A 120,821-nucleotide genomic window follows, 5' to 3' on the forward strand; every position below is an offset into this window, starting at 1 on the left:
CCACAGGTATTAGCAAAGCCACGAATTGAGCCACAGGTTCAATTGTGGAGCTCTGGGCTTCAGGGATGAGCCCTGAGATTAGCCGCCATCCCGGATAGCCTTTCAAAGAGAACACTGGCGGCTGTGAGGATCAGGCCCCTAGACCTACCCTCAGAATCACGACTCGGCTCCACACCGAGCCAGGGATCGGACAAGGATCCACTACCTCCGGATTTAAGCGCGTCTCTTGAGCGCGTCGTCGATTGTAATTTCTCTCTTCTCTTCAGTTTAGAATTTTCGTCGATAGCGCCTAATACACTGAGGTTCTCCAATTAGTAGTAGTAGTAGTATTAGTTAACGCCGGGCTCGGCCCGGCTTGTTAGCCGGCCGTTAGCAACCTCCCGAGGGGTATCTCGGCGCGCGTTCTATCTTCTTTATTTACACAGGGGGAAAACAAGGAGGGCAGAAGCGGATCGTGCCTGACCGGGTTCGGGCCCGGTCCTGCTTAGGGGGTTAGTTCACTGACGCGACCCCGTGCCTAAGGTGCACGGAGGGTTCGTCTGACGGCTTGTGCCGTGAAGTGTGGGTGAAAAGGCAGTAAGTCTATTCCTCGTCAGAGTTCGAGTCGTTTACGATCGGTGTCCCTAGGCGTAAAGTGCGTTCGTGGCGCGCGGGGCGCTGGCGGGCCGCTCTGGGGCGGGCGCTGAAGTAGTTGGTGGCTATCGAAAACGCCTCAAAGCTTTTCGGTTGCCCGAAGCTTGTCTGGAAGAATTTGCGGCGTTGGGCGCGGTCTGGCGGCCCGACCGGCCGGTCGTTGTCAGGCCACGGCCAGTTTCTCCACACCGCCCGCGAAAAGCGGCAGTGCACCGGGTGTTCAGGGGAGGTCCGCTTCCAGCACCAGGCACACGAGGTGTTTGCATCCTGGTGGTTGAAACGGTCATGGTAGGCTTTGAAATCGCCGTGGCCGGTCCTCATGGCCAAATAATGGCCCAGTAGGGGTCTTGGCAAACGCAGTTCCTCGGGCTCCTTTCTCGGTGTGTATTGGAATTTCCATTCCCTATATGCGGGGGACCGTTCACAGAGTTCTTTACGCCACCAGTCCTTCTCTATATTCGAAAGAATGGCTCTGAGGACCGTGCCGGCACCGCTATACGTGGTTTGCTGAGCCCTCGGGTCTGGGTCCGGCGGTCCGGCGGAGCCGGCCTTGGCCAGCTCGTCAGCCCGGTCGTTTCCCGGGATTCCCTGGTGCCCAGGGCACCAACGGACCCGAACCTCGGTACCTTGTTTTCGGAGTAGATCGACAAGGTCATGGAACTCCAGAAAGGCCCATTGGGACGAACGCGGCGCGTCGCCTCTAAGACCCCAAATAACCGAGGTGCTGTCCACACAAATCCAGATCCGGGCGCCTGGCTGGGCCTTGGCTGCCGCCTGTAGCCCTTTTAGGGCGCCAATCGCCTCGGCGTCGAAAACGTGGCTTTCCGGCGTAATAGATGCGGAGCCTGCGGCAAATTCCAGGCCCGCCCTAAAAGCGGCCCATCCGTACCCTATTTGGACGCAGTTGTTTTCGTGTTTTTCCGAACCATCCGTATATACCACGATATCGTCAGGTGATACCATGTCCAGCCATTTGATAAAGCGGCGGGCCGCTTCCTCTTTCGGGACTCCTCCGGTGGGGTCAGTGCGAGAATCCGGGGCATTGCGAGGTGCGCGCAACTCTAGTCTCCGGATCCGCGGGAGAAGTTGTGCAGCCGTTTGCAGGGTCGTGGCCGAATGGCCCGAGTTGCGGGCACGAGGTGTTTCACGCAGGCGGCTGACAAGGGGGTGCCCCTTGTCCGCGAGCCTTAGTCGGGCGCCGTATTTCAGGCGGGTGTAGGCCAGCGCGACGCGGGCCGAGGGTAGTCCTGCGTCCCTGAGAACAGTGGACGAGGGGGTGGTTTTATACGCCGGGAGGATTGCCCGTGCCGCTAAAACCAGCGGTTTGTTCAATGCTTTGAGGAGTCCTCTTTGCTTGTGCGCTGGGTTGTACCATGCCTCGGCTGCGTAGGTGGCCGAGGAACCCACGCATGCCACCGCTGCCTTGCGAAGTGCAGCCGCAGGCGGTCCGTATCTTACTGCCCCAAAGCTCTTGAGGTGGGCAGCGACCGCCATTGTTTTGGCAGCCCTTTCGGCCACGTGGCGGCGCCCGTCTAGCCGTCGGCTGAACCAAAAACCAAGCCAACGCATGCCCGGGTAGCGCTCGGCCCCGGAGGCGCTTTGTCCGCGTCGACCGCCCGGTAGTTGGACCGGGGTAACCGTTCTACCATTAATCCGGATTTCCGGGTTGCGACCGTGCCTTTTCTTAGTGATATGGATCACCTCTGTCTTTTCCGCTGCAAAATGAATCTTCTCTTCCGCCGCAATTTCGTGCATATCCCGGAGTTTATCTTCCAGCCAACGTACGTTTTCCTCCAACGAGGGTGACGATTTCCATGTAAGCACGTCGTCTGCGTATGCCAACCGCCACTTCGTACCGTTTTTGACGAGATACGCCAAATATAGCATATATAGGATCGGGGAAAGGGGAGACCCTTGCGGGGTGCCGCACCCAAGCCGCCTAAAGCCCGTGGTCGTACCCTCCAGCCGGACTCGGGCCTGGCGGCCGCTTAAAAAGTTAATCACGAACCTGAGGAGCATTTTACTAAACCCGAGGCTCCGCATTTTCCGTATTAATCGCCTATGGAGGAGGGCGTCGAAGGCGCCTTGGACGTCGCATGCGACAAGGGTGACTTCCTCCCCGCGAGCTAGAGCCTGCTCGATATCGTGGGCGAGGGCACAAACCAGATCCGTCGCCGATCGTTTGGGTAGGGCACCGCCGTGGGTGCAGCTAAGGAGCCCGTTGTCGTGTATGGCCCAAGCTATCCGGCGTGCAACGAGCCTCTCGAGGCCTTTTCCGATGCAGGAGAGGAGGGCTATAGGCCGCCAGGATCGAACGCTGCTCCGGTCTTTCTTCCCCGTTTTCGGTAGCATCGCGACTTCGGCCTTCTTCCAAGGCGCTGGGAAATGTCCGAGTTCCAGGCAACGTTGGTAGAGCCTGCGCACCGGCTCGGCCAACGAAGCCCATCCGGCTTTTAGTAGCCGGACGGTTATTCCGTCGATGCCCGGGGACGTGCTCGTAACCCCAATGCAGGAGCGCTCCGCCTCTTCCGCACTAACCTGGGTGTCCCAAGGGATTTTAGCCTCGTCCGGCGACCAGGCCTCCAAGGGGTCTCCCTGCAGGTCATCCTCCGCCGAAAATCGGCCAAGCACCTCCCGTTGCAGTGCTTCCGCTTTTGCTAAAGGCTCGCTCACTTGCTCGCCGTTAATAACCAGCGGCGGGGACCGGAGGCGTGGTCCGGCTCCCAGCCAGCCCACCATGTTCCACAAATCCTTATCGTCGCGCAGTTGGTCGATCCGGTGCCTCCAGTACTCCCGCTTCGCGGCCCGCACCCCTTTCGTATAGGCTTTTTCCTCGGCAAAGGCGTCTGCCCTATTTACAGCGCTCCGTTTAACCCGCTGGAATTCGGACCAGAGCCGCTGGCAGTTTTCGGTCCACCAGGGAGCCGAGCTGTCCCTTTTTCCCGCCGGCGTACCCACGACCCACGTCACTTGCTCCCATAAAGTTGTAAATTCAGCTACCCACGCGTCCAATGCGTAGCCATCGGCCGCGGATCCCGGGTCCGGCATGTTTTGCATGCCAAAAGCAAGTAGCTCCGCGAACTTTGGTAACCGGTCGTCCCTAACCGAAACGTTAATCGCCTCCGGGCGGGGGGCGCCGCGCGTCCGCAGCGTGGTATAAAGGGATTCGTGGTCGGAGCCTGTGTAAAGACTGCTGTCAACCACAGTTATTGTGCTGGGGAGGTTGGAAAAGACCATATCCAGTAAACCCCCGTCGCGGTGGGTGGGCACGCCGATATTTCCTGTAAAACTCATCCCCTGGGCTTGCGCCCATGCCGTCAGTTGGTCCCCTCCGCGTGCGTTTGCGCGGCCCGGCTGGTATGCAGCAGCCGCTACGTTAAAATCGCCGCCTAGCACCGTGGGTCCATTTGGCACGGTATTGCATACCATTTCCAGCGCGGTTTCAGTGCCCGGAGCCCTATATACGTTAACAAACAATATTCCGTTAATTTCGAGCCAGAGTATGTCCCGCGTATTTTGGCCCTGCGGTAGCCGTCGTTGTGCGGCCCTTAGGGCTGCCCCCTTCTTGACGTAGGTGAGCACCCGGGGCCGGAGCCCAGTTATGGCTTCGTAAGTGTTGGCGTGCCATTCGTCCACTGGCGCAAAAACATTATAGCCCGGGTGCGTTTGTGTAGTCGTATTTAGCCCGCACCATGGCTCTTGAACGTTAACCAGGTCCACCTTTCTCTGGTGGCACAACTCCAATAGGCTCAGATGCACACCCATTCTTTTACCTACGTTGGCCCAAACTACGTCGAGGCATTCCCGCTGCATATTGCCGAGCGAGTATTTCGTCATATTAATCGACGGGTTGTTTCCAAGTCTATCCCATCAGCGGGGCAAGGTTCGGCAGCCGCTGCGTCCTCCTCCATTTCGGCTGCCCAAACGATTTCGTCGTGCACGCGTTCCTGTTCAACCTGCAGGAAGTTACGGATGTCCGCCCCTGCCGCCTCGCATGGCCGCGCTCTTTTGTTTGAAATGCTCGATCGGGAGCTCGAGGTTTGCGAATGCTGCGATGAGGTGCTTAGGACCGGGATTGCAGGTGCTGGCTCTCGGCGGGCCGTTTCGGCCCGGTCGTTGATAATCGCGGCACGGTTGGCACGTCCGATTCTGCGAATCCCCTTAAGTTTACGCTGTGAAGGTCGTTCAAGCTTCCCATTTACCACCAAAGGTCGGGCAGGGCAATTCTCATGTCCGGATGGGAAATGGCCGTGGCAATTAACGCATTTGGGGGCTGCCTTGCACGGCTCTTCCTCTGTCGCATGTTTTGCTTCACCACATATGCCGCAACGCGCTTGCCGTACGCAGCGACGTATTTCGCAATATCCCTGGCAACCGTCGTGGTGGTGTGTAATTTTGCGTGATTTTTCAACCTTCCGCGCACGTTTCGACACTCCAAAAAGCTGAAAGGGTTTTACGGGTTGAAGGAAGGACACTATCCACGTGCCCTCAGCCGTATGTGGGTCGTAACCATGTTTGGAAATATGCCAGTTGACTGGCTGCTGGCCTGCTGCCACGGTAATCTCCTCCTGGATTACCTTATGTACGTCCTTTCTTCCGTCCAGGCAATTGAGCGTTCGGGGCACTCCAGAAACGGCGTATGTGTGCCAGGTTGTCGGGACAGTGACTTCCCGCGCGTCCAATGCGTCCATAATGGCCTTGACCGCGCTGGGGTTGAGGAGTTTTTGCCGTGTTTCCTCAGAGGCCACCGTAACACCCCAGCCCGTGGGGGTACGCTTGGCGTTTGGGATTTCACTGTGTGGTACCGAGACCAATTCGGCCAGTTTGGTCGTTACCGCGTATGGCTCCCTCGTCACCATCCGCAATTTGTTATTTACGCGGATCAGGATGCGGTTGGACGGCTGTTCTGTCAAACGTTTCGGGGCTTGGGAGCGGTCCCGGCCCGATTGGGAGGGAGTTGCGGAGCTGTCAGGTGCATTGCCGGGCGTCGTACGTATCGGGTACGAGCGCGTGGCCGGGGTTAAAATTTGCGTTGGGGCCGCCGCTGGTGGCGTGGCGGCTCGCTCGGCCCATGTGACCGATTTGTTAGTGGGCGTGCCTCTGCCTTTAGAGGCCGACGACGCCGTGCCCGTCCTCGTAATTAAAATGCTGCGCCTTTCGCTGGAACTGGTCGGCGAACGCGACGGGGAGCGTGAACGCTCTTTTTCAGGGAGGGTGCGACTGAGGAACCAGCCGCTGATCACGTCGTCAAGTTCAAGAACAATTCTCCTAAGCGCGGCGTCCTCCGGGGCCTGTAAACTTTCGAGCTTGGCTGCAAAGACCTCTTCGAGCCAGCTGCCGATTGTTTCCACGTTTTCCAACTCCTGCTGCAGTGTTTTGATGGCCAGGGCCGGGAGGCTGGAGTACCTTCCGCGGCCAGCCGGCTCAGGCGCGTTAGCGGTGCGCGTGTCGAGAGATACGTGTCCCGACTCGGCCTGGCCCTGCGGCAAAGCCTGCGGCGTGCTCTGCGGGCGCGCGCGGCGGTTTGAGACCTCTGGTGAGGCCATGACGACCGGCGCCCGGAGGGCGAAAATTCTTCAGCTGTTAAGCTTATTGGTGTGTTTGGGTGTGAATCGCTAACAAAGGTGGGTCTGACCCATGAATGGTGGAGGATGCTTGCTGAGGTTCTCCAATGTATGCCTGGCCGTGACAGCGGCTGCGTTTACTACAGTGAACCATGACTCCATCAATGCATTGAATTCAAACATTATATTCAGATAGTTCCCCTGTACATCAGCCACGTTTCCGTGATTTCAATCTCGTCATCAGTTGTTGTCGAGAGTAAGATAGACTTTGCAGATAGCCTTTAACCTAGAGGTCGAAAAAGAGACAAAAAAAAAGGGCTGAAGGTATCGGCACATGTACGACGTACTTCGTACCTTGGTCTGAAGCATGAAGCATGCCATGAGGCAACAACGCCACAACACACATCTTGAGCATAAGCACTCAAGGGCGCCCCCTTTCTCGACACGTTTGCTTGCCTTTTTAATCACAGGCTTATCTCCAAGCATGTATCTTGGTCTGCTTCTGGAGGTACGTTGGTTGGAAAGTATCATTAAATGGATACCGGACGTTTCACGGCCCACCACAACCACTTTTCAAGTTTGATATCCTAGCAACATAGTGGAGAGCAAGAGATGTGTTTTTTGTGCTTTATGTTGAATAGTCAGTGGTCTGTGTCTTTTGGGTGGAAATTACTACGTACTCCGCTGCGGCAGCTCAATGGCGCGAGGGAACGGACCGGAGCAATTGCCGTATCACATCCTTGCTCTCAAGAACCTTATTATATATTAGATGGCTTGCATGGTTTTAAACCAACCCAATGGGGCCATTTTTAAGGGGGTTTCTCGCTATCACATTACAGTGGTACTGTGGCGCGGTCAGTTGTGCTCATGTCCGATTGAAGTTGCTGTCAAAGTGGGTGGGTGCAGACGCAGGTGGCGGGGAAAGCCCGCTTGCCGGGATTTGGAAAGCAGCCAGCCCTGTTGGATAAGGTGGCCAAGGCAGCCTACCAAGCCAACCTGCACTACTCAACAACCTACATTACTATGTACTAGAACTACGAAGTATAACTATAACTATAACTACCCAGAACCACATACACACATCATATGTCAGCCAAGCCTGGGTAGCGTATATATAACCTTTAGCTTCTGTTTCCTTCCAGAACACCGAGGTTACTGATCGCCTGAAAATTCGGACGACAAAGTCATCTTGTCTCCTCCCCTGGCCCCCCATGTTGCATGAATCGCTCCCTCGCTGCCCACCCCGGCAACACGGCGTTTGTTCCCCTGGAGCAAAAATCATTTTGGTCTCCACGATCCCCTATTCCTCGGCCCCAGCGTACATAGTAAATAGGCAGCGCCACAGGCCCCATCCCTGCCAATGGGATGGCGAGTTTTTGATGCCATTGCCAAATCGCGGCAGTAACGCTGTACCATAGTAACGTTGTCGGTCTTGTGGAGTTGCTCCATCGTATGCAACCACTCTCTTTTCTTCCTTGATCCTTCAACTTTCAATTTTTGTGCCGCAATACCACGCAGTTTTGCTACCTAGCCCTGTAAATGTTCCAGGCCGACGGGTAATAGAGGCAACACTTGGATGTCTATTTCCCGTCGGTTATGCGCGGCCTGCCATCACCAATACCTCTATTGCACCCCAGAACGGGGAGTAAGCGTTTTATGTGCCTTGTTTGGGGCGACCATTTGATAGCTCGTGAAGCAGGGCACATCCGAAATGAGACAGCAGGCATGCAAAACTCGCAGCCGAGGTCCCAAGAGTTTGGTAGATGACCAAAATCCATACTGGAATTAGAATTAGAACTATAACTAGTTCTAGAGAGATTCGGTCCGATACCCTCAAGGGTCGTTCAGTACAAGGCGATGTGCATATGTGCGCCTGCATGTGTGTGTACGTGGTACTATAGATACGTATATGCACCCGTACTTGGTAGCAGAGTCCCTGGCCTCGGTAGAGAATGCTGGCGAAACACCACCCGTACCAACGTTCTGGCTTTGTGGGAGAAAACTAGGGGGATTTCGGGTGGACCTCCAGGTGCGTGAGGGCCCGATAAGGATTTCTTGGCTTTTTGATCCACCACAATTTTATTGTTGGCGTGATTCTTCAGTGGCGTGACAATAGCACGGATCCCATGATCGGCACGTCCGTGGGCAAACTTTACGGAGCCAAGTTGCCAAATTGTGGTTCCGCTGCATCTTGATCTTTCAGCCCGAATTGACCCTGCTGTCAATCTTTTCTATTTTTCTATTTGAAACTTTTCATTCGTACCTAGACCTTCCTATCGATACACAACTTCTTATCATACAACCCGAGTCGCATCAAATGGCAGCGGGCTGCACCACCATGTTCCCGCCATCGGGGTGCAGTATCTGGTTGTTGTAAAACACGCCTCCCTTGCCGGCAAGGAACAAGATGGTCGCGGCCATGTCTTGATCGTTGCCCGGTCGGCCTGCCGGGTTCGAGCTCGACTCCAGCCGGTTCTTGTTCTTCTCGTCCGACTTGCCCGCCGTCATCTCGCTCGGGAAGATGCCCGGGGCGACCTGGTTGACCCTGATCTTGGTCTTGATCAGCAGCGTCGACAGCACGCGCGTCAGGTGCACGGCGGCGGCCTTGGACGTCGCGTACGCCGGCTGGCCCATCGAGCTGCCCTTCATCAGCCCGCTGATGGAGGATACGTTGACGATCTGCGACGAGTAGCCCGGCGTCTCGGCGCGCGCCTTGCCCAGCAGAGGGATGAAGGCGGCAGACATAAAGTAGTGCGCCGTAACGTTGGTCTTGAACGTCTCGTCCCACGCCGCCGGGTCCGACTTGAGCAGGTGCTCCGAGACGGCGTCGGCAGAGGTGAAGTCGGGCTCGCCGGCGCTGCTGAACTTGGTCTTGTCGTCGCGCGCGACGCCGGCGTTGTTGACCAGCAGGTGGATGCCCTTGGGCTCCTTTTCGCCGACCTCGCGGGCCAGGCGGACGCACTCGTCCTTGGAGGTGATGTCGCCCGGCAGGGCAATGATCTGGCCCGGGCCCGTGGAGTATTCCTTGACCACGTTATCCAGGGCCTCCTTGCGCCGGCCGGTGATGTACACCTTGGCGCCGTTGGACTGCAGGGCTTGTGCGATCATCAAGCCGATGCCGGTGCCGCCTCCCGTCACGACGGCGGTGACGTGGGACACGTCAAAGAGGACATTGCTCTTCAGCTCATCGTTGCTGTGGAATGAGGTCATTTTGCGGGTTTGCGATGGGAATACTTTCGGGGTGTAGTTGGTAACGGCGCGGCGGATGGGAGTAGTTGATGAAGATGAGTGAATTATCCTTCTAGCAATTGACCCCAGCTGGTATGTTGTGGCTCGGCGGCAGAGCATGTTTAAATAAGCTCAGGAAAACAAGACCTTTTACGTGGTCTCCAGAGATCTGATATCAGTTTTATGCGACATCAAGCCATTATTGTATGTATGCATGATGGAAAGAATAGCTGGGGAAATCCAGTGTAGCTGTCATTATGACGTCGTTTTACTGGGCTGTATGTTTCCCTGCTGCTAGCGAGTGTGGGGCTGGAGGCTTCTATGATCATTATATGAGTTGTTGGCCCAAGAAGCAACGATGGTAGCAACGATTTTCATCAGAATGAGCGATGTTTTTGTGGGATGGAAAACGAAAAGGGGTACCACCAAGCTTCAGTAAAGCAATCCTGTCACGATTCGATGCCCTTGCACCCGAGATTTAAATGAGTGAGAGGCAGCTTATGTAGGTATAGGTAGGCACTTGCGAACAACCATGCCTCACGCTTAGCTTACGTAGTAAAGCGTGGCATCCAGGTTTGCAGATGCCCCACCAGAGCGGAATAAGAGCTTTGTTTCAACTTAAAAAGATTTATTTCCCAAATAGTGTGGGAGCAGGGGGTTGGATGATCGTTTATCAAGGTGCACATTCCAGACTACCTTACTCAAGTTAGGTACGTGGGAAGTTCAGACAAAGTTTGTTGCTCAAGACCATCATAATCTTGGTCGGGGGATATTGTGATCGATCTTGATTCTCCGCAAATTCCCCTCCTGTTGGTACCCATTCCAGGCTATGCACTACATTGTACTCAAGGGTTCTCTGATTTTCGAGGAGGGCTGTTGCCTTCTCCCCACTTCCGCCATATTGCGACAGAGCTTCATGGTACAACAAGGCAAAGCCAGGCTCAAAACCCGAGTCAAGATGGCATCTCAGAGCATAGTAGGGGCAAATGATTGCGGGATATCTTTGTGGAATTAGCGAATATAAAAGAGGTTGATGTCTTTTATTCGTGGTAAATATAGGTAGTTAGTGGTTGCAACAAGCCCTGCTGGGTTTTGGATATCGCTCAAAGCGACGTCTCAGATAGCATCACGAAAAAAAATGAGGTTTGCAGTTCTTACTAGCCTACTGGCCACGGCAATTACCGCCTTGCCTCTCGAACCACGTCAAAACGTCTCGACGGGTACGGGTAGCGGAATATACCCGGCGGTAGGTTTCCCCTGCTGAACTATGCGCATGTTCGAACACCAAAGTAAACTTTTTTGGTGGTAGCGCAACCCAGACAATCGGCAAAATCGGAACTTTATTCTTACCTACATCCCACTTGTGGCTAACTCACGTGGTCACTCCAAGCACTACACGACCGACCACACTCTTGCAAAACACACAATTTACATGCCCGTGAACCCACCCCCTGACGTCAAGCTTCCCGTGGTCGTCTGGGGGAACGGCGCCTGTTTAGCAAACGGACTCCGGTTCCAGGACTTCCTGACCGAGATCGCGTCCCACGGCTATATAGCCATCGCGTCGGGCGCGCCCAACGGCACCGGAAACACCACTTCCCGATGGATGACCGACAGTATCGACTGGGTCGGCAAACATGCCGGCAAGGGCAGGTACGCCACAGTCGATGCGAAAAGGATCGTCGCGGCCGGTCAGAGCTGCGGCGGTCTCGAGACCTACGATCAGAAGAACGACCCGCGCATCAGGGGGCTGGGCATCTTCAACTCTGGCCTGCGGAATAACACGATGGCGTGGCAAACGTCACAAAGCCCGTGTTTTACTTTTTGGGCGGTCCGACCGATATGGCATATGTAAATGTAAGCTTTGCTGGCTGCGGTTGCTGCGGGCTACCGAGCTCTAAATCGTGCCCTAACCACTTCTGCCCCCTTTCTCGCCACCTCACTGCATCATGCACACATAAAAGAGGCGGAAATCAGAGCAGTCACAGCACACAGTCTGCAAACTCTGCAAACCAAAAGGCAACAAGCTAACTTTTCCACAAACAGGGCGAGCGCGACTACAAAAACTTACCGGCGGGCACCCCCAGCTGGAAGGGAAACCAGCCTGTGGGGCATGCTGGTACCTACCGTCAGCTTTACGGGGGAACATTTGGTGTCGCGGCCGTCAAGTGGCTGGATTGGTTGCTGAAGGGTGATGCGACCGCGGCCGACTTCTTCAAGGGGGATGGAGCAGTGGCTGCCGGGTGGGTTGTCGAGTCCAAGAACCTGGATAAGGTTCCTGTTGCTGCAGCTCCATAAGGTGTATGCGCGTGCTAGACTGCAGCCATCAACATACCCAAATATCAAAGGGGTTGGGAATGAGGAGGGCTAATTAACACGGGGATCGAATAAAAGGAAACACATAAAAATAAAAATAAAAATAAATAAATTGCCACTTGGTGCCCTTGGTCAAACCTACACAACTTGGGCACTACTTCACTCCCATTGTCGACACATTCCCAGTCCCTGACTTTCTTTTACATCGCCAACATTTTGCAGCACATATTGGACTTCACAAATATGCACTCTTTGATCAAATTTTCCATATTGATGGTCGGTGCCTGGCTGGCAACCGCCGAGACAATCGACAAAACCTGTGGCCGGAGCGAAGGCATTATTCACTATGCCCACGAACGGCACATGGCCGGCTTCGGCGCCCTGCCGGCTGACTTTCGCGACAAGTACCACGACACCGTGAGCATAGGCTCGGCCATCCAAATCACCAACTGGGCGATGCCGCCTTGGAACGACACCGACAACACCCCCTACACCGGCATACTTTGGGGTCTGGGCGACCGCGGCTGGAACAACGAGGGCACCGTCAACCACCAGCCGCGCGTGCACCGCTTCGCCCTGACCCTGGCGCCCGATTACCCAACCCCGCGGGAAAGGATCAGGCTCGAGTACCTCGACACCATCCTCCTCCGCGACCCCCAGGGCAACCCGACCACGGGGTTGGACCCGGACGACTGGGGCGGCGTCGAGTTCCCTTACTTCCCGCTCCTGCCCTCGGCCACCTACCTCGGCGACGGCTGGGGCGGCGGCGACCAGAACGAAATCACGACGCGCGTCGCCATCGACCCGGAGTCTCTGCACGTGGACGAGGCCGCGGGGATCCTGACCATCGGAGACGAGTACGGGCCCATGATCTACACCTTCTCCATGTCGGGGCGCATGATATCCGCGACGGCGCCGCCGGGGGCGTTCCTGCCGTACCGCGGGTCCAACGCGACGCACATGGAGCCCAGCTTCTCGTCCGACGACCCGCGCATCGGCGACCCGGGCCGGTGGCCCATCACGGCGGAGCCGGCGTCGGGCCGGCCCAACAACCGCGGCTTCGAGGCGCTGGCCGTCAGCCCCGCGGGAGACGGCATGTTTGCGCTGATGCAGGCGCCGCTGATGCAGGAGGGCATGTACCAGCCGGACGAGCACCGGGTGGCGCGGCTGCTGTACTACAGGCGCGAGGCGCGGGCCGGCGGCGAGCTCAGCCACACGCTCGAGGCCGAGTACCTGGTGCCGATGCCGCGGTGGAGCAAGACGGGCGAGGCGGAGACGCTGCCGACGTACACGGACATGGTCTGGCTGTCGAGGTGGCAGGTGCTGGTGCTGGCGCGGTCCATGGGCCAGGGCCGCGGGGGCGCGGCGGGCGCGCACAGCTCGTACCGCCAGGTGGACGTGGTGGACCTGCGCACGGCGGAGAACGTGCTGGGCGCCAAGGACGCGCGGTACGAGCAGACGCTGGACCCCGAGGACGGCGCGCCCAACGCCTGGGCGCGCATCAAGCCGGCGCTGCACTGCGGCTTCCTCGACATCAACGACGGCATCGACCTGTACGAGTACGGCCTGCACAGCTCCGGCGAGGACGACGTCGACCTGATGAGCGAGAAGTGGGAGGGCATCACCCTCGCCAACACGGGCACCCCGAGGGAGTGGTTCCTGTTTGCCGCCTCCGACAACGACTATGCGACCCAGAACGGTGAGTCTCGCCGTCGTCGATCCCTGTTCGCGCTTGTTGTGTCTATCGCTGCGCTTCTCGTTTGTTCTCCCCGCTGACCCGTAGTGCAATGATGCCGAGGGTGATTCCTCGGTGTCTGTTGTCCGAAAACAAAAATCATAGGCTTTGTCAAAGGTGGCCTCGTCACATATAAAGATCCGAGGAAGATTTCGATCGACACCCATATTCTGGCCTTTAGGATGCGTCTGCCGTTGGGGATGCCCTATTGAGGAACTCCGGAAAGTGGCTGGTCAAATGCTGCTCCGTGGGCGCAGGAAGCAAACATTGGGCCACCGGCAGAGAAAGAGCTCTTACACCTCTCTAGGACTTGGTAGCGGTCCGACTGCGCACAAGACGGAGAGGAAGATCAGAGCCAATGTATGCATTTTTATCGTTTGCCCGAGGACAACTTGATAATTATTTTTTTTCGAAACGATTCCCAGTAAAAACTCCAGTCCTATGCCGAAAAAGAAAACACAATGCCATCAAACCCAAACCTCGTCCAACGCCCGGTTCGTCTCTAGATATGTGTAAATCTGATCATAATTCTTGCAGACGTGCGTGGCGTCCCAGCCATCGCTGCCCGTCTGGTTGTCCGGGAACGTGGTCGCCTCCCCCTCGAGTGCCGTGTCGCCGCAGCACATGATGGTTTGGCGGAGGTATTCGAAGCAGTGGTTGACGTGCCAGGGCGCCATATCGTCCATGTTGGAGCCCGACGCCGTGGTGTTGGTACGCATGTTTGCGTATGTTGATGCGATGGCGTGCTATTTGTTTTTTCGAGTCAGTTCTGGCCAAACTCTCGGTGCTTTTATCCTAGCCCGAACCTTGATCTTGGATCCCAATTATTCGGGCAGGCAGACAATGGTAGACCGAGAAGAAGAAGAAAACTCACCAGGCAATGCAGCTGATGCGTCACAGACGTCGTGTACGCCGTCGCGTTTGGAAACCCAACCAGCTTGTGGGGAAGGTTGTTATGCCTCTCCGGGTGGTCAATCTTGACGTAGCCCAATCCTTTCGGTACCAAGTCCAGCCACTTCTTCTTCGTGGCAGGCGAGGAGAACTCGGTTGCGTTGTCGGGGAAGAAGCCAAAGTCGGGCACGAATTTCTTGATCTGTTGCGAGACCTTGGGTGCGAACCCTGTGATGTCTCCCGTGCTCTCAAACTCGCAGTACCCGCCACGTGCAGTGCTTGACCTCCTCTCGAGCAGCAGGCCGATTATCGCAAAGAACAAAATGCCGTCGATAAGCCAGCGCCAGGGGCCGACGGCATCCGAGATGCGTTGCACGCGCGAGCGGCGTCGACTTTGGTTGTTCTGCCATTGTTGTTCCTCCTCCTCCTGGTGGCCCATCAGAGACTCGCTGGAGTCCTTGGGGGTGCGCCCTGCGCTTTCGTCTCTGAATTTTGGAATTGGTGCCATTTTTTTGTCTTGTTTGCTTCGTGACCCCCCTTTGCGTGCGATATTCTGGTGTCTCAAGTCGTATTCGGTTGAGTTGAAGCTGTCGTGGTTGTGGTTCCTGTTGTTGTTGGCCCAAGGTTCGTCCCTTTCAGATCACAGGAAGAGACCATGAATGAACGGATGATGGTGGTTCCCCAAAATTATCCACGAGAGGGCTGCCATGACTTTTTAAGCAATTCTGGTACGTTGCTTGTCATTGACTTGTTTCTTCGCTGGAACTGTGGATGATGAAACGTAGATCGGCGTCATATTGTATCAGGCTCAAGCTAAAAATGAACCCAATTAATTCCCACCCCAGATTCCATGGTCGGATTTTAAGTTGTTGCCCCAAATACCAACGTGCCACTGAACCCACTGCGGCGTCAGGGTCACGTCTCATGCTATTACGAGGAACAGACCGGTCAATCAATCCATTTTGCCTACGCGAGGCGGCAGATTGACGGCCGATTAAATGCTATCGGGAAAATCCCGAGTCGGAAGGCATCCGGCAAAAAACCTTGATTGCAAAGGTTCCGCCCAAGAGCGATTAATGAATGTAGGAAGCTCTCAAGTATCGTCACGAGAGAAATGAGAAGCGAGTCAACATAATCTTTCAATTGACCAAGGAAGGGTATCTATATCATTCAAACTTTTATAAAACTTTCGATTAGGCTATTAATATAAACCATGCTCTCTGGGGTACGTACGGCCGCATGAGGACAAGCCTCACGCGAACGACAACCTAGATTGGCATAGTCATGTTCATGAATCGCATCCCACCCATAACGCGACATGGCAACAAACTTTTTCTCCACATACATCCTTCTCTCTAGAACACGTTGCCCACACGGCCCCTCTCCTCATCAACCTTCCTGACGTCAAGGTCATCCCAGAACCAGACGGCGACAATGACAAATGGCGCGAAGCAACAACCGGCAATGACCATCATGTGCTGCATGTCGCCGTACGCGGCGTCGATGGCGTCCCTGACGGCCCCCGTGGCGGCCTGCTGAACTGTAATGTCGCCAAAGATGGTCCAGGCGTCAGCCTTGGCCTCGTCGGGCAGATACTGCATCAGCTTGAAGGGCAGCAGGTTGTTCCAGATTCCACCGGCGATGGCCTGGCCGATGGCGGCGCCGACGGCGCCAAACAGCCCGTGGAGTGCCAATCCAGGCGCCACCTCGTTGTGCTTGACGGTGGCCATGACCGCCATCTGACTGCAGAGCGCAAACACGCACGAGGCCAGACCCACGAGCACCTGCAGCACCACCAGGACGGCGATGGAGGTCTCGGGCGTCCGGAAGCGGACCAGGAGCGCGGTTCCCAGGATCATAAAGGGCACGCCGGCCATGGCGACCCACTTGACCTTGCCGGTGTAGCGGATGAGAATGCCGATAAAGACTCCCAGGATGGCCGACGACAGCGACAGCGAGTTGATGGTGTAGCTGGCGTCGACGACGGACAGCGAGTGGGCGACCTGCAGGTACGAGTAGTAGTAGGTGTCCCAGCAGAAGATGCTGGCAAACATCAGACCGTAGCAGGAGCAGGCTCCCAGGATGGTCTTGTTGGTCAGGTACACCCAGGGGAAGAACTGGACGGGGGCGTACTTCTTCTCCCAGATGTAAAAGACGGCCAAAAGAGCAGGTCCCAGCACGAACATGGAGATGAGTCCGCCGTTGGCCCAGCCGCCCGGAACATAGTTTACGAGCGAGAAGGGAAGCAGGAGCAAAGATGCACCGACGGTGATGAGGAACAGACCGACCACGTCCAGCTCGACGACGTAGTACTTGACCGACTCGAAAAAGGTGCGGCCCGGCTTTTCACGCACCAGCCCGACCGACTTTGCCTTGCGCTCGTTGTAGATGAAGACGCCAATGATGGGAGTCGTGGTGGCGATCATGATGATGGCAAAGGCTCCAAAGGCCCAGCGGAAGTTGACCTCCTTGAGGAAGCGGTCGGCGATCAGGGGGCCGGTGAAGAAGCTGATGATGAGGGGCGACGTGTTGAAGCCAAAGATGATCATCCTGTTCCTGAGCGTCGTCATGTCGGCCACCGTCACGTTGATGATGAGCAGCAGCCCGATGTGGCCAACCCAGTACATGACCTGTGCGGCGGCATATGTCTCGACGTTTTGGCACAGGGCCTTCATGATCATGCCGATGGTGATGAGGAAGACCATGCCCGCCAGGCCCTCCATGCGACCCCAGATGTTGATCATCTTGGCGATTGTGAGGGTGATGACGCCGCCGAGGATGGTGGAGACGATGGATGTTGTAGAAATGAGTCCGTGTCGACCGAATGCTGACGTGACGTATGGCGACAGCGCACCCTCGACATTTCCTAGCATCGAGTCCACTGTCGACACGAGGTAAAGACTGTTTGGGGGTGCAAAAAGTTGGTCTGTCAGCGTGAACTATACTCTACGTGTACAAGACGTTTGGTTGACTGATCTAGGTATGGGCTGATCTAGGTATGTATGTATAAAATTTTATGACTTACAGCCCAAAGGTTGCCCAGAGTGTCTTGGTGGTCCAGACCTTGGTGATGGCCTCGGCCCTTGCGACACCATCTTGCTTGAACTCGGAGCTGGCATCCGACTCGTTCTTTTCCTCGGCATTGAGGCTGCCGGCGTTTCTCTCAATGTCGTCGGCGTTGACGGTCTCCTTGCCGATGCTGTGGACGGCTTCATTTTGAGCCGCGGTGGTGTCGGCGATTGGCATGCCCGATGGCGGTGCCGCGGGGGGCACCGTCATGGGAGCTGCGTTGGAGGTCATGGCAGCAATTGTCGATCCGATTGTACTCGAATCGAATCCGTCTTTCGTCGTGGTTGGACAGGGGGAGGGACAAAGGAGTATTACATACAATGTCCTGCACACACGGACGAATCACCGACTACTTGGGAGACGATGGGGGAAAAAGAAAGAAGCGAAGCAGTGAGACCTGAGCGGAACAGATCGACAGGACCACGGCATACATATATATACAGCTACATAGCTAACCCGGTTATGCACAGTAATGTATGACCACCACAAATGAAGAGGGCGGGGACAATGAGGAACCACATGCAAAAATGTAACGGAAAATTCCCCAATCCAGTGGGTAGGTATGCAGGCGAGACAAATCAGCCAAGCAAAGCAAGAAAAAAAAAACCACCCAAAAAAACCCAGAAGCTATTCATTTTTTCTGGCAATGTTCCCGGGCATTAACGGAACCGCGACCCCATCAAACTCGCTGTATCCTCTCAGCTTCTGCTCCTGTGCAACCGAGCTCCGCTCCGAACCAGTTTTCCCACCATCTCCACGGTCCGAATGCAGCCATGGCCCCGTTATAAATCCACCGTGAGGGCCCATCATCTGCTGTCATTGGCCCGAGATGTTGTCAGATCCCCCACCTCGTCGAGCCGGTGTCGCCTCCTGAATCAAATCAGATGATCTGATAACGATTGATAAATCCTCAACCAGCAGGGATCGCCGACAGGGGTCCTTTTCGGATGCCCACACCTTCCTGCCCTGTCAAGCTTTTTTTTTGGTTCTTGTGTTATTTCCTTCTCGGTGAAAAAAATTTGCGCTCTCGTATCCTCTATGCCTTCTTTCCTCTCTTTGGCAGTATAGCCGAGGCAACCCGCTACTCATCTCTCCCTCCTCAGCCTGTGTATTGACCTACGGTAAGATCCGTAGCTTTCCGACCTGTTACCCAGACCCCTTGCTGGATCAGTCCATTTTATCACCTCCCAACGACGAGACCTACATGGACCAGTCCAGCCCTGCCCTGCCAAGCCGTCATCCCAACACAGAGAAGAAGAAAAAAAACAACGCATACTACTATTCCAGCAGCGACCGTTAGATGCTACCTACCCACTTCACCCACTTCCCGTTCTTGATGAAATATCAACCCACCCACCCACTTGGGGAGCTGCGATCTGCAAACTTTTCCGGTACGCCATTTGTACCGGTCCAGGTCTTGCGAGAAAGTCATGGTCGCGTCACTTTCGGCGGAACCCTATGGAATACACTATTCATGCTCACTCTCTGACCCAGAGTTATTCAGAGACCCGGTGCTGATCGGAAAGTTAGAGGGAAATGTTGCAGTCTCGGTTCCGTCAACGGCGAAATAACTCACCGGTTGTCTCGCCGAAGTCGGGACTGCGGCTTGGTTGTCATTTCGGCGGCTCCTTGGACTTTAATGCTGCTGGGATATTCTCCAGTTTGCATGGCGGACCCCCTTTTGTTGGTCACATCACGTTCTATCTTGGGAAAGTGGCATTTCCCAAGACGTCGAAAAAGTATTGTAGGAAGGATCTATTCTTCACAAGGTACTGACTTGGTCAACGCTTGCTGGTGCTGTGGGCCACCATGATCTTGAGGCGCTCTGTCGCACTCAGTGGTGAGAGCAAACCATGATGCGCATTTCTTGCTGCATCGAGCCCTTGGCAAGTTCAGTTGACATTTGTTTCCTTCGAGCTTGGCAGCATCCAGCTCTTCCATGCGTGGCCAAAGTGCATCGAGGAGGCCAGACTGCCACGAGGGAAATGGGACTGCGCATTACCATCCATCCGGGAATCCCGCCGAGATGACTCCCCATAACTCATATCCACTCCTGTCCCTGCCAAGCCATTTCCATCTGCAACCACTCCAGCTACAGTACCTTATATGCCTAGGGCATTATTGCCACCCTAAGTACAGGAAGACCCTGCGGCGGAGTCTGCTGGGTCAAATTTTCGCCGCATCCAGCGGCAGGGTTTTCAGCGCAACTGCCCCCTTCTTTCCGGGCGATACGATCCCACGTATAATCGTATGCACCCGCAGGCGGCCAAGATCTTTGGGTTCATTGACTGAAATGCGATCGTGAAGCCGCTGGCAAGGCATTATAGCGGTAAAAGTGTCATTGGCAACGCACATTTCTGAAGCCCCCCTTTTTCGGAATCCCTTCCAAATATTCACGGCCTGATATCGAATCTGGTGGGGTTTCGTTGCATGACGGCCATTATTATTCATATTTTCTTGTAAACCGAGGGGTAAACTTCTTTTGTCAGGAGCCGCTATGAAAAGTGCTATGAAAAGTGTGCAGCTTGCAGCCCCCTCGGAAGATGCGTCCCATCAAGCCCATATGTCACCGTGAAGACAACGCCTTGCCACTGCCATATTCGCTCAGACATTTATTGCACTTTATAACAAGCATTGGCTCAAAAAACAGCGCTCGGCTATGTTGGCGTTGACGCCCAATTTAACCCATTTTCAGGCTCACCGTCCGAACTCTCTGGAGAGGGTTGTTTGTCTGTCTGTCTAAACGTCCTAGAGACACGATGGACTCGCCTAGCCAAAATACAATGAGCCAAGGCATCCTGGAAGCCTGCTCTACCGTCTGCTTTCTAGTTGACGGGGTCACTATCAAATATTCGCATCCAGATACGCGCCATTGGCCATTGGCCGCGTCACCTAGCTCCCGGCTCAGCACGAAACATTCCTCCGGAGTGTCTAGTTCGCATCTCCCCAGCGCGATACGGGAGCTATGGACCACCCGCCCCCTTTGCACCACCGTCCCCCCATGTCTGGTCTAGGCCCCTGGAGATGGCCGGTTGCCGCTAAAATTGTTGCAAAGATCCGATGGGATGGTACACGTTTTTTTTTACGTTTGGCACACCCGCAATCGCCGACGACCCGTTGCTCGCGCTCCAGTGAAAAAAAAAAAAAAAAAAAAAAAAAAAAAAAAAAAAGTGTGGTTAAGCGAACTGCGGTGGCGCGCAATGGGCTGCTCACGGCTGCGACCGGATTGGCCGACGGTGCTTGATCGGGAGACGATGTGCAGCTTTTAGCGCCATCGGACCTTGATGGAGTGCACCGAACGGAGATATTACGCAAAAAAAAGAAGGGAAAAGTAAAAGAAACTGAACAGACATTGGTTCAAATGCAGCCACAAGCCCCCGCCATTATCAGCGATTTCATGATCAATCTTTTTCCGGTTCAGCGATACCTACCAAAGTCCCTTCCTCCATACCTACTGCGTACACTTGTATATTGCGTTGGCGTCGTTTTCTGAGTCGGTTCCAAAACCACCATCAAAGACCATGTGCTATTATGTAATATGCATGCTGACCGCGCAACTTGACTTTGTCCAACTGCTAGCCGCGGAATGCATGTCTTTGGCCCTTTCATCTTGATCTTGCTTCCAGTTTGATTCAAGTTGGTTAAGATGCACTGTCGTACATTTGGTGGGGGGATAGTGATGACCCCCAAAAAAAATAGTTACCATCTATCTGTTGGATGACATCAACGGCCTAGGCAGAGATGAGAGGCGTCTGCTCGTCCAAAGTTTTTCTTGTTGTTTGTTTTTTTGTTTTTTTCACAACAGAGGCAAACATTTCTTTTTGGTTTAGACGTTACGCCAAGCCCGGCACTCCCGTAAGCATTTTGTCGCTCGTGCGCCATCTATTGTGGCTACGAAAAAAGGGCTGTGTCGTACATCCCGATTTGGGATGATGTCACGGGCCTTTGAGGCTTGGCACAGCCTTTTTTTGTAGAATAGGGAATGGGGTCGAGATATATATCGCCGACCTGACAAAGAAGTCCTGTTTTGAAATTTTTGCACAGACGCGTGACTGATTTCGTCGTGGGTGAGGTGTTTTTTTGTTTCTTGTGCATCCAACAAAGGGAAGGGGATCCTCGAAAAGTCTAGAACGCATCAGTCAAAACGATGAAAGGAGCGCATACTCCAGCTGGCTGTCAGGTTGATGCGGGGTTGGGGGGATGACCAACAAAGAGACGAAAAGGAGCCCCTGAACTCGATCCCCGTCACCATTGGGGGAGACATGTTGGGACGAAGGCCGAACAGATTGCGGGAAAGAACAACAAGATAAACAGGCAAACTGCAGCAAACTGCAGCAAACCGTCAACTTTGCGTCTCTTCCTAGTCAGAAGAACCCGAGAGACCCTGCTTGTTCGTGGCACGTGCAATGGAAAGCGGTTTTGTAGTCATTGAAGCATCTCATATTCGAGACTAAAATCTAGTCATGTTCGGGAAATAGGCGCGCGCCCACAGTCTCGTGTGTGGCGGCTGAAACCTTCCCGACAGGCAAACAGTGCAGACTGCCTTCCTGTGCCAAGAGAAATAAATTGTAAGAGTGTAAAAAACAAGTATGCTCATGAACAAAAACAGTGCGTCCAACCGCCCCATTATCACGCCGTCCCAAAAATCCAAAAGAGGAAAGAAATAAGAGCAACTCAAAACCCCCCATCCGATCGCCGGTTCGCCAAGCCAAGGTTTTGCAGTATCAGGTGGTAACCTATGCCTCGCCGAAGCAGGTCTCCATGATGATACCAGTGATCTGGTACGGGTCGGCGTTGGATGCCGGGCGACGGTCCTCGAAGTAGCCGTAGCCCTTGGCGGCGCATTCCCTGGGAATACGGATCGACGCACCACGGTTGGCGACACCGTAGCTGAAGGTGTCGATGGCGCCGGTCTCGTGCCTGCCGGTCAACCTCTTCTCGTTACCCTCACCGTAGACGGCAATGTGCTCCTGGTGGCGGCCCTCAAGCTTCTTGATGGCGGCCTCAATGTGCTTCATGCCACCCTCAACACGCATCTCCTTGGTGCTGAAGTTGGAGTGCAGACCGGCACCGTTCCAGTCGCCGGGGATGGGCTTGGGGTCGAACGAGACCTTGGCGCCAAACTCCTCAGCAACGCGGTGCAGGAGGAAGCGGGCGATCCAGAGGTGGTCACCCATCTCGATGCCGGTGCAGGGGCCGACCTGGAACTCCCACTGGGCGGGCATGACCTCGGCGTTGGTGCCAGAGATCTTGACGCCGGCGTACAGACAGCTCTTGTAGTGGGCCTCGACGATGTCGCGCTGGACGACCTTGCCGGCACCGACACCACAGTAGTATGGGCCTTGCGGGGCGGGGAAACCGTTCTGGGGCCAGCCGAAGGGACGGTCGTTAAGGTCGAGAAGGGTGTACTCCTGCTCCAGACCGAACCAGGGCTGGTGCTCGGCGTGGGTCTCCATCAACTTTGCGCACTCGTGGCGGTGGTTGAACTTGTTGGGGGTGCCATCGGCGTTGATGCATTCCGAGAGAACGAGGATGTTCTCGCCTCCGCGGAAGGGGTCGGGGAAAACGGCAACGGGCTAGATGGGTTCGACGTACGTTAGGCTAGATTCTTGGGTCTTTGCTCGAATACTTTGGTGAACAAAACATACCTTCAGGTAGACATCTGAGTTGTCGCCAGGAGCCTGGCCAGTCGATGAACCGTCAAAGTTCCATGTGGGGAGGTCGTCGGGCTTGAAACCGTCCTTCTTTGATTCTAATGTCTGCGGTGGGGGGATGCAACGTCAGCGAACTTGCTCGGCTTGACTCAATGGAAAATTGGCTCCAATTGTGGCTATGGCTTACCCTCGACTTTGACCTGACACCGCCCTCGCTGTCGATCCAGACGTACTCTGCGATGACTGCTCCCCTCTGGTCGAGCTTCAGGTACTTCTGAAGGTTCTCGACGTATGTGACATTTGCTGTCGCCTGTTGGGAGAGATGAGTCTGTCAGCTTTGTGTTCTGTTGTTGGTGGGGTCGCGATTTGACTGGCGGCATTTCTGCTTGGGAGAGGTTGCGCCCCGCCAAATCCAATGGGCAAATCTTTGCGGGGCCAAACGATGACTTGCTGCATGTGACAGCAAGACAAGAGGTCTGTCTGCAGAGGGTTGGGGTAGCTGTAACTGACCATCTTGGATTGTGTGTGTGGGTTTGTGTGTGGTTGTGTGGTATGAATGCAAGAGAGCAGATCTTGGATGGATTCGGTTCTGGCCGAGTGAACGAAGAAGTTTGGTATGCAGATATGAGAGGATGGACTCTGAAGATATGCAAAAGAGAGGACTGGAACAAAGGAATCAACAATGAGCAAGAGTCAGAGATAAGGGACGACCATGACGCTTTTATCTGCGGCTGCGTTGGGTGAAGGACGAGTCCTTTGTGTGGGGTGGTCGAAGCCCAATTGGAGGGATCAGGCGGTGGTGGGTGGGGGTGGCCCCAACACTCCCCAGGTCCCAGTCCCAGGCGCGCGCGCTCTGCGATCCCGTATCTAAAGTGGGCTTTGGGGGCGCGGCTGCAGGTGTCGCAAAGTACGAAAGAGAGAAAAAAAGCACAACCCCTCCCGTGCGCTGGATCCCTCGAAAAGTTAGCAGTTAGCACCAGCGGAGGCATCCTTGGACACGGCTGATTAGGACGGACTGGTTGCCGTGGAGGGCCCAACACAGCCCGGCGAAGATCGGACCGGGGCAAGACCAAGGCCAAGGCTTTGGGGTATCGTGAATGATTGAATTCGTATGAACCAAATCGATTTGTCGTGTTTCTTTTTCACACACCCCCGCGGGGACTGACGAATGTGACTATATTTTTCTGTACACAAACTATCAATTGCTTCAGCCCCGTCGAGACTGTTCGTACTGGTTGGTTCTAATTTAGGCTATCCAAAAAAGACGGCTGTCTTTTTTTTTTTTTCTTTTTTTCCCTCGCACTTTTTTTTTACGTTTTTGCGCTGTTTTGCCCTCACCGCTCGACCCTGAATTGTCGGGATGCCCGCAAACTTAGTTGTCCTACTTTTGATGAATGTGGCAGGCTGCACCTGTCAAGGTACCTCAACTAACTTGGCCATTGCGTAGTACGGAGTATCTATTCCTGGCACCTCATTTGACCACCTCAGACATTTTCAGTTACTATTACGAAATCCGTGAATCTTTGAACTTGCTACTTGCTTTACCTGGCCCTGTTAGCGGCTCAATTGAGACCACAACAAAGCCAATTCTGATGGTGCATATGCTGTTGACCAATTCTCTGCATCAAGGCGGCCCCCCATCCGATCCATCCCCCCCTTTTTCTTCCCGCGTGGCTCAAGTGGAAGCTTGCTGATGAAGTGCACAAAAAAAAAGAATGAGCGTGAGAACTGACTGCCTTGGCAAGCCGTCAATTGCTTTCCTCCCCAAACTCCACGCGCATGTCTTGGCCGATCAAAGGCAGAATAATCCCCAATCAAGCCAGTGACGGCTGAGGCATTTTCAAGCAAAGATAGTAATCTGGTTGCCAGTACTACAATGGCATCAATTACGTTTCCCAAAACTGGGTTGGAGCGACTGCCAGGGGTGGCAGCGGCATATGTCGAAACACAAAAGCGATATTTTCCAAACCACGGTGTGGGGGAACGCGCAAATCGGTACTCTCCGGGATTTTTGGTCAGCCATTCACAGGACAAACGACATGTCAATAGAATCACTAAAAACCCCGCGGCTACGAATGGCTGCCGGGTTTCGGCGCATATCATTATGCTGATAGAGAGCGGGATGCCTCCGGTGCGCTCTTCCATGTCCCTGTCACATCTACAACCTCCGATTTTCGCCGACGGGGTCGATTTTTATCACAAGCCATGCATCAGGAATTGACCACTTGTCGTGTCGCGTGCCCGAATCGGGGGGGACCCAGGGGACCTTGACGACGCCAAAAGGAACGCAGACCCCCTTTTTTTTTTTAATAGAGTGGATGCCGAGACTTTGGTAGTCCAAGTCCTTATCATCCTCTGCTGATTGGATACCTGCGTTTCTGTTATGCATTCGGTTGACTGACCACTGCCCTGGTTTTCCCTTTTGACCAAGGTTTCCATTTCCCCGGCTTTTTGCTCGGGATTATGTAAGTCATGCAATCCCTACGGGGAAAAGTGATGCCCAGCCGGCCAGGGGTCTTGGCAGCTGACAAGGGGTGCCGCCAGTCACGTGCCTGAGTACGCTGGGAGTAAGCTTTCAGTGCACCGCCCCAACTCTGTACCAGCCCCATCAACCAGCCACGAAGCTTTGTCTTTGGGATCCACTCCAACAGACAAGCTCCAACAGACACCTGGTTGCGGTCGTTGCGCTTTGCTCTAGCATGCCGGAGCTGAAATCCGCTGGCTGGACAAGTCCATCTCAATTGAAACCATCGAGCCAACGATGGTCACCGCTGTATGCCCCTCGACAGCTCTAGCCCAGCAAACTTTGGCGACACCAAAGGGATACCTGATCAAACTCTCGAAACCAAGTCGATCGGTGTGCAGGCAGTGTGAGCTCCGTACATCAACATCAACAACCGGCAGTCATTCGCTTCTGGCCTTGTGTCAATCCCACGAGACCTGGACAGCATGTCTGCTAGGACTAGAAACAGAGCCAGAACTCACCGACAGGAGGCGAGGCCTGAGGCCTTTATTCATTTTCCTCTCGTGTTCAATGTGGAGTACGTAATGAGTTTTTTTTCCCCTTCAGGGTACAGTCTTTTTCTATGCGCCCCGCTGCCCACCGCCTTTTCGTCACCAAACCGGGAGGCCAAGAACCACAAGTGTCGTACGTTTGCTACATGTACCAATGAACCATCAGCCCTATTCTCTCTGGCGGGAGTTCCGCCGCGTGTCACTAATAATCCCCGGAGAGTCTGTGTCTCCCGTTGGAGTCGGAAATTCCACCTTCTTTCCGTGGCCCGGAATCGTGTTTGTTACGAAGACTGCAAAGCCGCATCTGGTGTTAAAATCGGGCGGGCCACTGAACGCTTAGTAACTCTCCCAAGCTGTTCATGTCTTGGAACCTTCAGCTCTAGATTTGGCATACTAGCAATATGTTCCATTGGCTTGACCGGTTTGGCCTTTTTGTTCCTCAACCATCATCCTTCTGGTATTTCCCCAATCACGTTTCCTTCCGGCATCTGTTGGTTGGTTGCCTCAAGGGGTTACACGGGCATGGTCAGGTTTACTTCGGCACTATTAATCAGCGCCCCTAGCCCAGCCCATGGCCGGTCAGCTTGCGATGACTAGGCGAACCAGGCAAGTCGCAGGTTCAGGGATGGCTTTTGGGATGTCAATATGTTTGTATGGCCTTGACAGGCAATGCTAGATATGGCATTATGGATGCTCGATGACGTGTTTGTGTTTGGTGGCAAGATGAGAACAATGCACGTCAAGACTGAAATATCACTTCCCTATTTGCCCTATGCTATATTGTTTGTACGTTTCTTGATTGTGCAAACAGTCGATATATTTAGCTCACATATCGATTCGATCATGTGCTTGTGTCTCAACGGTTTCAGCTGCACCGAGTGCCGTTCACGATCTGCAAGTGCGGCAGAAGGGTAGACCTAGAATTTCGGAGCCACTCTTCTTGGGAAGCCGGGTTGTGGGTCTGGAAATTTTCTCGAATCCTTCTCAATGGCAGACCCTAGGTACATGTTTGCAACCACTGCTATCCCGGTTGTTGTTAACTGTTACCCATTTTGGCTGCTACGATTGATTTCTGGAGAAAAAAGCCTTGGACAGTCAGAATGGTGGTTTCCGTGCTGCAAAATAGATAAATGCAAAACCTTTGGTAAGACCAAAGAAGTCTGACATTGAGATATCATCCATATGGTTTCGAGGTTGACATGGATCATCATCCCTGCTGTCATCAACGGTAGACAGCTCTAGCTTCCGCGAGCTGATTTGGTGGGTCAAGTCATGTCCGACGTAGCGAAGCTCGCGGCCCGCGGCCCGCGGGTTTTCTTGTACGCGCTCTGGTAGGCGGGTTTACGCATGCACTCTACCTGGTATTAGGTACTTACTAAATTCGGCAACCAGCCGTTCGCCCAGATTTGTATAGACTCCACTGCTAATCTTTTACAATATTCCCTACAATAGAGCACCTGGCAACATGTTTTTTTTATCTTCTAGCCTTGCCTGTATTTGGACTTTTGGAGTTTTGATCCTAACGGTTTTTGATCATTCCGATCTTACGCATTCAAACTTTAATGCTAATCAGCCCATTGCCTTTGGCTAAATCCTCGAGTGCTTTCCATTTTCCTTTTCTTTGCAAAAACACTTTAAATCCTTTGAAGTGGGGCTCCATCGCTCCAGTCGTCTGTAAGACGGACTAATTCTTATTTCTATAGATATGGCGGCAACTCAGTCTCGAGATTGGGCGTCTTTTGGGGTTTCTCTACCATCTACAGCTTTGGGAAGACACTTGCAGGCGGCCATGCCTTTCCTGTCCGAAGAAAACCACAAGTCCCAGGGCACAGTGCTCATCCCTGATGCCCAGGGCCCGATTCCGTTTCTTGGGTCAGTCCCCCTCGTGGACCCGGAGCTGCCGTCGCAGTCACTGCAGCGTCTTGCCCGGCAATATGGCGAAATCTACCGGTTTGTAATTCCGGGCAGGCAATCCCCTATACTTGTTTCAACCCACGCGCTCGTCAACGAGCTCTGCGACGAAAAGCGGTTCAAGAAGAAGGTTGCAGCGGCCCTTTTGGGTCTTCGGGAGGCTATTCATGACGGTCTATTTACGGTGAGTGCCTGGCTTCCCCGGCAAGCAGACTGCCAGTGTGATTTTCTTTTTCGAATTACTAACCATCGTCTCACTGCTCGACTGCAGGCTCATAACGATGAGCCAAACTGGGGTATCGCACATCGCATCCTTATGCCAGCCTTTGGGCCAATGGCAATCAAGGGGATGTTTGACGAGATGCACGACGTAGCTTCCCAGATGATCCTCAAGTGGGCGAGGCATGGGTCTACAACACCCATTATGGTATCTGACGACTTTACACGTCTGACGCTGGACACTATCGCTCTCTGCTCAATGGGTTACCGCTTCAACTCTTTCTACCACGATAGTATGCATGAGTTCATCGAGGCCATGACTTGCTGGATGAAGGAATCGGGCAACAAAACTCGGCGGCTGCTTCCGGATGTTTTCTACCGGACGACCGACAAGAAGTGGCACGACGACGCCGAAATCTTGAGGAGGACCGCCGATGAGGTGCTGAAAGCACGCAAGGAGAATCCTTCGGGACGCAAGGACCTTTTAACTGCCATGATTGAGGGGGTCGACCCCAAAACGGGCGGGAAACTAAGTGACAGCAGCATTATCGACAACCTTATCACATTCTTAATCGCTGGCCACGAAACTACATCCGGCATGCTCTCGTTTGCATTTTATCTCCTGCTGAAAAACCCGACTGCATATCGCAAGGCTCAGCAAGAAATAGACGACCTATGTGGTAGGGAACCGATTACAGTAGAGCATCTGTCCAAGATGCCCTATATCACGGCTGTTGGTCACCTTTTCTGCTTGCCTGACTCTTGCCTGGCTTTTGCCATGGCACCGCATTGTTACCTGCGGCGACTAACATGACTCTGTGCAGGTTCTCCGCGAGACTCTCCGACTGTATTCAACCATTCCCGCATTCGTTGTGGAGGCAATAGAAGATACTGTGGTAGGGGGTAAATACGCCATCCCCAAAAACCATCCTATTTTTCTCATGATAGCGGAGTCACATCGCGACCCCAAGGTATACGGCGACGATGCCCAAGAGTTCGAGCCCGAGCGAATGCTCGATGGACAATTTGAACGTCGAAACCGCGAGTTCCCCAACAGTTGGAAGCCCTTTGGTAATGGCATGAGGGGGTGCATCGGTCGCGCCTTTGCCTGGCAAGAGGCTCTTCTCATCACCGCGATGCTGCTGCAGAACTTTAATTTTGTTATGCACGACCCCGCATACCAGCTGAGCATCAAGGAGAACCTGACCCTGAAGCCTGACAATTTTTACATGCGCGCCATTCTCCGACACGGCATGTCACCAACGGAACTTGAGCGCTCCATCTCGGGCGTTGCACCTACCGGCAACAAAACGCCCCCGCGGAACGCGACAAGAACATCCAGCCCGGACCCAGAAGATGGCGGTATTCCCATGAGCATCTATTACGGCTCCAACAGCGGCACTTGCGAGTCTCTCGCCCACAAGCTCGCCGTGGATGCCTCGGCCCAGGGCTTCAAGGCCGAGACGGTCGATGTGCTCGACGCCGCCAACCAGAAGCTGCCCGCCGGCAACAGGGGCCCGGTGGTACTCATCACGGCGTCCTACGAGGGCCTCCCGCCCGACAACGCCAAGCATTTTGTCGAGTGGCTCGAGAACCTCAAGGGAGGTGACGAGCTCGTCGACACAAGCTACGCCGTGTTTGGCTGCGGCCACCAAGACTGGACAAAGACCTTTCACCGCATACCGAAGCTCGTCGACGAAAAGCTGGCCGAGCACGGCGCGGTGCGGCTGGCGCCTCTGGGACTGTCAAACGCCGCGCACGGCGACATGTTTGTCGACTTTGAGACGTGGGAGTTTGAGACCCTGTGGCCTGCGCTGGCCGACAGGTACAAGACCGGGGCGGGGAGGCAGGATGCTGCCGCGACGGACCTCACGGCGGCACTGTCGCAGCTCAGCGTCGAGGTCTCACACCCGCGCGCCGCGGACCTCCGCCAGGACGTCGGCGAGGCCGTCGTCGTCGCCGCGCGCGACCTGACGGCCCCCGGAGCCCCGCCGAAACGCCACATGGAGATCCGCCTGCCCAAGACGGGCGGGCGCGTCCACTATTCGGCCGGCGACTACCTCGCCGTCCTGCCCGTGAACCCCAAGTCGACGGTCGAGCGGGCGATGCGCCGGTTCGGCCTGGCCTGGGACGCGCACGTCACCATCCGATCGGGCGGGCGCACGACGCTCCCGACGGGGGCGCCCGTGTCGGCGCGCGAGGTGCTCAGCTCGTACGTGGAGCTGACGCAACCGGCTACCAAGCGCGGCATCGCCGTGCTGGCCGGAGCCGTGACCGGCGGCCCCGCCGCGGAGCAGGAGCAGGCCAAGGCGGCGCTGCTGGACCTGGCTGGCGACTCGTACGCGCTCGAGGTCAGCGCCAAGCGCGTCGGGGTGCTGGACCTGCTGGAGAGGTTCCCGGCGTGCGCGGTGCCGTTCGGGACGTTCCTGGCGCTGCTGCCGCCCATGCGCGTGCGGCAGTACTCCATCTCGTCGTCGCCGCTGTGGAACGACGAGCACGCGACGCTGACGTACTCTGTCCTCTCGGCGCCGTCGCTCGCCGACCCGGCCAGGACGCACGTCGGCGTCGCCAGCAGCTACCTCGCCGGCCTGGGCGAGGGCGACCACCTGCACGTGGCGCTGCGGCCGTCGCACGTCGCGTTTCGGCTGCCGTCGCCCGAGACGCCCGTGGTCTGCGTATGCGCCGGGTCTGGCATGGCGCCCTTTCGTGCGTTTGCGCAGGAGCGCGCCGCGCTGGTCGGGGCGGGCCGCAAGGTCGCGCCGCTGCTGTTGTTCTTTGGCTGTCGCGAGCCGGGGGTTGACGATCTCTACCGCGAGGAGCTGGAGGGCTGGGAGGCCAAGGGGGTGCTGTCCGTACGGCGGGCGTATAGCCGCAGGACGGAGCAGAGCGAGGGGTGCAGATATGTCCAGGACAGGCTGCTGAAGAATCGGGCAGAAGTCAAGAGTCTCTGGAGCCAGGACGCCAAGGTGTTTGTCTGCGGCAGCCGTGAGGTAGCTGAAGGCGTCAAGGAGGCCATGTTCAAGGTCGTGGCTGGCAAGGAGGGCAGCAGCGAGGAGGTGCAGGCTTGGTATGAAGAGGTGAGGAATGTGCGTTATGCTTCGGATATCTTTGACTGAAGTTGCAAAAGATTGTTTCGTCCTTTTTGTTTGGGAGTGAGCGAAAGGATTTGCTCAGTATTGGCGCTTGGAGTTTTTGGGTAGAGCTTCTTGATGCGATAATTACTGCTCATCTGTTGAATGTACAAAAATAAATGACAGAATTGAATTGTTATGGCCAGCTTTTTCACATGTCTTTCTTTGCAAATGTAACATGCTTTGCATTGTAGGACAGACCCAATTCCTACATGATGCATTTTATTCTGAGTGATGACCCATACGACTTGTCTCTGGTGCAGACTCGCCAATTCGCAAACAAACTTCCTTACAATTTCATAGCTTGATGAGACCAAAGTTCATGAGACAACCATGTGCGTAGCCACATTGCCATATATAGTCTGCAGCGTGAGCTTTTCGTGATCATATGTCACGTAATCGGCAGTCATCCTGTCGTCCAAGCGAGCTCGGGGAATAACGCAAAGAGCCATCATGGCAGTCATGATAAAGAGCTCACACATGGCGAGGCTGGTTGCAAATTGTGAAGCAATATAGTTAGCAGGACATACTGACAAAGGTGGAAAAAGACGGGCTGAGAACAGTCGCAAGCAAACCAGGGATTCAAAAACTCACTTCTCTCCAATGCAAGCCCTGCTCCCTCGTCCAAATGTCAGCAGAGACTTTTTCAGCTCCTCGTTGTTCCCAATCACGTTCCCGTCGCCATCTTTCACCAGCCAACGTTCGGGGCGGAATTCTGCAGGGTCTTGGAAGATGGTCGGGTCGTAATGGCTGGTTATAGTCGACATGGCAACGGTAAAGCCGCGGGGAATGGTGACGGGCGGTGCTGGGTCTGCCGACTTGTCGCGGGCCCGGGGAATGTACACCATGTCTTCAAGGGGCGCGATGCGGCTGGACCGGGCGACGATGGGAGGGCTGTGGCGGAGCGACTCGTGGATGAGGGCCCAGAGGTAGGGGCGTCGTTCGAGTTCGGTCCATTTGAGCGCGGTGGGGTCCAACCCGGCGAGGTCTGCTGCTAGGGCGGCCTTGACTTCGGGTCGCGCCAGGATATGGTATGTGATGATGGCGAGAGCTGCCTATATATGGTGACATTTGATGGTTTTGTTTAGCCAAGCCGTGAATTCATGTGTGCTTTGAGGATATGCATTTCTGCATGTTGGCCATACGTACAGATGTTGTCTCAGTCCCCGCTGTCAAGAGGACGGTAGCTTCACCCCCAAGGCGAAACATGTCCATCTCGGCGCCTGGTGCAACCTGTGACTTGCCGTCCATCCCTCCCCTCAGGAGAATCGGAAACATGCGGTCGTTCTCCACATCATCGGTAGCAGACTTGAGCAGTCCAGGGATGGTAACATTCATGAGCTCATTCAGCGCCTTGACGCTGGTGCTGAACATGCCAGCCAACTTGGGCGTGACGATGGCCGCCCACCTGGCCCACGCGTTGTGCTTGATCAGGTAGACCATATCGGTCATCATCTCGGTCCAGGTGGCCAGGTTCGGCGTCCAGGCCTCCTGCATCTCGACGAACCCGAGGGGCTTGCCCAGCGCGTGCAGAAAGACAACGTCGGCCGTGAAGCAGTTGAAGGCGTCCCTGACGTCGAACGACTTGCCGCGACGCTCGGGGAGGAGCATCTTGTCTGCGACCACCGAGGCCAAGCGGAGCACTTCGTCCTCGAATCGAAAGACGTGCGCGCGGCTGAAGAAACGGCTCATTGGAGCCCGGCGGGCACGGTGCAGCGCTTGGCTTGTCGTGACGATGGTCGAGTGCGGCAGCGCCCCCGAGACCAGTATGTTGCACATGTGTTGAGGTTTGTCACGAACCTGGTTCGGGCTGCCGAAGAGGGTGCTGGAAAAGTTTGGATCGCTGCAGTGCACCTCATCGTGGCCTATACGGACGATGGGACCTATGGTTGGGTTGTCAGTGAGACTTGGTGTTAGTTGGTCCGACCTCCTGAAGACAGCCCGGGAAGACGACATGTGGGATCCAATGCAACTGAGGACCTGCGCGTAAGGGGATTTTTGAGGCGAATAATAAAATTATTGTCGTTTACCATATTGAGCGTGCATCTCGGCAATTTTATTCATGTACCGCCCACCGCGCCACCAGTCCCAGTACGCTTCATAGAGGCGCCCTACCCTGGCGATTTTGGGACCGGGAATGTGAGCCAGAGGATGAAAGGGAGATATCTGGTACGCCCAGACAGCTGACTGATAGAGTATCAGAGCACCAGCGATATAGGCTGCAGCCATTGTTGCTGTCGGGACCGCTTGGCCGACATGGACCAAGATGCCGCCCATTGTTGAGCTGTGCAGTCGAGCTGTACGTATAACGAGCAAAGTAAAAGCGAATAACCTTGATTCCCACGTAGGGACAATTGGACCTCAGACAAGACGTGGAGTGAAAATGAGGGTACAGAAACCTCCACGACTTATACCCATCCTTTGCCCAGAGTCAAAGACTAGGACGATACATCGCCGAGGATGAAAGTGAGGAGAAAGTAGCATTGATACCTGCAGGCTTGTCTTACCTGCTTACTTAGGGCCATGCGAGTATATCGTCATGTTTGCCATAAAAAGCAAAGATAGACTCGCCGTCGAGAAAACACGGCATGCACCACCAACGCTATAATTCAGCCTATGACGGTCATTTGCCATTTTCAGCAGGTGGGGGTCAATCGTGCAGTCTTGTCTGTAAGCATGCGGCACACTCTGTGATTTATTGTTTAGAACTAGAACTAGAACTAGGAGCGGAATCAATGTCATACCTACATCTCGGCAATGCAGAGCATATCAGATAAGAATATGTCGGTGCGGCAGTGCACCTTAAGCATACCTACCTTAGGTAGATACATAGGTACGTAGGTACGTTGCCCTACCCTGCATAGCACCATCGTACGGACTTGCTCTGGAGGAGGGTTAGGGTGAGCTTGACAGAGAAACGAAAAATCCCGCCTGGAGTCCATCATCCTTCCACCACCTTCACCACCAATCTCCCCTTCATCGACGTCGTCTGGTACATGTCCACAATGTCGGGAATCTTGTCAAATGATACCGTGGTCACATGAGAACGCACTCCCGTACTCTCTGCGAGATCAATCATCCTTTGTGTCGATGCCTTGCTCGCGACATAGCTGCCCCGAACCGTCAGCTCCCGAAAGACCAATGCGCTCGAGTCGAACCTCCAATCTTGTGGCGGCAGGCCCAGTACGCCCAGGAAGCCCCCGATCCTCAACATCTTGAGCGCCCACGCGTTTGCAGGCAACGAGTCGGTGCACACGATCGCCGCAGCCAATCCCTCGCCGTCGGTCAATTGCATGATCTGCGCCTCGGCCTCTTGAGGCAGCGACGAATCCACCACGAGAGACGGCTGCAACGCATCCCGGACCTCCATTGCAAGCTGCCGTCCCGCAGCCCGGCTGTCGGCAGCGACGACGCGAAACCCCCTGGCGGCGGCGAACTGCACGCCCAGGTGCCCGCGCACATCAGCGGCGCCGCCTGCTCGAGCAACAGTGCGTCGGGCAGCTTGACCGTGGTGGCCGGGTCGGCGACCATGTATTCCGCAAAGGCGCCGTCGTGCTGGAAGCCTGCCGTCTCGCGCCTGTCGCAAAACCTAGGGTCCAGTCCCTCCCGGCCCGGTTCCTGCAGTGTGCGCTTCGACAGGCCACAGCCGCTGCAACTGCCGCAGGCGTTCTTGAAGTTGAGAACGCCCACCCTGTCCCCGACCTGCCAGCTCCCCAAAGCTTGCGCGCCTACTTGCACAATCACCCCGGCTGGCTCGTGCGAGGGTATCATGCCCAGCGGGGATTTGAATTGGCCCTGCAGCGTCTGCAGGTCTGAGTGGCAGAAGCCTGCTGCATGGATGCGGACGAGAAGCTCATGTGGTCTGATGGTTGGGACGGGCTTTGAGGTGATGCAGTATGGTTTCCCGTACTGTTGATGTGCGACGCGAGTGCGTTGAAAATTGTTAGCACCTCGGATGTTTCAGGTTTCATGCAATGGGTTGGTCCACTGTGTGAATTCTCAAGCTCATTACCTCTGAGATTTGTGCTGCCTTCATGTGCTGTGGCACATTTTCCGGGGCCATTATGGTAGGCCAGCTAGGTTGCCACAATTTGCGCCTTTGTAGTAGTGCTACGAGTCACCGGAATCAACTGTCAAATTCTGATAAACAGCTTGACAGCAACATATCTAAGCCGCGGAGGTTGTCTTTATTATTGCTCACGTCAGTTTGACGTACCGTCCCATGAGATTGAATTGGCATTCTTCCAGTTGATAGCCGGGCACCTGGTTATGTCTGGCGCCTCTGCTTCTGAGGCGTGTTCCCCGCTCGCGGAGCCAAGCGTAAACAGTTGTAACTCTGACGACTCCAATTGTTCGGGCAAACACTTGGTCTAATTGGCGCGATCGTACCAGCCAGAACTACCTATGTTGGTGATTACATTTCTGTCATCCGACTCTCCGCTATTGCCATTGCCCCCTTGGCCGAAATATCAAAGCTCGCAGAAGATACGGAGTAGATACCCTTGGGTTTGAGAGTTGTCCGATTGCTCGGCAGAGCTTTCAAGTCAAACAGGAACCCTGATAGAGATGTGATTCGCTCCAGACTGGACCGAACGACTGCAATACTCCTCCTAATCTTGCGGGGTAATTGACATTCCTCTCCAACATCTCAACTCCAAAACAAGATGAAGTATACCTACAGTACTATCTCCCTCTCAACTACGTACTCCGTAATCGCAGCAAACCCCACCTTCAAACGCCGTCAAAGGGTCTTATCTCTTGAACATGTTTCCAGGTAATCAACACGATGCCACCCCACAAATATACGATCGTCGACCCATGCGATCATTCACGTCTCCAGCCAAGTTTGGCCCTACATACCCTGGTTAGAGCATTTGCTTGAATACGCAAATATTCCAAATAGCTACATACGCAAAGCCATCATCAAAGCGTATCATACCGATAGAAATGGGCAAGAAGCGGGTTCTCGTGAGTTATGGCGTCGACGTCGATGCGGTCGCAGGCTGGCTGGGCTCGTACGGCGGGGAGGACTCGTCCAACGACATTAGCAGAGGTATTCACTCCAGCCGGTCCCGAACTCTTTGAATTGAACAGCCACAGCTAACCGGGGGTTGGGTTCAAAAAAGGATACTTTGCTGGCACTATCGGCACACAGCGGGTGCTAAAGTTCCTGGCCAAGTACGACATCAAGGCGACGTGGTTCATCCCCGGCCACAGCCTCGAAACGTTCCCGGAGGACATGGCGGCAGTGCGTGACGCAGGGCACGAGATTGGGCTGCACGGCTACTCGCACGAGAACCCGACCGACATGAGCATGGACCAGCAGCGCGAGGTGCTGGACAGGACGTACCGCATGCTGACCGAGTTCAACAACGGCAAGCCGCCGCGCGGCAGCGTCGCACCGTGGTGGGAGACGAGCAAGGAAGGGGCGCAGCTCCTGCTCGACTACGGAATCGAGTACGACCACAGCATGAGCCACCACGACTGCCAAGCCTACTACCTCCGGACGGGCGACGACTGGACCAAGATCGACTACAAGGCCAGGGCAAAGGACTGGATGAAGCCGCTGGTCAAGGGCCAGGACACGGGCCTGGTCGAGATACCGGCAAACTGGTACCTGGACGACCTGCCTCCCATGATGTTCATCAAGGCGGCGCCCAACAGCCACGGCTTCGTCAACGCGCGCGACGTCGAGGCCATATGGAGGGACCACTTTGACTACTTTTACCGCGAGCACGACGAGTTCATCTTCCCCATCACCATCCACCCGGACGTCTCGGGCCGGCCGCACGCCATCCTGATGCACGAGCGGCTGATTGAGCACATGAAGAGCCACGAGGGCGTCGAGTTTGTCACCATGGAGCAGATTTGCGACGAGTTCAAGAGCAAGAACGCGCCGCCGGCCGGGGCGGTCATGCCGGCGCCCCCGGGCGAGATGTTGAAGAAGCCTCCCGTTTGGCAGTGATTTTTTTTTCTCGAGTGGTCTGAACGTATTGTTGATAGCAGTCAAAATTCCATGTTTTCACGATACTCTGATTTTTCCTGGGTTGGCCGCTTCGTCGAAACTGATAACACACCCTATGCTCGCCATCATCTCCACGCCGATAACTGCCTTGTGAACCATGAAAGACGATTACTTGGTTTGCTTGCGTCATATCGTGGGATTTGGGCAGTTGGGGTACATTAAAGTTGCATTCGTTCATTTGGAGTAAACCACAACTTCCCCCCAACACACTGCCATTCGTCCCTGTAAGAGTGTAGGCACCCGCACAACCTTTAATCCAACATGCAAGCAAGTTGGAGTCCAACCGAGATAAAGGATCCTTGTTTAGCGTATTTCCCCGGCATTGATGATCTTACCCCGGAACTCTGGGGCATAGAGTTAAAGGGTATGTATGGTATCATTCTTATCGAGTGTGGGTTTGTAGGTGCATATGATTGACCAGGCTGAAGATTGGACCTTGTCAATAGGGCCTTGGTTTGGCGGCCCAGATAAGACGGATGCTTGGTGAACGTTTGCAGTATTCTTCCTATACTCTGCACATTGCTACCTACCTTTTTTTTGGGGGGGCAACGGTCAGGGTACATACCTACATATAGAGGTTTTACCATTGGCCCATCCCATGTTCTCGTTTCTTGCATTCGGACGATGTCTCTGAGTATCTGTTGGCCGTGAACACGACGTAAAAAAAAAAAAAAAAAAAAAAAAAAAAAAAAAAAAAAAAACACTGTCCCCTTTTCCCCTCACACTTTCTGCAGATTTATTCCCCAAAACCATGACGGCCGGCAACGAAAAAGACACAGCCGACGCCATCACGCCCGCGGAAGCTCGAAACAACAGCCGCAGCAGCGCCAGCATCGAGGGCGTCAAGACGGGCAGCGTCGAGGATCAGAACGAAGTGTTCAAGCGGGGCGAGGGCCTCACAGACTTTCGCACCGTGGGCTGGGTGCACGCGTCGGTCATCTTCCTCAAGGTCATCTTCGCCACGGGCGTGCTGACCATCCCGTCGGCCATGTTCGTGCTGGGCGCCATCCCCGGGGCCATCAACGTGCTCGGCTGGCAGCTGCTCAACACGCACTGCGCCATCGTCCAGGGCGACTTCCGCAACAACCACGCCGGCTGCCACAGCATCGCCGACATGGCCCACGTCGTCGGCGGGCCCTGGCTGCGCGAGGCCGTCGGCGTCCTGTTCCTGGCCACCTTTGCCATCGTCGGCGCCTCGGGCGTGTTCGGGTCCAGCGTCGCCCTCAACGCCCTCAGCGGCCACGCCGTCTGCACGAATTGGTTCATGGCCGTGGCGACCGTCTCCGTCTTTCTGCTGGCCAGCGTGCGCAAGTTTGAAAAGATCGCCTGGCTGACCTGGGCCGGGTTCCTGTCCGTCTACGTGGCCGTGTTCGTGGTCGTCGTCGGCGTGACGCAGCTCGACCGGCCCGCCGCCGCGCCAAAGACGGGTGATTTCGACCTCGGCTTCCGGCTGGTCGGCGACCCGAGCTTCGTCGCGGGCATAACCTCGGTCGCGACCATCTTCTGCTCCGGCGCGGGGACCTCGGCCTTCCTGCCCGTCATGTCCGAGATGCGGCGGCCTCGCGACTTCAGCAAGGCCGTCTACCTGTGCATGGGCATCGTGACGGCGTCGTACCTGACCTTTTCGCTGGTCGTGTACCGATACTGCGGCAAGTGGGTTGCGTCGCCCAGCCTGGGCAGCGCGGGGGACGTGGTCAAGAAGGTGGCCTACGGCATCGGGCTGACGGGCCTGCTCGTCTCGGCCTGCCTGTACGTCCACGTCGCGGCAAAGTATGTGTTTGTGCGTCTGCTGCGCGACAGCCCCCACCTGCAGCGCGACTCGGTCGTGCACTGGTCCGTCTGGCTCGCCTGCACGGGCGCCATGTCGGTCGTGTCGTTCCTGCTCGCCTCGGGCATCCCCATCTTCAACTACCTGCTCGCTCTGGCGGGCAGTCTGACCTTTGCGCCGCTGGCCCTGGGTCTGCCGGGGTACCTTTGGGTCTATGACCACCAGGCTTACAGGACCGGCAGCTGGTGGCAGCAGGTGGCGTACTGGCTCAACTGGCTCATGATTGGGTTGGCTGTCTTTTTGACCATCGGAGGGACGTATGGAGTTGTGCAGAACATTATTGATGCGTACGCTCAGGGGCTCATCGGAGGGGCGTTTTCGTGCGAGGATAACGATCGCTAAACTAGGTAGGTATACTAGAACTAGACTAGAACTAGGGTGTGAATCCTCCGCAGCTAGCGCAAAGAAGGCGTTTATAGACTGGATAGCTGTTGTATATGTCCTGACAGAATTGATTCTCTGCTTTTGAGGGGTTGCATGCACAAAATGCTATTATACTTATCTATGGTGATAATAGGCTCGTAATACTCTGAACAATTTCAACCGACAGGACCACTACTCCGTACAAGGAGCTCCCTATACTTTTCCAAGCTCAGTCCTATAAAGTTTATAAACTTCCACTGCGCGTTCCTCCTGAAGAAGTGTGCCCATATTCTCAAAACGTCCAGCCCCAGCTGGCCGGGGTCTTTCGGAGCGGGCCCTCCTCTACCGCGGTCGTGGTCTCCTCCACCGTCATCATCAAAATCAACCACGGCATACGCCTCCTCGACAATCGTGCTGACCCAGTGCACGATCCTCTCCTCGCTGTCCGTCAACACAGCTCCGCCGCCGCCGCCCTTGAGATCCTCCCCGACGCTCCTCAGCCACTTGGACAGCAGCACGGCGCACTCGAGCCCGGCCAGGCTGTGCCGCACGCTCCAGAAAAAGGCCTGGCTGCGGGCGACGCGGTCGACGCCCAGCCGCACGGGGATCCCCAGCATGTGCGCCGCGTACAGCAGCGCCGATATGACGCCGCCGTCGCCTCGGCCCACGCGCGGAGAGCGCATCAGGGTCCCCGCCACGACGGCCGGGTCTCGGGTGTCGAGCCGCCTGTGCGGTCCCAGGTGGCAGTGGAGGCGGGCATAGGCCAGCCCCACCAGCGCCGACGACGTGAACGGTATCGGTCCGTTGTCGTTGTTCGGGTCCAGAGACGACTCGGGCGCCTGCTGCCAGCCCCAAGTCCAGGCTCGAAGCGCCCGCTCCAGCTTGTCTACCTCGTCCGACGGGAGGGAGGAAGACGGCGAGGAGGATAGGCCGGGGAGGGAGAGGTCGCGGAGGATGTGGATGCGCTGCAGCAGGCCGTGCAGGAGGAGATAGTTCCCCAGTGGGGTGGGAATCGGGTCCAGTGGCTGCGGCGGCGTGCTCGCCCCCGAGCTGGAGCCCACATTGGTGCTGTTGACATTGGTGTTGTTGACATTTGTGTTGTTGACATTGGCGCCGCTGTGACGGAGGAGCTGGCTGAGCGCTTCTTGGAAAAAGAGCTGCTCCTTGACCACCTCTGCTCGTACTCGGCACCATGCTGCCGCGGTTGGGGCTTTCCACTCGGGCGTGCTACATGGTAGGCGCAGCCCAATCTCGTTGCTGCGAAGGACCGGGTAGACTTCGTAAGCGATGCTGTGGGTGTGCAGGAAAGAAAAGGATATAAGCTTGCTGCGTCGAGTGGACTCTTGCTTTACCCATACCCTCCAGGCTTTGTCTTGGTCCTCGGAATCAATGCCGTCGGGGCTGTCGGTGGCAGGAGTGCTGGACAAATCTTGGACTGGATCGTGGCTGATGCCGCTTTCCCGCAGCAGCTGAGCAAGGACGGTCTGGAGGTTGAACGCCTCACGCAGCAACGACACCTTGGGCTCCCAGGTTGCGAACCCCATGAGCGTGACCAAGGCCCTGATTATCTCAGTCCTGTCATCATCATCGTCACCCTCCCCGCCATCTTTCCCACCACTGGTCCAGTGAGCACCACTCCCCCGCCGCACCTGCAGCCTGTGCAATGCTACCGCCTTGCCGGCAAAGAAGAGACGCTCTGCCACCCGGTGCTCGAAGCAGTACTGAGAACCCACCGCGGTGATGCCGAGTATCAGCTCCAGGGGATGGTCGAGGATGCGCCAGGTAGGCAGGTGGATGAAGGGCATGTGGCTGTGAAACCCCTCAAAGAATGAGGTCACATAGCGTGTCAGCGCATGTCGGGACGGCATGCGGAACGACGGCTCTGGGAGGACGGAGCCAAGATCGTCGAGGCAGGTCGAAAGCTGTGCCCGCTGCTCCTCCGTTACCCGGAGCGGGTGGGCATCGGCGTTGAGGGGACGAGGAGCTGTTGCACATTGGTGGGGAAAAAAAGAGAGAGAGGATTAGTTTGCTACTTCACATCCAAGATATAATTTTTGCTGTTTGCGTGCTAAAAGCTTCTTTTGGAACCTACCAAGCTCCTGCAGTGTTGCAGTCATACGGTTGGCCGCAGATGCGGAAGGTAGCCACGTGGCAAACGGCGTCCTTGCTCCCAACCGAAGATCAGGCCTGACTGGCACCTGGCTGGTCACAACTGTGGCGTTTGCATTATCGGCAGACGGACAGGATTCAGCGTCCACGTCATCATCCACATCCACATCCTCACCCTCTCCGTCCGCTCCAGAACCACCCGTGTGAAAGTAAGGGCTCCATTCTGCAGGCAGCCCCATCCCGTCCAGGAAGTGGGCAAAGTCGCGGAACTGGACATCTACACCAAACCCGTCGCCCTCCGCCGGCATGTAATGAGACGACAAGAATCCATTCTGTACGAATCCGGGGTCCGACGTCACAAACCCACTAGCTTGTGGTGGTGGATGCTGGTCCGGGAGAGGGTATAATGGCGCATGCTGGTGCTGCTGCACCGGGACGGGCATGGGCTGCGGCCAGCCCTCGACGCTCAATCCGGACAGCGATATGGCAGCTGCCAAGTCCGGATGAGCGGGATCCATATCCGTTCCTAGACCGGACACAGGCCCCACCACATCCCTGGATGCCGAGGTGCCGTTCCCGTCCGGAGAACTCGCAGCTTCAGCCTGACCATCGCCATCAGGCCCAGCCTCGCCCTCGTGGAAAGTGATCCGCTGATGGCGGGTCAAGAGGTCGCGGCGGGTAAAGGCCGCGCCGCAGATGCAAATGAAGGGCTTTTCTTTGGTGTCTGATCAAAGACACACCCCCGGTTCAACGCACACCCCATGGGGTTTGACCCCCATGTGCCATACCTATACTTTTAGTCTTCTATATCCAAAAATTTCCATTGACATCTTGGCGGTGTGCAATAAAAGGAACAAGAAAAAAAAAGGAAAAAAAGAAAAAAAAAAGAAAAGACGCAAAATGGGGTAAAGAAACTAACGCGTTCTCACGTGTCGCTCCAAGTGCTCGGTTCGCTTAAAGGTACGTCCGCAGTGTGGGCACGACCGGGAACTGCTGCCGTCCGGGGCACGCCGTCTCTGCCGACGGCGGACTGGTGCGCCTGGCGATGGTGAGCCGGATATTATTGGAGCGATTGTCGAGACTCCTTGGGGCAGCATCTCGGGATGATGCCGCCAATGTCTCGGCTGGTCGTGGCGATGGAGGAACTGGTGGAGGTTGGAGATATTTGGAGCGAAGAGGCGGGAGGGAACAGCGACGGATCTGGGGAGGATATTTGGAGATTAACAAAGTTGACTGACTCCAACCTGAAATGTCTCCAAACCTTATCTGATCAGCGGGGTAGGTAGCTTTTTGGGGTCTTGCAAGTTGGAGTGGTTGAGTCGTGGATCCCTCCATAGTGCCGACAAATCTCCGCTGTCTCCATTGTAATCCGTATCTCTTTGCGTTGGGGTATGCTTTTGTGTATTCACAGATCTAGCAACACAAATCTGGATCTGAAATTGTGCTCAAAACCCAACAGCATGCATTAGTTAGTCGATTTGTTCTGTTATATTGTTTTACCGATCGCAGCGATCACATGATTCCTATCAACACGCACTGTATATAGCGAGAGCGCGTTAAAACAAGGCGCACCCTAGATTGATCATAGTTCTTACCCGCGTGCAACCTCAATGCTATCAATGTTGCACCCAGAGTACGTTACCGGGGCAAGACCCTCACACAGGACAATCGCACCAAAGAGGCCGCAGTACCAGAATTCACTTCCACATATATGCGGACGATTCTGAATGGCATCAGCGTAATAGCCATCCTAATGGACACAGGGTGCGAGTTTACGGAACCATTAATAGGGGATTAGCTTTATGGAAATGGGCGGTAAAACAAAGGATATTATGGTATATGTAATACTAATAGAGAACCTGTCGTCGGGCTCGATGGACGACTTCCTTATTTACACTCAACGATCCCGCAAGGAAACATATGGAACGAGTAAGAAAGGTGCCCCTGCGCTGCCGAAAGGCCAGCCTCCATCTGGACCCGACGAGGTCAGAGTTCTACCAAAAGTCAGTAAAGTACCTGGAATATATCATAGTTGCCGGATAAGAAGCCAAAGCGGACCCCGACAGTCCCTGTCATTATGAACCGGGAACTCCCCTCCCAAGTCACTTAAGGGAACCAAGAGATTCTTAGGATTCGCCAACTAGTGTAAGGATTCTACCGGCATACTCGGATACTCGGAAGAAGTCATTCCCTAACGGAACTTACAGGGAAAGGAGCAACGTTTGAAAGGGGCGAAAAACAAGAGTTAACCGTGGTCCGTCAGCAACCCCAACCCCACAAGAACTAAAAGCATCGACAAAGACACCCAAAGAAAGAGCTTAGCTATTCTTAATAAAAGTGAAGGATATCACGGACCTAGGTCAAGCAGCTATGGCATCGTCACAGCAAAACATGGAAGTACAAGCAAACAAGAAGAGGAACCCGGCCCCCAAGTTTGGAAGTTAGCGACAAGGCGTGGCTGGACCTCAAGAACTGAACGCACTAAGAGAGCAAAAGAAGCTAGATTGGCAAAAAGCAAAGCACGAAATCTCCAACATTATTTCTTCACTGGTAATAGAATTCGAAGGGCTCCCACTAAAGCAAATAACAGATTCCATGTGGACAAGAAGTAGGCAGCATTTTAACTTGTACCCATTAAACTTCTTAGACTTCAAAGTTCAAACTATAGTTCCGGTGCGTTCACGGGTAAATCCTTAACAAACCAGTTCTTACAAAAAGACCTTGACATAAAACCTGGTACCAAAAATAATTCGGTTCGTATTTATTCTTTACTTTAATACAAACTTGGTTTAGGCTTTATTCGCGTTCGTCACGCAGTAACTCCTTCAATATAATGCACATTATAGGTAAATATAAATATTATGCGGCAACTGTGGAGCTATTGCAAAGCTAGAACTTGAGCTACCAAGAGTCCTTATTTCAATTTGAGTAAGCTCAAGTTATTTTAAACAAGTTAATGTAACAGTTGGTTTATAAGTAGTTCGTTGTAATTACTCGGGGACTGTTCGTTGTGGACCCCTTTAAACAATGGGCTATTTTTAAATCCATTAATCACTCTAGTGCTGTGGATAAAAGTACATCCTCCTGTACCATCTCCGCTGGTGTGGGTTTTGCCGGCTCTGCCGACTTGGGCAATAGTTTTAAACAGAAAGATAATTTGGGTATTTGATAATTCCCGCGAATAAGTGAATTTCGTTTAAAGCTGCTTGCGCGGTTGTGGAATCTATTATAATAAAAAAGTAAAATAGGGCGCCAAACCGTTTCCGGCAAGGTGTCGGGACAGAATCGTGTCGGATACCGCTATATTATTTCTTATCTTTTTTTTTCATGCTAAGAAACAATCTCACTCATCCGGATCCGGCGCCTTTGTCCCCCGGTAGAAGCCATTTGTATTAAAAATAATACTTGTCTAAATTGTATAAATTTTATAATAATTAATTAAACTATCAATTAAGCGGATAAAAAATCATCTTTATTAGCGTGGCATTATTTTATCACTCATTACTATTTAAAAATAGAGACTTGTCTTACTTCCTTTTACTTATGTTATTAAAGTCTTCCACTTACCAAACCTATCAATATGTAACACAACTACCTCTACACACTTTTCTACATCCTCTTTGCTACCTCTAGCTACGCTTTTAATATTTGATCGACAAATATCACATATTAAAACTATTTCCATTCTCGAGTCAATAACTACCATGCGTTATTCACTTATTTCTATACTTGTTTATACTGCGCTCGCTGCTCCTAATACCGGTGGTACAAACCAAGAAAGTCAGGCTTTAGCGACCATAAAACACACAGACAGTATTTCTGTAGGTTTACATCATTTGAAACACCTTTTATTATAATTTCAAAATATTAATAATGTTAGGTTGCGGGAAATACAAAAGCTAGCAATGCCAGTTCCAATATTGGCAAACGAGGGTATATTACCGAAACTTGCGATAATGATGAAGAAGAGAAGGCATTAAAAGCTATGGAAAAGTATGTTATATGATATTTCGCGCGTCGAAACCCGTTTTTTTTCTAATTCGTTTTTTCTTTTTACTAATTGGGTCTTTGTAGATGCAAAACCTTTGCCCGTGCAGCCATTGATGCCATTGAAGATAATAGAGAGTTAAGGCGCAAATATTTTAAAACCGACAGCTCCAAACATATTGAATCTATTCAAGAAACTTTCCGGAAAATCGAGCGAGGATGCGACTCATCAATCGATAATATCCCCTTTCGTTGTGAAGCACGCGGTGCCAATTGTAATGGCTGTAATGCTTATACAATACCCAAAGAAAATAGAGTTTATTTGTGCCCTGAATTCTTTCAATATTCTTCAACCGCTGGAGGTCGCTCTATTGTACACGAGCTTTCGCATCTTAACGTTGCGTACCCCCTGTTCGGCACCCCCCCTGTTCGGCACCCAAAAATAACAACACTTTTATTTTTATCCTCCAACTTCTATTATAAATATCTCGATGAATCTGTCACTTTTGGATTTACTTTTTTCTGATTTTAATTCTCCATTTTCCAATGAAGCAATATACTGAAAAACAGCTTATATCTGCAATTAACGACGTCAATAATGGCAATCCAATTGCAAAAACCTCCCGAAAATGGGGAATACCTAGGTCTACACTTCAAAGTCGACTTAAAGGTTCTCAACCTTATAAAAAAGCACAAAGCCCTTTTCAAAGGCTTTCCACGGAACAGGAAAAGCATTTGGCTGATTGGGTACTTACCCAAACAGCTTTAGGGCTTCCGCCAACGCATCAAGAATTACGCTTTTTTGCCGAACGAATTCTTCAAGCCGCCGGAGAGACAAAAGGCCTTGGAAAACGTTGGATAACTCGTTTTTTGGCTCGTTATCCAATCCTTAAAACCCAAAGGCCCCGTCGAATAGATAACGCCCGGGTTAATGGCGCTACTACGGAGGTAATTAAATCTTGGTGGCTTTATATTACGAACCCGGTTATTAACGCTATTAAACCGGAAAACCGTTGGAATATGGACGAAACCGGTATAATGGAAGGCAAAGGATCTAATGGCCTAGTATTAGGGCTTAACGGGATCCGGCCGTTGCAACGAAAAGAGCCCGGAACGCGTGGTTGGACGACTATAATCGAATGTATATCGGCTACGGGCGTTGCCCTCCCTCCCCTCGTTATATTTAAGGGAAAAAACGTACAACAACAATGGTTTCCCACGGATTTAAGCCCTTTCGATAATTGGCAATTTCATGCAACCGAAAACGGGTGGACAAATAACCAAACGGCTATCGAATGGTTAAAAAAGGTGTTTATTCCGTATACCCAACCTTTAACCCCTGAAAAGCGGTTATTAGTTTTGGATGGCCATGGATCACATATAACGGACGAATTTATGCTTCTTTGCTTGCAAAATAATATTCAACTCCTATATTTACCCCCTCATTCGTCACACGTTCTTCAACCATTGGATCTATCGGTTTTTGGGCCGTTAAAAGAAGCTTATCGACGTCAACTTGGATTTGTTAGCCAATTTTGCTGTTCAACAGTTATTGGAAAACGAAATTTCCTACTTTGTTATCGAAAAGCCAGATTAAAAGCATTTATAGCAAAAACCATTCAATCTGGTTGGCGTACAACGGGGTTATGGCCGGTAAACTTGGTTAAACCACTTTTAAGCCCTTTTTTGTTAGAAAATAGCAACGCCAACGTTATAAAAGATAAAAACAACGGTTTGCAAAGGGATAAAACACCGGAAAGCCCAGCCCAAAAAATTAACGACCCGTCTTTACTTATTTGGAAAACCCCTAAAACGACCCGAGATATCCGACTTCAACTGCAAAAACTTTCCCAATCCAACAAAACCAACGCTACTTCACGTCTTTTATTTGCAAAAGTCCAAAAAAGCTTCGAAGCCAAAGATACCCTTTTGGCTAGCGCCCAGCAAAAAATCAGCTTATTGGAAGCACAACTGGAGGCAATACGGCCGGTTAAAAGGAGGAGGGTGGTTCCGGATCCAAACGAGCTTTTGGTTAACAAACAGAACATTATTGGATTGCAGGAAAAGGATATAGAAAATTTGGAACCTTTAGCTGATGAAGAAGAGGTTAATGAACCGGAGAAGCGTGAAAACGATTGTATTTTTGTCCGTTGATAATTTTATATTTAAATCAGTTTATAAAAGTAGGCATTTCGTTGTTAGATTTTCAGGGTGCCGAACAGGGGGGGTGCCGAACAGGGGGTACGCAACGTTAATTCCAGTAAGTGGACCCTACGGACAGTTGGAAATTCAGAAATAAACAAGTCGGCCATATTAATAAGTAAACTAACTTTAAATTGAACTATAATAGTTAGAGGAACCCAGGATCATGATTATGGGGATGCGAGTGCACAGGCGTAAGTGTTGTTGCTTGTTCTGCTTGAATGAAATTCAACGGAAGGTTATCTAACCTTATAAATTACAGGCTTAAGAAGGCAAAGAGCATGATGAATGCCGACAATTTCGCCTGGTTCGCTTATTACGCTGAACATCCTGATGGTGACGGAGGTTATTGGAGCGATTAGTAATATGTACTAATATCATAACCAAGAGTACACTACCCCAATCGCCACCCACAGACTGCATTTATCTCCAGCCTGAACTTGTGGGGAGCCGATGACAGTGGCAGATTCAGAATTATAGAAAAAATAAAATCTTCACTGAACATATGCAGATGAGGACAGTGAGTAAGGCAGGTGTGGTTGCCACTGCGGCGGTCTGGCACTGTCCAAGAAAGTCTTGTTTCTTGCATTGCTGTGTAGTGGTGGTTGATGGGGGTTCTAGTCTAGGGTCATTTGTGCATGCAACTTTTGGTCGCCGGGAGTACGTTGTTCCTATTAAGTCTCATCGTTCACTGTGGCTCGCAATGCGACTGACTACATGGCCCGAGTGACATTATGGAACTATTAGTTACTACCACTTAAATTGAACCTTTTACTTCAGCATGGCTGTCCTGGAGAGTCTCACAAGTCCCTGACTGCGTGCGTTGCTTTGATCACGGAAAGCCCAAAGCCGCCCGTTAGTCCTTTCCGAACGCCTTCTCCCATGATCGCCCCACACGGAGCACTTTGCTCTCTTCCCAAAGCCCAGAAACAATCTGCATGCCGACTGGCAACTCCACAGTGGCGTTATCGGCTGCTGGTAACACTCCAACTGGGATGGTCAAGGCCGGGTGACCAGTAACGTTGAAGACGGCCGTGTTGCTCGTCAGTCCAATCGTGGGCTCGAAAGACTCGAGAACCGAGTCCCTGGTACCATGCCTTGGCGCCACAAAAGGCGTGGTCGGCATCACCAGGACGTCGTACTTGGCCAGCACATCTTGATATGCGTCCCGAATCTGCCGGCCAATGTTGACTACCTTGCCGTACAAGCCGGGGAATTTGTCGGCGAGGTACATGCCATTGATGACGGTGTTTTTGGTTGAGTGAAACATCTTTTGGAAGTTGTCATCTGTCCACGGCAGTCTCGCTTGTTCAAACTCGGTGAGACCCAGGCCTCTGCGGCCGGTTGCTTTTCCCATCACAGCAAGATAGCCTGCTATCCGTTGCTGGATCGTCCAAACTGACGGCCCCTCGAGATGCAGAGGAATGGAAACTTGCTCAAGGCTTGCTCCGAGCTGTTCAAGCTTGTGAGCAGCGGCCAAGACCATTGAAGCGACTTCGGGTCGCATAACACTGCATTCGAAGCCCTCTTTCACAAGACCTACCGTGACGCCGGCAAGGGGTTTATCTGACGACGTTGTACTCCTCAACGTCTCAAGGAAGTTGAACGTCCCAGGGCGCCCAGCACCCAGGGACCGATCGTCAATCTCATCATACCCAGCAATTACGTCCAGACAGGCAGCAACGTCTTCAACAGACCTGGCAATAGGGCCTGCGTGGTCATCGATGGCGTCACCGGTCGAGAAACCCGTGAAGGGAACAAGGCCATGCGTGGGCTTGAGCCCCACGCACCCACACAGCGCTGACGGCACACGGATACTCCCGCCCTGGTCAGTGCCGATGCAAATGTCGACACTGCCACCTGCAACAAGAGCCGTGCCACCAGATGTGCTTCCGCCGGCGGAGTAGCCGACCGCATGGGGGTTGTCAATTGTGCCTTGCGCAGAAGTAAAAGAAGCCGTCGAGTTGCAAAAGTGTTCGCAAGTTGATGTACCAAGAATGTCTGCCCCGGCCTCGAGTAGCCTCGTTACTACTGTCGCATCGGTGCTCGGCGTCCAAGGTGGCAGTGCGTCGGACCCGAAGAACTGTGGAACGCCGGCCACGGCAATGCAGTCTTTCAGACAGACCGTCTTGGCTTTGACGGCGGACTCTGCGGACCGTTCGCCCTGGATCAGGAACCGATGTGCCCATGCGACGCCAAACTCCTGCTCTTTGGCTTTTGGCCGGCGGACATCCTGGCGTGGAAAGCGCTTGGTGTCGGGGACCGGCTGGTAGTCTGGCAGGGCGTAGATGCGCTCCGCAACCTCGTGAACTCCAGCCAGGAGTACAGTGTAGTCTACAGATTCTGAAGACGGGATGGTCAAGCCATGTGGTGCGAGGAGAGCTTCAACATCGCCTGGCTTGACAGGGTTATTCCTGGTTTTGTTCTTTAGTTGACAGATTGTATAGAGGATATTCTCGTTGCTGTTCTTGCCTTGACATACTCTGACACGTCTTTGAAGAAAACCGACATGGTAGTGACTATTCTGGTGTTCACGTGACAGACCAACTGACTTGCAACTGTGACCAAGATGACTGTTTTCTTTTTGCCGACGGCTGGAGATATACTAGATTCAAGGCCATTGTTGTGTCGGGGATCACCTTGGAGCTGCTTACTCTTGAGCTCTCATCATCGGCTGACCGAGACGCGACTTTAGGCATTTTCGGGGTTTCTCCAGCTGTCGTCGTACAGTTTGACCCCAACCAAGCTTGCTGGGGAGGTGGAGGTACTGTAACCCGACCCTAACCCCGTGCCAAACGCCGGTCTCAACCAAGTTCACGTTGCAAGCTTGCCTTTCCTCTCGATATTGGCTGCTCATGTATGTATTTATGTATCATCGTCATATAAGCTGTTGTATGCTGAATTGACTGCTCCTCCACTAAAAATCGCTCAGTGTATGGACGAAGGCATGCCTTGGTCAAGGAAAGGAACCTCAAATGGGCTGACGAGCAAAACCGGAGCCTGCCACCTGGACCGACCCAGGGCACTTTGTAATTGGTACAGGCAAGTAAAATAGAATGATAATGAGCTCTGCATCAGAGGTGAGAATGGAAAGGGTAGCCTTTTACGAGAAATAGGTAGGTAGTGAACCGCGAGGCAAGTGAGGGTGGGTAGCAAGTGGTAGGTACCTTGGGTAGAATGGTAATCGCGGAAGATAGAGCTTAGTGGGGCACCGTGCAGGGGACAAATTGCAGCTCCCCGCAATCGCGTCAACCCAGCTTACCCCGCAGCCGCGTCGATGCAATTATTGAAGGCGCGTCTGATCTTTGTCGAAAAGCTTTCCCACCAGGTCGCAAACCTACACCCAAAGACCCATCGACGACAATCCGCGCCGCCGCCCGCAGAGGGCATTCGTGTGATGCCACCCGACCGCCGCCCATTCTCATACCTAGCATGGCGCTCCCACTGCCGCCCGGGCTGACGCCATCCGAAATCGCTTTCCTGTGCGAAAACGAGCTTGTAACCATCGTGCCCCGCCAACGCCTCGAGTCAATCCCCCTCCTACAAGGCCCTACCCCGACCCTGCGGCCGCCGCACCGCGCGACCCTTCCGTTGTGGCTCGCTCTTTTGCTCAAGAAGCAGCGGCGCGCCAACATCATCGCTCCGCCATGGATGCACCCGGCGTCTTTGCAGCAGATCATCCAGCACGAAACGCACACCGACCCCGTTGCCTTTAGCCCGCCGCCTCCCCCTCCATCGCGCGCCGATGGCAGGGGCGGTGCCAGGAGGGCCAACATTGTCGGCAGTACAATTCTCAGTCCGCCCTTCCTCCCCTCCTGCACCGCAGAGAGTCCGGCCGGCTACCTACCGTACCATTGGCTCGAAATGGCCGAGATCCTGCTGGCCCACGCGCCCGACGACATGCCCGCATCCGCCGGCGAGGTCCGGGGCTTGATCAGAGACCTGGTCGAGGTACGGGCTGCAAAAATGAGAGCCAGTTCGGCCGACGTGGAGGGCTTCGGCGGCGGCGTCATGTCATTGCGGGGTGTGGGAGGAGCAGAACTGGCCGAAAACCGCGGCTTCGTGCTTGGCGTCGTTGACGGCGTGAGGAAGCTTGGTGCCAGTACTGAAGCTACAAGGCGGGAAGAGGAGGAGGCGGGCCGTGAAGACGAGAGCGACGAGGATATGGGCATTTGAGCACTATGGGACTGGCGCGACCCGACATGGCCGTTATCGTGTGAACCATTGAGCGAAACACCAAGCAACTGAAACCGACCGTGCTTGCTTCTGCGTCACTTGTCTGATCTATCCCTTGTCGATCTGTTGCGATTTGATACCCATCGACCTAAATAAATTCACCCCTGCTCATCAATTTAGGGGAAGTAATGTACGAGGACAAAAAAGAAAGACAAAATCGAGCAGTCACGTATCAACATTGCCAAAGATTCGACTTCACAAAGCTATTCTACTCAATGTGCACACGGCCAAGGTTTGCTCAAAGAGTGTCAATCTTATGGGAAGCCAAACGTCAACTGTTAATGTATGCGCTAACTGCAACTCTACGCTGAATGTTTCTCACTCGGACTACAACTAGACTAGTGGGATTTGAAGACAGTCCACCCGTGTTCCACGCATTTATTTCCAACCTAGTAAGACAACTCGTCTCGCTACAATGCCCAAATCACTCTCCTAGACCTTTAAGCAAGGTCAGCAAAGGGTGCGCGGCCGGCACCAGCGTATCCAAGGCTTACATCAGATTGCGCACCTCGCGTGGAAATATTCCTTCTTTCGTCCTCTGTAGGCCTGATATCTCAAAGATTGCCTGTTACTTATCAACTCATCATTTCTACCTTTCAAGTTTCGATCCCTTTCCGCCCTCGATTGCATTGCCTACAGGTATACGGTGCTTGCTCCGGCTCCCTGCTGACGACTCCCAGGCATAGTTGCTCTTGTCCGGATGAATTGAACGGAATGCAGTAGATTCCAGCGCCAGAAAAAAATGTCCAACCGCGCGATGGAGCCTGGAGCTCCAAACGCAATTCCTGTCCTCTCTGTCCCGGCAGAAATATGGATCGATATCGCGGGCCACCTCGGCTGGCATTGCCAATTCGAGCAGAGCTGCGGGTGTAAGAGGCAGCATGTCTACGGTCGTGGCCAGCGAACCGGTCTCAAGAACCTATGCCTGGTGTCGCAAACATTCAGGGCAGTTTTCCAACCTTTCCTTTATCACCAACTCAATGTCAGGTTTGTGGTTTCGCTTGGTAACAGGGAGACATTTCCTGTCGGTGGTCCCAACAGGATCAAGAACCTTGTTTGGACTCTTTCAGAGCGTCCTGATCTTGCAGAGCACGTGAAGAGCTTGACCTTCTGTGTACAGTCGAGTAACATTGTTGCAGCAAGTAAGGTGATGCATTTCGTAGGGCAGTTTCCTCCGCTACCCAACCTTGCCCACCTACGATGGCCTTCCGATCTGGAATTGAACCCTGGCGAGACCTTTGCCAATCAGAAGTGGGAAAAGCTCGAGAGCCTCCATGTAGGCAACACATGCGATCGCGACGGGTGGAATTCGAAACCTCGGTCAGGCGTCTTTGAGGACCTGGGAGAACTGTACGCGAAGAGCTCTACGATCACGGCGCTCACGTTCAGACAAAATTTCGGAGTCAAGCTCGACGATTCCGGAATTTGGCGGCTACGCAACGTCACCAAGGTCCACATGATTGATCCAATGATTAGCAGTGTCGAGTTGACCCACGTTTTGAAGGGGCTCGTCTCCCTTCAGCACTTTCGATGGGCTTGCACGGGAGAAATGATCGAGTGCGATGCTTGGCGTGCCTATCGCGGCCGGGGACAAGCTGTACTCCCGTCTGTACATGATCATCACGGAGTGAATGCAAACCACTACTGGCCTTATGTGAGCGACTTGCTCGAAGCCCTGAGTCCGCACCACGGCAGGCTAGAGACCCTCGATATCAATGCCCCCCAGTTTTACATCTCGCAGCAGCACATCTCCCGCGGCCAGCGCACCTTTTCCAAGTTCGCCCGCAGCTCCCTCAAGCAGTTCGAAAGCCTCCGGAGCCTCAAGATAGGCATCACATCGATCTATCCCTGCGTTCTGCGTCATTTCTCTTCCACGGCGCGCCTGCCAGAGATGTGGCAGCCCTATATGCATCGGGACGGGTTCAGCAGCGGCAAAGACAGCAGCATGTACGCCACCAGCCTGTATGTCGACGGGCTCCCTCCTCTCCTCGAGGAGCTGACCATTTCGGAATACGAGGTGGTCCCAGCCTCCGAGATGATAGGCGAGGACCTGCACGGACTTGCGTCGGCAAAGAAGCAGCACCTGCCGAATCTTCGCAAAGTCACTGTCTCGTTCGTCGACTCGCTGCAAAGCATCCCGGACGACGTCTTTGGAGCCAAGCCGGCATTGGCAGAATTGGGTGTCGAGCTGGTTGCGAACAAGATCAGTCCCACGTTGAGGGAATTTTGGCCAGGAAACGAGGACGTGGAAAGAAGTCCTGACGAGTTCACGTGGGCCGAGTATCAAGCAGCGCATTTAATTCTGAACAACGGCGGAAATGTGAACTCGGTTCGAGACGTGCTTGAGGATATAAGGATCTACGAGCCCGAGGCGGGTCGAGCGGCAGAGGTCTACTTGCAGGCACAAATGGCAACCGACATTGTCTGGGGAGGAAATTAGGGAATTTCACGTGGAGGATGTGGTCCAATTCGGTGAGCAACGGACAAGGCAAGTGCATATTTGGCAAAATCACTTTTTTTGTCCTCTGCAAGCGCTTGCACGGCCAGACAGTGCCTTTGCAACATTACTAATAGGCATCACCACCATAGAGGCCGCGGGGAAAAAGTCGGCAACCATTTGATCAAGAAGAGGAATTAGGCTGGATATAGTGCACCCAGGCTCAGCGCAAGAGCTCCGGTTTTTTTAAAAGGCCATGGTACAATCAGGTTTGGCCACTTTGAGTAGATTGTTTTGTGCTTTTCTCTGTTCTCTCTCCTGTTTTTGCCCCTCCAAGAGTGTCTCGGGCAGCAAAAGTACCAACAAGGTATTCCACGCTTAATATTATAGGCATAATATAATGTCCGCGTTATTCCACATGTACCCTGAGACGCTTTGGGAACTTTCTGCTGGTACATGCATCGCAACAACGCCACTTCAGTACCACCAAGCTGGAATACCCACTCTGAATTGTTCCTCGCTCGCAAACAATCACCCTCAAGCTCTCCAGAGGCGAGACCATGCCCTGGACTCCACTTCAAGCCTTGCCTCCTCTAATGTCCGACTGCGTGGTCTGCTGGAAGCCCCTGGCTCTTGGTACGCCGGCGGAAGCTGCTCCAGGTCCCGGAGCATTTGAGATAGTCGCACGTCCGACTGCGGGTCGTCGTTTGTGACACCATATTCGGCATTCGACACGCTGATCTCCCCGGTCCGAGGCTCCAAAGAGTACGATGGAAGCATTGATTGCCGATGCGCCTGGCGGCTTCTTGCGGTAGTCCGGGTGGCCCCTGTAGCATCCCAGGGGCGGTCGATGGCTCTTGTGCGGGCTGGGCCAGGTTCGTATTTGGCGAATTTGAGGAGGAGGTGGAACCGACATATACCAACTAGGATGAAGATTCCGGCAAAGACGCACAGCATCACAATGATGCCAATGTTGAAGCTTGAGGTCATCATGCGGGATGGGTGTTTCTATAATGCTGTGAAAACCATTGATGTGTCGCAAAGAATATCGGCAAGATGAATGCAAAAAAAAGGGAGTGGAAGCCCTTGCTCTGCCCGCAACCAGGAGAAACTTTGGGATTATATAGCTGGCAAGGTATGATAGATTTAAACAAGCTCACAGTGGCGCGTCAATAACATGCATACACGCAGTCATGCTGCCGTGCACACACCAGGTTTCCAACCCCTTCTATTAATCACAGCTATCTACTCTTTATAGCGCCCCAACTCTCAGTACCAACACAAAAAATATACAAAATTGGTCGTTGCCCGGGCGACTACCCCCGAGCCAAAACGTTACGAAAGGACACACATTTGCCCATTTGCCAAGGACTGACAGTTGCCACTAGGTATCCAGTGATCACTTGCCACCCTGAAGCACTGCCTTAGCTCTCGCTATCAAGAGTAATCAATTGTAAGAATACTTGACAGCGCTCGGCGCCTTGAATACATCCTTGGGGGCTCCTGATAGCTGGGATAAGCTCCCGGGACATCCACAAAGGTCGCTTCGCTGGGAGGGTGGACGCTCGTGGCAACAGTGGTAGGTGCACGAAAGCTCGGGTACGTGCTCGAGGCAGCGGTACCAGGTCGAGAGCTTGAATGGGAGCTTGAGGCGGCGGCGCTCGATTGAGGATTTCGAGACTGGCTTCGTACCTTTGCCAGTTGCTCCTCGAGCCTCTGCTCCTCGAGGCATAGTTTGGCGCGCCTCTGGATGTCCGCGTCGAACTTTTCGTAGAGCTCTTCGTGGTCCCTGGGCGAGAGCGAGTCCCAGAGGTGCATGCGAAGCTGTCGCGAAGCCGGCGCCGGGGTCTTGTCTCGATGTTTCCTGTCGTCAGGCTTCTCGGCGTGCGCCAAAATCTGCTGCTGAACTTCCGGCGGGAGCTGGGAGAATTGCTGCGGGAGCTGTTTCAGCGGCTTGGGGTTGCTCTTGTCCGATCGGGATGAGCCCGAATGCACTGACTGCGGCACGCGAGGATGCCTGGGACCCGGCTGCCTCATGGCTTGGGTTGGTCCATCTCCTTGGCCGGATTCGCTTCCCTCATCTCCATCGCCTCCCTCCTCACCCTTCGGCTGCCGCTGGGGGCCAGCCTCGGGATCAACCTCCGAGGTCTTCTTGGGGCACATGTAAATCCAGACGGTGAACGCGATGGCAAGCACTGCGGCAAGGCACAGGACTCCCATGATGATGCCAAATGTCTTTTGGTCAGTGCCATTGCCCTCGGGATAGGGGTATGGGGACCCGGATTCCGACATGGTAACGATGTCGGTGGCGTGTGATCTGAATGACTGGGTAATGTCTGATATTGTTCAAGAGTCTGAGGTTGCTGGTATTTGGTATGTGTACTGCTCTGATGCTGGAAAGCAGAATGTTTGGCTACAAGATGGAGTGGGTGGATAGGAGGGAGCAAGGGTCAAATATATAGCCATGTTTCTAAAAATCACTGATTAGGTTCAAGAATTCAGATATAGTGCACGATGCTGGTCTGGAGGAGCCAATACACCGGGAATTCTGTCCAAATTACTGATATTAGTGGCAAGTAAATGATGTTTGCTAGCGTGCATCCCTCTTTACAGAATCCACCACACTCATGTGCTCCTGCCTTATATCCCACTTACATACCGATGCAAATTATGTCTAATTCCGTTAGAAGCACATGTCGCCAGGGCTGTCAAATATCAATTGCATGCATGTGACGTGGATTATTGACGCAGTATTTGGGCGCCAAAGTTTGTGGGAGTGGCCAAAAAGGGTTATTCTATTCTTCGGTGTGCAAGGTTTGGAAAAGCTTTTCGCATCTACCATACTAGTCTAGACTAGAAAGTGCTAGATGCTGACTCCAAGAAAAAGAAAATAAAATAAATCCGCAATATCACTCCACACACCCAATGCAGCGGGACTTTTATGATATATAGCTGGATCGCCCGGGTCAACGCACTTTTCCACCAGGGACGAAAAGCTCAGGCATTCATCACATGCAAAAAGAATACAGGGTCCAGATCGCCATCCCTTGAAGCCTAGCCATGGCACCCCTCGGTGGTTTCGTCCCCTGGAACATAGGGACTCGGGACAATGTCTGTCCCCTTTCCATGACGGCGACTTGCCGAATCCTGGCTATACCCAATCTTCTAACAAGATTATCATACAATCCGCAGACTGAACAGCGATACCCCATCAGGGTCCCAAGCTTCGGCGGAGATTACATCTTCCACACCACTAGCCGGCAGGTATTCGAGTTCCTCGAGGCGGGCAACGGATACTGCGAGATCCCCCAAGACTGGCACGCCGCCGCCAACCTCCCGCACGTCCCCTGCATCAGGTCCCTCGGCGTGGCCAATCTGACCTGGTATTCCATCGCCAAGCTGTTCATCGCCTTCGCCATGGTCGTGGCCATCACCTTGCTCATCTGTTGGCTGTGTGCCCGAATGGGATGGTGCTTCCGCCAGCCCCGTGGCACCACCAGGCGCGATCAGGGAGTGGAGCTGAGAGCTCTTGACGCCAACCACTGGCGCCGGCAGCAGAGGGGGAATGTGGCAGCTGGAAATCAGGAAGCCAACGGAGGCATGACTACGTCCAGGCTCAGAGATTGGCGAAACCGTCATTTTCATCGACCCAGGTATGGGCTGCACGACGCCAATAACAACATGCCTCATGCGCCACCCGAGACTCATGCGATTTCGTGGAGGAGGCGAATCCATGTTAGGTTCACCACTTTTCGAAGAGCTCGACGAACTCGATCGGATAGAAGAGCTAGGGACAACATTGACGGAACTTTGTAGTTAATTTGGAGACATTGAAAAAAAGCTACTTGGCTGAATATTTCTGACCGATTCGAAGTCGCGTGGGAACTTGTTGTGGGTTAGGCCATCCCCAGGTAGTTGCTTGTTTTTTTGGAGCTTCCTCGGCATGCATGTTGCGCGTGCTCCGATGCACCTGCTCCCGTGGCATGTTTGATCCGACGATGGCATACACACCGACAGTAGTTTCAAGACTGCAAACCCCTCTCATTCCACGTTGCAATATCTGGTCAACCACGTGGGGAACCCATGCGTGGTTTCTGCAATAAAGTGGATGTGATAGTCCTTGCAAAGACCAAGGAACCAACCGCCGTCGTTGGCCGGGCGGCCGCCCGCTTTGCCAAGAATAGGCGGATGCGGTCGAGACGAAGAAAAGTTTTCTTTTGCTATCTTGTACTGCGAAATTTCTCGCAAACCCAGAAATCCGGAAAGTCTCCGATGATTTTGTCTTTCTCCCGAAGCGAAAGGATCCCAAAGGGCCCAGAATTAACAACCCAGATGGCTGGTTCGGGCGGGGAGAATGTCCCATCGGAGCGGGCTTTCCCCATGTTGGTGATGTCAATGTGGGGAGCCGAAGAAAAGCGACAGGATTCCGGCAGAACGTCGGTCTGGCGCGACACGGGGACTACAGTCATAGCTGGGTAGGCATATAAGAGCAAGTGCTGCATCCGTCCCAGCCTCGTTTTCTCGTAGTGTATGTCGTCTTCTCACGGAGCGGAGGTTTCACTATGCTGTGCGGCAAAGTTTTCCTTGTTGCTCTGGGGCTTGTCCCCCTGTCCCTTTCTCAGGATACACAGAGTAAAGCCTACTTTGAGGAACTGGAGCGCTTCTGGAGCTATGGAAGATCTCCACCAGTTTATCCCTCACGTACGTGTCCACGCATAGTTTAGCTTCTTCCCTCTTGCCCTGACTAACACGCGTCAATGTAGCCGAGAGCTCCGGGTTGGGTGACTGGGATGATGCATACGCCAAGGCCAAAGAGCTGGTGGCCCAGATGACGATGGAGGAGAAGGAAAACGTGACCATCGGATACCAGCACTCCCTCAACGGCTGCGTCGGAAAGGGCGGTAGCGTTCCCAGGCTTGGGTTCCCGGGGTTTTGCATGAGCAATGCAGGCAACGGAGTGGGAAGCACCGAAGGTGCGAATGCGTACCCCGCCGCTCTGCACGTCGGCGCCTCCTGGAACAGACAGCTGGCGTACGACAGGGCCCTGCACATGGGGAGGGAGTTCAAGGCCAAAGGAGCCAACGTGGCGCTTGGTCCTGCCGTTGGACCACTCGGTCGCGTGGCAAAGGGCGGAAGGTGAGACGAAGCCCTTCCTTCCATTACTGGCCTTGTACAGAGCCGACACTGACAAACTCCCAACAATCGTAGAAATTGGGAAGCGACAGGCAACGATCCTTACCTCACAGGCGTGCTGGCCTACGAGACCATCCTTGGTCTGCAAAAGTCCGTCATTGCCTGCCTCAAGCACATAGTCGGCAACGAGCAAGAGACGAGCCGCAAACCCCCACGGTACCTGCCCAACAACCACAACCAGTCCCTGTCATCCAACATCGACGACAAAACCATGCATGAGCTGTACCTCTGGCCATTCCAGGACTCGGTTCGCGCCGGCGTCGGCTCCGTCATGAGCGCGTACCAGCGCACCAACAACAGCGACTCGAGTCAGAACAGCAAAGTCCTGAACGGCCTGCTCAAGACGGAACTCGCCTTCCAGGGTTTCGTCGTCTCGGACTGGTTCGCGCACCAATCGGGCCTCGCCAGTGCTCAGGCCGGTCTCGACGTTGTCATGCCCGTTGCTCCTCTATGGTCCAACGGCAACCTCACGAAAATGGTCAACAACGGGTCCCTGCCCCTGTCCCGCCTCGACGACATGGTCACCCGCTCCCTCGCCGCCTGGTACAAGTACGGCAGCCCGAGCATGACCGACATCGGCCACGGCTTGCCCGTCAGCCTGACCTCGCCGCACCAGTTCGTCGACGCGCGCGATCCAAGCTCCAAAAAGACCATCTTCCAGGGCGCGGTCGAGGGCCACGTGCTGGTCAAGAACGTCAACAAGGCCCTCCCGCTGCGCAAACCCAAGTTTCTCTCCATCTTTGGCTACGATGCCGTCGCTCAAAAGCTCAACACGCGCGAGCGCGCCGGCTTCTCCCTCTGGGGCCGCGGGATGGCGGGCGCGCACCGGTACGCCAACGGCTCGGAGCTGACGATGGACATGTACGACTGGTTCTTCGCCTCGAGCGTGGCGCAACACGAGGCCGGGCCCGAGGTGGCCTTCAACGGCACGCTGATTACCGGCGGAGGGTCAGGCGCGACGGCGGGACCCTACATTGACGCGCCGCTCGATGCATTCCAGCGCCGGGCGTACGACGATGATACGTTTCTGGCATGGGACGTGCAGAACCATGCTCCCGACGTGAACGCTGCTAGCGAAGCTTGCATTGTTTTTATCAATGCGCAAGCGACAGAGGGATGGGATCGCAAAAACTTGACCGATTCGTACTCGGACAACCTCGTAAATGTGGTGGCGGAACAATGCAACAACACGATAGTGGTCGTCCACGCCGCCGGAGTGAGGCTTGTGGATGCGTGGTACGACCACCCTAACATTACAGCCGTGGTCCTCGCTCACCTGCCCGGCCAAGACAGCGGCCGCTCGTTGGTGGAGGTCATGTACGGCAAGCAGTCGTTCTCTGGCCGGCTGCCGTACACCGTAGCAAAACGGGAGGCAGACTACGGCAACTTGCTCGACCCCGTCTTCCCCAGCGATGAGACGCCATACTACCCACAGTCAAACTTCACCGAGGGAGTATACATTGACTATAAGCATTTCCTCAAGCACAACATCACCCCGCGGTTCGAATTTGGGTTTGGTCTGACCTACACCAACTTTGAGTACGCCAATCTGACCATTAGCGTAGACGAGCAGGCCGCGTCGTCGGAGCTGCCACCGCGCGAGTCCGAGATCCTGCCCGGTGGGCTCGCATCGCTGTGGGACGAGGTTGTGCGCGTCAGCTGCACCGTCACCAACGTAGGCGATGTGGCGGCCGCCGAGGTCGCGCAGCTGTACCTGGGAGTGCCAGGCGGGCCGGAGAGGGTGCTGCGCGGGTTCGAAAAGCGAGTTCTTGAGCCTGGGGAGGGTTCCGTGTTCGAGTTTGCACTCACAAGGAGGGACGTCAGCTCCTGGGACGTTGTGAGGCAGGGATGGGTGCTACAGCGGGGCAGCTATGAAGTTTATGTGGGCAAGAGTGTGTTGGATACACCATTGAGGGATAGTTTTGAGATTTTATAACGCGTAGAATCGTGGTTTAGTTCTGGATAGACCTGGGGCAATTAATGAAAAAAGTCACATGTTTGTATGGTCGAACACCGAGATTTACAGCGCAGGCAGACATTTCGAAAGAATTTGTGGAACATGGAGTACCTAAGTAAAGGAGTAAGCAAAAATTGCGTATGTGCTGGGAGATGTGTGAATGTACCAATGTTAAGATGGCCCGTATTTTCAGTTTGGCGTATATAATTCGTACAAAAAGCTCGGTGATACATCGGCAAGATGGCCGAGTTGGTCTAAGGCGCTAGCTTCAGGATTCATCGTTTCAAACGACGAGTTCCGCATGCTAGTCTCGCAAGAGGCGTGGGTTCGAATCCCACTCTTGTCATGTTTTTGCATTTTTGTCATTAATTTCGAATGAGTCAATAACTGTTAAAAATCCAGTACATATTAACGTTGGGCTCCACATCTCCGACCCCCCTAAAGTCCGGCCCCCTTGAAAAATGTAACGACGAAATACCCCTTTTATAAACCGATTTAAATGTAAACCTATCAACGCACAATAATACAATCATTGTCAGGCTCTCCCGGTTCGCTAACCTCTTCTCCATCGTTCAAAGCTTCTAAACAGTCCCTATTATTTTCCTGTGCTTCATAAACGTTTTTTTTGCTGACCAAAAGCTCGTTGGGATCCGGAATCACCCTTTTCCTTTTGACCGGCCGTACCGCCTCCAATTTTGCGTTTAACAAACTGATTTTTTGCTGAGCTTCAGCCAATAAGATATCCTTGGTTTCGAAGCTTTTTTGGACTTTTGCAAACAAAAGCCGTGAAGTGGCGTTACTTTTTTCGGACCGGGAAATTTCCTGTAGTTGAAGTCGAATATCTCGGGTCGTTTTAGGGGTTTTCCAAATAAGTAAAGACTGGTCGTTAATTTTTTGGGTTGGGCTTTCCGGTGTTTTATCCCTTTGGAAGCCGTTATTTTTACCTTTTTCGACGTTGGCGTTGCTATTTTCTAACAAAAAAGGGTTTAAAAGTGGTTTTGCCAAGTTCACCGGCCATAACCCCGTCGTACGCCAACCAGATTGAATGGTTTTTGCTATAAATGCTTTTGATCTGGCTTTTCGATAGCAAAGTAGAAAGTTTCGTTTCCCAACAACCGTTGAACAGCAAAACTGGTTTACAAATCCCAGGTGACGTCGATAAGCTTCCTTTAACGGCCCAAAAACCGATAAATCCAACGGTTGAAGAACGTGTGACGAATGAGGGGGTAAATATAGGAGTTGAATATTGTTTTGCAAGCAAAGAAGCATAAATTCGTCCGTTATATGTGATCCATGGCCATCCAGAACTAATAACCGCTTTTCAGGGGTTAAAGGTTGGGTATACGGAATAAACACCTTTTTTAACCATTCGATACCTGTTTCATTATTTGTCCACCCGTTTTCGGTTGCATGAAATTGCCAGGTATCGAAAGGACTTAAATCAGCTGGAAACCATTGTTGCTGTACGTTTTTCCCCTTAAATATAACGAGGGGAGGTATAACAGCCCCCGTAGCTGATACACATTCGATTATGCTCGTCCAACCCCGCGTTCCAGGCTCTTTTCGCTGTAATGGCCGGATTTTATTACGCCCTAACACCAGGCCATTAGATCCTTTGCCTTCCATTATACCTGTTTCGTCCATATTCCAACGGTTGGCCGGTTTTATAGTATCGACAACGGGATTTTTCAAATAGGACCACCAAGATTTAATTACCTCGGTTGTAGCCCCATTAACCCGGGCATTTTCTATTCGCCGGGGTCTTTGGGTTCTCAAAATTGGATATCGGGCTATAAAACGGCTAACCCAATGTTTCCCAAGGCTTTTTCTTTCTCCGGCGGCCTGAAGAATTCGTTCCGCAAAATAGCGTAGTTCTTGATGCGTTGGCGGAAGGCCTAACGCGGCCTGCGCAAGTACCCAATCTGCCAAATAGGTCTCCTGCTCCTGTGAAAGCCTTTGACAAGATCTTTTCGCTTGTTGAATTGACTGGGCCCCCTTTAAACGATCGTGAAGGGTACTCCGAGGAATACCCCATTTTTGCGAGGTTTTGTGAACTGATTTGCCATTTCTTATGTCAGAAATGGCAGCAAGAAGCTGATTTTCAGTGTACTGTTTCATTGGAAAGTTTGGAGCAAGAATCTTCAAAAATCAAGTTCTAAAGTGAAAAATTCGTCTAGATATTTATAAAATAAAACAAAGGGTTGACGTGGCTGAGTAGATATTTTTAGGGGCCGGACTTTAGGGGGGTCGGAGATGTGGAGCCAAACGTTATATGTATAAATAGTCCTTTTCACTTTTGGAGATATTAAGCCCCGGGAGTCGATCACGTCTGCTTTGCTAACGATTTTGCCCATGGCAGATTCGGGGCAAATTGGTTTATTTTATTTTTGAGTTCTGCACAGCAGGAATAGGTACCAACTTGCCAATTTATTTCACCTTCATTCTCGCTGGCAAAATACTGTTTTCCGAGAGCTTGCACCTTCCCGGACAGGATATTGCCAGTATTTTAGTGACAGGACCTCCTGCCCCGGGCGACATTTAGATGTACAAGCGGCAAGGACAAAACATCAACTTGCGCATAAATCATTGCAAAATACGCATCACCAGAACGCACCGGAAAAGCCATTTGCAGAAATTTGAGGATTGTCGACGGCTTGGTGAACTGAGAGGTTGAGAAAGCAGATGAACAGTGTATATAAAATTTGACGCATGTATTGTAGCTAGCTAGCTGGGTATTGTTAAGGAAAAGCAGTACAAAGAAAGGCCTACTGTGTTACTTCACGCAGTATCAAGCAATATCAGAAAGTATTTGATCTCGTTATTGACCTTTTCTTGTCCACCAGTTCCTCAGCAACCAGCGTTTTGTCATCCCCCAAAACTTCAATAACGATCGTTTTCTCGTCCCCCAGATCCTCAATGCTCATCATCTCGGTGGGCTTGTATGGTTGCATTTCTTTGCCCAAAAATTCTTCTTGCCAAACACTGGGGTCGAACCCCTGCCATCTCTCGTCAAAATCACCGAGACGCTCTCGCCCGCCCATCCGAGCCCTGATTTTGCGCCCAAGCGGCATGAACGGCCTCCAAAAATCAAAAGTGCCCACCCTAAGACCGCAAAACACATGGAAGCCAAAGACGCCCTTGAGAAAGACGGCAATGGTCAACCAAGTGATGGCACCGAGCCACTGCAGCATCCAGGGGATCGACAACAAAGCCGCTGCCAGGCCCATGCCAAAGACCAGCATCGCTCTTTGAAAAACGCCCACCGGATACAGTTTGGTCTGGGCCAAAGTGTCCATCCTCATCTTCCACCCCACGAAGCCGGCGCCGAGTAAGAAGGCCACTCCGGTGACGCACGGCAGCGCAATCCAGGCCATCAGTAACAAGACGGCCTTGCTGAAGATGGCCGCGTCGGGATTCAGGTTGGGGCAGTCGTACCACGCCGGGCTGCTGAAGACGTCGGCGGGGCTGTGGGATGTCATGTTGCAGAAGCCGTTGGCCGCGTAGTCGGCGTAGAGCTCGACGTCGTGGGTACAGTAGATGAAGGTCTTGTTGCCGGAGCGCGGAACGACGATTTGGAAAAACGCTTTCATGTAGTAATGGGTCAGACACGCCTTTGGGTCGACGACGATCGCTGACGACCCGACGGCCGCGAAGCGGTCGTGCATGGTTGGCCCCCCACCCACTCTCTGTGGTTATGAATTTGGAAAGGACGAATCGAGGAATGTTTTGCGGTCGCGGTTAGCGCTGGCCGGCTCCTTTTCTTTGTTGTAAAGCAGTTAATTGTGTGCTATTTTTAAATGATTACCAAGAAATGGCGAGCTCCCAACTTCTTGACAGTGCGCGGGTCACTTGGTGATATATGGGATGCGGAACAATTTCTATAAATGTCGTGCATCGTGAACAGCAAAGCAAATCAGGCTGGAGCCTGAGAGCTGTATCTCCGGTGCCATACCCGACGGGGGCGCGCATCCTGTGTATCAAGCAGTAAAAAATTAAACTTCCAAGGGTCAAGATAACAACGACACAGAAGCAAATCGGCAGACTTTCTCTCCAGACAATTGTTTTGCAGGGCGAATGCATAACGAACGGGTTTTCAATGGCGAAAATCCAAACGCCTTGGCCGCGCGTCCACTGGTCCTTGTCAGCCATCTTGGCCAGACTCCTCTGGCCTTGTGTTCTTGGTGACCATATATTGAGGCTAAGACAAGATATTTTCTTTTTTTCCACACGTGCAGAACCATGAATATTGAGTGGACAGCTCTTTTCCGGGAAGAAGCAACCGGTTGCACCAGATAGCTAGCTCTATGCTAAGGGATTCGTGGAGATTAAACATGGAACCCGGACGGAAAATGCGGGAATGCGGTACACGATGACAATTCCAGATCAGGAGTCCAGGACCAACCACTCCAACTCTTCAACCCACGATGCTGGACGGGCATGTCTTTCTCGACGTACCACTTTCGAAACCACATGAAGCTTTCAATCGCGGGAAAGAACGGTCCGCGCCAGAGTTCCAAACAAGCACGAAGCGAAACAAAACAGCACAAGTTCCCAGTTCTCAACACCAGTAACCGTCCTTCCAGAGCTCTTTCCGATAGCCCTCGGTCAGGTTCTCATCCTCGCCGTAGACCTCCTGCCACCCGACGAATCCCCTGTCGAGGACGTAGACCTTTTGCTCAACCGGCTGTGACGCACCGGGTGCTGACGATGCGGCGGCGTCCTTGTCATTTGCTTTCTTGAGGGCCTCGTCACGCTCCCGAATGTACCGCAGAGCAGCACCGGGTCCTCGCTGCTGCGACAGCGCGCAGTGGAAGATGACCGTGGGCTTGTCCTGCAGCTGGCGGATCAGGGTGGGCATCCTCGCCTCGAGCTGCTGCGAGGGCACGTTGAGGGCGCCCTTGATGTGACCGCCAATGTAGTCTGGTTCATTTGCCATTCGTCGCGATTTGAGTGCCCGGTCAGTTGATGTTTTGATCATGAATGGGGAGCATCAATCAATTTGAGACCAATCTACGTCATGGTTAAAGCGTGAGAAAAAAAAAGATGAATAGACAGACCATCGTCGCGCACGTCGACAACGGCCACTTTTGGGTCGTCGGCCTTCTCCGCCAGCAGCAAATCACGCAGCTTGGCGGCGGGGATCCTCTCAAGCGTGGCAATTGAAGCCATTATCGTGCGATGATTACGGGGGACTGGATTGGAGGCGGGATGCAAAAAAGTGCCGTAGGGACAAGCACTTGCGAATTGATGATTGAGGGCTGGGGTTTGTCTCTGCTTTGTCTTCGGCGATGGCTCCACAATTGCTTCGACGTAGATGTACGCGGGATTTTATTTCTTTCGGAGCATCCCGAAGCAGGCTGGGCAGGCAGTCACCTGAAATTGCACCATATTGTCCAGCAATCACGTGTGACACCCTTCTTTGGGTTGCATTACATAATGCAATCATCGATTGGACACTCGGAACCTTGGAACCGCGCGCGATCAATCACTCTTGAACGAAGATTTCAATTCAAAGAAATCGAATCAACACTGAGTCTCGTCCTTCGATCTTTGATGCGCTTTCCTTCTCATTTTTTTTTCTCCGCCCTCCAGCATGGATGTCATTGCTTCGCAACCTCTTTCTGACGCCACCGATACCCAATGCCAAGCCGGCAGCAGCAAGCAGTTCTTCCCAGTTTCTTATGCTTCGAAAAGGCGTCTTCCGCGCCATCCGCGGCAGTGGTTGCCGTGGGCCGCTTTGTGTCTTTTCTTTCTTTTTCTTTTAGCTAAAGTGCATCTTCGGATGCCGTCTTCTGGGCATGATTCGCATATTGACATGGATGTCGCCGTAATTTCTTTTTCTGTCAACTTCCTGTTCTTCTTTTGCTTGTGTGGCTTCTTCTTTTCCTTCGTCGGGACAGGCCGTGCCCAGCACACACGTCCAAACACACCAAACATTTCGTTAGCTTCAGGTCTAGACTCCCATATTTTGGGCGATGGGACCCCAACCACCTCCGTATTTGTAATTCCATCCTCTGTATCACAGCTGCGGTGGCTTTCTCGTACTACATGCCAGATTTTTTGCATTACGAGCTTGATATCCCCCCGATAGGCTTGATGCAACGTTCCTAGCATGGAAACATCTGGTTCTGGATGCCAAGCCTCAAGACAGACGAGTGACAGCAATGTACCGCAAGGCTTTAACATTTCTAGTAAGTCCTAAATTACAGTGCCCCTACCCTAGTCCCGGGGCCATTTAGGCTCCCATCCAGGCAGCTCCCACGCCCTGCTCGCCCTGAAGGCCTCCTTGGGGAACCAATCGGGCGCCCCATCCTCCCCGACACCACTTTCCATCATCTGCACCAGGGCCTCGGCGCTCCGGTACGCCCACGCCATGCCATGACCGTTCATGCAAACGGAAGCCCAAAGGCCTTCCTCTCCGGGCACTGCTCCGACGAGCGGGAGGTCATCGGGCGTGTCGCATGTGATTCCCGACCAGTCCTTTACCAAGCGCGTCGTCTCGCCCCAGTTCTTGTAGCCGTAGGCGACGCGCCCGACGCGCTGCAGGTTCGACTTGACAAAATCGTGCACGACCGAGTCATCCGTCACGTTGTTCTCCTGGAGCGGGCCCGAAACCTGTCGCGACCCGCCGTAGATGACGTCGCCCTCCCCCGGGTCGCCCGGGGCCCGCACCACGATGTAGTTGTTGCCGCTGTGCAGGTCCGAGTACGTCGCGCTGCGGTGGAAGACGGGGTTCGAGGCGTCCCAAGCCTCCGGGTGCACCGCCGAGACTTGGCTGCGCGTAGGGAGGAGGAAGTTGGTCTTTGCGAACCCAGGGTGCAGGGCGCTGGTATATGCGTTGGTCGCCAGCACAACCTTGGCAGCCTTCACGGTACCCCTGTCTGTTACAACGCGCCACCTCGCGTCGCCGTCCGCACCAGCGGGGATCTGCTCCAGCGACAGCGCCGTGGTGTTGGTCTGCAGGTTCAGACCCTTTTCCAAGGCGACTTCGAGAATATGGCATACAGTGAGGTATGGGTTCTGCGTGGCGGCCTTGAAAGTGATTGCGCCCAGAATCTCCGACCAGCCCCAGTACTTGCGCGCCTCCTCGCCCTTGTAGATTGTACGCTTGTTGTCGGGCACGTCGTTGGGCCTCCTCGCCTCGAGCTGCTGCTGATACTCGACCTGCTTAACAGCTGTGTCAAAGGCTTCCTTGGTCCAGTAGACGGTGCCAGTTTCAACCTCGCGGAAGGTGCTGTTGGCGCCATACTCCTTTACGAACTGCGCGACATCGTTGACGCAGTCCTGCTCCATCTTGGCCATTTTGACGGCCTCGTCCTCGCCGTACTTGTCCACCCAGGCCTGGATGTTGCTGTACGACGAAGGTCGGCAATGGCCGCCGTTCCGACCCGACGCCGCTGACGCCGCCGTCCTTGCCTCGAGCATGAGGATAGAGAGCGAGGGGTCTCGGAGCAGGAGCTTGTGGGCGGTCGCAGCACCCGTTACCCCGGAGCCGATGATGATGTAGTCCAGAGTAGTAGATGCGTCGGGGAGGTCTGGGGTAGTGCGGTGGTTGGCAATGCGGTGAGGGGGTGATTGCCAGTAGGATTCCGTAGGATTAGGGACGGGAAATCCGCGACGGGAGACCGCCTGCTGGGTGTCTTCGTCATTGCGCTTGAGCTGAACCTGGGCCGAGAGGCTGGCAGCAGAGGTAAAATGAACGAGGTTGAGCAGCGTAAGGACGCTGGGAACCAGTGTTGTTTGCCGCATGACAGGCGATTGTTATGTCACCTGATTACCGGTATGTGATTGCAACTGGTTTGGGAGAGAGAACTAGAAGAATGTCCTAACCAAGCGACCCCGGGGCAGACGGCCGTTTTGTAAAAGGCAGTCAGTCTGTGGAGCAGACAAGGAGCCTTTGCTAACTGGTAAGCATAAGATGATGTTCACAGACTGTTTGTGTCGTTATCGGAGAGCGACCGGCCGGAGTCGTCTCCGACTGCGGGGAACCGAATCGATCAAGCTATCCTGTTTAGGAAGGTCGATGTATTGGTGCCTGGATAGCCAGCCCCCGACATAATTTAGCTGCGAAATAAGGACGCCCAAAAAGAAATAGGGTAACATTAAGCCGCCTGTGACGTATCTATGGAGACGTCCGCAAGGAGTATTATCAGTGTGGTGCTAGAGCTAGTCATTCGATTGACTTGGGCAGGTTTTCATGCCACAAAAGGGAGATTGCAATATTCATTGATTGCAACGAGACAGTTAGTATGGATACATATGCCGTTGCCTGCTCCATTTTTCTATGTTTACATTTTTGCTGTTTATCGGACGGTAGCACCCTTGAGCGATTTGACCGTGCAAACCTTTCCATCTTCAGTAACCAGCTTACCCAGACCTTGTTTGCCCAAATCAGCGACCACGCCGGCGTCGAATCCAACTTCCAAATCATCAGTAGTGGTGAATCCGGGCTGGAACATCTCCCAGATCTTCTTCTTGGGGTTGAGCTGCTTCTCGGGCTCAGCCTTCCACCCGTCAAAGAAGACGCGTGCTCCGGCAGGGGCGTCAGCAGGCGGGGCGACCAGCTCAACAGGCCCCTTGTGGTCATCTGCCTCACCCTCCTTCAGTCGCGGCGACGCGGCCAACACCATGGCGCAAGACTTGACACCACGCATCTTGACAGGCTTCAGGTTGCAAACCACAACGACCTTGCGGCCTTGCATCTCCTCGAGCGGGACCAGCCCGTTCAGTCCTGAGCAGACGGTGCGCACCACTTGGCCCTCGTACTCCTCCGTGTCCGGAGTGCCGGCCGGGTCACCCATGGCGATCGTCGACACGTACAGGCTGTCAGCCTCGGGGTGCTTGATGGCCTTGAGAATGTGACCGACACGGAGATCGATCAGGCCAGGGCTCGGCGGGGCGGTAACGGCAGGTGCCTTCTGCTGCTTAGGCGCCTTCTCCTTCTTCTCCTTCTTCTTTTGCTGGGGAGCGTCTCCGGAGACGGCCGCGGCCACCTTGTCCTTGGCCTCGGCGACCTTCTCACCGGCCTTGGCGGCGGCGTCCTTGGTGCGGTCGACGAGGGTCTTTTGGTCTCCGCTACCACCGGCGGCAGCAGCAGCGGCGGCCTTCTCCTTCTTCAACTTCTCCTTCTCGGCCTTGGCGTCGACGGGCGGCTTGACATAGAGCACCTCCTCGGCGTCAACTGCGACCTTCTCGGCGTCGGCCACATCAAGGCCAAAGACTCCGTTGGCGTTCTGCACAAAGTCGAGGTGGCGGACAATGTGCGGCCTGCCTTCCTTGCCGGTACGCTGCTCGGGGGTCCAGGCCTTGACGGCAGGGGCAAGGGCCTTGTACAGCTCGACATCGGCGAAGCTGGGCTTAGCGCCGAGGACGGTGGTGCGGGACGAGAGGTGGGTGTTGAGAGCGTCGAGGATGGATGCGTCGCTAGGGCTCTGAGCCAGGCGCTCTGCCGTGGTCTTCCACTGGGCGATCTCGGCCTCCTCGGCCGGAGTGTAGGTCTGCTTGGTGATGGAGGCCATTGTGGCTAATGTGGCGGTGGGAAAGGGCAAGCGGCGGGATGGGGAGACGGAACGGAGCGAGGATGCGCTACGGATTGCGCGTAGGGAGAACAGTTTGACGGTTGAATGGGCCCCCCGGAATACAGTGGCCTAAACAATTGATCAAGAAGCTTGAAGGGGATCAACTTGCGGTTGTCTACGATTCAAGTCTAATCCGTTGCCATCTTGGCTGCCATTAACTTTTTTCTTGAATGGCGGGGTCGAATTTTCCAAGCTCCAAGGTGGGGGTGGGTCCTTCTCTGTTGGTTGTGGATAGGTAGACAAAACCAATCAAATCATGGCCAAGACTACCTACGGTAAGTGGCTTGGCCGACATGCGTTTGGTTTCCTTTACTCTTCCTCTACCCCTTTGTCACCCAATTAGCACCCATTGTCAGGCTTTGTTCATGGGAATTATTCGAACAAAGGAACATGTCATCTCAAAGAAACAATGCCGCCGTGTTTAAGCCTGCTCATCCGCTAAGCACGTGTGAAATGACACAAAGACGAGTGGTGAACAAAATCAGCTTTAGGGCCAGCCAATCGTGGCAACCAAGTGGTTGTAATTCAAGCATTATCATTTTGATCTACCAGATCTTCATTGTATCACCGAGTCCGACACTATTTTCGCATGGAAGCCTAGACTTGCGGCCAATTTTGCAATCAGCTACACCTTAACTCCCATACCTTGAATCTCGAAGGGTAAAAAGAAAAGGGGAAAAAAAAAGACTTTACAATGCAACCTGACTTCTCGTTCACCGGAGACCCCATGGCGCAATCCTCCATTTGTTCCGAAGCCGGACTTTGCCCACCAACTACCTTTTTCGGGTATACCACAGGTCCATTCGGCCACCCCATTCAAGTTTACACTATTTCATTTGTCGTCCCTTCAGTTCTTCTCCTAACGATTCACCACAGACGGCTTTGGCTTCTTCTTCTGACACTGTCGTTCTGGCACGTGGAACGCTCTTGGAACCGTCAGTCCTCGAGCAACAAAGAACATTTTCTCGATTGTCACCACTCGCAGAGTGACCCCCACAACAAATTTGAAGAGTTGCGAGTGCGATTTTCATCGGCGAAAGGCAACGACTGTCTTTCCTCACGGGCTTACCCTTGCCTTTTTGCCGGGAGCCTGTTTCTCACAATGATATTCTACCCGGTTATGCCATGCTTATTCGGTATCTTTGCAACCACTATTGTCCAAGCATGCGTCGTTATTCTCGCCGTGCTCTCTATCCCAATCATTTTCCCGGCCCTCCAGGTCCCTATATATTTGATCTGGGGACTATCGTGGGTCGCAGCCGAGACTTTTATCCAGATTTCACCTCGCCTACGCGATACTGCTTATGACATCCTATACGCTTGCGCTCCACGCATCATTTCCATGTGGACCATACTTCCGATAGTACTCCTCTACGTCAGCAATCCAAAGGGGATAGTCCTTGTTGACAGGTTGAGCTTGAACACTGTTCGCGAGATTTTAGCTCCCATAATCTCATTGGCTCTGGCCCAGGCCATATCCAGTGAGCTTGCTTTCACGCATTTCGCACTGATCATTGCCACAAGCGTGGCATCGAAAGCTACTCCTCTCCAACACACCGACCTGTCAGACTTAGACATGGTTGGCACACGCGCGTGTCATTTTGCCTGCCCGTTTGGGAGGTCAATCGTCGGCTGCACTGTCGAAAGTGCAGCCACTTACTTTACAGGGTGTGACTGGTTCACCGCAAACTAGTTCTGGTCATTGTTATCTGTAGTTCATGCAAGTTTTTTTTTTTTTTTGTTTTTTTTTTCTGTCTTTTTTTTTCTTGTGCCCCATGACATCCCTACCTCCGTGACTCGGTGACACCTGCAAGTCAGAGCGAAGCGTTCGTCCCACCATGCCACATGAACAACCCGCCAACTGTCCTAGTCTAAAGCAAGACTAGTACTAGCCTGCACCGACTAGCAACCGTTATTTCGTTTTCAGTTTTCGCCTCTGTCTGCTGTTCTCCTTCTGTATTCCTGTTGTTTTCACCGGATGTGGACGTATGCGACACAACCGCGATCCGTGGCCCAATAATGGCGCGTGCCTGTTAATTAGTCCTGTACGAGCCTGCAGGAAGTTAGCCAACAAGGTGCGCATCCCTGGTGATGAGCTGGCTGCAGTTACCCAGGCGTGGGATTGGTAGAAGACCTTTTTTTTTTCTGGATTCACAGATGGGACTTGTACACCCCTGGAATCGGGATAACCCCTCCTGGTGCAATCTTGAAAATAAAACATCCATGCCGGCCCGTTCCGAGACCCCGTGGTATGGAATTCTTTTTTGTTTTTCTTTTGCTCTTTGTCTCTTTTCTTGACGAATGTCGTGACTTGCATTCGTAAGCAATGGCGTTTCTGCGTAACCTAGTTCAGACTTTTCGGGATGAACGTTCCCGTCGAGACAAGGCACGAGCTATCGCAACCGAAATCTTGAACACTTACGATGAGCTCCAAGCTCTGAATTCGTTGGAGCCAGGTCCAAAGGTCAACGAGCTTTTGACAAACCTAGTCGGGCTATGCGCGTCTAGCCAAGATGAGCGTGTCGTGAACATGGTTGGTGGAGCCGGCCCCTCAGTTTAAACCTCTTGATCCAACAGAGACTATTTGTGTTGACGCCTTGACCACTGAAGACCATACAGGTCCTCGGCTCCAAGCCTCTTCGGCGAGTCCTTTTGGAGCTCCGCGACATGTGCTCGACGGCCGAGTTCCACCTCGAGTCCCACTGGTCGAAGCGCATCCACAGTCGCGAGGAGGCATGCGACTCTGGAGTTTGGGAACCTGACGCGTGGGACCGCCTTCGAGCTTTCCCATACTTCGGTAACTACGAAGAGCTGGTGCGAATCGAGCTTGCGGCAATATATACCGTCCTCCACGCACCTCCAGCAAAGATTGCCTATATCGGCTCCGGGCCCTTGCCCCTAACGTCATTCTGCCTGCTCCAAGCACTGACAGAGGGGCCAAATCCTTGGGGGACTAGTAGCCCTACTGAGATCTTGAACATTGATCGGAGCTTAGATGCCGTGGCTACTTCCAAGGCATTGGCGCAAGACCTGGGTCTAGTCGAGAAGGGCATGCAATTCACAGCGTCGGATGCTGACGATGAGGCGTTGGATCTGAGGGGGTTTCCAGTCGTCTGCCTGGCTGCACTGGTCGGATCGACACAGAGTGAAAAGGAAGGGTTACTCTGCAGCATCGCAAGCCGGATGGATGCTGGTGCGATACTGGTGACACGGTCCGCTTGGGGTTTGAGGAAGTGTTTATATCCCGTAAGTGTTCCAGGATCAGACCCTTTGTGATTCTTAAAGCCTTCGCTAACAGATGACTGCAGGAGTTGCACATTACCGACCGGCTACTGGAGCATCTAGAGGTCTGTCTCGTGCTTCACCCACATGGCCATGTTATCAACTCAGTCGTTGTGTTTCGTGTGAAGCCTGGGCCCAAAGCCGGATAAGACTCTAGTAACTCACCACGACAGATTCCTTGGTCCTGAGTATATTCAGAGTACTAGCATTGTTGCGGAGCGGGAGTTTGGGGCAGGATGACACTCACTAATTAGACCTTGTTTTTGGATCTTTGCCATGGTGATCCGCCCTCATCGCGCCGTGATCTAATGTTTGGTTTGCAAGCCTTCGAAGATCTGTGCCAATGATGGCAAAGGCGATCTGATATAAAACAATCACTTTGTTTACGAATCGACAATGACTTACAGGCAAATATGGCCGTAGTCCCTCAACACGTTTCGCAGCTCTTGCTTTCATCAGGACTTGCTTGATTATAAATACATCAAATGTTGAAAATTTCGAATCTTAGACTCGGGGTATTGTCTTTGGCATGTGGAAAGTTCTCTATGCCGCAACCAGTACAACACGCGTCGCGTCAACGAACGAACGAATACCGTTAATGATGCCTATCAACGGGCTTCTCACCTCCCATATAGGGTCTCTGAAAGTCTTCTATATAAAATAACAGCTTATCCAGTCGCTCGGTGATTTTATCTTTCGATCTGTAATTAACGTAGTAAATACCGGCCGACATTTGGAAAAGTTCACATAAAAATAAACATTATACTTTTTGCCCTCAAATCCACCCCTACAAATATTCCACTCCCATTCCAAATCTAGGTTCTTTTCTTTCCTTAAGCTCCCAAGTTCTGCCTTTTTAACCCCTTCGTAGCGGCCGTAATCCCATTTCCCATGAGTTCGATGTCAGTTTCCATAAAATACAAATATATATTTTTAGATATGATTTTATGGTATTTGATAAATATATTAACAAATTTCAGCATGCCGCACAAGAAAAACTCAAGACGTTACTGCGTCCAGGTCGGACATAATGCCAAATAATGATTGTTGATCCTTCCAAAGCTGAAGGCGGCGGTGAAAACTCATTGAATCTTTCCTTGGCTTTCCTACAGATGACATATGGGTAAAGCTTGATGCCTGGCGTATCACGCACCAAATATTACGTAGGGAAAGCCAATTAGAAATTAGAGCTAGACGAATTCAAGTTCTGAAAGTAGTTGTGTATGTAGTATTGGGTGGTTATTATAGTGTGCTTTGACATGTATTATGATTAAATATGCATAATTAATTTGATAATTTGGGATGAAGCTTCGCAATAGTCTTATTCAACAACCTCTGAGTTATTGCCAAGCCTTGCATGCCTTTTCCTGTCTGGTAAAACTTTGTATTTTACGCTGACGACGTGTGGAAGCATAATTTCTCAGATCAGCGCAATTTGAAAGTTTAACCTTCCGGATAGGGATACCGGCTTCTAAAGGATAAGTATAGATAACCGCAATCTTCGGCCCCTGAATAAGTCCGCCTAATGCCAAGTAGGTTCACTCACGGATCCCTCACCTGCGTAACGCACAAGCCTCGGGATCTTACCGTGTAAATAGGCGGACCTGTGATATGCCGTCGTGACAATTCAGATTGATTATCAACCCCGTTTCAGCATCAAATACGACAATACTTGGCTTTTTGTCCCTACAAGACTCACAGGCTGCGGTATCATGTGTGGTTTGATACTATCTCCCTGTCTACGAGTCCATTCATCGATGTGGAATGCTTTTTGATAGTGTACAGAGATATTTCAGTCTGTCATGGGAAAAGGAAACATCTTAAATAGACAGTCAACTCCAATAAGCACGACTCAGGGGCTGTGTGACCTTGGCTTTATGCTCACCATGTCCCTCTTCTACAGAAGGCAGGACAATCGCGGCTGGGACTTTCTAAGCAAGCTTAATGAACCTGGCGTCATATTCGTTTACAAGGCAACTCATGCGAGAGCAATCAATGTCAAGCCAGGACGTATACGACGAGTGAATACACTCTTTTCAACTTTGGCTGATACTGGTATTGTGAAGATAGATTCATCAGACAGGATGGTACGGAGTCTGTGGACAGATGCCGTAATAAAGCATTGCACATTTCTTTGTATGACATAGTTGCTCTGCTGCTTGTCAGTGATCAAATTCAGAGTTGCGTCAAGCAGCGAGGTGGTGTGATTCGGACCGCTTCGGTTTGGCAGTTGCCGTTCTGTTGCCTTCCGTCGAAGCATGAGCGCCAAGTGAACATATTTTCTCGTTGATCTCGTTTTGTTCCCACCCTGTAGCTCCTCGAGCTACTCTCAAGAGAACCAATATAGTTGGAAGGCCAGACGACCCAAGTATTGAACGCTAGTACTGCTCGTAACCTGGAGTCTGGGTCTCCATAAATGCAGAGAAGCTTTAGGATGGCGTTGGAACCTCAGACCTGGAAATCGCAGGCTCAGCTGCAGGGGTCAAAGACGCCCGTCATTTGTTCATCTCCGTAACCGAGCCGACATCCACCGCCCAATCCCGGTGTGTCTCTGCTTCTGAACATCAACCCGCGGCACCGGGGCACCTCCTGTAAATCTGGAAAATCGAACATGCCAAGTCCATGGCTGGTAACGCCGGTCAGACTCGGTACCGGCGACATGCCCTGCGAGACCCCTCTGCTCTAATACTGTGTGCTTTTTTTTTTACCAAGGACGAGGGTGGAGACACGTCGGCGAGGAGGGGCAACGCGAGTCGCGCACGTCGCAGGAGGCAAGAGAGTAAATAAAAGGAGCGTTCTGGCCGGATCGACGAGCAGCGGATGGCACTGCGGAGAAGGTCAAAACATGATGGGATGGACCATGTAGCGCGTCAACAGTCTGGGTTGCAGACATCGTATTTGAGCCTCTAGTGTGCTGTAATTTCGTATTTTGAGCTTTGTCAGTGGACTGACAGCACACTTTTGCAGCAGCTGAAATATGGTGCGAACCTTGTCGGCGCGGAAAAGACAGAAAAAAAATCAATCGTCCAAGGACTAGCGGGTCTGCAGAAGCCAAAGGCATGCATGTCAACTGGGGACTGGCGAATCCCAACGACCCTGTGAAACTTGAGCAGCTGTCTTGTGCTCCGTGCCGGATCCATCCTTTACAGACGAGGTTCAAGCGCACCTCCAGACATCACACCAAAGTGAACGACAGGTGAGCTCGGGGAAGGCGGGTTTTCTGTTTATTGTTCCCACCCGGTGAATTGTTTGCTGATCTACGGAATGGCAGCCAAGCACGAGTATTTGTAAGGGAAGACCTTGTCTCGAATTTAGCTTGCGGGCTGTCTTCCTACTTCGTACCTTGCCCCTCTTCAAGAATTTACCAGGTACCTACCTACAGGATAAATCAAGGGTATGGTATGCGCGAGTCACGAGGGTGGGTTTTGGAGGGAACTTGACCAGTGCAGATTGCATGGCAACTAGTCCTCCAGCCTCCTACATGGAGATTATTCGGGGCGACCATGAAAGCTGCTTTGTACGTACGTACCTACCTACCTACATAGGTAGGTAGTATAGTGTTGAATACGTATCGCAAACACAGGGAAAGCTTTGCTGGTTTACTGTTAAAAATGGTTTGCAGCACAGGGAGAGGGTGCAAATGGGTTGCAAAATAACCGGGACAGCTAAATCTGGAGGACTACACCAAAAAGTGCGAAAACCTGCCATCAATTTTCTATTTTCGGCGTCGAATAGGTAATTTGGTTTTGGTTTTGGAGATATTTGGAAACTTTTAACTTTCGCCTGTTTGGCAAAAGCTTTTCAACCGCCTTACGTGGTACAAATAGCCCCCTCAATGAATGTACCGGCGAGGGTTGGCCTTGTGTGTTTTTCTTTTTTTTTTTTTTTGAAGGAATTGAAACTCCGTCGTCCGGGACAAAAACATGTGAATTACCTGATAAGGCGCTATACCAGGGACAAGGACGAGGTAGGTAGTTGGTGGGGTTTTTGAATTTGCGTGCAGGTGCAGGGTAAATTCGAGTACTTTTCCATTTTAGGCCCACCAATACCTTCATTCAGCGGGCTATGTGTAGTAAATTTCAGTGCATTCCCTTTGTTTGCTGTTGTTTTAGAAGTTGTTATCGTTTGCAGTCCCGGTTGTTTTGCAATCCCCTTTGGTGGTATTCGCCTGTAGAGTTTCGACGGGAGGCTCATTCCTTTGGTTATACTAAATATCTGACTCGAACGGCAACGCGATAGGACACGACCTGCCTGATTCATTCATTTTGCCCCCAAAACTGCTTTTGCTGCGTACAAATTAATGCCCGCGAATCCCACCTGGTCCGATCCATGGTAGCATGGAATCTTACAGTGTCTGCCGTGGGATGAACGCTCCAAATCATTCTGTGCAGGGTTTGAGAGACGATGCGGGGGAGAGCTGGCAAAATTGTATTGTTATAATCTCATATACTCCGTACTGCTGGGAGAAAACAAAACGTGCAAAGGGACCATCCCAAGGTTCGAGTGGTTTGGAGTGGATTCCAGGCTTTACCATCAACTCGTTTCTACCACGTGTGTCCCGCGCCCAGAAATACATGCAGGCACGTTGTTTGCATCTTTGCACTTACTGCATGTCTGACATCAATCTCAAGTGGCATGGGTTATACTGACACCCAGGATCGTAAGAGGCGGTTTGCGCCTCTTGATCTTGCTTGGTCAAACACAGGCGACCAAGTCCACCGGCTTTTCGGCCGTCGGATCAGCCCGGTAGAACAAATGTCAAAATGCTAGTTTTTTTTTGTGGTCGTTGTCTTCTAAAAAAAAAAAAAAAAAAAAAAAAAAAAAAAAAAAAAGTCAGATACAACACAGATAAGGGACCGTCTGAACTGTTGACCAAGTGTCTATTCCGAGCAGATGAGACGACAGCAGTCACGGCGCTCAGACCCCCAGATCACAAATGCAGGTGACGTGGGGGCATGGATGGTCGAAACCCATGAATTCCGCGTGGCGAATCCAAGTTGACAAGGCCTGCTACATTGGATCTCCATGGCGTTCGTCACACTAGCGAAATGGGCTCATGGCAGTTGAAAACCCCGAAAGCCGGTTGATCTACCTCGAAGCGGAAGGCGATGCTACCATGCAGCGGGCGAGGCGAGGACCAAGCGCTCTCGCTTTTAAAGGCTTGAATCATGAACCTGACGGCCAGTACTTGGTACGCTCCCATGCAAAGCCCCGTATCAAGACGAGCCAAGTCGAAAAAAAGCCGGCTGTCGTTGGATTGATTGGCGCACTAGGGCTGACGTTGTGGTGTTTATTTTCCTACACCAAGGCTGTTTGCTGTAGCATTCCCACATGGTCAATACTACTCAAGTCCGCTCCTAATGCTCAATTCCAATATAGTTTCAACTCTAAATCAGCACTAGATTCCAATTTGAGGCATGTTCCGTTTGGGCCGGCAGACAGGTGTGGATTCTCCGCGGAAAGTGGTTCTTTCTGCAAACTCAGGGTTCGCAGTTCCATATGCTTGTTTTGAGCTGGCGGATCTTGTCTAAATTACGGTATAGTGTGTGGGCAGGCACTGAAGATCATATCATGCTGGTCTTTTGCTATTATTACGCTTGATCATCCACCTTGTTTTCTGTCGATGCTCTTTTGGTCTTCAGCCCTTCCGTCACTCAGTCAATGTTCGCGGCGGCCAGACGGCCTCCAACGTATCGACCAAAATGTCCGAAAACAAAGGGCCCATGGCCCTAGCGGCCGTCATCGTCATCTCGGCTGTCAGCACAACCTTCACAGCTGCTAGGCTTTTCACCAGAGGAACGGTCATGGGGAAGCTCATGCTGGACGACTACCTTATCCTCGCCGCAGTGGTGAGTAATCCGTAGCGAATCAGCCCGTGCACCTCGACGATTGTGTATTGGCTTAAGAAATACCCTAAAAGCCATCTTGTTACTCGCTGCTCCGGACAATCGGTTGCCCAAAGACCACTAAGCCATTGTCACCAAAGCACCAAAGCGACCCGCCCACTGACAAGACGATGTGATAGATTCTCGGTTGGATGAATGTGGCGACATTTGGTGTCGCAGTATCCCATGGCTTCGGCCAGCACGTCGACAACCTCACCGTCGAGCAAAGGTCCCAAGCAATGATGTGGAGCATCATCGGCTACACGCCTGGACTGCTCTCACTTAGTCTGCCAAAGCCTGCTGTCGTCGCCCTGCTCACCAAGGCCCTCAACCCCAGCGTATGGCACAAGAGGATTCTCTGGTCCATCGCAATCTTGTGCGTGACCAACTTGGTCCCCTACATCACTCTCTACTACGCCCAATGTCGACCGGTGCAGGCGGTGTGGGATCCCTCGGTCAGCGGCACCTGCTTGAGCAAATCAGTCCTCATAGGCTACGCTACGTATTCTTCAGGTGGGTTTTGCCACGCTCTGTGCTGGGTGGCCCAAGGATTCACTAACTCTTTGCAAATAGCCTTTTGCGCTTTCGCGGATGTTTACCTCTCTGTTTACCCCGCGGTGGTGCTCTCGAAACTGCAGATGAACATTAGGAAGAAGATTGCTTTGGGAATTGCCTTGGGCCTCGGATCATTGTAAGTGACTCCAACAAGTGCACACTCTTATGACAAAGTGCAGCTCACGTACTAACATTCGCGTAGGTCAACTATTGCCGTCATTTACAAGATAACCAAGCTTCCCATGGTCGCCAGCCCCGATCCCACATGTGAGTCTTGTCAAGTGTCACACCCAAGACGGGGTAATGTTGCTAACGTTTCGGCTAGTCGACACCGTTGACATTGTGATCTGGACAATGTAAGACCACACCGCTCGCATACCACTCGCGATTGACGACCCGATCAGTAACTAACAAGCTTTCCCACACAGTCTCGAGGGCAGCATAATCATCATAGCCGCATGCGTCCCCGTCCTTCAACCCCTCGTCGAGTCCGTATTCGGCAAGCGCATATTCTACGGCAGCCGCAGGTACCCATACAGAAGCTCAGAAGACACATCTGACAAGTTGAAGTCGAGCAAGCGAACCTTTGGAAGCTGCTATTCTCGTCAGACCATGGAAAAGAGGCTAGGCCACGGCATGTCCAAGGGCTCCATCAGCCTGACCACAACCGTCGCCGCCAAGGGGAGCCAGGAGAGGATCTGGGAAAAGCAAGAGCCCGAAGGAAAGATTGTGGTGGTTGACACTGTCACTGTCACGGTGGAATCGCCGTCCTCGTCATCCTCCGCAAGCCATAGTTGATGCGTCTGAGACTGAGCGGGGGAGGAATCGAGGTCGTGGGGGTTATGGCACTCAGACGCTGGCATGTCTGTCTGGTGGCCGGTCTTGGAAATTTGGATAATCATAACCTAGCAGCTGCTTTACTCTTTCCCTTCTCAGTAGTTAGATCATTAACGACAGTTTTGGTTGGAACTATCAGACTTGGTTACTTTGATCTCAAACGACGCCCAAACCTTGAAATCACTTCAACATCGCCCCTCCTTGTCGCCGTTGAACAAGTTTGAACAAGCTTTTTGTTGTTTTGGTTCCTTTCTCTATTGCCCTGGCTATAAAGTAACGTTGGGCTCCACATCTCCGACCCCCCTAAAGTCCGGCCCCTAAAAATATCTACTCAGCCACATCAACCCTTTGTTTTATTTTATAAATATCTAGACGAATTTTTCACTTTAGAACTTGATTTTTGAAGATTCTTGCTCCAAACCTTCCAATGAAACAGTACACTGAAAATCAGCTTCTTGCTGCCATTTCTGACATAAGAAATGGCAAATCAGTTCACAAAACCTCGCAAAAATGGGGTATTCCTCGGAGTACCCTTCACGATCGTTTAAAGGGGGCCCAGTCAATTCAACAAGCGAAAAGATTTTGTCAAAGGCTTTCACAGGAGCAGGAAACCTATTTGGCAGATTGGGTACTTGCGCAGGCCGCGTTAGGCCTTCCGCCAACGCATCAAGAACTACGCTATTTTGCGGAACGAATTCTTCAGGCCGCCGGAGAAAGAAAAAGCCTTGGGAAACATTGGGTTAGCCGTTTTATAGCCCGATATCCAATTTTGAAAACCCAAAGACCCCGGCGAATAGAAAATGCCCGGGTTAATGGGGCTACAACCGAGGTAATTAAATCTTGGTGGTCCTATTTGAAAAATCCCGTTGTCGATACTATAAAACCGGCCAACCGTTGGAATATGGACGAAACAGGTATAATGGAAGGCAAAGGATCTAATGGCCTGGTGTTAGGGCGTAATAAAATCCGGCCATTACAGCGAAAAGAGCCTGGAACGCGGGGTTGGACGAGCATAATCGAATGTGTATCAGCTACGGGGGCTGTTATACCTCCCCTCGTTATATTTAAGGGGAAAAACGTACAGCAACAATGGTTTCCAGCTGATTTAAGTCCTTTCGATACCTGGCAATTTCATGCAACCGAAAACGGGTGGACAAATAATGAAACAGGTATCGAATGGTTAAAAAAGGTGTTTATTCCGTATACCCAACCTTTAACCCCTGAAAAGCGGTTATTAGTTCTGGATGGCCATGGATCACATATAACGGACGAATTTATGCTTCTTTGCTTGCAAAACAATATTCAACTCCTATATTTACCCCCTCATTCGTCACACGTTCTTCAACCGTTGGATTTATCGGTTTTTGGGCCGTTAAAGGAAGCTTATCGACGTCACCTGGGATTTGTAAACCAGTTTTGCTGTTCAACGGTTGTTGGGAAACGAAACTTTCTACTTTGCTATCGAAAAGCCAGATCAAAAGCATTTATAGCAAAAACCATTCAATCTGGTTGGCGTACGACGGGGTTATGGCCGGTGAACTTGGCAAAACCACTTTTAAACCCTTTTTTGTTAGAAAATAGCAACGCCAACGTCGAAAAAGGTAAAAATAACGGCTTCCAAAGGGATAAAACACCGGAAAGCCCAACCCAAAAAATTAACGACCAGTCTTTACTTATTTGGAAAACCCCTAAAACGACCCGAGATATTCGACTTCAACTACAGGAAATTTCCCGGTCCGAAAAAAGTAACGCCACTTCACGGCTTTTGTTTGCAAAAGTCCAAAAAAGCTTCGAAACCAAGGATATCTTATTGGCTGAAGCTCAGCAAAAAATCAGTTTGTTAAACGCAAAATTGGAGGCGGTACGGCCGGTCAAAAGGAAAAGGGTAATTCCGGATCCCAACGAGCTTTTGGTCAGCAAAAAAAACGTTTATGAAGCACAGGAAAATAATAGGGACTGTTTAGAAGCTTTGAACGATGGAGAAGAGGTTAGCGAACCGGGAGAGCCTGACAATGATTGTATTATTGTGCGTTGATAGTTTTACATTTAAATCGGTTTATAAAAGGGGTATTTCGTCGTTACATTTTTCAAGGGGGCCGGACTTTAGGGGGGTCGGAGATGTGGAGCCCAACGTTAGCGCATGACCGAGACTACCTAGTTAAACTCAATTTTGGTTGCGACGAATTCCGTCTTGGCCTTTATTCACCCAGTCTTTTACCCCTGCATTCAACTCGGCCATGGAAACTGTCAGCGTCGTAGCCAGATGCGGCGAAAGTCGGTTTCCTAGGTAGTCAGCAATGACTAATTCTTGTTCGTCTTCGTAATTCTCTGTGACAACCTTGATCCCGTCAACTCCCACCAATTGTACCATGTATTGTTTACAAGGAACCCCCGCAAATGTCTTATACGTTATGGCAAAATCAGTGAGATACCGAGTAAAGTACTTTTCAAAAACATAGAAACGCAATATAGCCGTAAGTCATCAAGCTGAGTGAGCGGGACAAGGACAGCCTGTATGATGTCTGAGATGTCACGTGAAAGGTGCTCTGCGGGGAGGCATACAATGACCGTGAGTGCATAACATCTTCTTTGTCTCCCAGGCGAAAACAAGGCTTTTGGTATCTGTACAATTTGATTGTCAAATGAGGACAATCTCATTGTCGAATCAGGAAAATCTCATTGTGACGTTTAGCTCTCCAGTTCACTACCCAGCGTACACCAAAAAGTCACTTCTATAAAATGACCCTTACTTGACCCCATCCCTTGGTTTGGTTCTCGACACCTTTCCACACACACACACACCTTCAACCGTCATCTCAGAACCAAACGCTAACCAAGAACGTCACAGAGCCAGCATCTTCACATTAAACAAGACAGAAGTAACCTCTCGCAACTCGGTAAGCCATTCTCTGAAATCGCCAACCAAAGTCATCCCCTTCACAGTAAACCACCTTTCGCAACCAAACGCTAACCAGCATGAGCTCGCACAGGTCTACCGGCAGCGGCGCTGAGTCAAGCCGCTCCCGCAATGGCCAGCAGAATCTCCAGCAGGTTGCCACGCAGGCCAATGCCCTAGTGGGATCCACTGCTGGCGGTGCAAACCGAGGCGGCAACTCAGAGTCCGTCCCCCTGCGTACAGTGTACGTCACGAACACCGCTAGGGATGCCTTCAACAAGGTGCAGCATAAATATGCTGCCCAGATCCTCGATGGCCCTCAGGGTGAGTCGGCTCGGGTCATGCACCAGCCTCAGGTTGATAGGATTCAGGGCCTGTTTGACAAGGTTAACGCCATGGTAGAGACACCTCTTGGTCAGCTCGCCGAGGCTGGCCCTACGGAGACGATGGAAGAGCGAGGTAAGCTTGTCATGGCCTATGTTCGGCATATAGAGGGGCTGATTCAGGCTCTGTCCCAGGCTCCTCGCCAGAACTAGGTAGTCTCTGCTGCTGCTGGACGTAGGAGAACCTCGTTAGTAGAGGTTTGAGAGACAAGAGAGTATACTGTATATCCGGAGTGACTGTGGCAAAGTTGCCCCAATCACTAGAGTCTCGTCTCTGAAAAGCAAATTGAAAACTCATTCTTAGAGATAAAGTGCCAACTATGAGTGAAACTCTTAAAATTGAAAACTTGTATCGCTTAGTGAACAGTGAATTGAAAACATATTAGCGTATCTGCTGGAAACAAGAGAGCCCCACACAGCCTCAGCAAAGGTAGGTATCCATCTACTCCAGCATCTTGATCGCGGCAACAACTACGTCCTCTGCCTTGCTTACAATAAGGCTCGTATGAGCCAAATCAGGAAACACACGCAGCTCCGAGCCGACCAGAACCGCCGCCGCCTTTTCCGCCATGCCTACCGGCACGTTCCCATCTTCCTTTCCATGCCACATCAACAACCTCCCGTCTCCGACCTCCAGCTCCTCCAACCTGAGCCCCCAGTCCCTCCAGAGCAGCCCCGCCTCGCACGCAGTGCCCGCCCCGCCGCCGACCACAGCGAGCTGCGTGCTCCGGGCCAGGACGCCCCTCGCCTCGGGGTCCTCGACCACCGCAGCCTCGGCGGCGCCCCTGCCTCCAAAGTCGCGGACCATGGCGCGCTCCAGCCTGGGCCCGTCGCGCGCCACGCGGCCCAGCGTCTGCTCGATGCCGACGGCCGCGAGCGACGGCGCGACGCTGCCGAGCGCAAACAGCGCCCGCGTCCCCAGCGGCAGGCCCGCGGTGCCCGGGTACAGGCCCGAGAGGAGGACGGCGCCGGCCAGGCGCGCGCGCGGGATCGAGCGCAGGCAGGCCAGGGCGTAGGGCGCGCCGGCCGAGAAGGAAACGACGGCGAAGCGGCCGTCCGGACTGCTCAGCAGCTCGTCGGCCACTGCGGTGACGTCGGCGGGCCATTCGAGGATCGTGCGCGAGGGGGCAGGAGTCGAGCCGCCGAAGCCGGGGCGGGAGAGGCTGATGATTCGGGCGGTGTGCTTTAGTGCTGCGGAAGCTAGGAGCTCGCCTTCCGGGTGGGAGCCTGGGAAGCCGTGGAAGAAGAATATCGTTGGCGCATCAGGGGCGTTGCGGCCGAATACGGCGTATTTGATAACGCGACCGTCTGCTAATTTTGTGGTTTCGGTATCAGTCTCGTTCATTGTCTCGACCTTTGCGATGGCCTTGGCTCAATTTATGGGCTTTCTGGCGAAACACGCCATGTTCCTAATCAGTAAGCTTTTATGGCGTTGCTGTGCCGCAGGCGCGGGGTCGGCATTGACGGGGTTTTCTGGACGAGCTGTGGATCTCGAAAAGATTCCGAAGGATGACTGCCCTTGTTGCTGACAGCTGGACTGGTCCACGAATCTAGAGTGAGATCCTACCAGAAAAGGAATTTTGCCGACGCCCTATTTTGAGATAATCCCTTGGACTGACATGGAATGTTGCATGATTGCTGGTCATTTCCCCTTGTTTGCACGGAATCCCATTCATCTCAATTTTCACTATGCAGTCGCCAAGGTTAATCAATGTGAGTAAGATACCTTCCAATGTCTCCAACAAAAGCTCTATTCATTCCAAGTTATTGGAATGAAGAACAAAAAAGGGGAGAAAATCAAAGGACTTGCCGAACACCACCTTGATCAAGCACCACAGAGACCATCACCCCTGGATAGTGACTTCACTGACTTGCAAGCCCCTTGCGTTTATAAATACTGATTGCGCCCATTTGATTCTAGGATGGCCATCTTCTCCCACAGACAAAACAAATTTGAACCCCCGTCAGAAGATGCCGATTCCTCCTACACGCGTGAACGTGAACCGCCCTAATGGCAATTCTTCACAGCAAAACTCATCCCCTGGAACAGTCCACGTAGCACGCGTTGCAGAATACCGCCGTGTGTACCAATCCTTCCACATACACAACCGGGTCAGCATGAGCACCGCCTCGTCGTCGGGCCCAGTCTGCTGGCCAGAATCAGAAGGCAGCATGAGCAGCAAGGACCCTGGAATGGTACTTTATGGAAGGATTCGGATGCTGCGAGGTGCCAACCTGCAAGCGACCAAGAACGAGATCGACTGGCTGCGTATAAGGCTTGGGGCTTTGAGTAATGTGGACCATTCTCCCAGCAGGCGTGCAAAAGCGGCCATGATTCAAGTGGGCAACATGTGGAGGAACAAGTGTCGTTATGTGCTCGATGCGAGCCCAGAGTCAATGGAGCCTACCCCTACGGAACTGCAGAAAGACATTAACACGATCTGGGCGGACATGTACACTATAATGGCGGACGTCATGTTGCTAGAGCAGATGTTTAAAAGGCCTTGATTGCCTATGTTTTGCCTCCTTTCTTTGCATGTGATGTCGAAAATTCAAGCCACGCAAAGTTAAAAAGAAGCTTGTCAATGGAGTGTGATCTCAGCTAGTGAGTAAGTATATAACAGATACAGAACCTTGAAAGGGGTCTAAAAGCCAGAGTGCTCCTGGTCTGTTGTATCACTATCCATCACCCGAGACCCTTGTGGAAAGCACCCAGCGATCCTCTTTTCAACGCGTGCTCGGAGGTCACCCAGCCGTACACCAAAGAGAGAATGATAACCAGCTTCATTGGAGAGCGGGCAGTCAAAGCCAACGTCGTTAGCCAAACTAAAACTCCATATATGCTCGGTCCACTGCGCAGCAGGGGTCTAGTCTGACCATTGAGACTAGATTATCGGTACCTTTTTCTGGAATTCAATCACACATAAATGAATGCCCACTACAGACCAATATTTCAAAAGATTATATCCGAGTTTATATATGCCAATACTAATACATAACAAACAGTAAAGCGCAAGGGCAATAGCTCCTGGAAGCATTATCGACGACGGCATGGAAGCAGTGGAGGTGTTCTGTACCAGCCAATAGTCCTTCGAAATGCACTTAATTGTATTTTTAGTCAATACCGACAGGGTTATACTAAGCCGCTTGCAAGACTTGTGGATGCATTTTTAGAACTACCAAATTTTTAATCTTTCGTGAACAAATGGATATAAAACCTCAATCAAAGCAGGATTATAAATACTATTTTTTTTGGTGGAAGTTTACCAGCAACTCCTATATTTACAATCCAATTTTCCAATTCCTTCTCAAATATTTTCATATTTCAACCTAGAACTTTTAGCTTAACAACATGGAGGCTGACCCGCCACCGTGTGGCAGTCACTATTGCACGTCTATAGCCCCGATTAACAATTTGTAATTAGCATCTAACCCAGTTTTGCAAAGTTCCTGCTTCCAACTTGAACAGGGCAGGGTAGGATGGATTGTTTTAACTCACGGTACAGGCATCTCCAGGATGAGTTCCATCGGTACCCTTCTTGATACCGGACACGGCGCAAATAAGATTCCTGGATTCCATTTGAGCATGCTCTAGAGGACCAGCCGCTGCGAGATGCGCCAAGCAAGAGACGGAAAGAAGCAGGAAAGCTTTGAGGGAAAGCATTGTAAGTGGAAGAAGTTTATATGTAAATTTACTGATTGACTTTGGCGTGTGTAAAAATTGGTTTGGTTGATTGAATGATGACGTTCATATAAAGATTGCCTTAATGGAGGCCCAAGATCAATCCTTTTATAGTTTCTTTTCGCCTACACTTTACGTACTGTATATTGTTTAAAACTTTCTTTATTATTTCCACAACTAGCGACTTGTGACATTTGGACCATGAGATCACCAGACCCTAACCCTGACCCCTGACCAACGACCTACCAGGGTAATACCTTTATCTACGTCGCGTCAAGCTCAGAACTTTGTTTGTTTCCTTTCTTCTGCTCAGAGTAGAATCTTCGTCGATAGATGCCAATAGACTAGCTTCCGTGCTATGCTTACCCCGGGCCGTGACACAATTCTACTCTCAAAAGAATCGCTGGCCTAGCGATTAACAAATAAGGCGCAACAAACTATTTTCACGCCGCTGGCGAGCGACGAAAATAAATCCGCACTCGACAGACCAGACCCGACCGGAGACTGACAAAGACGTCAACTTCAAACCCAGACCGACCCCAACCTATGCCCAGGCTGAAGGACCATCCACCTGCGAGCAGGAAATCACAAAGGTTGATTTCAAACAAAACGGAGCAAACAGATCGCTCCACCGACGACCCGACCCGACCAGAGAGTGAAACCGATTTCACGCCAAACACCAATTCCACCCTCGAAGACGAAATCGAAGTTAATTCTCTTTCGAACACCGCGTGGCCTAGTATAGAAACGCCTGAGGAAAATTTAGACGAATTCGAGTTTGCAGAAGCAAGGTATACAACGCCGGAAACAAACCCAAACATGATGGCAGACGGAAATGACCTAGCCAGCGAGATCGCTAGGCTACAGGCAGTTATTACACGCCTGCAAACCGAAAGACAGAACAACCAACCGGAAGCCCGACAAACCACACCCGAAAATAGCGCCTTTGGAGGCACCAGGTTCGAACCGACCGGCCTAGCCAGCAGGAAAGCATTTAAGCCGTACGGCCATAGCCAAGAAGCAGCCAACCCGCACTACAGTGAAAGAGCCAAAAGTAGAGGATCAGATCCAGGTACATTTTCCGGCAGTTCAACCACTTTTGACCGCTGGATTACGAAATTAGCAGATTATTTCGAAGAGGATAACACAACCTTCCGAACTGAACGAAGCCGCATGGCAAAACTGTTCAGCCTGTTGGACGACCGACCAGCAACGATGCTGGAGACCAGATACAATTCAGAGACCCAACCGTATTCATGCGTGGCAGAAATGATCCAGGTTTTGGCCACGGTGTACCATAACAGCAATCAAGCGTCCGAAGCATGGGAAAAACTATCAAAAATGTATTTTGAATGCGGACCAGGTAATGACGTTTACAGTTTCATTGCCGAGGTGAATGCTCTCGCCGATAAAATTGGAGTACCAGCAGGAGAACGCAAAACTACGCTGTGGCAACATATCCCGGCAGACCTCGATCACCGGCTGTTACGAGACAGCAAGGACCCCAGAATATCTTATGAAGAATTCGCAAATTTGGTGGCCGATGCAGCTCACAGCACTCAGCGAGCGTATCGGGAACGAGAAGAGCGAAAACAGAAAAGTCGCGGTAAAGATAGAAAAGAGAAATACCCCTACAGCCCAGACAAAAACAGGAAAAGCAATCGAGGACGCTATTACGAATCCAGCAACCCGAACAAAGGAGAAAGAAGCGACATGGTACCTAAAATAACAGAAGCCACAGGACGTGGTTTGACAGAAACTGAAAAGATGGTTTATTGGGAAGCCAACACTTGCTTCGCGTGCGGGAAAGAAGGACATAAATCATTTAAATGCCCCAATAAAACGAAAGCAGTCAGGGCCTTGGATTTTGAGGACAACCACAGCATTAATAACGAGCAAAAGCGATCGGGAAAAGAGTGAGACCGCCAAAAGCCTCCTCGGTGGTCCAAATGTCTACGATAGCTCAGATTGGTAGTAACCCACGACCTAAATCTTTCATCATTCGAACTCAGATACAGGTTAATGGCGTAGCACTATCAGTTAAAGCTCTTTGTGACACCGGAGCAGATATTTCTCTTTTGATCAGCCCAGCAATCGCTAAACAAGCCGCAGAACGGCTAGGAGCCCGGCTTCAAAGGTTAAAAACCCCGCTACTTTTGTCGGATTACCGCAAACAGGACGCAGGACGCATTACGCACAAACTAAAAGCGACCTTGGAAATCGATGGACGCCGGTTCAGCAACCAAATGTTTTACGTGACGGAAAGTGGACATGATATGTTTATTGGGCAGGATTGGCTAGTTGAACAGGATGTTTGGATCCACCCGAAAACGCAAACGTTCGCATGGCCTGAAAGGACACCGTCGCTGGCAAAATTCTCGCCAGCCATTAGACTTCCGAACATGTTGGACAAGCCCGATCCGGTTGCACAAGCCGATGCAGAGCGGCGCGACCGAGCATTCGAACAGGAAACCAAAAGGGTGCAAATACTTCGACGACCGTGGCGCCAAACAACCTCTTTAGAACCCAGACCAACGACCCCGGTCGTCTTGGGTGAGGACCGAGACGTTGTAAATATAGCCGCCCTTTAACACAAACTGGACACCGACCCCCGACAAAAGCGATGGAAATCGTACCCATTACCCACGCAGCCCATCACGTTAGAAATTGGACCCGAAAAACCCGCCATTAGCCTATCTGCCGTCGGCCGTTCGTACCAATGGAAAACCAACAAGGGAGAACCAATCCCGTTCCCGGAAAATGAAGACCCCGACTATGTCGAACTGGTCCGAAACAAACTACCATCCCGACTCGCTCACCTGGAGGGATTCTTTTCGAAAGCAGCTTCCACCAACCTGCCTCCACATCGCCCAGGGCACGATGTGATTTTGGAGCTAGACAAGCCGAAAACAGGATCGCCTCCGACGTACAGAACACCTGTGGAATTCCTGCCGCTCGAAAAAGAAACAGTCGACAAGCTGCTGCGTATTGGGTTTATCGAACCCTGTATGCAGGCCGACCCAGCGCCTGTCCTGTTTGTACCTAAACCACATTCCAAAGAACGCCGTTTTTGCACCGACTACCGATGGATTAACCAGTTTTTGAAAGATCGATTCGTACCAGCCCCGGATGTCAACGGAACTATTTTTAATTGTCGCAATGCAAAGAGGTTTACAAAAATCGACATTATTCGAGCTTTTAACCGGTTACGTATGGCGGTTGGCTCAGAGTACCTCACTGCTTTTCGCACCCGACAAGGCACCTTTCAATGGAAGGTGCTTCCCTTTGGGCTAAAGGTCGGCCCAGCTTGGTGGCAGTTATTTATCAACGCTCAGCTAAATGAACTTTTGGACTTGTTCGCCAGCGCATACGCCGACGATGTTTTGGTTTATTCCGACGGAAACGAAGAAGAACATTGGGACCAAGTAGAAGAGGTTATTTACCGATTAAGCCGAGTCGACCTCCAGGGAGATATTAAAAAGTCTCGATTTAACGTTACCACGGTCGATTATCTTGGCATCGTTATGGACGCAGGTCTGGGCATCCGTATCGATCCAAACAAACTGCAGGCAATTAGCGATTGGAAGTTCGAAGACCTCACGTCCAAAACAGCCGTGCGTTCCTTTTTGGGATTGTGCAATTACATTCGAATGTTTTGCCACCATGCCAGCAGCGTCGCTGAGCCGTTGAACCGACTGTTGAAAAAAGACGCCAAATTCGCTATAGGCCCCGAACAGAGGCGAGCATTTGAGGAAATGAAACGTTTAGCCTGCGATGCACCGGTTATGGCATTTTTCACCCCAGGCCGACCGACCAAGGTAAAAACCGACGCTTCACGCAACGCGACCGGCGGAGCAATCTGGCAACAGCAACCGGGTGGAGAATGGAAGCCTGTGGGATATTTCTCAAAAACGATGACCCCAGCAGAACGCGCATACCCGATCCAAGACCGAGAGCTGCTGGCAGTGGTTCAAACGCTGAAACATTACGAACCAGAATTGTTGGGGACAAGCTTTTTCGTAATTACAGACCACCAAGCTTTAGTTTACTATTCCACAAAACGACTCCTTTCGACTCGACAGGTGCGTTGGGCAGATTTCCTGGCCAACTTCAACATTACGTTTCAGTACCGCCGCGGCAAAGACAACATAGCCGCCGATGCCCTGTCCCGCAAGACGGCAGACCTTCCAACAGTTAAAGCTCGGGAAAAAGAAGAACGAACAATAACTTTAATCCCACCTAAGAAGATCACACCTACGGTGGCCGCCGTCAGCACTGCCGACCCAAACGCCCACGTGGTGAGCGGCGCAGATTTGGTAGACCTAATACGACAAGAGAACGAAAAGCAAAAGCTAGGCCAACACCAAGGAAAGCTAGTCGTCCCGGAAACGACTTTAGACGGACAGATCTTTTTGAGGACCGCTCTGATCCGTGAAGCTCACGAGCCCAAAATATTCGCCCACGCAGGACAAAACAAGACGATACAATTAATTAAAAGACGGTATTTTTGGGAGGGCATAAGTCAAACCATTCGGAAATACATCAAAAACTGTCACGACTGCGAGCGAAATAAAGGTAGACACGACAAGACCCCGGGCCTATTGCATCCGCTACCGATACCGAATTACGTTTGGGAATATGTAGCAGTTGACGGAAAGGACATGCCCAAAGACAAGTTCGGATACGACTACGTGTGGGTGTTCGTTTGCAAGTTCAGTCGCCTAATAGCCACCATCCCAGGACAAAAGACCGACACAGCAGAAATCCTGGCCTCCCGATATTACCGATACCTATACCGTTTCCTAGGACTACCTTTCGTTTGGATTAGCGACAACGCCGGGCCGTTCATCTCCGAATTCATGGCGACGATAAATGAACTCACGGGTACTAAACACCGACACGGCAGCGCCCTGCACCCTCAAACACAAAGTGCCGTAGAGATAACCAACCAGGAACTGGACCAAAAGCTACGGTTTTATATCGACAAATACCAGACCAGTTGGAGCGTACATTTGCCTGCTTTGGATTTTGCCCACAACGCCGCGTGGCATTCCAGCCTTGGTATGTGCCCGTTAAAGGTAGTGCTCGGGACCGAACCCCGAAACCCGCTGTCCACCGACCTGCCAACCACGACCGTTGATTCAGACCAGAAACGAAAAGCGCTGCAGATCGTCCGCCAGACTAAAGAAGTCCAAGAGTTGGCTCGCCAAAACGCGCTAAAAACGCAGGCGAGGCAGGAAGAACAAGCCAACAAAAAGCGGCGACCAGTAGATTTTGGGGTTAACGACTATGTTTTCGTCAAGAAAAAAGGGTTTCCGACGACCGCACCGACGACCAGACTGGATTCACAGTGGACCGGACCATGGCAGATTCTAGAAGAACGAGGATATAGCTATGTTCTGGACGTACCTGAATCGTTTAAAGGAAAAAACTTGTTCCACGCAGACCGCCTCCGCAAAGCCGCAATGGACCCATTACCACAACAGAAAAGAGAGCCGCCTCCGCCAGAAGAGATCAACGGAGAACCAGAGTTTGTGGTCGATAAAGTTTTAGCGTCCCGATTATTTGGCCGGAGTAAGACATTGCAATACCAGGTCGCATGGCAAGGATGTGATCCAGACGACACGTGGTACCCGGCTGAAAACTTCAAGAATTCAGCGACAGCCCTTGACGACTTCCACAAGAAGTACAAAGATGCCGCAGGACCGCCGAAGCGATTGGCAATCTGGATAAAAGCCGCTGCCGAGGATAAGTTGGACGAACCGAATCAGGAGGATAATGTGGCAGAGCATGGAGATTTGAACGGTAAAAGGAAAAATCGACGATATGGTTAACTTGACAAGAGCCTCGCATGATCTCCTGCGTCGACATACGAGGTTTGGAAGGGGGTAGTGTGACATTTGGACCATGAGATCACCAGACCCTAACCCTGACCCCTGACCAACGACCCACCAGGGTAATACCTTTATCTACGTCGCGTCAAGCTCAGAACTTTGTTTGTTTCCTTTCTTCTGCTCAGAGTAGAATCTTCGTCGATAGATGCCAATAGACTAGCTTCCGTGCTATGCTTACCCCGGGCCGTGACACGACTAATGTTTTGATTACTTGGTCACATGAATCCGCGAAACACATATGCGACGCATATAAAACTTGTGCGTTGAAATAATATTTTAATTGCACTTACTCGGGGGCTGTTCCATGTGCGCCCCCTTAGACACATGGAACAGCCCCCGAGTAATACTCCTGCAGATAACAAAGTTGGTAAAAATTTACGTATAGGAATACAGTGGCAGGGGAGGGATCTTTTCGCCGATACCATAGTAAATGGGGGGCCAGCCCGGCCTACGGTTGTAGCGCGGGCTTTTTGGCGGCCGGCGGGTCACCGTACCACTGTTTCAGCGTTTATCTCTAAAACCTAGAGCTCCACAATTAAACGTGGTTTAATCCGTGGTTTTATTAATACCTGTGGGTTCAAACAAAAATGTGTCCGGGTTCAGGTTTGAAGAAACTTGGTTACTATAATCCCAGGGCTTACCCCTAATCGCGCACTCCCCAATTGAGGCTGTTGTTGGTTTATGTGCAGATATGCAAGCAGGTAGATCACGTGTTTAACCACATAATCTCATAACACGTAAAAGAATCTTCAACCGATTTAAAGGAACATGTAAATAGCTAAAAAAGGAAGAAAAATAAAAACGGAGATGCCCAGGAAAAAGTTAATATTTAAATATTAGAATTTTGTTTAATTGTTTTTAATCTATTCCAAACGTTTTATAGACGTTCCGACTATTTTTAATGGTTTTTGCGGTGTTTTTGAAATTTGATTTTAATTTGGCCGAATAGTGATTTGTTATATTTTAACGTTTACGACATCCCTATATTCCAATTGAATTAATTGTAAATAGAAATTTTGAAAAATGATTTCCGTACCCCGTAAATTTTTAACCTAATTTTTAATTCGCATAAATGTAAAATTGATATTATAAATTTTGTTAATGCCCGATTAAGCGTTTTTTTTACTATTATATTAATCAAATTAATTTTAACAAAAGTCCATTGAATTTTGTCGGTTTCCCTATTTTTATTTAATTATTTTAAATTTAGGAAATTAATTATAAACCGTTTTTCCAAAATTGTTCCCAATTGTATTAAATATTAATATAATAATTATAATAGCAATTCTAATATAAATTGTTAATAACTTGGTGCTAACAGGGGGTATAGGGGTAAACCATAAGTGCGGCGTGGTTAATACCCAGTGCTAAAATGCGCTAAATGCATTAAAATATAAAACGTTGTACGCAAATAAACATTAATATATTGGTGGAAGGACTTTGCTTTGTCCTTTTATATATTTTCCGACATCGAAATGGGGCTCGGTACGCCAAAAAGGCTTCCGGTACCGCAAATAAATTTCCGAAAAATTAATTTCTATGGGTTTTTAAAAAAACACCTTTATTTGTTAACAAACCATATTTAAGTTCGTACGCAATCGTTAATTTGTGAGTTTTTCCACCCGGTATAGGGTAATTAATTTGCAGGTGCAAAGTAGGTATTAAACCCGGTGCAGGGTAAATAATCCTATTTGTCACGGCCCGGGGTAAGCATAGCACGGAAGCTAGTCTATTGGCATCTATCGACGAAGATTCTACTCTGAGGAGAGGAAAGGAAACAAACAAAGTTCTGAGCTTGACGCGACGTCGATAAAAGTATCACCCTGGTGGGTCGTTGGTCCAGGGTCAGGGTTAGGGTCTGGTGATCTCATGGTCCAAATGTCACACTATTCTTTAATGTTTAAATTGCAATTTTTGCATTTAACAAATTAATAGAATTCCAACCACCCCATTCTGGAGTTATATATAATAGGTTATATATAAATAAAAATAGGTTTATTATATGCAGAATAATTTATATAATTAATACCCCTTTTTTGCTATTTAATCCAAAAATAAAATCGGAAAAGAAAAATACGTAAAAAAAATAAATAAAAGAAAATAAGAAAAAGAAATTCCCCTTGGTATCCCAACCCAGTTCGAACCCCCGATAGGAGCCCCCTGGATAATTAAATTCTTTATACCGAGCCCCCTAATTAATTAAACCCCAAATTGGACGGACCCCCGAATTGAAAAAACCCCCAAAATTGTAACAACCCCCGGATTTGAACACACGACCTATAAATTATAATCCACGGAATATATTATTAAACCAGGTACTTAATTTAATCATTCGCTATTATAATTCGAAAAAATTAAATATATAAAATAAATTAAATCGCTAGGTCGCCCAAAGCGCAAATTAATTAAATTCGGATTTAACTTTGGGTATAGGGCCGGTATAAATCGCTGATTAATTAATTTGTGCAGGGTAAATTCGGGTAATACGGTCGGTATTAAATTAATAAAAAATCTAATAATTGCAAATAAAAGAGAATAATAGTGGTAATTAATTAACGAATTAATTAGGTACCTTTAAATTACATAAGTAAAAATTAAATTTACAGGGGTTTTAACCCTATAAATTTTAAAACAAACCTGGGAAATTGGAAACGTTAGGGGTTTTGGAAAATTATTAGCGGATATTTGTCTGGATCCCAAATATTTTAAAGTTATTAATTCTTTTATAATTAATTCCCGTACGTGGTAAAATTTTAATAACGTATATTTAATACGTTGGTGGTATATAAAATTATATACGTTAATTATAAAACCTATATTATTTCCAAATATTGCAATAGGGTTTTTTATAAATAGTCCAATTTTTATAAATAGGTTTTTAAACCATTATATTTTACGCAGGGTTTCCGTTAAAACATCGGTTTTGGTTTTTGGGGTATTTAAAATTATAATATTAGCTTTTTTGCATTTCCACGTTATAAAACCCCCAAATAGGGTATATAAATATCCGTATATGGATTTTGGATTTTCCCTAACCCCGGCAAAATCGCTGTTATTAAACTTTAATAATTTTAAATTTTTAAAACCCCCAATTGAAAAATTAGGTGGTAAATTGGTTTTAATTACCCTATTTCCGTAAAAATTTGTTAGGGATTTAATACCTGCTAAATAACGAAATAGGCTTTTAATTGCAATTAAATGGATTATAATAATTTTCGTTAAAAAACAATATAATTATTAAACCGCAAAACCGATATCCGGGCGCGTTAATAATATTAAATATATTAGGGTACCGATAATATATTATAACAATTTAATTTCCAACGCATTTACGGGTTTACCCCCGTTAAGTTTTAATATATCCGGTTATAAATAAACAAAAATAGGGCTATAATTAATTAATGCGAGCGTTATTAATATTTCCTTTATATATTAATTTTAATGGAACCAAAACAGGCAGTTAAATTTATTCTTGTTAATAATAATGGTGCTAACAGGGGATATAGGGGTAAACCCTAGGTGCGGCGTGGTAAATAACCAGTGCTAAAAGCGCTGAATAATAGGTAGAAATGCACTATAATTTTGGTACTGATAAATAATTGGTTGGGGGAGATTTTGCTTTATTTCCCCTTACATACTCTCCGACATCGAAGTGGGGGTCCGCACGCCAGAAAAGGTTCCGGTGCCGCGAATGAATTTCCGAAAAACTAATTTGTATGGGTTTTTGAAAAAACACCCTCATTTGCATACAAACCATCTCTGGGTTTGCATTTAAACGTTAACTTGGTGAAATTTTCAACCCGGTACAGGGTAGCTGACTCGCAGGTGCAGGGTGGGTATTAAACCCGGTACAGGGTAGCTAACCCCACTCGCTGACCTTTAAATTACATTCCTGCATTAACAAAGTAACGGAATTCCACCATTCCCCACTCCACTTCGGCACTAAATAAAATTGGCTATATACAAATAAAAGTGGGCTTATTACATGCAAAATAATGCATATAATTAACAATTCTTTATAATTTAAACGTTCAAAAAATAGGCTGCAGGGCTTTTATTTTTTAACGAGTATATTTGCTAAAACGTGTTTTTAAATTCTAAATATAGTGCAATTTAAAACTTATTAACAGGCAATTGTTAATAAAAATAATAATAAAATGTTTGGATTTAACATTATAAAAAACAGCGGGGTTAGAAATTAGCGGTTTAAAACCTTTTGTAAAAAATAAACTTTTTAACTTTATTTACCATTTTTTGGGCCCTGTTTTAAACCGTATAACGCCTTTTCCAATTATATAATTTGCATTTCCTTTAAATTATAACCCATTTGCATTGAAATTTTAACGGTGGTAAAATTGCAAAATTTAACCCAATCGCTAAAACCCTTTGGAATTTGCAGATAAATATTTACGTCGGGAATATTACTATCCAAAAACGCACTAATAAAGTCGATTTGTTCTATTTCCCAATTTTATATATTAATTATAATTAATAATATACGCCAGGTAAACGGTATATTAATACTAAGAAAATTCTCGATATAATTTAGGTTTTCGACCTGTAAAAACCCCCTAATAACAAACCTGGTCTAATGTTTTATAGGTTTATTATTTTTATACTTTTTTAATTTAAATACTGGCCGGGTAAAAATTAGTTTACGGCCTGTAAATATTTTAATTTTAGGAATAAAACGGAAAGTTTTTGCAATAATAATTTGGTCGAATTTAAACGTTAAAATTATTAGCTATTTCACATTCTCAAAATTATTTAGGGCTTATTAATAATTATTTGGTTCGCCGTTTTAATGGGGTTTTTTTTTGGTTTAATTACAAAAATAATACACGTAATTAATATCCATTAGATTTGGGTTTTCGAATTGCAAATCTTATTCCATATTTTATATTTTTGTTGTAAACGTTATTTTCTATTTATTTTATTAAAACGAATATATATATTTAGTTAAATTTATATAATTGAACAAACTTGCGTATAATACCAATTTAATCTTGGGAAAATAAAGTAAAAAAATCTTATACGCGTTACAAAATCGTATTTAAATAAAAACCCGCGTTATATTAAATAAACAATTGTTATATTTCTAACAAAACGCGGAAACAAAACCGTTATTAATAATTTAGCTGGTTTTAACCCGATTTAAATTTAATATAGTTAAATATTTTATTAAAGGTTTAAATGTACGCCGTTGGGGTTAATTGCGGTGGTTTAATACGCAATATACCCCCAATCTGGCGCAAAAATGCTGGATCCGACCTTTCGGGCCACCGCCGGGAACAAAATAAAATAAAAATAAAATAAAAATAATATAATAAAAAGAATATGGAATTTAAAAACGTAAAGAAATATAATTTTAAAAATTTGCGGCCGTTTAACTTTTTTTTTTAATTATTTGGGATATAAGTTTTGTTTTGCAAATCTTTTCTTTTTTAAATATTTCAGGCGATTTGGTATTATTATAACGCGATTTTATTAAATTGCATTGTCGTTTTGGTATTTGTAATACGCAAATTAATATTGCAATTAAATTTATTATAATATAATATTTTTAACCTGTTTTGGCTTATAAATATAATATAACGGATTATTTTAAATTTTCTCGCCGCAAATATTTTACATTATAATTAATTCGGTTTAAAATAATACTTTTTAGCAAAACGCGGGCGCAAATTCCGGATTTTCCGCGTTTATACCCGAATTGTTAACCAAATTTAAAATTTTTAACCGAAAAAAATCGCCTAAAAGTTGGGGTTTTTTGGACAAATATAAAAAAGTAGGTTAATTTTTTAATTTTTAATTAAATTTGTACTAACTTTTCCTCAAAAGAATTTTGCGGGCATTTTTTTGGAAACAAATATTTATTAATAAAATAAATGGAAAAAACGTAAAAACCGTCGCGTTACCGAACGCGAAGAAATTCGGGCCAAATCAGCCGTCCAAAATATTACGGCGCAAATTATAAAATTAAATTTTATTTCTGGTTTAATCGGCGCGAGATTAACCAAATTAATTATTAATTTATAAACGTGGATTTTAATACGGCGAAACGCGCCGGTAAACGCCTTTCCAAAAGTTATTATTAATTATATATATTATTCGTTATAAATAATAAAAATTATAACGAGTCGGCGTATTATAATTACGAGAGAAAATTGGCCAAAAATAATAAAATAAAATGTAAAACTTATCGCCACGGATACCGCAAATATAAATTAATATAAATGGAAAGATTTTGTTTTTAACCGCAATTCCGTTTTAACCAATTAATTTATTAAATTTGCATTTTATAACTGTTATTTTTACAATGGTTCGCAAAAATAATTATACCAAAATATATTACCAATTATTTATTATTAATTACGTCCGTTTTGTAATTAATTTTCCGCAATTGCAATAAAATTTCCGTAATGGAATAATCGGTATCGCGGCGGCGAAAATTAACATTTCTTCGCTAAGTCGGGCCGAAACTTGGGTAATTTTATTACCGGCGAAAGTTTAAAACGCGTATTTTAAAAAGAAATTCGGAAAAAAGGTATTTTTTGCAATTTAATAGTTATAACGTTAAAATCTCAAAATTCTTCCTATTTTTTCAGACGGTTTAGGTATTTTCCGGCGGGATTTTAGCAGGGCGTTTTCGGTTACTTTTCTAAATTATAATACTTTTTTGCGGCGCAATAATATAAAATACGCCGCAATTCGTCCCATATTTTAATTTTTAACAATTTCCAAAAAGAAAATTTATTTTTCAAAAAAGAAATTCCTTTTTATATTATATATAATTAATATATATACTAAAAGTAATAAATGCACGGTATATTTAATAATTATATAATAACCGTATTAATTGCGCGGTACTTGTAACAAATATTTCGCGATTTTGGATATTTGAATTGGGTAAATTTTATTTTATTTTTTATATTTTTAATACGTTATATAAATTTAATAATTTTCGAAAATGTTTAAATTATTATTATATAAACGTTTTCGCTAATCCGTCCGCAAATATAAGCTTCGTTAATAAATATTTTACCGCAATTTATCCATTTTAAATTAATTGCCGTAATAATATATTTTATATATTAATATATTTAAATTTCGTTAAAAGATTTGTATTTTATTCTATTACTAACCGAAGTATTTATATATTATTACAAATATTTTACTTGCGCCGAAAATATTTGAATTTAAATTATTTAACAATTTTTCAAACGCAAAAATTATTTTTGCTGTTAAATTTAAAACCAGCAATTTAAACTTAATAAATAAAATGGAAACTATTGTTTGCTTTGAAAGTTTCCAATGGATTAAACCATTGTTAATTTTAAATACAAAACCCTATAAATTGCATTTAATTTTAATATAATTGGCAAATAATATATTGGACGCAACCATTAAAAATCCGTAAGTTTCCTATAATCCGAAATAAATTGCTAGGAAACGCGTCGAAAAAAATAATATATAATTTAATTTGCCGCATTTATATATTTTTGTAATAAATTATTTAAATATTTGGATAATTTTAAAACGGCGAAAATAATACTGAGGCGGATCGTTACGGTTATATATATTACACCTCTTATTTCTTCCTAATATATCCGGATAAACGATTTATTTCCGGGTTCGCCCTGGTTTAGTAATAATTTCGTAGCAAAATAAAATATTGCGGAAAAAAACCTGTTTACATTATATAATTTATATGCAAGGTAAATATACCGTTATTTTTCGTTTTTAATAATTTTTATAGTTAAAAACCATTGCAAATTTTTCATTGGCGGGGAACTATATTTTTCCAAATAAATGCAAAGATTCTTTTCCCCTATTTTTTTTTGTAATATATTACCAGAGAATTATTAATATAAAAAACAATAGTAATTTTGTAATTTTTAGAATAAAACAAATATGGTTTTTTTGCGATGGGTGTTACGATCAAGGTATCGGGTAACCTGTTCTTAGGGTAAAGTACAGTGGGTTGAAGCAACTGAGCGTCTGGCTGGGTAACTGGGGTTCTCAATGACTGGGGGTGAAGTTATGATCGTTCTCAAGTAAGTATTGAGGTTAACTAGAGTTTGATTGCTGCTAAACAATTCTAAAATCGAATCTATCTACATGGTAATGAGCGTGCCTTATATAGACTATGTTCCGAATGTGATCATGGTGATCACTTCGTGATCACAATGATCACTTTTGTTTAGATCTTCCTGATCATTTAACGATCCAAATGATCACCTCCTCTTGGCGTCACGTGCAGTCACGTGACCCATTGCTTAGGTAATCTTGGTCCTGCCGGTCGGTGTTTCCTGGGCAAGTGTCGTCAGGAGGGGCGTGACCCCACCTGGCCTTCCTGGTACCGGCCCAACCCTTTGGTCGTAACAATGGGTTTTAGGCCAAAATTGTAAAAAATGTTGGAAAAACGTTAATATTATAGCAAAACTAACTTTTTTATACCGTATAAAATTATTAGCAAAAATATAAATATATTTGTTTTTTTATATCTTGGGGGTAAATAATAATATATTGGTTTTTAATCTCAAACAAATTTGGTATTAAAATAAAAAAAAATTATATTTGTTTATTTTATTTCCATAATTTGTTCCGCAATTATTACTAATACCGTGCGAAATAATGTAACAGCAAAAATTATTACACATATATTTCCAATTGTAATTTTTTGCAAATCGTCTTTAACGCAAATTCGTATTTTGCATTTAATTACGTAACTGTCCTGGTTAAATTTATATAAAAAACCCCATTTAAATAATATAAATTTAATTTTTTCTGGGAATTTTGTAAATGGATTTTTTTGTAAAACTTTTTAACGTGGAAATTGCCCATTTTTTTCGTTTATTGTCACGGCCAGGCATACATTGGAGAACCTCAGTGTATTAGGTGCTATCGACGAAAATTCTAAACTGAAGAGAAGAGAGAAATTACAATCGACGACGCGCTCAAGAGACGCGCTTAAATCCGGAGGTAGTGGATCCTTGTCCGATCCCTGGCTCGGTGTGGAGCCGAGTCGTGATTCTGAGGGTAGGTCTAGGGGCCTGATCCTCACATTTATCGCGTATTTAAAATTGTTTTTTAATAAATATTTAAATATGGTTTTGTAGTTATCGGGTATTGGCGGAAAATTGTTCGAATATTTGAAATTTTCCGCGATATATATATTAAAACCTGTTTTTTTACTTTTTGGAATTAATTGGTTATTTTTAAAAAAATTGGTGGTAACCGCGAAAATATTATATATTGTAATTTGTATATTTTCGAATTTCGGATTATAATTTATAAGTTTCGCAAAGTTTTACCAATTCCGTTCCGCAATTATTTTATTTATATGCGCGAATATTGCAAATATATTTTATATTTTATCGTTATATCGATTTTGTTTTATTAACGGACCCTATTATTTGTTTGGAAATTTTATTAATTTACCGCGGCGTTTTAATACGGTTTATAATAGGAATTTTATATTTATTTAAATTTTGGATGGATAATTTTATTATAATAATAAAAATGGATTTTCCACCTTTTTAACGGTATAATAATCTATATTACGGTATTAATATCTGGAAATATTTTCGATTAAAATTTCTTTTTCCGGGCCTTTAAAAACTTAGGTATAATTTTTGGGGTTTTAAAACCGATATCCATTTTTCGGTTTTTTTTGGGTATTTGTTCCGCGATTATAAAGACAATTATATATTTTTTTTCGACAAATAATCCAACGAAATTTGCAACGTTTTAAATATATTTAATTTCTTTTTTTAATTTATCGACGGTAAATTAAATTATTCTGGAAAAGAAAATTGTTTTTCCGTTTATAAAATTAAAGAATAATGTTAATTATATGCATTATTTTGCATGTAATAAGCCCACTTTTATTTGTATATAGCCAATTTTATTTAGTGCCGAAGTGGAGTGGGGAATGGTGGAATTCCGTTACTTTGTTAATGCAGGAATGCAATTTAAAGGTCAGCGAGTGGGGTTAGCTACCCTGTACCGGGTTTAATACCCACCCTGCACCTGCGAGTCAGCTACCCTGTACCGGGTTGAAAATTTCACCAAGTTAACGTTTAAATGCAAACCCAGAGATGGTTTGTATGCAAATGAGGGTGTTTTTTCAAAAACCCATACAAATTAGTTTTTCGGAAATTCATTCGCGGCACCGGAACCTTTTCTGGCGTGCGGACCCCCACTTCAATGTCGGAGAGTATGTAAGGGAAATAAAGCAAAATCTCCCCCAACCAATTATTTATCAGTACCAAAATTATAGTGCATTTCTACCTATTATTTAGCGCTTTTAGCACTGGTTATTTACCACGCCGCACCTAGGGTTTACCCCTATATCCCCTGTTAGCACCATTATTATTAACAAATAATAATTTGTTAAACGTTATTGCGAATCGTAATTACGCGATATAAAATTAAATCCCAAGTCCGGTAAATGGTATTTAAAACGTATTTTACAAAATAACCAATATATATTTTTGCGTTAATTTTATAATATTTGCGGCTCGTTTTTTGTAAATGTTCTTTATATATTATATAAGCTTTATATTTATATATAACGACATTATATTATAAAAATTTATATTTGTTTATATTTTTTTTATTTAGCATATATATGTTAATTTGCAAATAACTATAAATAGTTTAGAAATGCGTGGTTATCCATTTATTAAAAATTTAAATGGGTAATTTAAATTTAAATTTTACGCGAAACAATTTATTATATAATTAAACGGTTATTTTCGCTGTTTTTGGTTATAAATTAAAGGGGAAAATATGCACCGAATAATATTACCAGGGTTTTAATTTATATTTCTTAATTTATATGTTTAAAATTTCCGTTTGGTTCGTATATATTAGCAAAATTAAATATTAATTTAGTTTTTTCCTTTTTTACCCAAATTTTGTATTTTTTCAGGTTTTGGAATTTATTTAATATTATTACCGGACTTATCGCTCCGTATTTTGCAAATTATACAATTATATTACCTCCGAACCCATTTTTCAAAAGCTTTTATAATATTTAAAAACTTAGGGCCTAAACCGGATTATATAAAAATAATATAAACTAATCCGCAAAAAATATTTTTAATTATTAATAGGTATTTTATTCCGTTATATTTTTCGGGGTTATATATACAATTCCAAAATATTTCCCAAAATAATCGATAAAAACAATTTTTTGGATTTGTTGTAAAATTACCCGTTTTGCGTATATTTGCGCGCAATTTTCGCAAATTATACGGATATTGTTTATAATTTTTATTTTTTTCGCGTTTTGCATTAACCGTCCCAACGTTTATTATTTTAAATAATTAACGCGTAAATATTAAATACGCGGTTATTTTAATTTTTGGCTTGGGAATTTGTAATATTAATTAAAAAAACTCCTTTTTACCGTTTTATTATATTATTTATAACCGTAATAACAATAATGTTAATAACAATGGTGCTAACAGGGGATATAGGGGTAAACCCTAGGTGCGGCGTGGTAAATAACCAGTGCTAAAAGCGCTGAATAATAGGTAGAAATGCACTATAATTTTGGTACTGATAAATAATTGGTTGGGGGAGATTTTGCTTTATTTCCCTTACATACTCTCCGACATCGAAGTGGGGGTCCGCACGCCAGAAAAGGTTCCGGTGCCGCGAATGAATTTCCGAAAAACTAATTTGTATGGGTTTTTGAAAAAACACCCTCATTTGCATACAAACCATCTCTGGGTTTGCATTTAAACGTTGACTTGGTGAAATTTTCAACCCGGTACAGGGTAGCTGACTCGCAGGTGCAGGGTGGGTATTAAACCCGGTACAGGGTAGCTAACCCCACTCGCTGACCTTTAAATTGCATTCCTGCATTAACAAAGTAACGGAATTCCACCATTCCCCACTCCACTTCGGCACTAAATAAAATTGGCTATATACAAATAAAAGTGGGCTTATTACATGCAAAATAATGCATATAATTAACACCCCCTCTCTTTTGCTACTTAATCCAAAAATAAAGTCGGAAAAGAAAAGTACGTAAAATAAAACCCCCAAAACAAAAAAACAAAAGAAATTCCCCCTTGTGTCCCAACCCAACTCGAACCCCCGGTGCGAACCCCCTGGATGAATAAGCCCTTTGTACCAAACCCCCGATTGACTGAACCCCAGATTGGACGAACCCCCGAATTGAAAAAGACCCCCAGAATTGTAACAACCCCCGGATTCGAACCCACGACCTACAGATTATAACCAACGGAACTTACTACTAAGCCAGGTAGCTAATCTGGCTGTTCGTTGTTGTGGATCCCAGAAAAGTTTAATATATAGGGTAGATTAAAAATCGCTAGGTCGCCCAAAACGCGAGCTAATTAAATTCGGATTCGACTTCGGGTATAAGGTCGGTATAAGTTGTTTAATAATCAACCTGAGCAGGGTAGGTTTGGGTAGATCGGTTGGTGTCGGGCTAACAAAAATCCAATAATTGCAAACAAAGGAGAAAAATGGTGGTAGTTAGCTAACGAACTAACTAGGTGCCCTACAATTCAATAGGTAAAAACTAAGTTTACAGGGGTTTTAACCCTATAAGCTCTAAAAAAACCTTGTGAATTGGAAGCGTTAGGGGCTTTGTAAGGCCGTCAGCGGGCATTTGTTTGGATTCCAGGTATTTTAGGGTCACTAATCCTTCTGTAACTAACTCCCTTACGTAGTGAAATTTTAATAACGTATGTTTAGTACGTTGGTGGTGCGTAGGGTTGTGTGCGTTAGCTATAGAGCCTGTATTATCTCCAAATATTGCAATAGGGCCTTTTACAGGTAGTCCAATCTCTGTAAATAGGCTTTTAAGCCACTGTGCTTCACGCAGGGCTTCCGCTAAGGCGTCGGTTTCGGCTTCTGGGGTGCTTAAAGCTATAGTACTAGCCTTTTTGCACTTCCACGTTATAGGGCCCCCAGATAGGGTATACAAATATCCGTAAGTGGATTTTGAATCTTCCCTAGCCCCGGCAAAATCGCTGTCACTAAAACCAAGTAATTTTAGGCCTTTAAAACCCCCAATCAAAGAGTTAGGTGGTAAATTAGCTTTAATTACCCTATTTCCGTAGCAGATTGCTAGGGATTTAGTACCTGCTAAGTAGCGAAGTAGGTTTTTAGCTGCCGTTAAGTGGATTGTAGTGGCTTTCGTTAAAAAACGAGATAACCATTGAACCGCAAAACCGATGTCCGGGCGCGTTAATAGCATTAAATACATTAGGGTGCCGATAATACGCTGTAACAATTTGATTTCTAGCGCATTTACGGGTTTGCCCCCACTATATTTTAGCACACCCGGCTGTAAGGGAACAGAAATAGGTTTGCAATCAGCTAATCCGAACGTTGCTAATGCTTCCTCTATATACTGACTTTGATGGAGCCAAAGCAGGCGGTTAGGCCTGTCCCTTATAATCTGAACGCCTAAAAAATAGGCTGCAGGGCCCCTGTCTTCCAATGCGTATATTTTGTTAAAACGGGCTTTTAAATCCTGAATATATTGCAATTTAGGACCTATTAGCAGGCAATCGTCAACAAAAGTAACAATGAAATGCTTGGATTTAGCATTATAAAAGACAGCTGGATCAGAGATTAGCGGCTTAAAACCTTCTGTAAAAAGTAGGCTTTTTAGCTTTGTTTGCCATTCTCTTGGGCCCTGTTTCAGACCGTATAGCGCCTTTTCCAACAGTATAACTTGCATTTCCTTTGGATTATAGCCCATTTGCACTAAAATTTTAGCGGTAGTAGGGCTGCAAGATCTAGCCCAATCGCTAAAACCCTCTGGAATTTGCAAATAAATATCTACGTCGGTAAGGTCACTATTTAAAAACGCACCGATAAAATCGATTTGTTCTATTTCCCAATTTTGTGCATTAGCTATAGCCAATAATATACGCCAGGTGGGCGGTATACTAGTGCTAGCAAAAGTCTCGATATAATCTAGGCCTTCGACCTGTAAAAACCCCCTAACAACAAGCCTGGCTTTATACTTTATAGGCTTATTATTTTCATCCTTTTTTAATTTAAACACCGGCCGGGTAGAGATTAGTCTACGGCCTGTATGCATTTTAATTTTAGGGATAAAACGGAAGGTTTTTGCAGTAACGATCTGGTCGAATTCAGACGCTAAAGCTGCTAACCATTTAGCACTTTCAGGGCTTTTTAGGGCCTGTTGGTAGCTATTTGGTTCGCCGTCTTTAGTGGGCTTTTTCTTTGTTTTCTTTTGGGTTTGATAACAAAGATAATGCACGTAATCGATATCCATAGGATCTGGGTTTTCGAACTGCGAATTTAACTCCATATTCTGTATTTTAGGTGCCGAAAACACCGGAACTTCCGTTATTTTAGGTGCTGAATTAGGCACCGCTACCGTTATAAGCTCTGGGGGGCGAACAGTAGACTGTACAGGCCAGGGAGGAACTGTAATTGCGGGAGGTAGGGGATTATTATCCACTGGATCCAAAGTTTTGGCGCTGTAGATTTCGTCTTCAGGTTCAGAATTAGAATCCCCCTCTAAATCTGGATTTTCCCCCTCTGAAATCTGTAGCGTTTCCCCTGGAATAGCCAAATTTTCAGCGGGTATACCCTCTAAAATTTTTACGGTAGAGGTTTTATATACGGCCCGTCTGGCGGGGGCGTAAACCAACGCTGTAGAATTGGATAAATGGGCTAAAAGCCTTACTGTTTCCGTTCGGGGAGCCAATTTGTTGGATTTTTGGCGTTTTTCCAGCGGTATAATAGCCTGGCATACGGTACCAATAACCCGATAATGGCCTAAATTAGGCCTGTGTGGTAATCCAGGTTGAAATTCGGAATAAAATTCCTCGTAGGGTGTTAACTCCCTGTTAGTTACCGCTGTACGGTTAACTAAATCAACCACGGCTGACAGTAAATAACACCATAAATATAGTGGTAGACCTGCCGCTAAAATGGTAGACCTTAGCCTATCCAAAATAACCCTAACGGACCGTTCCGTTAGCCCGTTTTGGCCATGGTTGTAGGGGTTGGAGGTGCTAAAATTAACACCTTTACTTGCAAACCAATCTTGAAGCTCTGTATTTACCTCGTGCCCCCCATCAAAATGAAATTTAGTGGGGTAGCGCCCGTACGTAGCTTTTAAAACCTTAAAAAAGCCTTTAATAGCCACTAAAACCGTAGGTCCGGCTTTATTCCGTAGTGAGATCGACCACCGAAAACGTGATTTTCGATCCACTAATAACAAAAATACGGGTTTTTTATTGTGAGGGTTAGGTTTAAGGGTTACTGTATCACCCTCTATGGAATCGAGGATATTAGGGGGTGTAGGGAGTGCCCCTTTATTTGTACGCCTAACAGAGGTGGCTTTAATGCAAGTAATGCAGGTAATAGCCCTAATTTTGTCGAAATTAGGTAGACCGTCTGCGTTTTTAGCGGTCTTTTTAAGCAATAACAACCCTATATGCCCTAAGCGCCTGTGCCATAACAGGGCTTTTTGGGCCTGGATTTCGTCACAATCGCCTGTAATTCCGTCTCCTTCAGCTGTTACCCAACCATCGGTAGTTCGATTTAGGCTTAAAGGGAGGTAATTTACAGGGGCCTGCACTAATTCCGGTACTAAAGGAGGTTCTAACAACGGATTTCTTGTGTGGGAAACCCCCTCTTTTTCGGTATTAGCCCCTTTTGTATTAGGCTGCTTAAAAGGGTCATCTAGCGGCTTACCGGGCCTACGGGGCCCAATCTCACGTGGATTTTCAGGGGTTTTTGCACTAAATTTCTGCATTACAGGTAAATCTACGGTTATATCCTTATTTTGTTTGGGATTTAACACTTCCGTTACCGTATTTTCTCCCGGTTCCGAATCGGTGTAGATTTTATAGTCGTCTTGGTCTTCAGGGACTATATTATTTAGTTTTACCTCCAACGGGGCTGCGTAGCCCTTTGTAACCCCCTGTAAGGTTAGGCTAGAGGCGGTGCTATATTCACCAATTACACAGGCGTAATTCGAAACCGTAGATGTAGTATTTCGAATAAGGATATCGCACCCTTTTACCTCCAAACAGAACGAATTTTTGGCGGTATTTAGGCGTCCCCACGCCTTGCGATCCCGATCGTACAGGGTATTTTTTAATAATACGCCCCCTGTATTGTAGTGTATTAGCCCACTAACGATATTTATTCCAAACGAGGGGATATATAGCACGTTATTTAACGTAACCTCTCTAAATTCGTCAATTTTGGAGCCATACCGGACCTGTATTTTAACAGTTCCAGTGCCAATAGGCCTAACAGGGCCACCTCCGGTACCGATTTCGACTGTTGAGCCGGGGGTATAATCGGTAAAAAATTGCTTATTTGCAAAGATATGGTGCGTGCTACCTGTATCGTACAGGACCGGGTAGCCTAGCCGTCGGGGCTTAGGGTCCCTATTTACGCCGCTTCCAGGCTTCGTCTTAGCCTTAGAATTAGTTGCTAATACCTGTGGTTTTAGCGTTTTACCGGTATAATCGGGTTCCGAATCCGATTCCGAACATAATTCTATAACCCCGCTAATAGCGGAATTAACCTCCTGTTGCAGTGCCCGGTACGGTAAATTACCGCCCGAATCGCCTGCCTGTTCCAGGGCGTTATACGCTGCGCAAACGCTAACGTCACCTGGAATCGAGCCCGTAAATAACTCGAAATCCATTGAAATCATGGAAGTTCCAGCGTTCGATTCGCTGGAATTGGAGGATTTATTATCTTTTGCAATAGCCGAATCCGAATTAGGGGTTGATTTGCCCTTTTTTCGTGATTTGGAGGTGCCGTCCTGCCCATTATTTTCCTTTTTAGCGTCCTTTTTAGCGCCTTTTTTCCCTGATTTTCGACCTTCAGCCCTGTAATTAGTGGCTTTGGCAGTTGTAGAGCCTGAAATCGAATTTTCGGATATAAGGTCCGCCATAAGGTATTGCAAATTTAATCGATCCGAATTTTGGCCTATAGCCTGCAGGGCCCGTTGGGTACTGCGTTGGCGTTCGGTCCAGGTAGGGAACGTCCCCTCCAGGGCCCGTAGGTATTGATTTCGTACATCGATAGGGCTAATTTGCACGTTGGCATTCGCTAATCTAGCTACCAGGGAATTAAAACGGCTGTTAAATTCTGGTATTGACCCTCTAAATTTCGAAAAATTTAGGGCGTGAAATTCCCGATATAGCGAGTCTCTGCTAATTTCGGGTGCAACGGAATAGCTATCTTCCAGGGTCTTATAGGCCGTTACAGGGCTGGAATGCCATGCAATGGATTCTAAAGGTTCCTTGGTTAGGCTGTCTTTAATAAGCAATAATAGGACTGATTGCTCATGTTCCGGTAGGCTATAGCCAATTTCAGGGTTGGAAATAAATTCCGCAGCTTTTATAGCCCTGAATTGTACTATAAGTGCCTGTTTCCACAGGTCGTAATTGCTAGCCCCTACTAATTTGCAATTTTCGGGGAAGGAAAATACCCGTTTTGATAGTTCTTTACCTATCCCGTCACCTAGAATTAGGTTACCGGGTGGATTAGGTGGTGCGGTAGCGGTATTAGCGCTAAAAATCTGTGGGTTGGCCTCCAGATTACCGCTATTGGGGGTATTAATACCCGCAATACCACTAAAACTAGTGGGTTCACCATTTTTCAGCGTCAACAGAGATGTTAACTGTTGAATTGTGTGCTGAAGTTGATCCAATTGCGTAGTTAACGCTTTTAATTGCAGGTCTTGCGCCTGTAATTTAGCGGTTAGAACTTCATTCGGGCTGGATTCAGGGCCCCTATCCGGTGGAATTGGGCCTGGGAGGCCCGACATAGGGCTGTCTTCCATTGTAGGGTGGCCTGAATTATAGTTAAAAACTAACCTAGTCGCCTAAGGGTAAATACCCCAATCTAGGATTTTCTATAGCCGTTTGCCTTCTAACGGTTACAGGCCTATACTTGCCAAATATAGGGCTTATTGCTATTTTCAATGATCGAATCCACTGAAAATACAGGGTTGGAATCCCTAAATCCACAATTAATGGGTGCCCTGGTATTATTTGTACCGATCCAGGTGCACTAGCGATCGAAAGTTCAATTCGCTAGGTGGGTGCAGGGTAACCTGCAGGGTAATTTGCAGCGTTCGGTTAGTGGATCACTGGGCTATTAGCGGGCGAATACAGGGGTTTTGGCCCTGACTCGTTAGCGCAAACCCTAATTAACGCACTAAAAATTTGAACCAATCGCAATAGCGATGCACAACCCATAAAAACCACACCAAAAATTTTGGGATTTGCAATCGAGCGAGCGCTGCAGTGCCTGAAAATTGGGCCTGAGTCAAACGCTAATATAGCGACCCCTCACTGTAATTACAGGGGGGATAGGTGCTAACGTAGCACCTATAACCAACAATTTGCACAAAAACAGCAATATCTTCGTCAATATACGTGCTGCGGATATGCGACAATAACCAAATTAAAGCCTGAAAACAGGGCTTTCCAATAATGCAAAGTGCGCTTTAGTGCACTAGCTAGAACCTTTCCGGGCTCATAACCTGTTAATAACAATGGTGCTAACAGGGGATATAGGGGTAAACCCTAGGTGCGGCGTGGTAAATAACCAGTGCTAAAAGCGCTGAATAATAGGTAGAAATGCACTATAATTTTGGTACTGATAAATAATTGGTTGGGGGAGATTTTGCTTTATTTCCCTTACATACTCTCCGACATCGAAGTGGGGGTCCGCACGCCAGAAAAGGTTCCGGTGCCGCGAATGAATTTCCGAAAAACTAATTTGTATGGGTTTTTGAAAAAACACCCTCATTTGCATACAAACCATCTCTGGGTTTGCATTTAAACGTTGACTTGGTGAAATTTTCAACCCGGTACAGGGTAGCTGACTCGCAGGTGCAGGGTGGGTATTAAACCCGGTACAGGGTAGCTAACCCCACTCGCTGACCTTTAAATTGCATTCCTGCATTAACAAAGTAACGGAATTCCACCATTCCCCACTCCACTTCGGCACTAAATAAAATTGGCTATATACAAATAAAAGTGGGCTTATTACATGCAAAATAATGCATATAATTAACAATTTCTATTTATATTATATTTAAACCGTATATTTTATAAAATTTTGGTTGGGTTTTTTTTTAATGGTATTTTATAATCGAATAAATTATATTCGGGTAATCCTGTTTCGAATTTTTGGCTAAATAATTGTATGTAAATTTGGTATTTTTCCGGGATTTTGCCGTTTTTGGTTTGTTTATTTATATTTGGTATTATATAATTGGATTGGTTTTAGTTTGTAAATAATTGTTTTTTTTCCAATATTGGTTCCGGGGTTGGTCGTTTTTTTTATAAATACGCCATTTGTTTTGGTTGGTTTATCCGTGCCCTATATTTCCTATATAAATTTTTCCAAACAGGAAATCGTTTAATAATTAAATATTTTTTTTATTGGACGTGGTTTATTATCCAATTTATTTTGGGGTTATTTTTCCTAAACCAGGGAATTTTTAAAATTATATTTTTATCCCCTATTTCCGTAATATCCAAGGTGATTCGTTTTTTTCGTCCGTAATTTTCCATCCAAAAATATACGGTTTTTATTTTAATAATACCGTTCCCGTATAAAATTGCTTTTCCTTCCACGGTTTGCAACTGGTATAATTTTTTTTTATTATTACAATATCCGTTGTTTTTTTACAATTTTTGGGAATATATAATTACCTTATATTCCATTATTGAAAAATATTCGTATGGGTTTATTATTAAATCGTATATTGAAAAATATATATTCGTGTGCGGTTATCGTATTTTTGTCACGGGCAGGCAGGGCGGACAGGTAGGTGCGGGCGATCAGGTAACAGGACAGAGTATATTGGCTATCTAGTCTTCCAGGTACAGGGTAGCAGGTGGTTGTTGACGAAGACGTAGCTCGAGGAGCTACATATCGGAGACTGCAGAGATTTCGCGTAGATATACGCGCGCGAGGCGCTCGGCCCTCGCGCCTTCACGTGACAGGGGTCATGACTAAGCGACAGCCCAGTGGCTGTCCTTCAGGTCTGTGACAGTATTCCCCCCTTCCAGGCCGAGCTCCGTCACGGCCGGGGCCCGGGCTTATGGGGGTATCGACGGTGGAAATTCTTTACCAATTGAGCAGCGTTTTCCAGGTAATCGGCAGGTTCAGTCGTGGGTTCGCTATATCCAGCCCAACGGACGATATATTTCAGCCGGCGGCCTCCTCGGCCGCGGGTTTCCCAAAAGGAGTCGAGGATCTCTTCGACTTCGTATTCTCTCTCACCTTCCACTTCCAAATGGGGTGGCGGTGCAGGTTGTTGGCCCGGCAGGGGCTCAACGTCAGCAGGTTTTAGTCGGTTTATATTGAAAACAGGGTGTACTCTCATAGACGACGGCAGGTCCAAACGGTAGGCGTACGGGCTAATCACTTCAGAAATTCGGAAGGGTCCCAAGTCCTTCCAATCCAGTTTCTTCTGCGGGCGGGCGGTCTGGATGTTCCGTGCGTCTAACCATACATATTGGCCGACGGTAAGCCGGCGGGCCGGGGTACGGTGTCGGTTCGCCTGTTCTTCGTAACGGGTTTGGGCGGCGGTCATTTCGGCGCGGGCTTGTTCCAGAATGGCTTCCATTCGGGCGGCTAGCTTTTCGGCATCCCGCTGGGCGGGCAAAGGCTGGTTCAGGGGTACCGGCTCGAATCCCATGCGGGGATGGAATCCGTAAGTCGCGTAAAACGGGGAGGTTCCGGTGGTCTCGGACTTGTGGGAGTTGGCTGTGAATTCGGCGAGGGGAAGCCAACTTTCCCAATCATCTTGCAGGTAGGCCACATAAGCTCTCAAATATTGTTCCAGGGACGCGTTAAAACGCTCGGTCTGTCCGTCAGTCTCGGGGTGGTGAGCAGTGGATAGCAGGCTGTCGATTTTCAAACGGGTTGTCAGGTGTTTCCAAAACTTCGACACGAATTGGGTGCCTCTATCCGAAACTATCGTCAGGGGCAACCCGTGTAGTTTCCATACGTGGTGTAGGTACAGGTTGGCGGTGTCCTCGGCATTGCAGGTCCCTTTACAAGGGACGAAGTGTCTCATCTTAGTCAGGCGGTCTACGACCACTAGGATGGCGTCGTGGCCGTTGCTTTGCGGCAAATGTGTGATAAAATCCATCGACAGGTGTTGCCATGAGCGTTCAGGAGTGGGCAGGGGTCGCAGGAGGCCCTGGTGGCCTTCGCGGGACGGGTTGATTCGGCGGCAGGTCTGGCATTTCTTTACCCATAATGATACGTAATGTAGCATTCCGGGCCAGTAATATTCTCGGGACAGCAGGTCGTAGGTTTTTGCTTTGCCGGGGTGACCGGCGACGGGGGAGTCGTGGCAGCGGCGCAGGATCTCGGCTTTCAGATTATTCGAATCGGGTACGTACAGTCTATTGCGGTAATACAAATAGCCGGATCGTTCTTCGCATTCGGCCAATTGCAGCTTGGGGTGGTGGTCGGCGCCTGTCCTCAACGCTTCTAGGGCAGATTGCGTTATCGGGTCGGATTCGTATCCGGCGTCTAGTAGCTCTATCAGGTGTTTTGGCAATAGGGGTTTGTTTTGGCGGATTATGGGTTGTAACCGGGTGGGGCGGGCAGGTAAATTGTGTTCTTTCAGTACGACTTGTGTTTGGTGCTTAAGTCGTTCATCCCCCTCCTCAGGCATATCCTCTGACCTCCTGGTTAGTGCGTCGGGCTTCGCTCCTTGTTTCCCGGGTCGGTAGGTGATACGGAAATTAAATCTTGACAGGAATTCGGCCCATCGGGCTTGTCGGCGGTTGAGCATTTTCGTCGTCGTGAAATATTCCAGGTTGCGGTGGTCCGTAATTACTTGGACCGGGGACGACGTCCCTTCGAGTTCCGGGCGCCATTCTTCAAAACAGCGGATAATGGCTAGCAATTCTTTGTCGTAAATCTCGTAATTGCATTCGGTAGCTGTGTGTTTTTTCGAAAAGAACGCGACGGGGCGGAGTATTCCGTCGTCGCCGTATTGTGACAATATTCCCGCAGAAACATAATCGGAAGCGTCGGTCTCCAGGATCACATCCTTTTCCCAATCGAAGTGCGCCAGTACGGGGGCTTCGGTAAACTTTCTCTTCAGCAGTCGGAAGGCGGTTTCGCAGGCGCTATTCCATTCGAATGCGACGTCTTTCTTGGTCAATCTCGTCAAAGGGGCTACGATCTTTGAGAAATCTCGGATAAAGCGCCGGTAAAAGTTGCCAAACCCCAAAAATGCTTGTACGTCAGTAAGCTTTTTGGGTGTTTGCCAGTCCAGGACAGCGGTGATTTTTTCAGGGTCCATTTTTACGCCTTCGACGCCGACCAGCAGGCCCAGGAACTTGGTTTCCGTCACGAAGAATTCGCACTTCGCGGCGTTGGCGTATAGCCCGGCTTTCCTCAGGGCTTCCAGTACGAGTTTCAAATGTTCTTCGTGTTCTGTTCGGGTGCGGCTATAAATCAAAATGTCGTCCAGGTAGGCTGTACAAAATACGTCTAAGTATTCGCGCAGGGAGTCGTTTATATATCTCTGGAACGTCGCGGGGGCTCCCGTTAGCCCGAAAGGCATGACTAGGCTCTCGTATAAGCCGAATCTCGTGCGGAATGCCGTCAGGTATTCTTCCCCCTTTTTAATCCGAATATTGTTAAAAGCGGAAACGATATCGATTTTCGAGAAGAATTTCATGCCGGCCAGGTTGTTCAGGGTCTCTCGGACTAGCGGCAGCGGGTAACGGTCTTTTACGGTAATGTTATTCAGCGCGCGGTAATCCACGCAAAACCTCAACCCTCCTCCCTGCTTCTTCACGAACAAAACGGGCGAGGCGACGGATGACGAACTGGGTCTGATAAACCCTTTTTTCAACTCTGCGGTCAGCCATTCCTTAAGGGCTATCAGCTCTTCGCGGGACATGGCGTACAGGGGGCCGAACGGCGGCGTTTTTCCTTCTATAAGCGGGATATGGTGGTCGGACGGTCGGTGTGGGGGCAGCTTCTCGGCTTCTTGCGGGGAAAATACGTCCGCGAATTCCCGGATTGTTTCGGGCAGGGTCGGCCCGTTCCTATTTTGGGGGTCGGCGGCTAGGACCTCATCAATCTGTTTCAAGGTTACGGCGTACAGTCGGCAGGATCGGCGGCGGGCGTACATGCTCGCGGCTTGCAGGGAGATAGGGGCGATATCCATTTCGCGGAGGGACGGCGGTCGGTCAGCCTGGTACTGGGGGCGGCTTTTTTTTGGTACGGCGTGTAAAGCTTTAACCTTCTCCGGTTTGTCGGGCATATTGCAGTGTCGGCGGCAATAGTCGCTGTCAAACGTAATAACGTGTGACGCGAATCCAATCGTTGGATCGTGCTGCTTTAGCCAAGGCATTCCTAGCACAATGGGGTAGTGGGCTAGCTGTGTGACGAAGAACAGCGCGTTTTTCTGGATGTGGTCCTTGATTCTCAATTGTCCTCGGACATAATGGGTGCACTTCCCACTTTCGGCGGTCCTTCCGTCGAATACTTCGATGTCGAATGGGTTTCGCAGCGGATACATTTGTAGTTGGCGTTCTTCGGCCCATCCTTGGTCGAGGAAGCATTTTCCTTCCGCACCGCAATCGGTGAGGGCATAGGTTGGGAGGTTTTGGCCCCCCACTGTCAGTTCGGCAGGCAGGATCATCAGGTCGGATCGTTGGTTATATTCCTCTTCAACGGGGAACCCGTGAACGGCGGCGGCAGAGATGCGGATCGCCGGCGGTCTATGCGCGGCCTTGGCGGCCTGGGGGCGACTTATCCCAGGCGGGCTCCGTTTTTCGAACTTCGGCTGCTGGAGCGGCTGGCGTCCGAGCCGCGGCGGGGGTTTTTAGGGAGTTTGGTTTGTATTTGGCGCGGGGACCTGGACCTGGACCTGGATCGTTCGATTCCGGCCTGGTGCAGCCGCGTGCGGCGGGTATCCGGTTCCGGGCATTTGGCAACGAAATGTTCTTGGGATCCACAACGGTAACATAGCATGTTTTCCTTGCGGTTGTGGCGGCGTTGGCTGCTCAGGTCCATAGGGTCGTTAAGCGGGAGCTCCGCGTTTGGCTTGGGGGCGGCCCGCGGTATGTCGGGTTGGGTTCGGGGAGCCGCGCGCGCGGGGGGCGCTGCGGCCCGAGGGGTACGTGTCTGTCTATTTTTATACTGCTGGTGCTGGCGGTAGCGGTTATCCAAGCTTTGCAGGTGTCGGGTGAATTCGTGGTACTGGCGAGATGGGGCGGGGTTGTGGAGGAGCATGTCCTGGAGCTCTTCCGATATTCCCTGGAATAAAAGAGGGGGGAGGGCATCCTCCGGCATTTCTCCTTCCAAAGACAGGCGTTGGAACTCCGACAGATACTCGGCGAAATCTACGTTCCGCTGCTTCAGGGCATATAGTTTGTTTTGTGCGTTTTGGACGTGGTCGGGGTCCCCGAATGCCTCCTCTAGGTATTGGAGGAGATCCGTATAATCTCCGAATTGGGGTGTGCCTCCGACCATTTTGGGCAGGATCAGGTTGTACGCTTTACCGGACAGTCGACCGGCTATATAAATCAGGCGTGATTCGGGGTTGGGGAAGCGGTCTTTGTTTGAGGTCATCTTCCCCCGGATTTGGGTGGCGAAGCGGCGGAGGTCGGAGCGGGCGCCCGTAAATTTATCGGGGTCTGGAAGTCGTTCAGAAAGGCGGGCGGAGGCGGGATGTTCGGAAGCAGGCGGCGGAGTCGTTCCCATAGGAGTAACCATAAGGGGTTCAACAGGCGTGTTGGTAGTTGGGGCGGGGGTGGTTATGTGTACCGTGGGTAGCGTTACGGTCCGAACTTCCTTCAGTTCGGACCGTGTTTTCTCTAATTCGGCGAAAGCGGCATCCCGGGAGGTTATGGCGGAGGCCTTTTCCATGGCCATGGCCAGAATGTCGGCCTGCGCCTTGTCGCGGACACGGTCCGTTTCGGCGCGGGCGCGTTGGGTCTCGGCTTCCTGCATTTCTAGGCAGGAGTTCAGGCGGACGTTGCTATCGTGCAATAGTTGCAGCTTTTGGTAGGAATCGGAGATGTAAGACACCCATTGTTCAGGGTGTCCTTGTAGGTGTTCGATCAGTTCCTCGGTCGAATCGGTTAAGATCGGGGGTTGCAGTGACGCAGGCATCGCGGGCACCTAATGAAGGAGCTACGTAATGTCACGGGCAGGCAGGGCGGACAGGTAGGTGCGGGCGATCAGGTAACAGGACAGAGTATATTGGCTATCTAGTCTTCCAGGTACAGGGTAGCAGGTGGTTGTTGACGAAGACGTAGCTCGAGGAGCTACATATCGGAGACTGCAGAGATTTCGCGTAGATATACGCGCGCGAGGCGCTCGGCCCTCGCGCCTTCACGTGACAGGGGTCATGACTAAGCGACAGCCCAGTGGCTGTCCTTCAGGTCTGTGACACTCCGGAAAAAAATTAATGTGGAAAAAACGTTAATATTTGGATATAAATAGCAAATTCGACGAAGAATTACCAATATACCAAAAATTTGGAAAATGGTAGGATAAAATAGCATTTGTTTTATTTATTTTCCACGTAACCGAATATTATATCGACGTTTTTTTCTATAATTACCAGGTTAATAAAAACAAATTTTATAAAACGGACGAACGTTATAATATAATAAAACCAAACGGCGGACACCCAATCTTTCCTCCGTATTTTTTAATTTTAATTAATTTCTTAAAAAAGACAAAAATAAATGAGATACGCCGAAAATACCGGAATTAATTTAACAAAATTAAATAAAAAGGGACAAACTGTCACGGGCAGGCAGGGCGGACAGGTAGGTGCGGGCGATCAGGTAACAGGACAGAGTATATTGGCTATCTAGTCTTCCAGGTACAGGGTAGCAGGTGGTTGTTGACGAAGACGTAGCTCGAGGAGCTACATATCGGAGACTGCAGAGATTTCGCGTAAATATACGCGCGCGAGGCGCTCGGCCCTCGCGCCTTCACGTGACAGGGGTCATGACTAAGCGACAGCCCAGTGGCTGTCCTTCAGGTCTGTGACAGTATTCCCCCCTTCCAGGCCGAGCTCCGTCACGGCCGGGGCCCGGGCTTATGGGGGG

The 120,821-nt window shown here is 49.8% G+C and overlaps 32 protein-coding genes and 1 non-coding gene across 33 annotated transcripts; 15 read left to right on the forward strand and 18 right to left on the reverse strand.

Moving 5' to 3' along the window:
* Positions 1 to 7,192: 7,192 nt before the first annotated feature.
* On the reverse strand, positions 7,193 to 9,633 carry MGG_01935 (short chain dehydrogenase/reductase). Its single transcript, XM_003719282.1, has one exon. The coding sequence runs from the start codon at positions 9,543 to 9,545 to the stop codon at positions 8,511 to 8,513; it is 1,035 nt and encodes a 344-aa protein (XP_003719330.1). The 5' UTR covers positions 9,546 to 9,633; the 3' UTR covers positions 7,193 to 8,510.
* Positions 9,634 to 10,857: 1,224 nt separating this feature from the next.
* Positions 10,858 to 11,723, forward strand: MGG_01934 (uncharacterized protein; the record flags this gene model as incomplete). The annotated part of the gene is made up of 2 exons (XM_003719283.1): positions 10,858 to 11,256; positions 11,472 to 11,723. The coding sequence occupies 2 exons, from the start codon at positions 10,858 to 10,860 to the stop codon at positions 11,721 to 11,723; spliced, it is 651 nt and encodes a 216-aa protein (XP_003719331.1).
* Positions 11,724 to 12,104: 381 nt separating this feature from the next.
* Positions 12,105 to 13,688, forward strand: MGG_01933 (uncharacterized protein; the record flags this gene model as incomplete). Its single annotated transcript, XM_003719284.1, has 2 exons — positions 12,105 to 13,440; positions 13,582 to 13,688. The coding sequence occupies 2 exons, from the start codon at positions 12,105 to 12,107 to the stop codon at positions 13,686 to 13,688; spliced, it is 1,443 nt and encodes a 480-aa protein (XP_003719332.1).
* A 107-nt stretch (positions 13,689 to 13,795) lies between these two features.
* MGG_01932 (uncharacterized protein) lies at positions 13,796 to 15,234 on the reverse strand. The gene is made up of 2 exons (XM_003719285.1): positions 14,351 to 15,234; positions 13,796 to 14,222 (listed from the first exon to the last, which is right to left on the reverse strand). Exons 1-2 carry the CDS (start codon positions 14,873 to 14,875, stop codon positions 13,944 to 13,946), a joined length of 804 nt encoding a protein of 267 aa, XP_003719333.1. The 5' UTR covers positions 14,876 to 15,234; the 3' UTR covers positions 13,796 to 13,943.
* A 255-nt stretch (positions 15,235 to 15,489) lies between these two features.
* On the reverse strand, positions 15,490 to 17,935 carry MGG_01931 (siderophore iron transporter mirB). The gene is made up of 2 exons (XM_003719286.1): positions 17,393 to 17,935; positions 15,490 to 17,268 (listed from the first exon to the last, which is right to left on the reverse strand). Exons 1-2 carry the CDS (start codon positions 17,665 to 17,667, stop codon positions 15,723 to 15,725), a joined length of 1,821 nt encoding a protein of 606 aa, XP_003719334.1. The 5' UTR covers positions 17,668 to 17,935; the 3' UTR covers positions 15,490 to 15,722.
* Positions 17,936 to 18,346: 411 nt separating this feature from the next.
* MGG_17593 (uncharacterized protein) lies at positions 18,347 to 18,935 on the reverse strand (the record flags this gene model as incomplete). The annotated part of the gene is made up of 3 exons (XM_003719287.1): positions 18,748 to 18,935; positions 18,557 to 18,598; positions 18,347 to 18,402 (listed from the first exon to the last, which is right to left on the reverse strand). The coding sequence occupies exons 1-3, from the start codon at positions 18,866 to 18,868 to the stop codon at positions 18,347 to 18,349; spliced, it is 219 nt and encodes a 72-aa protein (XP_003719335.1). The 5' UTR covers positions 18,869 to 18,935.
* Positions 18,936 to 21,866: 2,931 nt separating this feature from the next.
* On the reverse strand, positions 21,867 to 23,852 carry MGG_14279 (glutamine synthetase). The gene is made up of 4 exons (XM_003719288.1): positions 23,601 to 23,852; positions 23,278 to 23,400; positions 23,085 to 23,195; positions 21,867 to 23,012 (listed from the first exon to the last, which is right to left on the reverse strand). The coding sequence occupies exons 1-4, from the start codon at positions 23,601 to 23,603 to the stop codon at positions 22,173 to 22,175; spliced, it is 1,077 nt and encodes a 358-aa protein (XP_003719336.1). The 5' UTR covers positions 23,604 to 23,852; the 3' UTR covers positions 21,867 to 22,172.
* A 3,751-nt stretch (positions 23,853 to 27,603) lies between these two features.
* On the forward strand, positions 27,604 to 31,512 carry MGG_01925 (bifunctional P-450:NADPH-P450 reductase). Its single transcript, XM_003719289.1, has 3 exons — positions 27,604 to 28,200; positions 28,288 to 28,968; positions 29,060 to 31,512. Exons 1-3 carry the CDS (start codon positions 27,811 to 27,813, stop codon positions 31,349 to 31,351), a joined length of 3,363 nt encoding a protein of 1,120 aa, XP_003719337.1. The 5' UTR covers positions 27,604 to 27,810; the 3' UTR covers positions 31,352 to 31,512.
* Positions 31,513 to 31,572: 60 nt separating this feature from the next.
* MGG_01924 (benzoate 4-monooxygenase cytochrome P450) lies at positions 31,573 to 33,926 on the reverse strand. Its single transcript, XM_003719290.1, has 4 exons — positions 33,397 to 33,926; positions 32,516 to 33,249; positions 31,961 to 32,421; positions 31,573 to 31,855 (listed from the first exon to the last, which is right to left on the reverse strand). The coding sequence occupies exons 1-4, from the start codon at positions 33,641 to 33,643 to the stop codon at positions 31,687 to 31,689; spliced, it is 1,611 nt and encodes a 536-aa protein (XP_003719338.1). The 5' UTR covers positions 33,644 to 33,926; the 3' UTR covers positions 31,573 to 31,686.
* A 313-nt stretch (positions 33,927 to 34,239) lies between these two features.
* Positions 34,240 to 35,553, reverse strand: MGG_01923 (uncharacterized protein). The gene is made up of 3 exons (XM_003719291.1): positions 35,379 to 35,553; positions 34,827 to 35,275; positions 34,240 to 34,761 (listed from the first exon to the last, which is right to left on the reverse strand). The coding sequence occupies exons 1-3, from the start codon at positions 35,427 to 35,429 to the stop codon at positions 34,308 to 34,310; spliced, it is 954 nt and encodes a 317-aa protein (XP_003719339.1). The 5' UTR covers positions 35,430 to 35,553; the 3' UTR covers positions 34,240 to 34,307.
* Positions 35,554 to 35,979: 426 nt separating this feature from the next.
* MGG_01922 (polysaccharide deacetylase) lies at positions 35,980 to 37,439 on the forward strand. Its single transcript, XM_003719292.1, has 2 exons — positions 35,980 to 36,419; positions 36,493 to 37,439. Exons 1-2 carry the CDS (start codon positions 36,314 to 36,316, stop codon positions 37,329 to 37,331), a joined length of 945 nt encoding a protein of 314 aa, XP_003719340.1. The 5' UTR covers positions 35,980 to 36,313; the 3' UTR covers positions 37,332 to 37,439.
* A 703-nt stretch (positions 37,440 to 38,142) lies between these two features.
* Positions 38,143 to 39,561, forward strand: MGG_01921 (uncharacterized protein; the record flags this gene model as incomplete). The annotated part of the gene is made up of 1 exon (XM_003719293.1): positions 38,143 to 39,561. The coding sequence occupies one exon, from the start codon at positions 38,143 to 38,145 to the stop codon at positions 39,559 to 39,561; it is 1,419 nt and encodes a 472-aa protein (XP_003719341.1).
* Positions 39,562 to 39,654: 93 nt separating this feature from the next.
* Positions 39,655 to 42,209, reverse strand: MGG_01920 (C2H2 type zinc finger domain-containing protein; the record flags this gene model as incomplete). Its single annotated transcript, XM_003719294.1, has 2 exons — positions 39,655 to 41,566; positions 41,675 to 42,209. 2 exons carry the CDS (start codon positions 42,207 to 42,209, stop codon positions 39,759 to 39,761), a joined length of 2,343 nt encoding a protein of 780 aa, XP_003719342.1. The 3' UTR covers positions 39,655 to 39,758.
* A 6,527-nt stretch (positions 42,210 to 48,736) lies between these two features.
* On the reverse strand, positions 48,737 to 50,391 carry MGG_01918 (amidase; the record flags this gene model as incomplete). Its single annotated transcript, XM_003719295.1, has 2 exons — positions 48,737 to 50,294; positions 50,363 to 50,391. 2 exons carry the CDS (start codon positions 50,389 to 50,391, stop codon positions 48,737 to 48,739), a joined length of 1,587 nt encoding a protein of 528 aa, XP_003719343.1.
* Positions 50,392 to 51,312: 921 nt separating this feature from the next.
* On the forward strand, positions 51,313 to 52,056 carry MGG_01917 (DNA replication complex GINS protein PSF2; the record flags this gene model as incomplete). The annotated part of the gene is made up of 1 exon (XM_003719296.1): positions 51,313 to 52,056. One exon carries the CDS (start codon positions 51,313 to 51,315, stop codon positions 52,054 to 52,056), a length of 744 nt encoding a protein of 247 aa, XP_003719344.1.
* Positions 52,057 to 52,858: 802 nt separating this feature from the next.
* Positions 52,859 to 54,556, forward strand: MGG_01916 (uncharacterized protein; the record flags this gene model as incomplete). Its single annotated transcript, XM_003719297.1, has 1 exon — positions 52,859 to 54,556. One exon carries the CDS (start codon positions 52,859 to 52,861, stop codon positions 54,554 to 54,556), a length of 1,698 nt encoding a protein of 565 aa, XP_003719345.1.
* A 1,434-nt stretch (positions 54,557 to 55,990) lies between these two features.
* MGG_01914 (uncharacterized protein) lies at positions 55,991 to 56,845 on the reverse strand (the record flags this gene model as incomplete). Its single annotated transcript, XM_003719298.1, has 1 exon — positions 55,991 to 56,845. The coding sequence occupies one exon, from the start codon at positions 56,843 to 56,845 to the stop codon at positions 55,991 to 55,993; it is 855 nt and encodes a 284-aa protein (XP_003719346.1).
* A 768-nt stretch (positions 56,846 to 57,613) lies between these two features.
* MGG_17594 (uncharacterized protein) lies at positions 57,614 to 58,456 on the forward strand (the record flags this gene model as incomplete). The annotated part of the gene is made up of 2 exons (XM_003719299.1): positions 57,614 to 57,664; positions 57,746 to 58,456. 2 exons carry the CDS (start codon positions 57,614 to 57,616, stop codon positions 58,367 to 58,369), a joined length of 675 nt encoding a protein of 224 aa, XP_003719347.1. The 3' UTR covers positions 58,370 to 58,456.
* A 561-nt stretch (positions 58,457 to 59,017) lies between these two features.
* MGG_01912 (beta-glucosidase 1) lies at positions 59,018 to 61,756 on the forward strand. Its single transcript, XM_003719300.1, has 3 exons — positions 59,018 to 59,254; positions 59,317 to 59,689; positions 59,762 to 61,756. The coding sequence occupies exons 1-3, from the start codon at positions 59,116 to 59,118 to the stop codon at positions 61,680 to 61,682; spliced, it is 2,433 nt and encodes an 810-aa protein (XP_003719348.1). The 5' UTR covers positions 59,018 to 59,115; the 3' UTR covers positions 61,683 to 61,756.
* A 181-nt stretch (positions 61,757 to 61,937) lies between these two features.
* On the forward strand, positions 61,938 to 62,049 carry MGG_20264. The gene has a single exon. It is a non-coding gene; the product is annotated as a tRNA-Leu (tRNA).
* Positions 62,050 to 64,501: 2,452 nt separating this feature from the next.
* On the reverse strand, positions 64,502 to 65,376 carry MGG_01910 (uncharacterized protein; the record flags this gene model as incomplete). The annotated part of the gene is made up of 1 exon (XM_003719301.1): positions 64,502 to 65,376. Exon 1 carries the CDS (start codon positions 65,366 to 65,368, stop codon positions 64,502 to 64,504), a length of 867 nt encoding a protein of 288 aa, XP_003719349.1. The 5' UTR covers positions 65,369 to 65,376.
* Positions 65,377 to 65,924: 548 nt separating this feature from the next.
* Positions 65,925 to 67,037, reverse strand: MGG_01909 (uncharacterized protein). Its single transcript, XM_003719302.1, has 2 exons — positions 66,761 to 67,037; positions 65,925 to 66,623 (listed from the first exon to the last, which is right to left on the reverse strand). Exons 1-2 carry the CDS (start codon positions 66,870 to 66,872, stop codon positions 66,262 to 66,264), a joined length of 474 nt encoding a protein of 157 aa, XP_003719350.1. The 5' UTR covers positions 66,873 to 67,037; the 3' UTR covers positions 65,925 to 66,261.
* An 834-nt stretch (positions 67,038 to 67,871) lies between these two features.
* On the reverse strand, positions 67,872 to 69,729 carry MGG_17595 (uncharacterized protein). The gene has a single exon (XM_003719303.1). The coding sequence runs from the start codon at positions 69,450 to 69,452 to the stop codon at positions 67,923 to 67,925; it is 1,530 nt and encodes a 509-aa protein (XP_003719351.1). The 5' UTR covers positions 69,453 to 69,729; the 3' UTR covers positions 67,872 to 67,922.
* Positions 69,722 to 71,471, reverse strand: MGG_17596 (uncharacterized protein). The gene has a single exon (XM_003719304.1). It carries the CDS (start codon positions 71,219 to 71,221, stop codon positions 70,007 to 70,009), a length of 1,215 nt encoding a protein of 404 aa, XP_003719352.1. The 5' UTR covers positions 71,222 to 71,471; the 3' UTR covers positions 69,722 to 70,006.
* A 2,091-nt stretch (positions 71,472 to 73,562) lies between these two features.
* Positions 73,563 to 75,041, forward strand: MGG_01906 (nicotianamine synthase 3). The gene is made up of 3 exons (XM_003719305.1): positions 73,563 to 73,814; positions 73,892 to 74,527; positions 74,590 to 75,041. Exons 1-3 carry the CDS (start codon positions 73,608 to 73,610, stop codon positions 74,710 to 74,712), a joined length of 966 nt encoding a protein of 321 aa, XP_003719353.1. The 5' UTR covers positions 73,563 to 73,607; the 3' UTR covers positions 74,713 to 75,041.
* A 5,224-nt stretch (positions 75,042 to 80,265) lies between these two features.
* On the forward strand, positions 80,266 to 81,801 carry MGG_01905 (uncharacterized protein; the record flags this gene model as incomplete). Its single annotated transcript, XM_003719306.1, has 6 exons — positions 80,266 to 80,412; positions 80,589 to 80,961; positions 81,022 to 81,139; positions 81,206 to 81,270; positions 81,329 to 81,359; positions 81,432 to 81,801. The coding sequence occupies 6 exons, from the start codon at positions 80,266 to 80,268 to the stop codon at positions 81,799 to 81,801; spliced, it is 1,104 nt and encodes a 367-aa protein (XP_003719354.1).
* A 3,015-nt stretch (positions 81,802 to 84,816) lies between these two features.
* On the forward strand, positions 84,817 to 85,272 carry MGG_01904 (uncharacterized protein; the record flags this gene model as incomplete). Its single annotated transcript, XM_003719307.1, has 1 exon — positions 84,817 to 85,272. One exon carries the CDS (start codon positions 84,817 to 84,819, stop codon positions 85,270 to 85,272), a length of 456 nt encoding a protein of 151 aa, XP_003719355.1.
* Positions 85,273 to 85,418: 146 nt separating this feature from the next.
* MGG_01903 (alpha/beta hydrolase) lies at positions 85,419 to 86,626 on the reverse strand. The gene has a single exon (XM_003719308.1). The coding sequence runs from the start codon at positions 86,462 to 86,464 to the stop codon at positions 85,562 to 85,564; it is 903 nt and encodes a 300-aa protein (XP_003719356.1). The 5' UTR covers positions 86,465 to 86,626; the 3' UTR covers positions 85,419 to 85,561.
* A 143-nt stretch (positions 86,627 to 86,769) lies between these two features.
* On the forward strand, positions 86,770 to 87,643 carry MGG_15364 (uncharacterized protein). Its single transcript, XM_003719309.1, has 2 exons — positions 86,770 to 86,832; positions 87,041 to 87,643. The coding sequence occupies exon 2, from the start codon at positions 87,091 to 87,093 to the stop codon at positions 87,625 to 87,627; it is 537 nt and encodes a 178-aa protein (XP_003719357.1). The 5' UTR covers positions 86,770 to 86,832; positions 87,041 to 87,090; the 3' UTR covers positions 87,628 to 87,643.
* An 857-nt stretch (positions 87,644 to 88,500) lies between these two features.
* Positions 88,501 to 88,783, reverse strand: MGG_17597 (uncharacterized protein; the record flags this gene model as incomplete). The annotated part of the gene is made up of 2 exons (XM_003719310.1): positions 88,501 to 88,503; positions 88,619 to 88,783. The coding sequence occupies 2 exons, from the start codon at positions 88,781 to 88,783 to the stop codon at positions 88,501 to 88,503; spliced, it is 168 nt and encodes a 55-aa protein (XP_003719358.1).
* Positions 88,784 to 104,576: 15,793 nt separating this feature from the next.
* On the forward strand, positions 104,577 to 105,039 carry MGG_17598 (uncharacterized protein; the record flags this gene model as incomplete). Its single annotated transcript, XM_003719311.1, has 3 exons — positions 104,577 to 104,691; positions 104,849 to 104,917; positions 104,981 to 105,039. Coding segments are annotated over 3 exons (243 nt in total), but the record flags the coding sequence as incomplete, so codon positions are not given.
* Positions 105,040 to 106,193: 1,154 nt separating this feature from the next.
* Positions 106,194 to 106,656, reverse strand: MGG_17599 (uncharacterized protein; the record flags this gene model as incomplete). Its single annotated transcript, XM_003719312.1, has 3 exons — positions 106,194 to 106,252; positions 106,316 to 106,384; positions 106,542 to 106,656. Coding segments are annotated over 3 exons (243 nt in total), but the record flags the coding sequence as incomplete, so codon positions are not given.
* Positions 106,657 to 113,288: 6,632 nt separating this feature from the next.
* On the reverse strand, positions 113,289 to 113,751 carry MGG_17600 (uncharacterized protein; the record flags this gene model as incomplete). Its single annotated transcript, XM_003719313.1, has 3 exons — positions 113,289 to 113,347; positions 113,411 to 113,479; positions 113,637 to 113,751. Coding segments are annotated over 3 exons (243 nt in total), but the record flags the coding sequence as incomplete, so codon positions are not given.
* Between the last annotated feature and the right edge of the window lie 7,070 nt (positions 113,752 to 120,821).

Source organism: Pyricularia oryzae, chromosome 6 (assembly GCF_000002495.2).
Source record: "Pyricularia oryzae 70-15 chromosome 6, whole genome shotgun sequence".
Classification (NCBI taxonomy): domain Eukaryota; kingdom Fungi; phylum Ascomycota; class Sordariomycetes; order Magnaporthales; family Pyriculariaceae; genus Pyricularia; species Pyricularia oryzae.

What these genes read in the sequence shown, in the direction of transcription:
- MGG_01935 (XM_003719282.1), bottom strand. Translation starts at nt 9,545, where the DNA reads ATGCTCTGCCGCCGAGCCACAACATACCAGCTGGGGTCAATTGCTAGA.
- MGG_01932 (XM_003719285.1), bottom strand. Translation starts at nt 14,875, where the DNA reads ATGGCACCAATTCCAAAATTCAGAGACGAAAGCGCAGGGCGCACCCCC. An exon ending in CGCATCAGCTGCATTGCCTG is followed by an intron (nt 14,223 to 14,350) that starts GTGAGTTTTCTT and finishes AAAAACAAATAG; the next exon opens with CACGCCATCGCATCAACATA.
- MGG_01931 (XM_003719286.1), bottom strand. Translation starts at nt 17,667, where the DNA reads ATGACCTCCAACGCAGCTCCCATGACGGTGCCCCCCGCGGCACCGCCA. An exon ending in CTCTGGGCAACCTTTGGGCT is followed by an intron (nt 17,269 to 17,392) that starts GTAAGTCATAAA and finishes ACCCCCAAACAG; the next exon opens with TCTTTACCTCGTGTCGACAG.
- MGG_14279 (XM_003719288.1), bottom strand. An exon ending in GTGTCAGGTCAAAGTCGAGG is followed by an intron (nt 23,196 to 23,277) that starts GTAAGCCATAGC and finishes CCCCCACCGCAG; the next exon opens with ACATTAGAATCAAAGAAGGA. An exon ending in ACTCAGATGTCTACCTGAAG is followed by an intron (nt 23,013 to 23,084) that starts GTATGTTTTGTT and finishes GAACCCATCTAG; the next exon opens with CCCGTTGCCGTTTTCCCCGA.
- MGG_01925 (XM_003719289.1), top strand. Translation starts at nt 27,811, where the DNA reads ATGGCGGCAACTCAGTCTCGAGATTGGGCGTCTTTTGGGGTTTCTCTA. An exon ending in TTCATGACGGTCTATTTACG is followed by an intron (nt 28,201 to 28,287) that starts GTGAGTGCCTGG and finishes GCTCGACTGCAG; the next exon opens with GCTCATAACGATGAGCCAAA. An exon ending in AGATGCCCTATATCACGGCT is followed by an intron (nt 28,969 to 29,059) that starts GTTGGTCACCTT and finishes GACTCTGTGCAG; the next exon opens with GTTCTCCGCGAGACTCTCCG.
- MGG_01924 (XM_003719290.1), bottom strand. Translation starts at nt 33,643, where the DNA reads ATGGGCGGCATCTTGGTCCATGTCGGCCAAGCGGTCCCGACAGCAACA. An exon ending in CGAGATGCACGCTCAATATG is followed by an intron (nt 33,250 to 33,396) that starts GTAAACGACAAT and finishes ACCCAACCATAG; the next exon opens with GTCCCATCGTCCGTATAGGC. An exon ending in AGGGCTTGCATTGGAGAGAA is followed by an intron (nt 31,856 to 31,960) that starts GTGAGTTTTTGA and finishes ATTTGCAACCAG; the next exon opens with CCTCGCCATGTGTGAGCTCT.
- MGG_01923 (XM_003719291.1), bottom strand. Translation starts at nt 35,429, where the DNA reads ATGGCCCCGGAAAATGTGCCACAGCACATGAAGGCAGCACAAATCTCA. An exon ending in AGGCAGCACAAATCTCAGAG is followed by an intron (nt 35,276 to 35,378) that starts GTAATGAGCTTG and finishes GCACATCAACAG; the next exon opens with TACGGGAAACCATACTGCAT. An exon ending in GAGCAGGCGGCGCCGCTGAT is followed by an intron (nt 34,762 to 34,826) that starts GTGCGCGGGCAC and finishes CGCTGCCGACAG; the next exon opens with CCGGGCTGCGGGACGGCAGC.
- MGG_01922 (XM_003719292.1), top strand. Translation starts at nt 36,314, where the DNA reads ATGGGCAAGAAGCGGGTTCTCGTGAGTTATGGCGTCGACGTCGATGCG. An exon ending in GTCCAACGACATTAGCAGAG is followed by an intron (nt 36,420 to 36,492) that starts GTATTCACTCCA and finishes GGTTCAAAAAAG; the next exon opens with GATACTTTGCTGGCACTATC.
- MGG_01912 (XM_003719300.1), top strand. Translation starts at nt 59,116, where the DNA reads ATGCTGTGCGGCAAAGTTTTCCTTGTTGCTCTGGGGCTTGTCCCCCTG. An exon ending in TCCACCAGTTTATCCCTCAC is followed by an intron (nt 59,255 to 59,316) that starts GTACGTGTCCAC and finishes GCGTCAATGTAG; the next exon opens with CCGAGAGCTCCGGGTTGGGT. An exon ending in CGCGTGGCAAAGGGCGGAAG is followed by an intron (nt 59,690 to 59,761) that starts GTGAGACGAAGC and finishes CAACAATCGTAG; the next exon opens with AAATTGGGAAGCGACAGGCA.
- MGG_01909 (XM_003719302.1), bottom strand. Translation starts at nt 66,872, where the DNA reads ATGGCTTCAATTGCCACGCTTGAGAGGATCCCCGCCGCCAAGCTGCGT. An exon ending in TGTCGACGTGCGCGACGATG is followed by an intron (nt 66,624 to 66,760) that starts GTCTGTCTATTC and finishes CAAATGAACCAG; the next exon opens with ACTACATTGGCGGTCACATC.
- MGG_17595 (XM_003719303.1), bottom strand. Translation starts at nt 69,452, where the DNA reads ATGCGGCAAACAACACTGGTTCCCAGCGTCCTTACGCTGCTCAACCTC.
- MGG_17596 (XM_003719304.1), bottom strand. Translation starts at nt 71,221, where the DNA reads ATGGCCTCCATCACCAAGCAGACCTACACTCCGGCCGAGGAGGCCGAG.
- MGG_01906 (XM_003719305.1), top strand. Translation starts at nt 73,608, where the DNA reads ATGGCGTTTCTGCGTAACCTAGTTCAGACTTTTCGGGATGAACGTTCC. An exon ending in ATGAGCGTGTCGTGAACATG is followed by an intron (nt 73,815 to 73,891) that starts GTTGGTGGAGCC and finishes TGACCACTGAAG; the next exon opens with ACCATACAGGTCCTCGGCTC. An exon ending in TGAGGAAGTGTTTATATCCC is followed by an intron (nt 74,528 to 74,589) that starts GTAAGTGTTCCA and finishes AGATGACTGCAG; the next exon opens with GAGTTGCACATTACCGACCG.
- MGG_01903 (XM_003719308.1), bottom strand. Translation starts at nt 86,464, where the DNA reads ATGAACGAGACTGATACCGAAACCACAAAATTAGCAGACGGTCGCGTT.
- MGG_15364 (XM_003719309.1), top strand. Translation starts at nt 87,091, where the DNA reads ATGCCGATTCCTCCTACACGCGTGAACGTGAACCGCCCTAATGGCAAT.